This window comes from Ixodes scapularis, unplaced genomic scaffold (assembly GCF_016920785.2).
Source record: "Ixodes scapularis isolate PalLabHiFi unplaced genomic scaffold, ASM1692078v2 PGA_scaffold8__174_contigs__length_109621045, whole genome shotgun sequence".
Taxonomy (NCBI): domain Eukaryota; kingdom Metazoa; phylum Arthropoda; class Arachnida; order Ixodida; family Ixodidae; genus Ixodes; species Ixodes scapularis.
In genome coordinates this window covers 28,218,271-28,362,449 of record NW_024609883.1, presented here as the reverse complement: position 1 = coordinate 28,362,449, position 144,179 = coordinate 28,218,271, and the positions used below count along the sequence as shown (strand labels likewise).

The window sequence follows — 144,179 nt, the reverse complement described above, 5'->3', positions numbered from 1 at the left end:
AAGCCTGGTGGAGGCCCTCCCATAGTGGTTCCTTATCCGATCACTGGAGGCGGTCCGACGGGCACCTCGGTGCGGGTGACCTAAGCAGGCAACTGTCGTCGGACTGCTGCTACCACTGCGAGCAGCCCGGCCATCAGCGAAACCAGTGTCCAAGACTTCTGGACACTACAAACAAGAGGTGACACGAGACGGCGGCAAAGGGCCGGAACCAGAACCAGGGAAACTACTACGGCCGGTGACGCTGAAACGAGACAGCCACTCGCCGACGGCCATTGCAGTCCCTGGAAGCAGTGAGGCCGTGGCACAGATTCCATCGGTATGTCGAATCCAGCCCGAGCCTAATATCATTGAACCGCGCATGACGATTTCACTGCTCGATTTTCCCATTGCCGCACTTTTGGATTCCGGGGCCGCTATCTCGCTCATAGGGGATTTCGTTTTCGAACTCTGCAAAGCAAAAAAGATAAGCCTCCGGGAGTGCGAAACCCGTTTGCAGCTAGCTTCTGGTACAGCGATAACAGCTGGAGGAGCCGTGAGGCTGCGGATTCGGTTTAATGGAAAGAAGCGGCGTCAGCGATTTCTTTATATGCCAGGACTTGTGGTACCTGTGATCTTGGGCCGAGATTTCATTACAGGCGAAAGCATGACGCTCGACTTTTCTGGTGGAGGATACTGGCTGGGACAACAACCGGAGCTGACTCCGTTTACCAAAAGGGAGGACTGCATCCCTAACCCGACCACTGCAGCCTACTTCACCACGGTGCCAGACGTCTTGCCTGTCGGCATTCCGGACCGTGATACCCCGCAAGCTACGTTAGCTTTTCATCCGATACATGCATGACTCTGCCTTGGCAGGACACAGCAGTGGGAGCAAGACTTACGAAAAGTTATCCCAAATTGCTACCTGGCCAGGCATGAGGCAGGATGTGCTCCGATACGCTCGTAGCTGCTCGGTGTGCCAGAAGGCAAAACCACGTGGTGGCCAGCCCCCTGGTCTCATGCAACCAATCGCGAGTCAGAACCCTTGGCAGATTTGTTGCTGTGACGTCATGGGCCCCTTCCCACGTAGTACCCGCGGCAATCAGTACTTGTTCGTGGTAACCGACCACTTCACGAAGTGGGTCGAGTTATTCCCTTTGCGGAAGCTAGATTCGCAAAAAATCTGGGAGTGTCTACTCGAAACATTCGCTAGGTTTGGGTTTCCTGCACAGCTTGTGAGCGATAATGCCTCCTATCTCACGAGTAAGGTGTTTGTGGACGCATGCGCGGTGCTGGGAATCAAGCACAAAAGAACTTCCCCGTACCACCCGCAAGCAAACATCACGGAAAGGGTAAATCGGAACCTTAAGATGATGCTAGTGGCCTACACCGAGCGCCACAAGGACTGGGACGCGAAACTGCCCGAGCTGGCATTCGCAACCCGTACAACCACTAATCGGTCAACGGGTCTCACTCCTGCCCAATTAAATTTCGGCAAGGAGCTTGCGTTCCCGCTTTTTAACAGTCTCCTTTCTACACAGTCTGGGGGAAGGCTTCGCCCCTACGTGAAGTTCGCAGAGGACCTGCGAAAGCGCTTCTCCGATAACCTAAGAGAGGCCCGAGAAAATCTCGACGTCGCCCGAGTACAGCAGGCAGAACAGTACAACCAGGGGCGACGTGACTTGCTGTTCGAGGTGGGAGATTTTGTACTCCGGCGTACTCACCCACTGAGTGACGCCGCTCGAGGCTTCGCAGCCTCCCTCGCCAACAGGTGGGAAGGTCCGTTTCGCGTGCGTGAAAAGTGCTCACCTCTCACTTACAAACTAGTTAACTGTGAGTCTAGTGAGGAAACCGGACCTGTTCATGTCACCGACCTTAAGCGATTTTTCCAAGCAGAAGACGAAGATTCCTCGCAGGACCGGAACGACACTGACGGCAGTCCCGTTCCTGAAACCCCCTTGTCTCCACCAAGGCGGCGGTATAACCTGCGACGTCGGTGACACCAAAGAGAGAGGAACCTTTTTTTTTTGTCTGCTTGGCTTTGCCTCTCTCGCATTTTGGGGGTAGTTTTCTACTTCCACGGATCTGCCCCTTTTTCAAGAGAGGGGGGAGAGGATTGTGTGCCCACCTCAGATCCGTTATTTCAAACTTTCTGGAAGGGGTCCGAAGATAACGTCAGGCTCAGCCCTCAACTGAGTCCCATGTCGTCTGCTTCTATGTTTTCTACGAAGCTGACTCATGGACAAAACCGTCGCCACACCCGCCATCTGAACGACACGGCGGCCGGTCTCATCGTGGACCGCGGCCACCCTCTACAGGACGGAGCAGCAGCTGGCTAGGATCAAGGACCACGTGCAAAGCAGCCACCTGGTGGAGCCCTGATCCCGAACAAGCGACAAGCTGGAGCTGACCGAGCCGCCGCGCTCGTCAGCAGCCGCCGCGCTCGTCAGCAGCCGCCGCGCTCGTCCAGCAGGCGCCGGCCGGACTTACAACGTCAGTCCGCCCAACAGCGCCATCCACCCCCTGACGCCCACAACGTCTCCCGTCATCGAGATGCCGGACGAAGCTTGAGGGGGGGGAAGTGTGGGCACCCTGGCGGCTCCCCAGCCAAGTTGCCCGACTGCGAGGCAAAGGTGCCGAAGTTTTCCCGCGTGGCGGCGACGTCACGCCAGCCACGCGCACATCGGATGCGCCGCCTTGATAAGGCAGATCAGAGGCGGCGCACGGGGAGTCGCTGCCTGGACTCCGGCAGCGCCGGTAGCAATGTTAATCGTCTTGTCCATGTCCAATTAAATGTAGTTTCTTGTTGTTGAAACCGTTGGCTCCGTGTTATTCCTCCGGGTCGGGTATGCAGCAAGGCAAACCGACCACAAAGTTTAATCAGAGTAATTTTTGTTTAAAGCGAGACAACAATTTTTGAAGTTGAACTCTCGCACCACTACCCGGAGTCGCTTCTTAAACGCCTCTTCGCCGCACAACACGCCACATGCGACAATAGCCGAAGTGATTAGGTCCAAAGAAACAACGGAGTTCGCTGCCCGCTTCCCCTCGTCCCTCTTTTCTGGCTGTAAGGGAAGAAACGGCGGGCATCGTGTACTAATCGGGGGTGCCGCCAGTGCGTCGCCATAGCAGGCCCGTTGTGCCCTTTGTACCCGAGGGCGGCTCCTCACACTCCGAAACGCGATGCCTAATCGACGGGCAGCATCAGCTTAAGGGCCACCCACACTAGCGAGAAAACGCGCGTGGCACGCCGATCGCGGCAAGTAACAAAATGTCGCCGAAGCACAGTCAGCGCCACGTGCGCGTGCAGAGACACGCCCTTTATCTTCCCGCTTAACCGATTTATCGGCGCGCCGGGCGCGTTTTCTCGCTAGTGTGGGTGGCCCTCAACGTGGACGTCTGAAGCACGATGATATCGCCGCGAAATCTAGCCGTCACGCATGCTGCGGTGAAAAGCGGAACTATGATCCAGTTCGCGCTTAGTTAGAGCGCAGTGAAGGCTACAGGCGCGTGATCAAAGCTCTGAAACGCGCTCATTCAGTATGTTAACTCGGACGCTTGAAGCATCGTCACAAACCAAGATTGCGCTTCTAGCATTATTTTCGGTCCATATTGTCAGTGCGGGAATCTTTACGTGACCCATTGGAGATAATGAATAATCAAAGGCAAGTGTCCGCACTATTGACACTGGGCATCGAGACTCATTCCTTGCCTTTTGAGGAACCCGCTTCTGCGCTAGCAAGCTAAGAAAGGGCTGACAAGCGAGAAGTTGGCTTTTGAACGACCATTTGAGATCGGAAATCTGTCGAAGAAAGGACTTCATTTTTCGTCAAGTACGTTGTACGGTGGTGTAACGATGGATAAAACTGGTCCCTCTGGAGAAAGAAGTCAATGTATTGTTCCTGTGGATGCTGATCAGGGTACGTAGGAAAGACGGCTTTCTTTTGTTCAATACAATGATAGTTGTGTCGCGTTTACTCGTGCCTACCCTGTCACAGTATCTGTATAGTTGCGGCCGCTCAATTCATGACTTTTTCAAACCAAATAGACGAGCTATGTTTTTAAAGCTGGCCGTTCGTCGCACATGTAGTATGTGTTACGTTAGCCATGTTTAAGCCCAAGCTGTAGGGAAGGATGCATTGGCTTATATTAAATACACATGGTTCGCCTTATACCTGTCACTAATCAATTAGCGTTATAAAAGTTCAAAGCCGAATGGCGTTTTGCGTACAAAGGCTCGCTTCTGCACGTAAGGCGCATATGTGCCCATGTCATTTATGCGCAGCACGCATATATGGCTCACATGAATGAAGGAGCAGTCATGTTCCATTCATATTTCTTTTTCGTTGCAGAAGCCGAACTTCCTCCGTGCTCCCTTTGTGCAAGGGGTTGCCATGTGACCACACAGACCAAGACGCGGTCCCTCATCAACGCTCAAGACTTGAAACACACGGATCGGCGGCTCCTTTTGCTCCGTTCCGGGTGCCCACAAGGTGACATTCGTACAGTGTGTTCACATCTTTCTCAAGCATACCTTAAAAAGTACACATCACTGATTGCATCCAACTGGTTTTCTAACCCTTGCTATGAACACGTAAAAAACCGCCGTGGATCAGCTGTAATTACAATAGTCTTGGCAGATGCGTACCCCGATTTAAACCTTATTCCTGGAAACCGACTTTTTCAAGCATGCCGGCGAAATTGTTTCGAATTGAAGAAGAGACCTACTTTTCAAGCACCAGCACCACCTCTGGCTCGTGATGCCCCTTCTGAGCATGATGATCCCGAGGTAGCACTTGAGAGCGTCAACTAGGCCCTGGCATCCGTTGGAGAGAGCCCTCTCCAACGAAAACGAGGGCGAACAAGCCGCGAGACGTACGCCCAAAAGAAGGTTAGACAACTTAAAATCTCTGCCGAAAGAAGAATTTATACATATTTGGGTGTACAGGAGAAACGAACTTCTCAGACGAACCAGGATGAAGATTTTGTTTTGAGTGACTACATGTCACTCATGCAAGATGTAAAAACAAGTTTGACATGGAGAAAAATAGAGATAAAAAATTACAACTTCTAACATTGGTCCCACCCTCTTGGTCACACAAAAAGATTATGAACTTCTTTGGAGCCTCGGAACGACAAGCGCGTCAACCGTAAAGGTCAGGTCAGAACCAGGAATAATGGGCACCGTGCCAAAAAGAAGAGGCCGCATGGTCAGCGAAGAAGTCACGGCCTCCATCATGGAGTTCTATCAGGACGACTCTGTCTCGTACTGCCTACCGGAAAAAAGGGCCTGCTACGTGGTCGCCAAAAGCGTCTGTTGTTGCTCAACTTGAAAGAAATGCAGGAAGAATGGAAAAAAAAAAGCTGCGATTTCAGGTGCGGCTTTTCAACATTCGCAAGCCTGCGGCCTTCACATTGCGTCCAAGCAGGGGGGAGCGGCACACACACAGTTTGCGTGTGCATGCAACATTAAAATTTTAAGCTCATGCTTCATGCTACAGGATTAGACGAAAGCACCGAAGAACTTCTATTCACTACAGTATGTGATCTACGCAATGAAGAGTGCATGCTTGACAGGTGTGCCAAACGCCCAAGTACCGATTTTGCAGATACTTTTCTCCGCAGCACTCCACTTCTTGACCCGGAAGAAACGGATTACGTCCATGTGCAACGGTGGGTTAGCGGGGTGCGTTGCCAACTGGAAACCGTTGTTCTCACACCAGACGAGTTCCGCGAAAACTTCTTAGATATCCTTAAGGCGCTGAAGACTCACCACTTTGTGAGCAAACAACAGGCACGATACTTGCGGGAGCGCAAAGCAAACATAGGCAATCACGAGGCAATAGTACTCATAGACTTTGCTGAAAATTATAGTTTCAACGTGCAGGACGCCCCGCAATCCTATCATTGGGTGAATACTCAGGCATCAGTACACCCCGTTATTATTTACTTTCGCAAACAAGAACCACCACCCCAGAGATTTCAATAAAACCATTCAGTTTTATTTCTGACTGCCTAGAACACGACACCGTGGCAGTTTCTGTATTTCAGACTGAAGTAATTAATATGTTAAAGCAAGACCTTCCGCAAATTAGAAAAATGCACTACATTTCAGATGGTGCGTCCTCTCCCCCAGTACAAGAATAATAATAATAAAAAGAACAACTTTGCAAACCTCTGTCAACACGAAAATGATTTCGGCATTTCCACTGAATGGAATTTTTTCGCAATGTCCCACGGGAAGACTGCTTGTGATGGAGTCGGGGGTACAGTGAAGCGTCTGGCAGCAAGGGCCAGCCTTCAAAGTCCCTTCGAGAACCAAATCATGACACCCCAGCAGCTGTTTACCTGGGCCAAAAATAACGTCGGGGGCGTAACAATACTATGGGTGCCGAAAGAAATGGTTGAAAAAAAAACGAGCTCGACTCACTCTAAGATTTAGCTCAGCAGTCCCCATCAAAGGGACAAGAAGTTAACATCACTTTAAGCCTGCGTCACCATCTGCGCTATGTGCTGGACTTACGTCCTATTCAACAACGCAAGAATTTGTCATTTTAAAGCCGATTTGAACACAAACCACACGTGAGCCCTTAACGGCGCCCATTCGTCAACACCACATCGTCTCGTCGTTTGAGATTGCCCGTTCACGGGTCTTTTTTGCTGCTGTTTATATCTTTCCTGACGTTAACATGAGAGAGTGATCGCGTTGTATATGTAGGAAACACCTAGCTTACTAATGGATGCTCTGAACCGGCAGCGCTAAGCATCTCCTGACATCAAGACACTGGAAGATCGCAGGAGGACATCGCCGCGTAAAACGGTTGAAATGGGAAAAGCCATAAAGCAACGAGAGTGAAAAACAGCCCCTTTTCACCAAGATGTACCCGACAACTCAAAGTCCTGCTTGCTCCCTACCTGCGTGGGCACACCGCTACACCGTCCCACGCTTCGCCGGGCTCGACGGTGCCGAGCTGTGCAGAGAAGAGGCACAAGAAATGACGCCAGGTTGCGACGTAAAAGCTCAACTTCAAAATGTTTTTTTTTTCGTATTTAGAAACAAATTATTTTAATTAAACTTTTAAGAACAAAAGGCAATAAACTCTTCTGTAAAAGTCACCATGTTTTGCATTTTTCGTTCGACCACCTCAAGGCAGAATTGACGGCTCTTTAAAAGGCAGAACGAAATTTTGCACAAATTAAGTTGTTTTCTCTGCAAGATATTTAGTTTTACGGCCCGAAACTTTTTTGTTCAGTATATTCACAGAGTTGGCAATAAGAATTTTTAATCACCTGCAGCAACGAGATAGTTTGTAACCAAACTATCACAAAGGCTGAAATTGTCATATATTATCTTTTTTTTTAATTGCTTCAAGCGAATATCCATGATCCTTACTACACAACAATCAAAATACCATGTGGTTTTTAGGAAAAAATAGTCCACTGTTTTATAAAAATATTTTAATTTTCATCAATTAATAAATGACTCCTAGCTTCACTCCTTTTTTACGAGTTCAAACCGCCATCACTCCCGGAAATTTGTTTCTCGTCAAAAATATTTTAGAGAAGCACCACAAACATTATGGTGAAGAACCATGAATTTCATTTTATGAATCGGAGCTCGCCGTGGGACGTTTGGCATGGCATGAAGAAGTCCACGCCAGCTGATGCCGCCCGTCGGTCGATTAGGCATCGCGTTTCGGAGTGTGAGGAGCCGCCCTCGGGTACAAAGGGCACAACGGGCCTGCTTTGGCGACGCACTGGCGGCACCTCCGAGTAGTACACGATACCCGCTCTTACAGCCAGAAAAGAGGAACGAGGGGAGGCGGGCAGCAAACGCCGTTGTTTCTTTGGACCTAATCGCTTCGGCTATCGTCGCAGGTGGCGTGCTGTGCGGCGAAGAGGCGTTAAGGAGCGACGCCGGGTTGTGGTGCTAGAGTTCAACTTCAAAAATTGTTTTCTCGCTTTAAACAAAGATCACTCTGATTAAACTTTCAGACTCAAAAGACGATCAATTGTTCTTCCAAATCCACTACATTTTGTATTTCTACTTGGACCATCTCAGGGTGGAATAAACGGCTGTTTATGCGTCAAAAAGCACTTTTTGGCAACTTCAGGATCTTTTTTTTTTACTGCAAGATATTTAATTGAGCGGTTTAAAATATTTTTATAGGTTATATACGTAGAGAGAAACCAGTAAAAAGTTATATTAGGTCCCGGGAGCTATTATACATTTTTTTGAATAAAATGACAAAATATGTTTATTTTTGATTAAAATTATGTATTTAAAATATATTTAAATTAAAAAAAAACATGCAATATAAGAAAAAAGTATTGTTGGGTATTTCACAAAAAAGCTTATTTTTCGTAAATTATTGAGTGATGCCTAGTTTCACGCTGTTTTCAAAAATTATAATCGCGCTCACGTCATCACAAATTTTTTTTCGTCAAAACTATTTTAGGGTATCGCTACGGACATTGTGGCCGAAGCCCATGAAGTTTTTTTTTAGAAATCGAAGGTGGTTGAGCACAATGTCTGGGACGTTTCACGTGGAATGACCCTGCAACGATATTCAATTGGAATGTTTTTCACTTTACACGAGCTTACTGGCATTAATGGGACTGACGGATGTTTGCACGCAACGCCACTGGCCAGGAAGCTCCTTTGTTGTAGTGAAATGTCAAGGACAAAACAAAAAGCCGCTCTTAAAATAACAAACTCAAAGCCGCTGTTTATCGCGTAGCGTGAAAGAAAGTTAAATCGCTTGCCACCAGATCAAGCAGAGCATTTTCAAGTAGCTACGCTAGGTGGCGCTAGGTACCGCCCAATACATGTTGTACAAACGCCACCTTCGGGGTTTTCGGGAACCTTCTGTTATACAAAAAGGTAGACACATTATGCATACCACAAGCATCGGGTGTATCTCAAAACGTCCCATTCGCATTTGAACCTCGCACATTTCGTCCCATTCTCATTTGGTCCTTCTCGTTTGAACCTTCTCATAAGATCCGAATCGTGTTTTTCGTAACTTGGATCATTCTCATTTTGCCCGTTATCTGAAAACGTCCCATTCGGATTTTGAAAGTGCGCATTTCGTCCCATTCTCATTTGGTCCGCCTTGTTTGAACCTTCTTATAAGATTCAAATTGTATCTTTCGCAACTGGACACATTCTCATTTTGCCCGTTTGCGCTACGACCGAATGGCACTAGTTCGGCATGCTTCTAAAGTTGTTAAGCCTTCGCGGCTTTGTTGATGAGCTTTACCTTGGTTGGGCCCCCAACATACCATCAGATGTATGTTATGTGTAGAGGTACGCACTGAGAATCGTACAATGACGCCTGCTTCCCTTCCTCTGAGCTAACTAAATAAAAGCGATGAACATTTAATTTGGAAATTTTGTTTCAACAGGGATAGCACACATAATAGCAGTGGTTCTCAGCCATTGATCTTTCGCGGACGCCTTGTAGAAAGGCGGAGATGATGGAGGACCCCGTTCGGGGTGAGAGGAATAGAAAGGTATCGAATATCATGATAATGATTTCATAAATGAATATAACTAATTGCTAGTGTAAAGTAGACTTATCTCAATGACATCAGTGTTGTACGGAACGGCGTTCCCAGGAACGGCGTTCCTGGAACGCGTTCCTTTTAGGGGGAACGAAAAAACGCCGCCGTTCCATTTTGCATCGCTGGCACTGGAACGGGAATGCGTTACATTTTTACTGGAACGGAGAAAGTAACGGCGTTCCTTTTTTTTCGTCCGGTGCGGCAATTTTAATTTTATTTTGAACAAGGAAATTTTGAAAGTACAAAGGGCAGGATCTCGTTACCTTTTTGGCTGCTAATCTTATAGATTATTTTGTGTGGTCTTCGCTTGCTAACAGTTTCGGGTGCAGGAGAGCTCGTGGTCATTCATACTTTTTTGAGTGCCCAAAATTGCGGTACAAAAAGCAAGGCTTTTAGTCGTAGGAAAAGACGAAGACAGAGGGTTTTTTCAAACACAGCTACTTTCTTTGGTTCTACCAAACACGAATTCTCATACACCCAGAAATCTTTGATTGTTTTGTTGGTTGTTTTGAGAAGGGCCAGGTGAATTGTTTTGAGAAGGGCCAAGTGAGAAGGGCGAAACGAGAACGAACTCAAATGACGAGGGTTGAAATGCGAAGAACGAAACAGAAAAGGACCAAATGCGCCAGGTCGAAGAGAGAAGATCTTTTTGAATATGGTTGTTTTGAGAAGGTCCAAGTGAGAAGGGCGGAATGAGAACGGGCTCAAATGGTAACCACCCAGAGCATCAGCTGAACATACATTGAGCGCATACATACAAACATCAATACAACAGCACACTAACCCGATCACTACACCCGAGCTCTACATTTCCGTCTTTTACACTGGTCGTTTTGACCGTACGGAATTTCTCGGTGACTGCCTAAGCAATAAAAGTTATTCCCAGCATGTTGATCATTTTGAAACAATGTTATGCCTCTGAAAGTATTTCGAATAGCTCAGGGCATGATTCTCTTAGTAAAAAAAAAACGCTCGATCATGTCGTAAATATTTGAAAGCCCATAAATCAAGCCACCCAATGCGGTTCCAAGCGGTCATGTGTTTGCCTCCCCGCACGGCACGTCGTAGCCAGCTTTTTTATTGTAATGTTTCGTTTTCAACCTGTGTTTTTCGTGCACGGCTGCGATTGCCGTCTTCAATTATTCTCTGTAGAGCGGATATTCACTCAGCTGGAAGAGCTGCTTCACAGGCAGAGAAATCGCCGTTCGATATACTTGAATGCAGTCAAAGCCGCGACATGCGGTAGGTGTTAAGTGTACGGAGCTACGCCCTGGCGAGCTCGAAAACTTCTTGCGCTCATCCGAGCGCGCCACTTGGAGAGCAGGTTCTCTAGGAACCGTAGTATATATAAATAACAAAATGAAGGATAACTTTTTGGGGGTTTGCTACCATTTTTTCTTAATACTAAAATTCCGAACAGTAAATATACGCACTTTTTGTCATATTTTCCTGCTGTTCCGTCCTTACCCGAGAGCGAAATCTCTCTCAGGGAGGAGACAACCGACAGTCATATTGGCCCCGGTACGATAGGAGCTTACGGTTCAGACCAGCGTTCCAACATGACTATCTGCTCGTCGATCGATTGCACCTAATCCCTCAAGTGGTCTTGAACTCTCTGATGTAAAGCGGAATGTCAAACTGCGACACCCTCCTCCGATCACGGCCCGTCTAGCGGCACCAATGCCCGACAGTTTACGCCATCTCATCGTGATGCTACACCACTGATGCGCGAAGAGAGTCATACCGGCGATAATTCCAGTCTTCTGTGCAGAACGCACACCACTGCCATCACGATGTTGCTGCTATGTTGCTGACAAGCAGAAATACAGAACAGCGCCGATTGTCGGTTGGCACTCGGCATCGGAGAACAGAACTGGACTCAGCACGAAAGGCACCCGGCAGCAGAAGACGCCTGTCTTCAAAGCAGTTTCTGCGATCTCCATGACGTCGAAAGCGGCGACATAGTTTCGCGTGGTTCCGCGTGGGTCCAGCACTCCGGAGACAGCCATCTCACCCAGTCTACGTAGCGCTACTGGCACTGTTCCGGAACTTCGCTGCTTCTAGCGCCTTCGTTTGCGCGTTTGATAAAATTAGTGGGAAAAACGTCAATGCAATCAAAATGTTCTGCATGTTTGGACTGGGAAACGGAATTACAGGCGGCCTTCGCTGCCGCTGAAGCTCAATCAACTCAACATTAATTTATTAAACAACGTGCGCGATGTGCTCGGAAAACGAAACCGAAAAAAGATGAGTCGGAAGGGCAAAAGCTTTCTACTGTCTGCCTGGAGGAGGAGAAACACGTCTTGTTCCTCCCTTCTTTTCGTGTCCCCCTGGGGGCGCGTCAGTAGAAGGGAGGAAAATGCGCCGTCGCTACCTTTTTCGCTCATTTTTTTAGTGTGTGCCGGAAACAAAAGAACCAACATCACTGAGGGCATGGAGAGACACGCATAAGCCAAGCGCCGTTGTCGACAGCAGAAAGCGTAACACAAATATTGATCGCCGCTCCTGTAGTCCGGAAAATTGTGTCCCCGCCTGTACGATACTTGAGCTTTAACTTTGCAACAGATAACGGTAGTGTTCGCGGTAATGGGCTTGCGGGATTAAAATATATTAGGATATAAACGTCGCGTTCAACCAATGCCAAACTTTTAGTCTGGGTTTTTGTATAAACAGGATGCACAGGAAAGGAGGACCACAGCACAACCTAAATATTGAACACCTCACATATTGAACAAACACCAATGCTGTGGCGGAAAACATGATCGGGGGCTCTGAAGTATGAACATCGGGTTTTTTCAAGAAGGTCCAAAACCTGCATACACAAGTGGGAATTATCCAAATACGGATGTAATGAGTAAATGCAGGCTCGTTTACCATCTTCGGAAAGCCTTGGGCTATAGTCCTGTTGCGTTGCCCAGGGGGTGCTGCGAAAAAGGACTTGTTAGGACTTGTTTTGGGTAGTACAAATATTAGCGTCTCAAACGGTCACGCATGAAGAAGCGTGCCTGCTCTGGTGCGGAGCTCGAGATCGCGATTAAAATACAAAGAAACAAAAAAAATTCGAACGCCGTCAAAGCTAAGACGCTAATGGCGAATTCGGGTGGTCAGTCGCCGGCGAGAACGAGCCGGCGGAACCGGGAAGCAGAAACGCTCCGGCGGCACACCGCGTGACCCTCACCACCCGAACACGAAACGCCAGGCGGTGGCAGTTTACTTCGCCTCTTGCCCGCGCGACACCGCTAGCGAGAGCCTGTCGCAAGTGTCGCCGCCGTCACTCACCGTCACTCATGTCCCAGCGACTTGGATTGACTTTTGTAGCGGCTGCTAAAGTTACTTCAGATCAGTTTCCTTCTAAGTAAATGGTCAGCTAGACCGAGAGGGACAAACACATACAAAGAGAAACAGAGACATACACACCGCTGACTATCAACTAAGACTTTATATTTCTTCTTCATCACTGTGACCCACAGATTCACAGTTAAAGTAATGCCAATAAATGACCCTAAATCCTTACAGTACACTACTGAATCAAAATACTGATTAAATAAAATAAAATTACAATTGAAACTAATTAATTACATTAATTTATTAATTATTAATTTTGGTCCAACCCACAGACCACCGCCGAAACATATCCCTCCTAGTCCCTTTCACGGTGCCGTGCCACACTGCAAAAACTGCCTTTCTCTCTTGCTGACCGTGATGGAGGGCATGCTCACGCAGTCGTCGCCGCTTTGCTCAATGGCCAGGGCCTCGAGGATCTCGCGCGCAAAAGCATTCCTGTGTCTGTTAATAATGGAGACGCTAGTAAACCGTGGCCTGCACCCGCACGTGCGGCAATGGGCAGCAAGGTGCCCAGCTCCCGTGTCTTGCACCGACGGTTGCGGGTGCAGGCCACGGTTTACTAGCGTCTCCATTATTAACAGACACAGGAATGCTTTTGCTCGCGAGATCCTCGAGGCCCTGGCCATTGAGCAAACCGGCGACGACTGCATGAGCATGCCCTCCATCACGGTCAGCAAGAAAGAAAGGCAGTTTTTGCAGTGCGGCACGGCGCCGTGAAAGGGACTAGGAGGGATATGCTTCGGCGGTGGTCTGTGGGTTGGACCCGAATTAATAATTAATAATTTAATGTAATTAATTAGTTTCAATTTTAATTTAATTTTATTTAATCAGTATTTTGATTTAGTAGTGTACTGTAAGGATTTAGGGTCATTTATTGGCATTACTTTAAGTGTGAATCTGTGGGTCACAGTGATGAAGAATAAATATAAAGTCTTAGTTGATAGTCAGCGGTGTGTATGCCTCTGTTTATCTCTGTATGTGTTTGTCCCTCTCGTTCTAGCTGACCATTTGCTTAAATTATGTACCAACTAGCTCAACTTCAACCTGTTATTCAGTTTCCTTCTCTCGTTCATTTTTTTCCTCACTGACCTTCTCTCTCATTTCGGAAGTGACGACACCGGATACAGTCTGGCGCCTACTCGCCCGGCCGTTCGGAGCTCGGGCGGAAAAAGCGCCGGAAAGTTGCCGGTGCTTGCCCGAGAACCACCACCCGAACGGTGCGCGCCGGCCGGAAATTGACCACGCGAACACTATTGCCGGTTTTCCGGCAAAATAAGTTGCCGACGATCGACCACGCGAATTCGCCATAAGAGCGTGAGCCAAGAGATGCCGTTTCACGCGTTCCAAAGTAGACATGAAAATGAAAACAAAATGAAAGCGTCGCGACACAGGTGTTCTGACGTCACCACCCAGAGATAAGAGACGCGTGCCCTAGTGGTGGTGTCATGAATTTGGCAATTTCGATTGTCTTGCAACGTTGAGTCAGGCTCATTTCTGGCGTCCAAAGGTGTTTTTTCATTCTTCAGCACCACACAGAATTAAAAAAGATCAACCAACCTTCCATAAGTAGTGCGAGGCTCAATCAGGTGAGCTTGTACTATCCAAAATGGGTGCGCTACTGTTTGTTCAAAGCTTCAGCGCAGGAGGCCTATAAGGGCAGATTAGTAAGATTCTTACAAGACCCCGACACAGCTGCCCGCGCCAACAGTATCATCAAGTTGCTGCGAGAGAAGCAGTAGCTGTGCACGTTACCACATGTCGAGCAAAACAATAGCCACGTTTACATGAATGCGACATAGTCCCATCGACTCCAGTTGTTGCATCCGATGAGGTCATGTCAATGACTTAATCCGCCATGGAAGCGCATCCCATTCAAGGCCGGTAGGCAGAGCAGCCCACGAAAACGAAGGTCGCCCAGCATCTTGAAACGGGGAGGATTATGGGAAGAAGCTGCTGCAAGAGACGATGCTGAGAACATGGCGGCGGCCAATCGTGTTGGCGGCGCAGAAAACAGGCACGGTCCCCGGGCGTCCCTTCGCACTTTTCTCTCGAGAAGAAACGCGAGCCTTTCTTGCCATGTTGAATGAGCTTGTCATAGTTGAGCTGATGAAAATGCAATTATGCAAAGGTGCAAACGAGCCGGAGAAGAATACCGAAAATAATCTCTTCGTAGGGGGAACAGGAAGGTACCAAGGACAAACACAACTCTGCAAATGCAGCTAGGTCACTCACTTGTAAGCGACCCAAAAAATCCACCTGGTCCTGCTATCGTACCACGAACCACTTCAATTTCAGCGGAGCGCTTTGACAACTCACCTAGCCAGGAGTTAGACGTCAGTAGGGGCTGCCACCGACCTAACACCAACAGGGGTAAACGGCCTGAATTTTAGGGTTATGATGAGAATGGAAACTAAACAAGATAAAAGGGGATTAAAATTGCAATACTAGGCAAAGCTTCTTTGCCTAGTATTGCAATTTTAATTCCCTTTTGGAATATTCAGGTTGTAAAACGCCGAGGATTGGAGGGAGAGGAGGAAATGAGGGTGCTTTGGGACGTCGGATCGCTGAGCTCTGGTTGTAATAATTACTAGGTAGACCTGAAGCCAGGTGCTGTACTCGTCTTCACTGTACTCGTCGAACGAGTCAGAAAGCAAAACGTGAGCATCCGGCGTTTTTCTCTCGCATCATAATATGTTCGACACGTTCACTGAAGCTGGCCAGAGCTCAGCGTTCCAACGCCCACGGCACTCATGTCTCCTGCACTCTCTCTGCTGCTCGGCGCATAGACATGCTGAAATCCGAGACAGGAAGGTAAATACAAACGCAACGTGCCAAGTTGTGTTTGTCCTCGTTTTTCGCCCCCATCTTTGGTTTTAGTATTGCGAATAAAATGAAAAAAAAAAGATAATTCTTTTCTCAAAAATAAAACAAATACAAATGTATTTTCTCAGCACCATTGACCCCGTTCAATAAAATTTCTCTAAGTTTCTTAATTTCCTTTGTCACCTCCGAATGCGGAGTTTACGACAAAATTTTCAACACGCGAGTGTTCGGACATACTTGGAAACACACTACCCTACCACTTGGCAACCAAAACAAATGATTTTTGGCCGTCTCAAACGTCAAGATGAATCACCTTGACAAACATTAAAATCAATTTTGTTTTTATATGGCTAACCACGCTTTTTTTTTAAACTTAAAGCATAGGCACACAGAGTCGCTTAATTTCACTTACCTTTCAAATATTTTCGAGTGTTTTCAGGGAGCGGAACCGAACTTGTACGCTCAAAGTCAGGAGGCATTCACGGCAGTCACTTAGGCAATGCGTCGTCCTTACATAGGTTAAAAATGCCTCTCTATCTAACAAAAAAATTAAACCGCATCTCCACGTGGTGAAGGATGTTGATTGGGGCGAAGCTCTGGTGGTGCTTGTCTGCGTAGACGCTGAGCCGCAGCATGCCGAGCCTTTCGTTCGTTTTCATTCATGTCACGCTGTGGTCAAATGCTCAAATGCTTATATAACCACGTTCCATACCACACATTCTCTTTCTGACATGGATGAAAACGAACTAAGGCTCGGCATGCTGCGGCTCACCGTTTACGCAGACAAGCACCACCAGAGCTTCGCCCCAATCAACATCATTCACCACGTGGAGATGCGTTTTTTTTTTTCTTTTTGCCCTACACGAGTACGGGAGCACGTGCTCACGTGATCGTGAGCACGTAAGCGCGTGAGCTCACGAGCAGGAGCACGAGCCCCCACGCCGGGCGGACATACGGACATGTCTAGCCAACACTACCTAGACAGAAGGCCTCTGCATGGTTTCCTCTTCCTCTATGAAACGTCATCACAGTCGGATCGCGCTCGGTCGGCTATTGGACCCGAGTCCGACCTTCGACGCGCTGATTGGACACGAGCCGCAACCGCACACTGACGCAGCACTCGTGCCCAATCTCTCGCCTCGATCAATCTGACTATGATGACGCGTGTGGAGGCCTTCTGTGTAGGTGGTGTTGGTCTAGCCCCTAAAGGGGTATTCACACGAGGGAGAAATCCCGGGGATTTCTCCCCGGCACGCGCGCATCACGAGATAAAAACGCGAGGCTTTTGCACATCGCAAAGCCTGACGTTTTCGTCGTTGGATGCGCGTGCCGGGGAGAAATCCCCGGGATTTCTCCCTCGTGTGAATACCCCTTAAGGAGCTTCGCCCCTAAAAAAAAGAAAAAGACTCCACTTCGCTATTTAGAAAAGCGCCCAGGCAGCAGCATACTAGTCGCCCATTTCCTTGGCAAACAGGACGCGCTCGCCGGGCTGATCCTTGCGCCCCTCGCGAGATGCGAGCGATTTCTCCTTGTGCCCCTGGTAGATCCGGAGCCGCTAGAGCACTCTTCGAGTGAGATTTAGTACAGCCTGTTTTCACGCCATGCTGTTCGTAGCGGGAGCTCTTGCTGCCACTTCGATGCATGCTCTGAAGCGCGCACCCGCAGCGGTTGTGGACCTTCGTAAGCGATCTCCTAAAACTCCAGCTCCGACTGATCCGGGGGAAAGTGGCGGAGCGCGTCGAGCGAGCCGCTGAAGTTCTCTGCGTCTCCTTTTTCGGAAGAGTTTGATCCGAAATCACTCATCAACATTTCAGTTCTAATAGTTGTGTTACCGATGTTGTGTCAGTCACGAAAGCGAATGTACCAGTGACACTTCACTATAAAAGTTCCTGGATATCAGATGGACCCGGTGCTTTTGCAAGTGTTTTTTCGAGGTGTTGGAAGGCCGACGATGCGATACAACGCGGTGCCGTTGCTCAACCACGAAGAAGAGTCCAAATCCCAAACCAGCGCTCACTATATGCCAGGGAAAGGAGCTGTAGGTTCAAGCATAGCTTAGAAAGCTAGCGGCAACTGTGGGACACGTCTTCGCAGTGAACAAAGAAAAGGGTTGCGCTCTCGGTAGTTGAAGTTTCCGTAGCCGTTTCGCTGCTAACCTACGGTCAATGACTAGACGCGGCGTCTCCCAGATACCGTTTGACACTCTTGAACGAAGTAATAGGAAGAAACACCCATAAAGAAAGTTGTTAAAAGTTGAAATTAACGCGAACATCGGGGATATGACGGCGAACGTGCAAAAAGCAACCAATCCTCTGTGGACGGCCATCAAACAAAAAAAAAAAAGAAATGAACGGCTAGATTTGGGGCTGTAACAGGCGTCAGCTCCTGTGTGCACGCTGTTTTGGTTTCTATTTGAATATTAAATTATCGCTTAATTAGATACGTAGAAACACTAAAATCATTGGAACCATGATTTAAAAAAAAGATCGAAGAGAATGTTGTATTTTTTTGTTTTGGTGCAACATCTCTCTTCGTAAGTTTTTTGTTGCAAAAATCGCCGTATTTTTAACAGAATAATTTTTGCACTTGCACTTTTTTGCACTTTGCACTCGTGTAGCACGCTCAACACTGCTGACCGTAGTGATTATGGTACTATTGTTAGGCGACCCCACAATGCACGACTGTCCTGCAATGAACATTCCCCTAGTCGACCTGAGAATATCCTCCAATCAGCATATTCCGGCAGACGCTTCACAGACCACAAAACCTCTCGTACGGTCGACACTATATGATCCTAATTTGTAGCTTGTGCTACCGCTGCTTCCGACAACAACGACGGAAACGCCTTTTCCAGCATAAACACTTCCCCGGCCACGTGGTACTTCAATGACGATCCAGGCAGTGGCAGTCGACTCAGCCAACCGGCATTTCCTAGATTGACCCCTAGTCGATATGCCAGCCGATAGTAGGAAGCGCTCAACGTTAACGCCCATCGAAGCACTCGAGCAGAGCAGCGTTGTGGAATTCCCCATCAATGTCCTAGAGAACCCAGCGATGGCTTGTGGTTTGTGCAAATGTCGAATTCTCGACCCCACGCGAATTGATTGAATCAAATACGATATAGCTTCGCCAATACTGGAAACTCCGCCGAAAACCTATGGGAGCGGCGGCGAACGTGACAGTGGCGCCTCTAGCGGACTCGGAGTCTACGGAAGCAGACGACGCAATGCAAAAGTATAGGCACCGCGACGTCCTCGAGCTTTGCGAGCCCTGTTTCGTGACCCCAGCAGCTGAAACAATTCCTTACGGCCAGTCCGCTTGCAAAGCGGAATCCACTGGTCGCAACTGCGACGACAATCAAATAACAACGCGCGCAGAAACAAAGATAGAGCAGTTTATATAGAGGTCTCAAACGCCACTCAGGGGGATCGCACGCGTCTGAAGCGTATCTGGGAAGCGGAAAAAAGGCGTTTAGCCACTCTGACTACGTCGTAAGAAGTTACTGTTTATCCGTTACAAACTGCGTTGTCACAATTTCTTACCTGAATAGGTGATTATTAAAACTTGCGCAAACAATATGTAATATTACCAGAGCAAGCGCACCAGCCTCTGCAGTATTACAAAAAACAAAAAGTAACGAGAAAAATTACCGTGCAAACACTGTCCGAACTTTGCAGAAAAGATGATGTCCCCATCCCAGACGAAAATATAAAAGGAATGGGGAACGGTCGTGATCAACGGCGAATGAAACAAAAATGTTAGCAGTCGATACGAAGATACAAATTACTCAGCAAAGACCTCTTTCAACGACCGCGATCGCACGGGGCGTCGGTAGGAGCGTTGAAAATTAGCAGGTGGCTCTCGCCGTTGGTGGTGAGCCCATAACAAACAAAACGGAAACAACACGACGAAAATATTTAAAAAACAAAAGCTTCACTTTTTTTTTTCTTTAGCTGCAGGTTACGCGTTTGTTTATTTGCTTTCGCGGCGTTGGTAGAAACTAAGAACAAAACAGAGGGAAGGAGTAACGTAGTCCAGCTCGCATTGCTCGGTAAATAAAAGTCGCACGCTGCAATCTCCTTCGCGCTAGCAGTGTGAGACATTTGTTTTGCTTTCACATTTCTTTCCCACTGACTTTGGCAGGTGGTTTGCTTGCTCGCTTGGCGATCCAGTTGAAAAGTACATTCAAGTACTTGCTGACGTCCTCTAGGCAACCCTTGCACACCGTGCCTTTGTTTTTAGTGTCGATCACCGGCCTCAAGTCGATTTTTAGCTGAACTCTTGTTTGGTGAAATATATCAGTGAAATGTGTGTCGAAGGCAGGGCTGACGTTACCGGCTAGGTGACGAGTGTCATTCTCGCATGCGAGTATTTCTTGTTCTTCAACAGAATGTCTTTCGAGGGGTTCCATGTTTCTGATAGCAAGCATGATGGCAGATCTCACTAGCTGCCCACCCGGCGATATTAGGACTGGGGGTTCAGTTGTGCATCTGGTCCGTCGTCCGTGAAGTTCCCAGCGATCTCCATGGATCTGTCATAATCATCTGTTGAGGCGTCAGTGGCTGTTTTTAAACCTGACTTGGATAGCTGTTCCACTTTATTTGGAAGTAACTTAATTACTCACGTTTCTTCGGTCTTCGGGAAGCGGAAGAAAGATTTTTCACCACATCACCAAAACTTGTTTTTGCAGTGGTAAGCAGTACATGGCATGCCTGCCACCTCCAAGTACGCGCTGGTGTATGCCCGAAGGCGGCTGGTTGATCAAACAACGATGACCCATAGCAGACGTGACCGCGAATTCAAATAAAATCCGAATAGAAATGCATAACGAGCTTACACTTCTTAATATATTTATTAAGTATCAAAAAGTACGCATGAAGATTTCGGATCAGAAACTCAATCGAAGGCGAACATATGAAGTTATCACAGACGATTGTGGAAAAAACAAACAAAAACAATAACAACAAAGTTGCAGCCGACCCTCCAGATGCCCGGGCATAGCGTAGCAGACGAACCTATGGTAGTAAGCGACGAAGCGAAGGAAAGAAAGTAAAAAGAGAAATCAGCCAAACAAGGCAAACCAAAATACGCGATGGTTCGAATGTCAAGTAAACGCAAGAAAGAAGAAAGCAAACAAAAGTCATAAACGAAGAAGGAAGAAAGACCGCGGCGGCAAAAGCGTCCCCTCAAACAAAAACAAAAAAACAAAAATACATAAAGAAAGTAGGCTGAAAAATGGAAGGAGGTGCAGAACCGTACAAAGGGTGTTTATTTATTTTTTTTAACTCCGCTTTTATTAGTTTTAGTAATAGCGTCAGATTTGCAAGTGCACAATCGACTTCTTTCAGAGCATACTGACATCGCAGTAACGTACGGGGTTCGAAATGGCCTTTTGCTTCTTCCGGAGACGATCGGCATTAGCCAGCTCGCCTATTCGACAAACGGTTTTAAGCAATCCATTCATGAGATATTGGAATTGCAACAACAAAACGAATTGATCGATAAGAAAAGTAAAGTTGAAACGTAGCTATGTTCTGAAAGTTTTTTTACATTGCCCTTTTTAAAAAAAACAGGGCGCGAATGTACATTCGTGTTTTGCCTGGCTTAGGTAAGTTTTGACAGTCTTTTTTTCAGGAGAGTCGAAAATCGCACCCTACAAGCTGTAGCATCTCTCCCTCGCGAAGAAAATGTCCACTCATGAGGGGGAACCTACTTTTTTAACATTTAAAGCAGCGAATACCCGTGACAATTTTTATTTCATTGCTCACCTCGCACGGAGATAGCCAAAATCAATGCATTGTGGAGAATTCGTCTGCTAGCGGAGACTCTGAGCTCGCCAGGGGCCCTGGGATCATTTTTCGCCCGCGATCCGCGGGAGTTGCCAGTATTGGCTTACATGGTATTTGGTTGAATTTTGTCACTTCCTATATTACGGCCAGGGCTTCTCTGTCTAGTTGATTGTACTTTTATTTGTTTTGTTTTTTTAGCTACGGTTAGACGTTTGGTTGCAAAAGCAATAGGTCTTCTTTACCGGAACTTGTTCTGTGCGCCAACACCAACCCAACACCATAGGGTGACGTATCGCTGCATGGTGCCACTGGCTGGCTTGGGTCATAATACACTAGCACCGATGAAGACTTCAACATCGCTTTGCTCATATTGAACGCTGCTAGCTGCTCAGCACCTCAACTTCCCGCTTCCTCTTTTTTCAGCACTTTATAGAGGGGATGCAACGCCGATGACACCTTTGGCATAAACTTTCGGTAAAAGTTTAGTAATCCCTGGTAGCTCTGTACTTCTTTAACTTTCGACGCTTCTGGCGACTCAATTACCGGTTTGATTATTTTTGGTGCGGCATGAATTCCTCAGTGATAATAATGTCTCCCAAGTATTTCACACTTCTTTGGAGCAGTAAACACTTTGCTAGTTTTAGTTTCAATCCGGACTCACTTAAATTTTCCAAAACTGCCTCGAAATTCTTGCAGTGGTTATTTTCTATGGCCCCCGTGATCAAGACGTCGTGAAAATAGACAATGGCGCCGTTACAATCCCGGGAGAGATTTTCCATCAGTCTTTGAGATATGGCGGGAGCCAATGACAATCCTAAAGGGAGCCTGTTGTATTGAAACAGTCGTTTCTGCGTGACAAATTGTGGCAAAATTTTTACTGTCGGCTTTAGTTTAATCTGCTGGTACGCACCGCGGAGATCTAGTTTAGAGAACGTCCTTTCCCCCAGCAAGCTTCGCCCACATTTCGTCCAGTCTCGGTACCGGATACACTCCTGTAATGGCCATTTGGTTGACTGTGAGTTTGCAGTCACCCCAAATTCTTATCCTACCATCCTTCTTTAGTTATAGTGCAATAAGTGCCACCCACTCTGACGTTTCTACGGGCGTCGAAATGCCGTCGCGCGGTAAGCGTTGTAACTCTCGCGCTACCACGTCTTGCAAAGCAAACGGTACAGTTCGCAGTCGGGAAAACTTGGATCTGGTTCCCTCCAGTACGCTGATAGTCGCTTTCATTCTTTTCAGCGTACCTACACCTTCAGAAAACACTTACTGAAATCTGCCTGCCAACTCTTCAGTGCTGCTCCCATGATGCCCATTGACGAGCTAATCTAGAGGCATGTTGAAAGCCCTTGCATAGTTCCGTCCCAGATGAGCCCGGGAACCACCTCGTACCACTAACCAAAGTGGTAGCTCACCTTTCCCACCAAACTCCGCGGTGACCGCCGTCTTGCCGACTACGGAAGCCAGCTGATCGAAGTAGCCCCGCAGTTTAACAGTTAATGGTTTGATGACAATATCTGGAAACCGCCTTTCTAACTCAGTATCATCCATAACCGAAAACACAGCTCCGGTGCCAAGCTCCGTTTGTACACTCTTTCTTTGCATTGTCACTTTTGCAAAAAATGTTGGGTACTTGAACTCTGGTGCCTCTTTTCGCCCATTTCCCAGTAGCGCTGATGTTTTGCTCGTGATTAATGGCCAGACGTCTCCCAAAGCGCTCAAATCTGACTCTTCACTGTGTAGAGCTTCCATGACGTGCACCGAACGGTTCGCTAGTGACTGAGTCAAGTTCAGTGTCTGCGTCTTGTTTCCTGCGCGATGTTTGTCATTTCTGTTGACCTTGCTTTCGTGGCTTGTCTCGTTCTGGCAGAGTCTTGATATATGATCTCGTTGCCGGCATTCAAAAGACACACTTTTTACTAACTAGCACGTTGAGTCCCGGTGCTTGCCGCCGCAACGGAAGCAGCTGCGTCGTTCTTCTGACTGAGCCGATGACGACGGTGCTGCGACGCGTTTCACCACTGTCTCAGCTGTCCCGCTTGCTCGGCCGGTTATCTGTTCAGCACCTCTTGCGGTGGTTGCCATGCTTGGGATCAACTCTATCGCCAAATCCAACGTCAAGTTTGGCTCTTCCAGTAGCCGCCTCCGCATCACGTCATTCCTGATACCTTGCATGATGCGGTCTCGAAGGTTGTTCGAGAACTCCGGTTCGAATTCGCACCAGTCGTCAAACTGACGCAGGACGACGACAAACTCCTTGAGTATTCCCCCGATGTCTTGTGTGCGGCAGTAGAAATGATACCGTTGTGCAATCACCGACGGTCGCGGGGAGTGATGCTCTGTCAGCAACTGAATACTTCTGGCGAGAGGGGCCTCCGAAGTTTGCATGGGTGCCAGCAGCCCGCGCAGCAATGGGTACGTTGGTCTGCCATAGCTGCTCAAGAACAAGGCTCGTTGCTTGTTTGCGTCGATGTTCTTCTTAATGAGGAACTGATCTAGAATCTCGGCATATTCTTCCGATTCCTGACCTTCTCCCCCGTGAACGGCTCTAACTTTGGCATGATGTTCGCGGTAGATTTCGCCGGAACAAGTCAAAACTTCTAAAAACAAGGTTCGTTCCTTCATCTTGTTGCCAGTTGTTAGGATTAAAAATGAGGTTTATAGATCACCAGAACAGCAGCACCTGCTCAAGCCCAAGCTTCGAGTGTCCCCTCGTAGTTCCGTTGTACTTCTCTTCTTCTCACACTCCACAAGCTAGCGCCGTTCACGTGCGGCTACCGCCCTGTCACCCGCAGCCCCCTAGTTACAACTACCACAGTACCCGTATCATAGGTACTAGCACCACATCCAGGGGAACTCCCGGGCGTGAGTACGGCAGGAGCAGCAGGAAGCCCAGTAGAAATAAAAAAAAAAGATCGGCTCAATATAGGTTTATAAACATACCGGGAGGTGGAAACGAAATAAAGTGAGAAGAGATCGGTGTGCAATTAGAGTCTGAAACTTCAACAGTTTATGGGTAGCAGAAACTCAACATAAAAATGAAGAGGAACCACCGTACATACCAGGCTACTCCTGGATGTGATGAAACTGAAGGGGAGGTGAACGCGAAGGTGGGAGTCTTGGCATGGTAGCTAAAGGAGAAGGCTGCAAAAGAAAAAAAGGAAAAATGCAGAGAACATTTGTCTCTGAAAGGTACAGTAACAGGTCCTAACAGTGTTCTGGAGTGTGCTGTCTTGAAAACAAAAGAAAATGACTCAAGGAAGGTAAATACAGAACACTTTACGTGTCGATTGAGGCGCATCAGAAAAAAATGGCCTTAATCAGTAAATAATGACCGTAGGAGACATAAATCCCAAGTTAGAACAGTTTGGCAGATTTTCAGGTACAGCTTGAAAGTTTCTAGGAGATATCTGCGATGCCCTGGAGCTAGTGTTGCTTAATGCACATGCAAAATGCGACAAAAATAACGTTCGAACGAAACGTCTCACACTCAAAAAAAAGACTACTGCCTCATGTCCCCAAACTTTATGACAAGATTTTAGGCACAAATATTGATGAGAAAGGTAGAAAAAGCTTAGGGAGTGACCCCGAAAGAATTAAGACTAAATTTGGTGCATCCAAACTAGAACAAGCTCCAGAATGAGCGGTTAAGCCGAGACTAACTGAACCTCAAATGCCGAAAATATCAAAAATATCAAGAACAAAGTATCAAAACAACGAGAATTTGAATGTACGTATGAGGATCTAGGAAGAATCTTTAAATATGAAATAAAGAAACATCGAAATAAACAAAAATAACAGCAAAATTGAAGACACAAACAAAAACCCTGGTGGGACACGGAGGTCAAAGCTGCCAAATTGCGGAGCCAATAGACGTATTGGGAAAATAGGTGGTGAAAGGAAAAGAAAAACTTGCCAGCTGAAGTAGCAACAAAATAGGAGAACTTCCAAGAGGGGAAACAGACATTCCATTTAATACAGGCTAAATTATAGATAAAAAAATTTAAAGGAATGCGCAAAAAGGTTTCTTGGGGCGCATTATTGTGCAGAGGAGAACGAAAGAGGGTTTCGTAAACGTACTGACCCACAGGATTCGGAAAAAGTAGAAGAGGAATATGCACGAAAATATATTAGGCGCACAATGGAACGGACTTTCGCCCACCTTGAGCAGAGGGGAACAGCGGATAGCGCTGGCAGCACCAGTGTAGAGGAGAAGCAGAATTATGTAACAATGAGGACGACCACAAGAGAATGCGACAAGGCAGAAAGCAAGGTTCTCGTGGGTACATGGACAGGCCCAGATGACATATTCATGTAACTCAGTACGACACTAAGAAAAGCTATCCAATTGAGCTTATAGCATGTAATTAATCAAATATAATGTGACGAGTGGCACCCAGTGATTGTAAACTAGGTAAAAGGAGAATAATAAATAAAGACAGAGGTAACAAAGAGAACATTAGGGAATATTGCCCAGTAACGGTAACTTGAATTCTGCATAGATTAGTTATGCAGAAGTAAACCGCAGAATGGAGGAATGGGCAGAAGTGCAAATACTGAGGGAGCTTCGTACAGATTCCGAAGAGATAGAAGACTGGAAGATAACTTATTCAACACAATAAATTAAAATAACAATGAAGAGCCAAGCTTTCTTATGGTTAGCATATTTGTACATAAAGTGCCCGTACATGATATGAGCAAGGAGAAACTCTGGGGTCAGCTGAAGGAGTATAACTTATATGCAAATCTGGATAGGTTTAGTCAGCAGGTGTACACAGGCAGTAAGCTAGTTGAAACATCGGGAGCAGAAACTACGCTACACAGAAATAAAAAATTAAATACATTTACAACACTCTGTAACGCCGAATTGGAGCGCAGCTCTTGAGGAGGAGGGAAGAGCACTAACGTCCGAGGGTATGCCCCTCCTCCCTCCAACTCCTCTCTTCCTTCAAGCTCTTCTCCTTCCCTTCTCCCCTTCTTCCTCACTCCTCCTGGCCCCTCCTTCTCCTCCTCCCCCTCCTTCCTCCTCCCCCCGGCTCCTCCCCCCCCTCCTTCCCTCCCCCTCGTCCTCCTCCTTCTCACCCACCTCCTCCATGCGCGGTACATTCTGGGACATTTTCCATAATGCACCGCGCGGTTACGCTGACGGCGATGCCGCTCAAGCCGGAAATGGGCGCCTAAGAGCTGCGCTCTAAAGATATAGAGTATAAAGATCCAGTACAATTGCACGCGCACTTGATGTCATCGAGTGCGCGTGCAATTGTACTGGATCTTTATACAACCGCGTTACCAGCGCTTTGCGAACGCGGATCCGCTTCCAGTGTGAATGGGCGGTTAGAGCGCAGCTCTTGGGGGGAGGAGGGAAAAATATTGAGGGAGTGTTTTCCCCTTTTCCCTTTTCCTGACCTCTTCATCCTGCCTGCTACTCCTCCCTCCGAACAGTGTCAGCGTCGCTTTCGCCGTCGGTGTAACCGTGAGGTCGTGTGAACTACGTGACGTCACCGGGGCCACGTGTCCTTAAGGGGGACATGTGATTTCATGGGGGTCACATGACCTCACGGGAGTCATGTGACGTCACCGGGGTCACGTGACGTCACGGTTACGCCGGCGCCGACGGCGACTCGAATGGCGACGGCGACGCCACTCAACCCGGATACGGGCGCCTAAGAGCTGCGCTCTAAATAGCGCCTGGGCAGGGCTGTTCTCTGTCACCTCTACGTTTCATAATATATCTCAGTGAAATGGACAATAACTTAGAGCAGAACAACTTAGGTTGGGGCATGAATTGCATAGAAGCAGGTAGAAATGTAATCAAGGTAATAATAGGACTGATGCATGCGGACATAGTATTTATGGCAGCTAACCAGAACACGTTACAGGAACTATCTGGAATACATGGAGAAGGGAACACCTTGGTCATGAGTTGCAGTAGCGGCATGTCTAGTGTAACGGTGTTTAACAATGAAGAGAGGGAACCCCTGAGATTACAAGACATTGTAATATATCATCGGAATTAAAAACAACGCACAAAGACGAGGACCAAACGAAGAAGTGACACGGACGCAGCCCTGACTTACTACTGAGTTTATTGGTCGTAAAATCGCTATATATACCTGCGTTGTCATGACGCAAGCATATATTAAAATTTTACGATCAATAAACTTAGTTGAAAGCCAGCGCTGCGTCCGTGTCACTTCTCCGTTTGGTCCACTTCATTTTGCCCTGTTTTTAATTCCGAAGCATGTACCAACGCTCCCAAGCCTCAACTTTAATAAACCATGTAGAAAAATACAAATATCTGGTAGTCTGACTAAATGAGGGGAGCTAATATCTGGAGGAACACGAGGAGCATATAATCGGAAGAGCGAAAAGAAATTCACCTAATATTGTCACGGATGACAAATGATGAGGCGAAGAATAACTGAAGAAACTAAACGTTTAGCGGGGCGAACTTGTGCCCAAAACGAAACAGAAGTAAGTTAGCGTCGATGTCGGCGAAACAGCAGGATCGAGCGCTGGAGCGAGACTGACTGCGTCTCGGCATGCGAAGCCCTTTATGTACACGCGTGGGATTCTGGAACAATCGGTGTAGAAAGTTCGATGCGTTGAAAATTTGGTCCTCGAACAAGCAACAGGATTCTCGAATTTAACAGAACACTAATTGCAAGAACAAACAAAAGACTCGACACTCGCAAGAATCAAACCCTGGCTCTTCGCGGGGGAAGCAAGCACGATAACCGTTAGGCCACGGCCACGCTGCCCACTTGGCCAGCTGCGCGCGCGGCATTACGAAGCGGAGGAAACTTTGGAACTAGTATAGACTTGAAGTGGTAAGAGGTGGAGGGAAAGCAGTCATAGTACCCGGACGGCCTTTTGGCAATGGCGTACTGTGGATGAAATCAGAGGTCCAATCAGGATTAGTAATTCGACAGAGGAGCGTAGGTAGAGTGATACTGGGAGCACATAGAAAGACAGCAAATGAGGGTGTACCGGGGGACATTGGCTGGTCGTATTTGAGAACAGGTAGGCAATTAGTAATGAGAAATTCGAACAAAGGTTGACCTGAATTAATTATATGTGCTGGGCGTGAAAGGTATTAAACTATTTATACATAAAACGTTGTAACGTAAAATGGAGAATCCGAATCCGAAAGCTTACATTTAAATACATACAGTGCTGATGGGGCTGAGCAGGCCACTTGAGATTAAAATGAAGAAAAACAGAAAGAACGTAAAATGTGGAAGGTGAGAATGCAGGAAAAATTAGCTCTAACAATGTACATGCCACAAAAAGAGGACAGAAAAAAAAATTGATTGGCAATTCACTGGAAGTATTTTACTGTTTGAGGCAAGAACGGGAGCTTTGAGAACAATGACGTATAGGCCTTAATTTCAGAAGACAGAAACCCTTTGTGCTGCCAGCCTTAATCAGAGCGAGACTCAAGATCTCTTGATTTTGAAGTGCACGGGGCTTCACCTTTTTTTCCTTGAAGTGGCAACAGTTTTCGCCGGGCACTAGGTTTTGCTGGCGAGGCTGGAACGACGGACCAGAAAAGGATTACAGTCACAAAGAGGCGATTCGAAGATTGGTGAAAATTATTTATAAAAAAAAAAAAAAAGAATTATGCTCAACTAATTTGCCGCCTGGGGACAGGCGAAACAGGGAAAATTGGGACTTCCCCTCGCGTGGCTCCGGCCCAAAGTCTCATGCCTGTTCCCCAGTGGGTTCGGTGCTGGGGTAACGCCAACAAGGTTTGATCAGAGGAAAATTTGCGACCCTATTGCCGGGGCGAAGAGGCCAAGGTGATGTTTTTAGTTTTTTTGCCCGATACCCCCAAAGGTCATCCTGGTGGTCTCCCACACTGCCTGATCATAGTTAGGAAGAACAATTGGTTTAAAAGAACTGAAGGAATTAGACATATTGTCTCTTTAGACTAAGGCTAGTTGGCGCAAGCTACCGTCCGTTACAACAGGTACAGCCATTAACATCCATCCGTCCATCCGTTCGATCAGGAAGACCAAAAATGGTGACGGAATATGCTTTGACTTGTTTGTCGCTCAATTCTTGGCTCCACATGTGACAGGAGCTGCAGGAACTGTTAGAGATGGATCTAGAAAAGTTTCCGGTACTCCTACGGGTTCAAGTTAAAGGGCTTTTGCCGGATCCCTCGTCTAGCACTCCGCGAGCTTAAGAGTCAACGCGTGCAGCCCATTATCCAACACTCTCTTTCTGCACCTTTGGTGTACTGAAGTGTAACGGTGACTAAGTATTGTGCGCGAATATGCGGGAGCGAGGATATCGGAAAAAACGTCTCCACAGGCAAAAGACGCCGCCTCTTTTCAACAGGCCTCCTTGTGCAGAACCATACTTGTGCCGTATCTTGAGATAGTAAAGTTGATGTCGTCCGCGTTAAGCCTGTCGAGATGTTCTGTCTCACCTGGAACGAACCTAGCAGCAACACATATTATACATTGTCGTTTATTTCCATCCCAACATGATAGGGCGATGAACGTTGTCGACGAAAAATTAGGTATATATACCCCTTTACTTTTTACATATATGAGCCGCGGCTTGCATCCTAAGCGACCAAAGGTCGCTCCCTTTTTGCAAGCTTGTCGGATTTGCTGCTGTCGCCCGCGCTAGAAAGCATTAATGCTACACGGAAAGCGAAGTTGGAAAGCTAGCGAGGGTCTTTGGGTGCACGATTTAACCCTTTATTGACGAGATGGACAAAAATTTAATAAACAATTTATGTTTAAGGTATTAATGTTTAACAAAATGACACAAATTAACAGAACTGAAATAAAAGCAATCGTAAGACAGACTTGCAAGTCATAGTTTTTTTGCATGTGGAAAACACCAAGCAAAATCCAAAGTTTTTTGTCTGTCCAATATAGAGTTCAGCTAAGCAGGGGCACTGCGATGCAAGCGTAGCGCCCATTTGAAAGCTGTCCAGTGCCACTGAGGCAAAAAGGTAAAAAAAATGAAAGCCGTTTCCAACTCCCTGAAGCGCCGAATTAGAGCGCAGCTCTTGAGGAGGAGGAGGGAAGGGTACTTAGGAAAAAGGCATACCCTTCCTCCCTCCTCCTCAACTACTCATCCTGCCTCCTACTCGTCCCTCGGAGCGGCATTGGCGGCGCCGTCGCCGTCGGCGTTACCGTGAGGCAGGGTTGGGCAGAAATACTCAAAAATGTATTTGGAAATACAAATAATGGGATACATTAAAATAGTAGCAAAAATATTGATACTAAAATATATCTGTAAAAGTGCATCGCGACACGTATGGGAAATACATTTTAAATAGAGGCAAAATTATTTGGAAATACAAATACAGGAATATATTTTAGGGAGGGCAGAAATACAAATAGAGAAATACTTAAACTGCAATAAATTTTTCAAATTTGTTTGAGACACCGATTGAGATGAAGCTTGAAGTTGAAAGTGAAAGTTTTTGATCCTGAAATTGCTTTCCCGTGGGCTTGGCACTTTGCTCTGAAGGTAGTGATTTCGGACAACGAGGAGTCTTCAATGGGCTCAAAAAAACGTTCCATCAAAGACTGACCCCGGGGTCCCTTATCTGACATCCTGTCTGTCTGACGAGTGATACGAAAAGACTTCGACCTCTAAATATATTCAATGTCACCTTAAATCCCATCAAAACGTCACAACGCCCCTGTCCAATAAGGAGGCCCCTGTCAACATTGATCACATGACATCACGATGAAAGGAACTCGTATTCTTTATCTGTAGGTGGTGGTCTTGAACATAAACATTTACCACGCTGCTGTATGAAAGGACAATACGTACTTTCGTTGTAGGTTATCTCGTTGAAATTCGTGCGGGCAGCGTCATTTGGAATTTTAGAGAATAGTTGACCACCTGAAGCATCCTGGAACCAGGGTTGGGCAGTTTCACGATATGAATGTGTCGCCATAGAATTTCAGTCATATATTTCGTATCTGTATTTCTGTATCGCGATACACTTCTTCACCAGTATATGTATTCCTCTATCGAAATACGTTTGGAATGTTTCTTTGTATTACGATACAGCCAAGATGAAATGTATTTCGTTACATTTCGTCAGAAGTACTGCCCCCCCCCCTTTCCTCCCCTCACCTCCTCCCCCCGAAAAAAAAAAAAAACAGGTCCAAACGCATTTTTTTTTTTTTTGCTTTTCAGGGCATTAGGGTCGAGGAGATGCTGGGGCATTGTTACTATCCTGAACAAGGTTCCTTCCGATACTCCAAACTATTTTTCTATGCATCCTCTTCTCTTCTGAGAAGTCTTGCGTGGTCGGGGATTCGAACCAGGTAGCGTGCAAAGCGTGGAGTCCGAGCATCTCCTGCCGCAGATCCTTAGATGTATTTCTAGAGTCATCGATTGCTGGCATCCGATGTCCGCTTATACACGTCCCTTTTGCCTTAGTTTACACAGTAGACCCGGCCGGCAAAGCTAAGTCACAGTCCGTTGCAGCACGAGCGTTGCGGTGGTTGATTTAAATAGAAGGATGATTCACGCAGTGATGTACAACAGATATTCGAATGCGTCTGCGGCTGCCTCCGTAATATTGCACGGCTCAAGGGTACGTCATGAGCCGACGTGAACGTGACCCGCTGCTCTGGTGATCCAAAACCCAGGAAGGAGGCCACACGTGGGCCTCGCTGTCCCGACCCAGTCTTCGTACACCTGCGACTCGTCTCGAGGGCGCTGCTCGCACCTGTGCCGGCAATATCAGGTCGTATTCCACGAGGTCTTTGTTTGGATGATGCTATGCGAAACTTGGTCAACAACTGATGCGTCGGTGGCGGAGGGTCGGCAGTAAGGATCTTCACAACAGGGATTCCACCTTGTCGTTTTTTCGACCGTAACAGAAGATAAGACATGTGTTCCAAGATACTTCAGGTAGTCCACTATTTCCGAAAATTCCAAACGACAATGCTTGCACGATCTTCAACGAGGTAACCTACAACGAAAGTACGTATTGTCCTTTCATACAGCGGCGTGGTAAAGCTTCATGTTCAGGGCCACTCCTACAGATAAAGAATACCAGTTCATTCCATTGTAACGTCATGTAATCACTGTTGACGGGAGACGTCCTTATTGGACAGGGGCTTGGTGACGTTTTGGTGGGATTTAGGGTGACTTATGGCGAATACCTTTGGTCGTTTTGGAGCGCGCCGGGATCGACTTTTCTGGAGCGAGCCTATTTCACTCGGCGATCGGGGTCGAGACGGACGTGTTCCACTGGTCATTTTGGATTATCTCCCGCTTGAGATCTCGATCTGGATCCGAAAAAAGTTGCTCCTACGATTTCGGCGGATTCAACCGGAAACCAGCCGGGCTATATCCCTCGGCGCACACACGTGACTTCCTTTCTCGCGGGTCATCTCGCCTGATGTTGCCCATCTTGCCTCAGAAGAATTCATTATGGCCCCTTGCTTACCCCTCGGCTCGACAGGTTCGTTTTCCAGGAAGGAGAAGAGAAGGTTTTGCCGCGCTACGGGCATTCCGGCAACCTATGCTACCAGCTCCTGATCCATTCCTGCCGCTCGTGCGTCGAACACGTGTTAGCGCCGCAATTGCTAAAACGTCTTCAAAACGACCGCGGCGGCCGCGGAAAGGGAATTCCCGGGCAGTTGAATGACGGGAAGGCATCCGCCGATCCCGGAACAGTGGTCATGCTCCACTGGTGGATCCGTAGGCGGCACGATCCCGTTCGGATCGTGTGCTCCATTCCGGATCTGGTCAACTGATCACGGCGCGCTCTAAAACGCCCCGTGGAATTGGCCGTTAGAATTTATTTAGAGGACAATGTCTTTTCGCATCCCTCGTCAGAAAGAGAGGATGTCAGGGAAGGGGCCGTGGTCAGTCCTTGATGGTACGTTTTTTGAGCCCATTGAAGACTCCTCGTCGTCCGAAACCACTACCTTCAAGGCAAAGTGCCAAGCCCACGGGAAAGACCTGCTGTGATAGTAGTTTCATTTCGACACACAATCGTGTCTTTGCACTGTGGTTAAACTCCAGCCGGAGTGTTATGCTTTTTGTTCCTTCGGGATCCCTTGTAAATATGTGAAAAACCTTAAAGCGAATGATGTAATGTCACAAAAAAGAGTGAATCAAACTGCTGGAGTGTTGTTGGGCGTATGAAATACACAACAGTAACTCTAATGCAAGTCCAACGTCGCTTCAACAGTCGCGTTTTATTTGTTTTATTCACTTACAATCATTCACTCAGATTACTCACTAGAATTATACAATTGGTATCAACTAGTTTGAAAAGGTCATGGTCGAAGAAAACAAGTAGATCGCTACATAAGGCACACTGTTATAATAAGATATTGTACAATCGACTGGATGTTGTAAGGACATTGACAGCTTATAGGCAGCCACTAATAACTCGGAGGTTCCACAGTGTTCCGAGGACAACTGAGGCCACCGCTGTAATACAAAGAACAAAAACTACACTTTTCTACACATTCCTTGGTCAAGGTATTATAATGTTGAAAATATCTTAACTTGCATCTGCTGGTGCTGCTACACTGCACCGCAGCGATTGTTTGGTGCAGGTCAAGGAAGCCAAGTGAAGTAAACCGTCTTGGAGCTCTGTGGCATGCTGCACTTCATAAGCCAGTATTGCTTCACAGCTTTAAACGCTATATATGTGAGTCAGTTAGAAGACTACATTACTCCTCAAGAAACCGAAGAAAATGAAAGGCTCGAATAGAACATGCCTGCACAGCTTTAAGAAGTACTCTGGGTGGTCTCCCATACGTAGCCTCTGGACTTTCTGCCTAGCTTTACACTCTGGTATTGTATCAAATATTTCAGCTTTTTTTTCCTCGCGAACCAGTGCTGAATGACTCGTGCACTCAGAGAAAACAAATCATCATAAACACTTTCGTCACATAGAGTAAGAGACTTTGGAATCTTCTGGTGAAAAAGGACACAAAGAGTTCGCCCTACGTTCTCCTTTGAAATTAGGTTGTTGATGCATGTCTCGAAGACTTCCTTACAAGCTTCAACAAATAATCTGAAAGAAGCAGAAGGAGCTCAGAGGATTCCAAAGTGGGAGTCGGCAGTGTCTTTCACACTCAAATACAAGAGCACTTGATTTACCTCAGAAAAACACGCATTTTCTGTCCTCAGCTCACATTTCTGGGATGTTCCTAGACAGGAATGAACCTTCAGGAAGTTCTATGCCAACCACCCAGCAAAATAAACGATGTTGTTCTTTTCTATTGCCAAAGGGTAGTCTGAAGACGAATCGTCTGCCGTGGTAAGAAAAACTGCGGTTCCTAAGGCAAGAGGAGGAGAAGGTGCCAAAAGGCGTGCTGGAAACGTAGCAAAGAGAGGCATGTCGTCAGCACAGTTTGATTTTGTCCGGCAGCTTAAATAGGTTGCTAATCGAAAGGTGCGTGAACGCGGCCTGAAATTGACGGAAAGTGGAGTTCGTGTTTGCACCTGATATTGAACGTATAACCGCAAAAGTATTTTCAAGGGTGTCCTCGTTCAAATGGCGGTTTTAAAAGTGGGAAAAACCGTAATCAACCGCAAGGTGATTGCTGAGCAGCAGCAGTGACCTAACTCTCAAGCAGAAGCCACGAATGCACTGCGGCTGTCTTCTACATCCGAGCACTTGCAGGCTTTTAAAAACCAGAATGCACTCTTTCAAACACTTAACATGGATAGAGCCGTTACACATTGCAGAGGCATATGGCGTCTTTGCAGATTTCTGCGAGCTATTGAGGCTGTCAAAGAGACGGTCGATTCTTTTGACGAATCTCGCTGTATGAACAGCTGTGGCTGGCAATTGCCAGCCACAGCTGTTCATACAGCGAGCCACAGCCAGCACATCTTTGACGAGAAGGTCCAATTAAGATGCTTCTCCTTCAGCTTTGGCATAGAACGGATGTCAAGTTTGCGGTCCTTCTCATAAGCGTCCTTGATGTATTAACTTTTCACTATGTAATCACCAACTTTTTAGTCGTATTTGAATAACATATTTCTGAGTCACTTCAAAAGGTGCGGAGCATCGAAAAGGAAAAAAAAAGTGGCTAGCCATTGATCTCTACGTAAGGCTTTTCGGCAGTTACGTTGCTTGAAAAAGAGACACGTTCTGACACCCTTCATCGCATACAACAGCTACCGCCTCCAGGTTAGCGTCCACAAGGGCGCTGTAGCACTGGAAAAAGAGATCTTTTAGTACATCTGAAGGTGTGCCTTTGTGAGCGAAAAAAATAGCCAAGCGGCTGCTTCCACGGTGTTCCGACTCCTTTCGCCCTGAACATGAGAATCTTCTTTGCCAGCTTTTCGTCTTGCTGTCCACTATGTTCTTCAAGTCCTTCAAACCTGTCAGACGAGGGGTTGTATGAAAGCTTTTTTTGATATGCATTTCATCAAAGGCTATGCTGCAGGCGTTATCCGCTCGAGAAAAAGAAGCTGCCCGCCTCTTTATCAGCTCGAAAATAACAGGCTAAAATCCAACCTTCAGTGGCACACGCTGAAGCCATAGCTGCAGTGACCTTACGGATGGCAGCCTAAGCAGTCGCCTGCAATACTTATAGCCTTTGGGGCTATGAAAGTAGAGGCCTAAAGTCAAGGCTTTGTTGTGGCTGCACCATCTCTGGCCAAACCGGCTCACATTGCTCATTCTTAGCTGGGCTTCAACGAGTGCGGCGACAGGAGGAGACCCATGAACGCGGACCCTCCCAGCGACTTCGGCAACACTCCTCATCTGAAGTTGTCTTTGCAGCCTTTTTTGCAGCCTCTTGTTACGCTCTTAAAGTTGTTGCACCTTGGCTCTCAGGGCGTTCACCTTCTCGTTGTCGATGCTGCGGCTTTTGCGGGGTGCTGCAATTTGACAAATGACCCAGATTAGGTCTCCAAGAAAAACTTGCATTCGCCATCAATTTATTACATGTGCTGTTCACGCTCAAGAATATTCCTCAATATTTTGAAGTGTCTTTAAACAAGAACAGGAAGTGTGACAAACTACACATATGCAGTTCAAGTTTAGGAAAGCAGCAGTACATCTTTATGTCGGACAGGGTGCTTCATGTTGGCCAGAGACCTGACAGTCCAAAAAGACAAGGGTGCACACAGAAAAATTCAAGTCAGAATAGGCATCCAAACTGTGAAATGCATTTTCTTAAAGCTTGGCCATACGTTACCTATGCCCATGGCACTGTAAGAGTGAAGCGCTCGCACAACAACAGGCAACTAATGTTTGGCAGATAGGACAAGGGACCATGACAGGCTCAGCATTACACACATTTGACCACGGCAGCTTTTCGATAACTTTAAAAAACACTGTCTTACGTGAGGCTTTGTGGGAAGACTTATGATTCAGTGAAACCGGTTCAGCTGTTTTGATTTGACGGTGTTAGCACCTGCGTGCGGAACAGTTTTTTTTTGTGCTTGACAGTGACAATACTGTGAAACAAATATGTGGTGAACTTTGAACAAACTTCGATTTGTAACTGCTAGCTAGCCGGTCTGGTGTTATGTGACCCCAGGCGTCATCTGCTCTCAAGATAAAGTTTAGTATCCCCTGGTGTTTTTCGAACCTTGGCGTTTTATTTTTAGGCCTGACCTTTTATAACTTCACAAAAAAAAAACTGCAAAAGAAAAAAAATGTTCGCGTCATAGAAAGCACTCACATTTCTGAGAAGGCCCAGCTGCGCAGCCAGATAGTCTCTAGGCGACGGTGAAGAAACCAAAATCTCCATGTCAGCCACGTCCCCGCTGGACTCTTGAGCAGGAGCAGCATCTTGACGTAGAGCGTAGTTGTGATCAACCGCACAAAAAGAGAGAAAGAAAGAAAGTATTTTGCAAAAACTGCCAGTAAGAAAGCAAGTTCAACAGAGTGCAAAGTTGGGCGAGTTGGTCGTTCATTTAAGCTGGCAGAAACAGTGCCTCTCTGTGTACATTTACAGCGCCTGTGTGTATACTCCTTGTTTCCTGTCCTTCGTCAAGTTGCGCTGCTTCTACCACTTAAGAAAGCAAGCTCACAAAGAAAAGGGAATAAAAAGGTACCACAAGCAATATTCGGCCACCACTTATTATGGGCCCCTAGTCGACTGTTCTCTAGTAAGGTGCACGATTATGTGTGGTCCAATGAAGCCACAGAAATACTGTCACAAACTCTGGCGCCGGCCGACTCTCCCGCGATGTTTTTTTCTTTGTGTTTTCGTGCTGCTCGCCGTGCCTCTTGGCCGATTTGCCTTTCCGGTGCGCCGGCTCGGGTTGCGGCGACCGGAAAACGGCAAGACGAAACTCGGTACTCGGCGGTGCCTTCGGTGCCGACAAAGGCGGGAAATACGTCGCCGTGGAGGCGGACGGTTGAGACGTCTTTCGTGGGGAGCGGATAGTTACGGGGCAGAGCTTTTTGGGTCTTCAAAGGGGTAAGACGTTCGTGGTTGTGGGGTGAAGTCGGCGGGAATGGCAGCCCGACAACGCGATATCTTCTCAGTCGTTGTAGAGGGCCGGCGGGCGAACCGTCAAGGGGAAATCGCGCCTCTAACCTCCAGGCGGGGGCGACTGTGACAAATACGCTCTGCAAATTTAGTGCGAACTTAACAAAGGTGTAGAGGTTGAAGTCCTCCCTTATTCCTCTATATAAACGCATAAAAAGTATATTCAACTTCGCTCATGACAGGTTTAATTCAGAAGACTGGTCGTCAGGGTGACTACAGGAACTCCACCAGTCCGAGTGGCCGGAGTACGTGCAGCTCGATGAGGCTGGCGAAATCCTGTCTGCAAATATAGCATGAAGTTAGCCATGGAATAGTAGTTGAGTTCCTTCCTATGAGTCTATTCTAACACACGACAAAGGAAATCACCTTGTTCCAACGAAAGTTTCATTTCGGAAGACTGGTCGTCAGGGTGACTACAGAAGCTCCGTGAGTCTGGACTGCCGAAGCATGTGTAGCTCGATGAGGGTGTTAAACTAACCTCTGCAAATTTATGGTGAATTCGTATATTTTAACACAAAATGTAAATCACTTTCTTTAATATGCAGCTTTATTATGGAAGACTGGGTGTCGGCAAGGCAAAAGATGCTCTGTGGACCGATATTGACGTTGATTGTGTCACTTCAAGTAAAACATGTCATTATAAACGGGCCTGGACTGAACTTCTAGCAGTAGCTCTATCCATGTTCTACCAGCTTTTCCCAGCTAATCTCACCTAGTTTTTTGCAAAATGCTCAAGTCATAAAGACCATGCATGAGGTAATGCAGTGGTGCTGGCAGTTGCTGCCACTTTATGTTGGTTAAAGTGAAAAAGCTCGCCATGCAATACTGCTGAACCTAGAGAGCTTTTGCAGGAAATGTCGCCATGTGTCGTCTCTGCAAATAATAACAAAATGTTATGAGCCCACAAAACCAATATTTCAACCCCGTGTGGTGACTATTTTTCTAAGAGCGGGTTAACCATGCTTAGTTACAAAGTACATGGAAGGTTTATTGGTCTGCTTATTTTTTGTGGGAAGCACATTTGGCAACGCATTGTGGCGCAGGTGTCCAGGGCGCAGGAAAGCTGACTCCTCAAAATGTAAGGAGCAAACTACCCTGCCTCGTAGCTGCCATGGAGTCTTCCCCTGTAGACTTTGGGTTTTGCAGAACCGAACCCAGGCTTCGCGCGTGCAGATAAGGCATGGTGCTATGAGGGTGCCGTGAATACTTACAAAAAAAAAATGGCCAAAATGTCCACAAACCAAAGCAAATCAGAGCAAGGGCATTAACAAATGCATGACATCAACGCTCTGTGTACATCATAAAGTGTAAAAACACGAGTCTTACGCACAGGTACCCTATTATATATTTGTGTTGTACCACTGATAACCACGCCGATGATCACGACTCTAGGCTCCTCTGAGCCAGGCCGGTACAGGTAAATATTAATATCGTGGGCTCTTTTATAATGACGGCACACAACGCTGCGAAGTCAACATTCCTAGTATAACATATTACGCCTTCAGGTGTAGTTTCTTGTGCACATCCATACAACAATAATATTTTAAAGTAAAACTGACAAGAGTTAAGAGAAGACCGAACAAGGGGGCATAAACATCACACAGCAGGCATGTCACTGACAGTAGCGAAGTCTCACCTTCGAGAGTCGAGGGGAAACCGGTGTAGCAAGATGCCAGCCGTGCGGATGTCGCTTTCACACATTTCCACGGAGCACCGTTTCTTTGCGTATCGCGCTGTGCTCATCGTCGCAAAAGACGTTGAGCCCCTTCGGCGCAGTTGCGTCCAAGATCCAAGCGCACGACAGCCGAGTTCCCGCGCAGGTAACTGAGATAATCACGCCCGAGCAAACAACAAAACTCCCCAAACGGTGTTAAAGGGCCCATGAAACGAATTTGGGTTGGGATGAATAATTTTAAATTGGGACTTTACTAATCGCATATCGTTCAGTTGGCCAAAAGAAAGAGGCTAGCAAGTCAAAAGCCAGCTTTTCGGTACGAACATTTGAACATATAGCGGACTATTTTGTACCTTCTTGCCTTCGAAAGCTCTCCGCCTTTTCACTATGATACATCCGCGGTTCCAAAAATGCGTCACCGGCGCAAAACTGACGTCACCAGAGCCCAGCTCACGCATTCGACACGAGAACTGCGTCACTCGAACGTTTGCGCTCGTCAACAATCAATCTGTCGACGAATATTTGGATTCGCGTTCGTGGCCAATGAGTGCCCTGACGGAACTTATTGTCACTGGGGAATGACAAGTTCTATGGTGTGCATAAAAAGCACGGTGGAAGCTAGGAGTCATCGCACCGGTGCCGAGGGTATGTCACGACCACGTGATTTTACAATTCGCATTTGAGTTGAGGACTAAAGCTAAGGGGAAAGAAGTAGGAAATTCGTTTCATGACGACTTTAACTGCCGCTAAAACAATTAAAAGCGAAGAGCACGTGGAGGCGCAAACACAAGCAAGCAGACGGACGTCAGCAGCCTGCCTTTCCGCGCGCCACGAGGTCTACAAAAAACTGCAAATATCGCTATTGCTAGTCGGCCTTTTTGCTAGTGGCGTACAGAGGACGCTAAAAAGAAGTGTGCATAATATTAGCAAAAACAAAGACAGTCCTGAATTTTGTAGCGCGTTAAATATGATTCATATTATCTACTAAGTATATTTAGCTTGTTTAAAAATACCAATGATTGTACTTCGTCACAAACTAATTAATTTTATTAATTTTAGTCCCCACCTCTCCTAGTTGCGCTTCAATCGCATCCTTCACGTGACCCTGGTCGATGTCGCTGGCGATTTGTTTTGAACCGCTTTTTAGCCGAAGCTTCGCTACCCATGTACATATACCTTGCCGGAAGCCTGAAGTCACGCGGTGCCTCGCTTCGGATGACGAAACTTCCGGCTCAAACGCCGGTCACCTATTGCCGACACAATTTTCAGGTGTATAATGTGCTTTCGGACTGCACAGGCTATCGGGATTTGCGGGATGGTCAATTTATTTAATAGTTATTTCTTGATTCGTGAAAATACCGTCCTAATCTTACCCCTTACACCCCCCCCCCCCCCCCCTTTTCCGGTCAGGGTGTCCCGCATTTCGCCTGCAGGAAGGTGGTCACACTAAAGAGCGCCCGTTTACACATTTTACGGCGTCGGCGTTGCCGCCGGTGTCAGCGTAACCGCGCTAAATTTAGAGGAAAAATTGACGTCACGTTACCCCAAAACCAATTCAATTCCCTGCACAATTTAGCGGGCAATTCAGTTTCTACGCTAGATTTAGCGGAAGAATTAAGTTTTCCTGTTAGATTTACGTAGAAAATTGACGTCACTTCACCTCAACAACAATTCAGTTCCTTGCTGAATTAAGCGGGGAATTAAATTGGTGTTGAGGTCAGTGACGTCAATTTTCCCGTTTAACTTAGCGCAGAAGCTGAATTTGTTCAGAGCTGCCCTACTCCCCCCCCCCCCCCCCCTCCGCCAAAAAAATAAATAAATAAATAAATAAAAGTTTGGAAATAAACCTGAATGAATTCGGTGTTTCAGTCCGCCATGTGGAAACGGAGGCAATTTCGGTTTCTAGAATCCGGAAAATAAGCCGGTCCCTAATGGAAAACCCTAATATGGAAAGCGTAATATATTCATATTACGGTAAAAGCAATGGAATTCCATACCGCATAAATCTTTATTGCATCCCCATGTGACGTATGGGGACCCAACAAGGATTTACAATTCAAGTGTATTTAGCGTATTATGAATATTAGAATCCAAAGAAATGACCCTTGTATTCTTGCGAACACCAAGAAAGCTATATACGAGTTGGAATATCACGTTCAGCACGACATCTCGTTGGAACGTTAATTCTTCTAGTTTGAACTACTGAGTGGTGAAAAACGAAAAGAAAAAGTTGATGCCGTCAAATTATAAATGAAGAAGAAAAAAGAAAAACACTGTGCATATCCATACCAAGTATATTTAAGAATATTGGTAAGCTGGAGGAACCGGCTTTAACTGCCAAATATTGTATTCCTTAGAATCCTCATTCAAAAACTTGATGTTTGAAAACAGGTTGTGAGATACGTTTTAATGAAAACAGCACCTGCTAGCTGCAGCCATTTAGAAACTGCAAGATAAATTTTTGTGATCAGTTCGCGACAAGCAACAGTTCCTCACTGAGACGAATTGATTCGAAATTATGTCCACGTTCATTTCGGAAAAATCAGCTTCATAGAAACTGCCTCGAGTCATTCTGAGCTCGGTCAATGAAATATACGTATCAGCTGCCTTCTCCCAGTATTCCGGCTTCGAACCAAAATAGAGTATCTGGAATGCACAGCTTTGAAGAAAAACGAACTAATGCCTGCTGGCTTGTAGGCCGTGGAAACTGGAAGAGAGATTTGCGATTAGCTGCGTTCAAAAAGCAATTACTTTGACAAGCCACCTACAGCACGCTAAGGCAGAATGATTTAGAATTACATGAAAGGGGCGTAGATATCCTCTTCCAACGTGACTGGGCACACGTCGTTCTCGTCCGTGCGTATTACAGAAAAATAAGCTTTAATGCAGGTGCCACCAGTCGTTTTCAGCTTCGTCAATTAAAATGCTGTACCGGTTGTCTGTCTTTAGTATTCCTGCTTCGAACCGCACTAGAGAATCTGCAACTCTCACTTTTAAATAAACAACTGGAGCTAGCTGGCTCGTAGGCCATGGAAACTGCTGAAAGATTTGCCTTAAGTTTCGTCCAAGTAGAAATTCTTTCGAGTATCCACGTAAAGTAGACTAAGCCGGAAAGATTCAAAATTATATGCGCACGACATACATATCCTCTTGCGACGTAACAGCCCTATTGAAAAAGGGCAATATGAACTCGGCTTATTGGAACTATTGTATTCCAATGAAGTTGATGGACACCGACAAAAACTTAATGTTATCCGATTAACTTTATACGCACAATGTGAATTCATATCGGATCACAATATCCCGATGTAATATGTGGTTATTGGCATACAACAGGATATTGGAGCGCACTACCACAATATAACTTTCGGGTATTGGTATAAACACGATGTCGGAGCACAATACCGTGATTTAATGCGCGGTTATTGGAATAGAATACGACACGGCGCGCAAATTGGTGACCGACATGGACATGCTGTATATCCAGACGATATATAAATATCGGTCGTCGATCACGGGCCCAAAGGAGAATCCAATATGATTGTCGCTTGCATATATCTTTAAACGAATTCCAAGTTACCAACATGAATTAGGTCGGCATATACCCCGGACTAAGAGGAAACGTGACACGATATTGAGCTTTCGTGAAGCGACATGTGGATATCGGTATGCCCACATATACGACATCGCGTGAATGACATTGAAAAAAAAATGAAAGCCGTTTACAATTTCCTGTAACGCCGGTTAGAGCGCAGCTCTCGAGGAGGAAGATGTAAGCGTACTGACGGATAGGTGACTCCTTGAGGTCGCGTGACCTCAAGGGGGTCACGTGACCTCGGGGGTCACGTGACCTGAAGGGGTCACATGACCTCAGGGGGTCACGTGACCCCCTTAGGTCACGTGACCCCCTGAGGTCACGTGACTCCCAGAAGTCACGTGACTTCAGGGGGTCACGTGACCTAGGGGTGTCACGTGACCTGGGTGGGTCACGTGAACTCGGGGGGGTCACGTGGCCTCGCGGTTACGCCAACGGCGACGGCGACTGCGACGCCGACGCCGCTCTAGCCGGAAACGGGCCCCTAAGAGCTGCGCTCTAAAAACTGCACGAGTTGCCATACGGCAATACGTTAGACAAAGATAATGGATGTGAATGCACACGATACACAAACGCTCTGCGTTGCGAACGCATTAACATTGATCGAAACGTGGAAGTATGTACAGTCGGGGACAAAATCCCCAGGACGCGCGAGCTGTGACTGAAACGCATTGCTCTGCCATCTGCCGGCTGGTTGCCTGGCTTCAAGATCACTCAAAAGCGCATGCGCGTCCTGCTGTGCCTGCAAGCATGCGTGTTTTCCAGCTTTTCTGCGTCGCGGCGCCTAACTCGGAATCGGGCGCGTGGTACCGCCTCGGAGATTGCGCTTACTGACATGGCACATATCAAGCATGCCACATATCAAGCTCAGCTGGTCATAAAGCAAGTTGCGCCGACATGGCGAAATGCGGCGCAATGCCGCAGGCGGTATCTCCAGTTTCGGAATGTGTAGCAAACGCTCGTCAGCCGCAAGCGGTATCCCCGAGGCGGCACCACGTGCCCGATTCCGAGTTAGGCGCCGCGACGCAGGAAAGCGGGAAAACACACATGCTTGCAGGCACAGTAGGACGCGCATGCGTTTTTGTGTGATCTCGAAACCAGGTGACCCGCCGGCAGATGGCAGAGCAATGCGTTTCAGTCGCAGCTCGCGCGTCCTGTGGACATTTGTCCCCGACTGTACGGCTGTTGGTACGGCACACAGCACACACAACCTCTCGCGCTCGAAATGCCTAGACAACCACTAAACCATTCAGAATAACTAGCTTGAACACCCGCGACGTACCTTTCAATGAAAAACACCAAAAACGACATGCTCATTGGATTGATCGTTTTCAAACAAAAATTGGGTTATGTGGATATTTATACAGCGTGTAGTTGGTCAGCCAGTTAAAGTTGCGACGAGTCACTGGCTGTAGATGAGCAATTTAGCCAGTGCAGTGCAACCACTAGCCTGGGGTCTTTAACGTGCACCACGCAGAAGTGATACACGGCCGCACGCCGGTACGATGCTAATTCAGATCGAAACGGGCAGGGTCTGGGTTCTGCAGCGCGAGCTTTCGCTCCACGCGCGTCGAGCTGGGTGTGCGCTTTAGCCCACTCGGCCCACCACTCCCCCGTTTTCAAACAAATGTTTATTGCAGTTGCTGTAACGCAACAAAAGTTGATTGGCAAACGATATATCCAACGTACAGCGATACAGTTTAATGTTTCAACACAACATCGAAATAAGGAACTATCGGTGCTGAGACTCAACATCGAATAGCATATCAATACGAAGTTACAGTTGGTGGGATAAAACATCGAACACGATATACACTTCTAGGTTACCGGTGTTGGGACCGAAATCGAAAGCGATACACGACAATGGTGGTTCGTACGATATAATAATGATGGCAGATCACATACATGATGTTGCTTCCCAGGCAGCACACCATTCTTGGACCCCGGTTGGCCCAATGTTGGCAAAAAATGGTTCCTTTATTGATCTGACGTGGGCATTTTCGAAAACGCTTCCCGATCCAATGGTAGTCCAACATTGGTGGCAATGTTGGGCCACTGGTTTCCCAACGTTCTAGCCCACATTGGACCAACGTGGTTTGCGCTTTTTTATCCAATATTGGCCTAAGACGTTTCACCGTTGGCTGAACCAACATTGGCATCCAGGGCCTTACACAGTGGCTCTTCCAATATTGGCTTAAATATTGGCTATTCCAATATTGGCATCCAGTCTAATATACTGGCTATTTTTTGCATACATTAGCTATGCCATTATTGGTGCCATTTTTTCAGCCAGTGTTGCAACTGTTTTCTTTGCGATGATGCCAGTCTAATAAATGCAGCATTTTTACCATATTTGGACACTTTAGAAAGCGTTAAAGCATGCAAATGAATTATTCACCACGTTTTACAGTTCATAATTTATTTAAATCAAATCAAAAGATTAAAAAATAGCGCAACCAGGGCGGCCTAGGAAGGGTCGGCGGAAGGCTCTGCAGTAGACAGCGCAGAAGGCTGGGCAGAGGGCTGGGCGGAGAGCTGGGCGTAGGACTGGGCGGAGGGTTCGGCAATCGTAGCCGCAAATCTCCTCTTCCTTCCACCGCCCCGGTCCACAGACCCCGGCAGCCACTTCCCGATGACTGCTAGGGCCGTCGTCTTGTCAACGGCCTGCTTCTCACAGATGGCATCTGCAAGCGGACACCCAATTTGAAGACAAAATCGAAAACTACTTTTTAGTTCGTCAGTTACAACTTAAAATTCAGCAACTCAACCCAAACGCAATTTTGAATATTAACTCTTTCAGTATTGCAGATGTGCCTAGCATACTAGTGACTTCTCGCAGGGATTTTCGTTCTCTCCGCTCGAGTGTATGTCCTGATGGTATATCATTTTCTTCTGGATAGTTGTTTGCAGTGCTGCAAGATTGGAGCAGTAGCATTGCCTTTGAATTATTCAATGTCAATGCTAGGCTTAGTAGCCGCCGGGAGGTATATGCAGGACGAGATCTGCTCCTCTTCATTTTCAACTAGACCCTGATTCAAGTTATCTAAAAATTGTGCAGGTATTACTGGGACAATGTGAATATACTGTGGTTATCACCATTGGAGTGGTACGCTGCGTGATAGGCTCAAATAAACTTCCGAGGTCACCCGACTGGATCTTGCTTGCTTCTCTTCTGTCTATAGTTACTGAAGTTATCTTACTTAAATCATGTTCTCAAAGCAGCCTTCTTCCACATGCAGCACGAGTTGGCATGAAATGGGTCCTGTTTATGCTTCAAAACAGCTCACTGACATTGAGATATATGGCCATTTGTGGTGCCATCACATTAATATTGCTCGCCCAGTGACCAAATTGTAAATAGCAGTAAGAATCTTTACTATACTGAGAAATAGCGCACAAAGTGCAATGTATGAGCTAGTGCGCGAGTCACCAGGACATGTGTTTTGTATAATGCCTGCAACGTATCCAAGAAGAGGTTAGCACATAATATGCAAAGTATGACGTGTCAGTGACCATTTTAATAAAAAAGATAGTCTTCCAACTAAGCCCATATCCTGGAAAAAAAAAGAGTTTGTGCCATAGCGAACTATTTTTTTTTTTAAACACGATTGAGACACTCAAAACAGCTGCATAATGCTTCGAATCTACTATGCCACCGAATACTTAAGCTGTAATGACTATAGCAAAGCACACTGCCTGCCACTAGCAGTAAATGATGAATTAAGTTTGCAGATCAAGATTTAGAGATAACATATCACTTGTTGCCACTCTGCACAGCTGCCTGCCGCTAAATGGCCTCTTTCCTTTGCGCCCGTAAAGAGAAAATAGCACTTGGACAGAGTGGCCCATTAAATCTTTCATGATGTTGGCTGTAGTTTCCAGCAGGGTCCTCCTCCAATTCTGAGAAGCTGCTCCTTCTGCAAAACATGAAATATGATAAAAGAAACTAAAATTAGTACATGAATCATAAACCTTTGCAATGTCTTCAAATCCATACCCCAGCACAGAATTTCCACAGGCCAGCATGCACATGTTTGTGGCTCCGGAAAGCAAACGAAGTATGTGTCTGAAAACACAAATTCCGAATACACGATTTGCAATTTTCCCAAGCGCCCCGGCCCGCGCGCGAGGAATTGTGGGGAGAGGCTGTCCCTCGCCTGGGGGCCGCTCTGCCTTGAGATGGCATTGCCTTGTCTCCCCTTAATCCTGTGTTTTTCGATTCCATTACCTATTTTATCTATTCCAGTATATTTTTTATTGCTTCTAAGTGTTTCTATTTTCTTCTGCGCGTGATACTTGTATATATATAGAGTATTTGTGTCTATTTGGCCTTTTTCGACGGGAGGGCCGACAAACAACACGCTGCTTCGGGCGTCGTCCCCGGGTGAGTACTACCGTTGCTACCGATTCCTATTGCGCTCTTAGCTGTTCATTTTGGTTCATTTGACCCGCGTGCGGTCGAGAGGAGCCGTTTATGAACACCCGAGCCTGTCATAGGGGTAGGCAGAGCTCTAAATCGACAATCGCGACGCTCGAGAAGAGTGCGCTGTGGTTTGGCGGCCCGCGCTCGCTCCATTGACTCGCACTGTAGCGTATGCCTTCGAGTTCCGCTTACTTAACCAAGATACTGCGCGCCGCTTTGTCGCCGCGAACCATTTGTCCGAATGTTTGCGAAGCTGAGGCGTATGCAACGCTGCGGCGCCTGAAAACTGCGTTCAGCGACGCGAGCCCTTCGCAAGCGCCGGTGGCCCAGAGTCGCGGCTTGTATGCGCTTATAGTATGCCTTCTTAATCTATCTGCTAAGCGGTTGTCAGTTGCAAACACCCTTTTTCAAGTGCAGAAATGTGCTGTTACCCAGGTAGTTATCTTAAAACTCGTAGTTCCTTCTATAATTTTATTTTTCAAACAAGATGTCAGCTTTAGGTATTTTATTTCTTTTGGTCACCCTCAGCAGCAACATGCCCGGTGGCACAGTTTGCTGTGTGCCAGGCTGTGTAAACAATACTGTCAGCGCACAGCATGGTGCCTGGCACCGCTCTCTAAAAGACATCGTCCAGCGAAGCATTTGGGTCAAGACATCTGCGTGCAGTTGTCTTGACCGAAATGCCGATTGGTGTTACAGCTTCGCAGGCATTCGGACAAACGATTCCCGGCAACACATCTCTGCACTTGAAAAAGGGCGTTGGAAACTGACAACAGCTTAGCAGTTAGATTACGAAGGCATGCCATAGGCGCATTGAGGCCGCGACATTGAGCCGTCGGCGTTTCAAAGTTATTGCGTCGCAGCGCGCAGTTGTCAGGAGCCGCAGCATTGCATATGCCTCAGCTAAGCAAACATACGGACAAATGATTCGCGGCGACAAAGCGGCGCGCAGTATCTTGGTTAAGTAAGCGGAACTCGAAGGCATACGCTACAGTGCGAGTCAATGGAGCGAGCGCGGGCGGCCAAACCACAGCGCTTTCTTCTCGAGCGTCGCGATTGTCGATTTAGAGCTCTGCCTACCCCTATGACAGGCGCAGGTGTTCATAAACGGCTCCTCTCGACCGCACGCGGGTCAAATGAACCAAATTGAACAGCTAACAGCGGAATAGGAATCGGTAGCAACTGTAGTACTCACCCGGGGACGACGCCCGAAGCGGCGTGTTGTTTGTCGGCACTCCCGTCGAAAAAGGCAAAATAGACACAAACACTCTATATATATACAAGTATCACGCGCAGAAGAAATAGAAACACTTAGAAGCAATAACAAATATACTGGAATAGATAAAATAGGTAATGGAATCGAAAAATACAGGATTAAGGGGAGACAAGGCAATGCCATCTCAAGGCAAAGCGGCCAGGCTAGGGACAGCCTCTCCCACAATTCCTCGCGCGCGGGCCACGGCCATTGGGAAAATTTCAATGCTAATAGTGGGCACTTGTTAGGAAATGGGGTTTTACTCGGCATTTTACAGTAGATACAACTTTGGCTCTAACCACTGCAGCGCTGGTAGCGCTAATGAAAACCGTGCACAATCTCCAATCCGGAATACGTTGGTTGTGCAAAGCACATTACCGAAAACCAGGCCCAATGTCGAAATCCGGAACACACTCAGTCGCTCTCGGCGATTACAAGCACAGGATCGATGCTCTCGAAGCGTGTGCTTCCATAGTTGCCGTGACATCCTGTCTTCACAATCAACGAGACTTGCGCATGCTTTCCTCCTTGTTAGCACATCCTCCACTTGCATTCTTTTTGGGGGCCTGGCGATTCCGGGCTTCTGTGCGGCTTTCTTTTTATATTACTGCCTTGTTGCTGCACTCAGCATGCACCACTGTGGCATCCTGTTGCTTCCTTCGTATATTGTGGATGTGTTAAATGCATACAGAAAAAAAACATAACTTTTTGAAGCTCAAGTTGGGGCTGCATTAATTATGTGAGTGCATTGAGTATGCACGTAAATATGGTAGATTAGTACTGTAAATATGGTAGAGTACTCTCGACCAATCATTTGTCATTTAAAAAAAATGCTTTCTTCTCCCATTCACTGTGCCTCAGTAGCTGCCATCTTGGTTTTAACCGCTTGGATAGATAAAGCACCAATATCAAGTTTAACCATTTCTCCATTAAAAGAGGGGTGGGCGCTTCGTCAGTATTGTACAGTAGGTGTAAAATTTGAAAATCAAGGATAGTGTGTAACAGCGCATAGAAATACAGGATAGGGATGGAGAGAATCAAGAGGTTGTTAATACCAAGACTGTGGCTACAGTCTCGTCGTGAATGGCTGCCTCCGCTGCTTCCAGCTCCTTCAGGCTGCTGGCTGGCAGCCTCGGAAGTTCCCGTGAAAGAATCGCAGCCGTCGGGATCGATGCAGCTTGCCCCATTGGCACCTCTAGAACTGCTATTTGGTCCGACAGCTGCTGGACATCCAGCCTCAGCTGTGTAGTCTCGTGCTGCACCTCACGGTTCTGCTGTCTGCAGCTGGGCACCTGAAACACAAGCAAATATTTCCTTGGGAGATGCCAACGCTCGGTGCCTTTTGCCCATGCAAATATAGAAAGTAAAGCCCTGCCAAGCGTGGTGCGACAATGCAGCAGCTAATACAAGAAAAAAATGGTCTCTTGCCACTTTCGTATCAAGCGCATCACAATGGAGCTTTGGGACAGCGCAGTGGAGGATGGTCAAGTGGTCCAAAAAGCAGAAATCAAGCATAGATTTAACTGAAATGTCTCGAAGCCTTTACATGCATGCAGTTTTTCTATGCATCTTTTGAAGAGAGATCTATATTTATAGGTGCCGTGGGTTTCGTGACAAAAATAAAATGAAATATTTTTATATAATAACAAAATTAAGGAGTATACACATAAATTAAGCGCAGTAAATTGCAATTTCAGCACTTCATAGGCTGTTTACCGAATCATACAATAGCGATCAGCTTTTTAGCAGCAGCTGCGAGATGTTCGTAGTCTCCGCATCCGTGAGGAGTTTTAGTAGCTTGTTTTTGGAGACCTAATCTTGATACCGCGCCAAGTGCAGGCCTTGGAGCATGCTTGTAAATGGCCAACTAGAGCACTCGATAACAGCACTCAACGAAATAAACTCCCCATTGTTACACAAAAACTTAGATTGCAGGGGAGCTTTTTTCCAAGGAGATGCAAAACACAGCAGGCTTTTCTCTAGGTCCACAATAACTTGGGTCAGCTTTACTCCGGGTTTTGTTTGAACACCACCCGCTTGATGACTTGCAAAGGCTGGTTCCATCAATCTTCTAAGAAGCACAACCTTACTGTTTGCATTTTCTGGCAAAATTAAGCCAGAGCAAAGAAGATGGTACAGCCAGCCCCTCTTACATAACCTAGATAACAGAACTGACTCAGCCTTCGACCTATGTAGGCCTTAACTGTTTAAGAATAAATAAAGACTCACGGGTCGCTCTTTCATCATTCGCCGGGATCTGTGAAGGCTCTTCAACCCGATGTGACTGCCGCTTCGATGCCGGAGCAGAATCACTAGGACCGTCACTTGAACATGAGCTTAATGGGGCCTGTGGGGCTGAATAACAAGAGACATTAGCAGCAAGAAGTCCTAGTTGGGCACCCCCAATTCCTGTCACAACACTAATGATTACAGTTGTTTACTGAATGCACAAGCACTACCTATACTTCCATTACTGGAAGGTCATATAGGTTGTGGATTTGTATAATGCCTAGCCTAAATCATACTTCAGAGAACAAGTGAAGTGTATATAGTGTATCCATGCTGCAAAGCCACAAATAAAAACAAGCATCTTTCCTCGTGAGCATGCTGTTTGGCGCGAAAAAATAAAAGAGAGTTTTGAAATCACTCTAAAGCGAGGTCCTGAGGTATGCTGCGCTCCGTAGTTGCACATTAACAAGCACGTAGACTCGAAGGTCAAGAAACAGACAGAAAAGAACATGACGTACATGTGAAGGTGCGGAATAACAATTGCTTATCTTTTTCCTTTTTTCTATCTAAAAGTTCGTCTCCACCTTCACATGTATGTTGCATTCTCTTCTGTCTATCTTTTTTCACCCCCTAGTCTAAGTGTTTGTTAAAGTAACTACGCAGCGCAGCATACCTCATGCAGTTGTCACAGTTGGTTCACCCATCACTTGTTTAGAAGAAACAGATGTAAACTCTATATTTCGATCTCCGGTTGCCTCTCCCTAAGATTTAAAGCGACCAAAATGAGAGGAGCACATCTTAAAGCAGAAACAATTTCGACAGTGAGACTGTTCACCTAGAGAGCTCAACTGGACTGTTGAAGCATCTGATGTGTCTACGGGTCTTGGGCACAAGCAAAACTGATCAATAAGCTTCAGACTATGGCCATCACCTTTCTGGTTACAGAAACAATCACTTAGAGTTGAACTAGACCAACGATGGCTTGCAACCAAGATGAGGGATATTTTGGATGTTAAAAGTTGTGCCCTTTCGAGGGGAGGGGACGGGGGGACACGGGGTAACAGAAACCCTTGAGGCATGAATGTCAAGAACCCCCTTCACTCCCTAGCGTTTAGTTGGAAACACGCAAGGCAAATATTATCGTAAAGAGCCCTTCAGTAAAATAGCACAATGAATATTTTTATTTATTGCTTACGTAGTACTGGTATCTGCAGACGGGGATGAGTCGCCTCTGCTCTCCTTTCTACCGGTGCTGCATTGTCTATGTAGTAAAATATACATGCCAATTAGAATACAGTTCATTATTTCCACCCATCTTTCTATAAAAGATTGAAAGTGATCACCGGAAATCTCCGAGGACTCGATGGAACATCTGTATACCCACTTGGTAAGCTTTTTCTCTGCTCTTTGTAAGGTGCCTGTAAGGAAAATTAGATTTAAGTGCACACAGATTATAAAAAGACCACAAAAGAGGCAGTACTTTTTAGTACTGCCTTAATGGCAGTAAAATGCACTGCTCCAGGACAGTATTGAATTTGCCTCTTCATACAAACAAATTAAAATGCGCTGCACAATAGATTTTACCAACCCTATACAACCAAGCTAAAAGCCAGTGGAAAATCGATACTTTCAAGAATCTACCCAATAAGATGGTATTATGTTACCAGCAGGAACTTGAAATGTTGGTAGGACCTGGACAGTTTTTTGAGCAACTTTGCTCTTATATTTTTTTTTACTTTTACATAAGGATGGTAGATATATAAAGTAATTTTGAGCAAAGGACACAATTGCTACAGCAGTTTCATCGATGTAAAATAAGTCTCCACTCATTATACATGAAGACTTAATTGGCTGACTGACACAGTTAATCGCGTTGAGTCCAACAGAGGGCGACTGATATCGCCTGCGACAATTAAGATGGCGGTTTCTGCGAGAACGTGCCTATGGCAGCATTAACAATGCATTTGCCGTTCTAAAGGGGTACTGAAACGAAAATTGAAGTTTACCCAGGCAGCACACCAATGTTGGACCTACATTGGGCCAAAAATGGCAAACGCTGGCTCCGGAGGTTGGTCTAACATTGGTATCCTGGCCGAGCGCAACTTCTTCCAATGTTGGCCCAGTCATTGGCACCAACGTTGGGCCATCGTTCAACCAATGTTCCAGCCATCATAGGCACCAACGTGTGGCCATCGTTCAACCAACCTTCCAGTCATCATTGGCACCAACGTTGGGCCATCGTTCAACCAGTGATCCAACCATCATTGGCACCAACGTTGGGCCATCGTTCAACCAATGTTCCAGCCATCATTGGCGCCAACGTTGGCCCATCGTTCAACCAATATTCCAGCCATCATTGGCACCAATGTAAGTCCGTTCTTTAACCAACTTTCCAGCCATAATTGGCACCTTTGTTAGGCCATCGTTAAACCAATATTTCAGCCATCGTTGGCATCCACACTATGTCATTGGCTATGCCTATTTCGGCTTTCACAGTAATTCAATGGCTATGCCATCATTGGCGTATAAGTTTAATCATTGAATAGGCCGTTATTGGCAGTCAAGCTAATTCATTTGCATGTCCCAATGTTAATGCCATATCTAGGGTTCCGTGTTTTCGGTTTTCTATTTTTTCGAAATTCGGCATACTTTTTTCGGTGTTTATTTTAAAATTCAGTTTTCGGTTTTTTGGGCGCATATTTATGCGCACAAAAGTTTATCGGCTTTTTTCGGTGAACCTAAAATAAACACCAACGGACGCCGGATCAGATGATCCTTTTTTCTCTGGTATTTGTGATCACTCAAAGAATAATGGCACAGATATATTGAAAAAGGAATGGACACTTTATTTGGCAAATGTGTGCAACTATAAAAGAATCAAGAAAAAAACACAGAAGTACAAACAAGTCACATATGAAGCTTATGCCCCCCAAAAATATGGAACTTCACCTTCTGTACATCAGGATGACGTGATCTTATTATACTACACACATGTACTTTCCCAGATTCTTCTCCTTGATCCGTACTATTTCTTTCCTGTTAATATGACCCTGAGCTTCAAGAATGCCCTGCCAACGCTAACACTGGATACGGGCAGGCTGAGGAGATAAAGCGCTGCCTGAGCCAAAATTGGTCAATCAACCAACTGTGACTGGCACTGACCGCCAAAAGAGACATGGTGGGACGTTTTGAAGCACAACATAACATGCAGAGCTTGCATCAAGTCAGCCTTTTCTTACAACGAGTACATGGTGAAGTCATGGGGAATTTCGGGGGGGGGGGGGGGGGGCTATGTTGCGCTTTTTGCACTCCCAGGAGACTAGGGAGAAGGAAGTGACGTCAATAACGCAGCAATTGCAGATTGGATGTTGATTTTGTTTTCTTCTGTTAACATCCAATCTGCGTTTGCTCTAGTCGTTGACGTCACTTCCTTCTCCTAAGTCTCCTGGGAGTGCAAAAAGCGCAACATAGCACCCCAGACTTCACGTTCCGATCGATCATGCGCACATTGAACCAAAACGTCGTGATGGCATCCGTGTATCCCATACATTCGGACACGTTTCCATATAGACACTGTCCTTCCACTTTTTCGCCACGGCTCTGCGGTACGACTGGAAGGTTAAAGTGATCTTTTCCGTTTAAAACAGAATTTTAGAAAATGGATTCGACGTACTTTTATCGGTTTTTAACGGTTTAAATTGAAAATGCCGAACCTAAAAACTGACCTTTTTCGGTTAAAACCGAATTTCCGAAAATGAATTCGGCGTACTTTTATTGGTTTTTATCGGTTTAAACCGAAAACTCCGAACCCTAGCCATATCTTTAATGCTGGGTATGCTATGATGGCAATGCGTTTAAATCCTGGTTATTCCAACATTGGGTTTTAAGAACCCCTGGCCTGTTTCCTATTCGCAGCCCACTGCAAAAAAAAACATTCTGGGCACAAATGGCAAGGTCCTCCTATGCTTTGTCTATACACTATTTTAATTGGCGAGAAAATGAATAATTCAAGATCAATTAATGCTTTTTTCGGAACTTTTATTGAAAAGGGCTAGGAAGGAAGCTCAGCGGGGAGCCTATGCCTGGTCCTGGGGAGGGTCCTGGGGAGGGTCCTGGGGCGATTTCTGGGGCTGGGGAGCCATTGCGGCTTCCGAACGCCTCTTCCTGCGGCCTCCCCTGTCGCAAGACCCTGGCAGCCACTTCAACACGATTTTTAAGCTGCCGAGTCTTCAATTGTTAGCTTCGCACTGATGGCATCTACGAAAAGATCCAAAGGTCGAAGATCAACGCTTTCAAACCCACATTGGTCTTAGTAAAGCACACTCCCAAGCAGCACGTTGTGAATGGCCAAGGCTCTACATCAGTTCACTTGTTTCTGTGGCATCGCGATGTTCTGAAGAGCTTGGCTCACAATGAACTAAAAGCTCTTCCGCAACCTCAACAAAGTCATCGTCAAGTCAAAGATGACTGGCTATACATTACCCCTTTCTGAACTGTGTAACTGAATATATCATGCACATGCAAATGAACAGATCCGATCAAGCCACGAATGGCAGTGCTGGCTCACTTGCTCTAGCAGAAGCCTAGCCGCGGCATCCCTCCACTGACAAAGGCTTGCTGAAACGAATCGCTCTCGAGCTAGCATCTGGCACCCATGCGAATTATTCTTTATCTCTGATGGGTATCGTCTGGAAGGTCGGATATCTCAAGCTTATTTAAAATGTCCCGAACTGAATTAACCTATTTAATACACGAAGGAAACGCGTAAAAAAAAGTACTCCCACATGAGTTTGTAAACAGATAGCGAAGCAGACACAGAATATTCCCTTCGAATTTCCCAGAAGTTTATTACACACAGCATGTTCCGTAGAGCAGAACAAACGGGCAAGCGATCCGCGAAATGAAAGCAGGTACGGGGTAATTCTAGGCCACATTGTCTGTTCTCCCGGCAACTGGAAAAATATTTTCCCCGAAATTCTCCTGACAGACGCCTCTCATTGGCGGTGGCAATCAGTTCATCGAATGACGTTTCATTGACAGATCGTTTTATAGACACGCTGTTTAATCAGCAGATTGTTTTACAAAATATGATTAGCTTTTTTTATTTTTTCTGGTAACAAATTACCCCAAATCGTCGCCGCAAATGGCATGTAGGGGGGGACGCGTGGGTTAACATTCTTGTAATGAGCCGTCGCAGAGCGTCGCCGCGAAGCTGCGTAGACGGGCCTGCCGGCCGGTGGCACTCCCGCCAAAAAAGGAAGTGGATATTCTGCCGCCGTCACAATAGCCCTGGGAAACAAGCGCGGGCAGTTGCGTCCTATTGGGTCCTGCATAAACGAATTGTGAAAACAACTATTTTAAGCTGTAGAGTAACTCCCTGGTAAGGTGCCCATCTCTTATGAGGCTGGACCCTGGTTTAATCGTCAGTGTGGGATTGTTTTTCTTTTTTTTAGGCATATGGTGATACCTACGGCATTTCTTTTATTAATATTAACGCTGAAAAAAATAATTAAAGTTGTTAACGAAACTTTATGAGACTCCCTTTCGGGCGGTGAATGGAGGACAGCGAGGCTTGGGCCGCCGGCGGGCCACTAGGAAGCGGCGTGTACACACTCAAGAAAAAAGGGAGTCAAAAGGTGTATTCTTGCACCCTTTGTCCCATGTAATACACCCCGCAATTTCAATTCGGCGTACAGTGCCCTACTGCCGAACAGAGGGCCCGAAATTTTACGAGGGGCTTGATAGCCGTGTAGTACAACATTTTAAATAGCTAAAGTACGCATCAAAGACCACATAAAGAAAACACCGAGTTTTTACGGTAGGGCCAAGAAAACCCGGATTATTTTTTTCGTGTTCAATAAAACGTCCATTAGCTATTTTATTAAGTTGTACCGCACGGCTATCAATCCACTCGTAAAATTTCGGGCCGTCTGTTTGACTGTAGGGCGCTGTACGTCGAATTGAAGTTTGGGGGTGTATTATATGGGACAAAGGGTGTAAGAATACACCTTTCGACGCCCTTTTTTCTTGAGAGGGTACAGGTGGGAAATTAGGTTATATTTCTCTAATGAGCAGCCGCAGACTGTGATACACGCGCTGTCAATGTGAAAAAAGCGCCGTCCGAAACTGGCGAAATTCGTTTTCCCCGGGCTATGTCCTCCATTCACCCCCGGAAAGGCCGCAGTCCCATATCATTTAATTCAGCGAAGTTCCGTGCACAACATTCGTTTTTTTTTCTTGGTGTTAATCATAAAAAAAATACACTGTAAATTTTATAAAATGCCTAAAAAATGTTCGAGAGAAAAAAAAAAGAAGTCCGGACTGGTGGATTGAATCAGGGTCCCGCTGTGTATGAGACACACTTTACCAGTGAGCTACTCGACAGCTTCAAATAGCCGTTTTCACGATTGGTTTTTTTTCCCCGGGCTGCCGGCAGAATATCCACCTCCGCGAAAAAATTTCCCCGCAGCGTGCGATTCGCGTAGCGAGTGTCGGTAATATGCTAGTGTCGACGAAACGTGTCCATGAAACGTGTGTCCATGAAAAGTTGACTATGAAACGTGTTTCCACGAACAGCTGGGAGAACAAGAAAGTCAGTATTCTACCGGGAGTTGCATAATTTTAGGCAGCTAATGGGAGGCGATTCTCCATAGAATTTCGGAAAAATTATCGTCCCGGCTGCCGGGAGAATAGACAGTGCCCAATTCTATAAATAATCTGGAGGAGTACCCATAGAACAGAGGGCCACTCGTTGCCAACAAGCAGGTTGCCGTGCACTTACCAAAAAATTAGCGGACTTCAAAGATGTATTCCGAGATATTCGTTGATATGGGCACCGGAGAACAACCACGTACACACAAACGAGATGGTAGGGCTCCGTGAAGATTCAACACGATGCGGTACAAGCTGTCATTTGCCGAACCAAACCACCATCACGAGAATTTCTTACTTCATCGAAGAAATCGCTTGTTGCCGATATACACGTAGGACTTTTCAAACACTGAGCCACGCAGGCCGCAGCGAGGGACCGGAATGCTGGTAGGGGAAAGCAGATGGGTTGCTGCAGAGGAGAGGAGGAAGCACTCCCCTCCCTCCAGCATTTCGCCTGCATCCTGCTTCTTCAAGGTCCCACTCCCCAGGCGGGTGCGCCCACGAAAGGCTTATCTTCGAGGGTCATCCGAACAATAAACTAGGCGAGAGGATTTGTCAGTGGATACTTTTCTGAGTTCGTCCCAAAGTTGATAGTGCAGTGGATGCTATGTGTGTGGTCTACCAAGCAGTGTCCTTCAGGCAGGTGCCGTTCTCTGCCTTGTGACCCGCTTGGAGACTATAGTCACGTGACCGTAACCGGAGACACGCTTGGCCTAAAATACGCATAACGTCTACTCTCCTGTCAATACCGAGTGAACAGGACAGCAGTACAAAGGCTACTCGGGCACAACTTTTCTTGGCAATGCAGTGGAAGGCACAGGCCCGCCCTCCCTCTCCCAGTTTGAGCGCTGCCGCTTTCCAGCGGGTTCGAGACTGCGTTCGAGACTGCCGCTTTCCAGCGGCAGTCTCGAACGAAGCGATTTACAGCGCGTGTCCCTGGTTTTGAGGGTGTACGTCAGTGTTGCCCGACTGCGCTGAGCTGTGGAGTTTCTCGTCAGTGGGCTATGGCAGCCTGCGTATATAGCGAAATTCCGGACGCTGGTGGCGGCTGAATTGCCGCGTTTTCTTTTTTATCTTGTGTTCTGTGGCGAACATAATTTATAGAGGTCTTTAAGAAAGCAGTGCTCTATTTTTGGGAACAAAAACAAAAAAATGAAAGCTGTTTTGGGTGAGTCCGTGCGCGACAGAACAAATGCAACTGGATTGTTTGTTTCATTTTACGTTCATCGTTTTGCGGCAACTTACACTCAGCCGTGTCAATCTATAAAGGTCAAAATATTTGACGACAGAGGATATCCGTAATGCATGGATATTCCCCGCCAACTACATAAAATTCAATGAGTCTCATCAATCGAACAAAAAGTATATTGTACGTACCCCACGGTGCCACGTTATCCGAACAGGGTTTGAGAAAGGTCTCCAATACACCAACTCATGTTTACAAACAAACCGGAGCGCCCGGAACGCCTCTAGCGGACGCCACCGGCGCCGCGCATGCGCAATGGGGGTGTGGGCAAGACGCTCGCCGTCGCCCATAAACAAACCATTGAAATGCGATGTTATCGGCGTCTGTGTGAGTTCCCCTGCCCTTTTTCGCGTTCGAATTGTTGATTCTACGTCTTCCTGAGAATGTCTGACTACTTGAGTGGCCTCAGCGAAATTAACAAGGCTCGTTACACCGCAAAACTTCGCGTCAATAATGTGGCATGCGGCGATTCATTCCGCGTGGACGCCGCAGAATGTACGCTAAAGCCTGATTCACATGATGAGATTTCGCTCGCTATTTTCAGTCGCAACGTCGCTCGGGCTACAAAAGCGTGAACCGAAGCTGAGATGGTCGACGTCGATACTGAAAATCGCAAGCAGAATCTAACCAAGTGAATCAGGCATAACAAGTCGGTGATGGTCACTGGTAACAATGATCAACATCTCCTTGTATCTACTGTTTACGTCGAGCCTGCTCACCAACCTTCAAATTAAGGTCTTTTGAGGCGTGCATTACTTCTTATCGCAAGTACCGGGTCAAGATTCTGTCTACCGGCCGGCGTTGTCTGAGAGAGCAGACGACAAGCAGACACGTCTGAAAGAGCAGACGACAGTTCGAACGATCAGGTGGCCGTTTGAACTTGAAGACGCACTGAACGTAGTCCGCAGGTGGTCCGCACAACTTGACGGTTTTTTGGCGTTCAAGTTGGAACAAAACAAATAAATCTGATGATCACAGCTATCCGTGAATTCAACCCTAAGTGCTTCCCACCCAAGCAATCGTTGTCCGACGGCGTCTGCTTTTCCCTTTTCACGGCACATATCCATATTCTCGGACGAACCGAGCACGTGAAAACTGACCTTCAAACCTTTCTCGACACTTTTGGTACGGCCCCAGTAACGGCGTTTTGACGAGAAGGCAGATTTTTTCTGGGTTCCTTTCAAAACAACGCAGGAATGCACGTCTGGCATGGGGACTTCTGCCCACAGCCCCAGACCGGAAGTGCGACCGACGCGCCACCACCGCGCCGTGACGTAACAGAGATGAGTTCGTGTATAAACACAGCATATCCAATGTACAGTGTCGACGATAGTCACTTCACGACGATCGGTCGGAATCCGGCGTGTTTTGGGAACCATGTACAGGGTGTCACAAAAGAAAATTTACACGGTCTTTTTTACCGCAAAAATAAACTAGGCATCGCCGAACACTCTTTCTCCGCCCAAAGGTAGTGCTATAGGTCACAACCAGATGCCAAAGTTTCAGCCCGATCCGATAACTTAATCAAAAGTTATAAGTGATTTTCTGAAAATTTCAATGGGAAAATGGCGGCCGACGGAGTTTTCAAACACATGGGGCTCTATGGCACCAGAAACCGAAAACGGGCGAAAATGGGCTCCATTTTCCCATTGAGATTTTCAGAAAACCACTAATAACTTTTGACTAAGTTATCGGATCGGGCTGAAACCCTGGCATCTGGTTGTGACCTGTAGCTCTACCTTTGGGCGGAGAATGAGCGTTCGGCGATGCCTAGTTTATTTTTGCGGTAAAAAAGACCGTGTAAATTTTCTTTTGTGACACCCTGTAGAAGAGAGCTCCTTTTTGGCACAGCTTCAAAGCAAATGAACGACCGTGTTTATTCCGTCCCCAAACCCCGGACCCGACCCTATCAGCTTTTTTTTTTTGCGAAGACCCGGAACACAGCCTGGAAGGCTTTTTGGAAATTATCTCGACGGAAATAATCCTCCAAGCACGTCGAACTGCCTGCGTCGCGGGCAGCGTGACGTTCGCTCTCCTCGTTTGTTTCCTGCGAAGGCCGACCAGGCTACGAGCACTGGTATTCTCTGGTTCTCACAGTGGAAGATAACATACAAAGGGTAAGCATCCTAAACAGGCGAATAAAATAAAAACTTCCAAGAAAAGCCGCCGAACTCCGAATGCAAAATGCAGGTGGGGAGTCACGCTGACCGGAATTCCACAGCTCAGGCGGGTGCCAGAAATTTCTGGCTTATAGGGGTCGCTCAATTCGCAAAATGGCGGCGGCCAGAGCGCTCTTTTTGCAAAGGTCTATAGCTGTACGCGGGCTCTCCTCCTTTTCACTGCATTGCCAACAAGAGTTCTCACCGAGATAGTTTTTGGAGTCCCGAAGGAACTGCCCTTCCCAAATGTTGACCAAAAACGGGAGGCGTGAAGATGCTATGTTTTACGCCTTAAAACCCACACTCTAAGTTTAAATCCAACAATAACAGCGTCTTCTTTCTGCGCACGATGTCCCAAAATAAACTGAAATTGCAAAGAAAAAATATTACCCAGAAATGACCTGTGCCGTATATTTCGCAGCACGCTAATAGATTTTTTTGTTTCGCGAGGGTTGTGTAGATGTAACGAAAACTGTACCATTACCTTGTTATCATAAATGCAACACAGATGCGAAGATCCCTAAAGCTGAAGTTAAAGGGGCGGTGCAACGATTTTCGGACTTCGGTCAAAGATTTCTGGAAGTTGCCCTCTGGCACTTCTGAAGTAAAGAACAGAAAACCGATTTCGCCTGGGTGTCCTAGTTTTTGCGTAAAAAAAAAGATAAGTATTGGTATTTCGGGCACCCTTCAACTGACTCCCAGCCTTCAGGGTCACACCCGGTCCCCCTCCTAGTGACGTCATTCGGAGTGCCGTGTAGGTTCCCGTGTGCTATCTCAGAGGAGGCTTCCTCTCCCTCTCTCTGCGTACATTTGCGGGCGTTACGCTGCAGCTTAGAGCCGAGCGAGGTCACGTAATCTTTTCGTCGTAGTTCCTTCGGCTGCCACTTAGGGCTGCAGGTGGGGGAAAAAGCTCGACTTTTGCTTTGCGATTATGCAGAGGAATAGCGACATTTTTAATGAAGGAGGTGTTTTCTCTATCCTCCGGGACACGATAAACAACGTAAAAATTGCGAGATGCGAATTCTTCTAATCATGAAATTGTTGCACCACCCCTTTAAAGTAAAAAAGAAAAACGCGAATCTCACAAAACGATGGCAACACATGGAGGGGTTCTGAGCTCGAAAGTGTTAACGACTTATCATATCACAGAATAATAAAAAAATAAATATATCAGCAATAGTGTCTGCATATTTGAGGAATTTACAGAACAGTGAGGTAATAGGACGTCCCTAAGGTGGCGCATAATTCACGATTAAGTAATTAAACATTTGTTTCGGGTGTTAAAAAGTGTTTTAATGTATATTTCGTCGTTCTCGATGTGGGCGTCGACGGACATAGCGCCACTGCTTGCGCCCTTGTCGAGGTGAGGACTACTTTTTACACGTTGTAAGGGGTATCCACACGAAGGAGAACTCCGCGGACGGATGTCGTGACGTCAACATCCCAGGAAACTCCGTCCCCGGCTCCGCCGCGTGCACTTGCGGAGCTTTCGTGCTATCAGCACAAAGCCTCCGCGCCTCCGCCACGGAGGAGAACGCGCCGCGAGGCGTCAAAAAGGGATGACGTATGTCTCACGTGATGCGCGATCCGCGGAGGAACGTGGCGGATTTCTCCTTCGTGTGGATCCCCCTCTAGCGACGCTATATCGCGCTATAGACTCGTAAATTTTTTCCCGCATTCAGCCTCGAGCGAGTTTTTTCGAATGTCGGTGCAAGACAGAGCAACGGCGCAGCAATCGCGGCATGAGAACCGACTGCGCCTCGATCTGGCCAACCGCGCACGCTCTGCTGTACAGTGAGAGTTGGAACTCCGAGCACCGTCAGCTCACTGGTGTTACAAGAGGCTGCTTTGCCGTTGAGACCTTGCAAACGCCTGCGTAGCAATTCCAGAGCTTGGCGACTCCCGCGCAGCACTGCAACCTTTTTGGCGCCTGATAGGCCAAAAGATCCCGTAGCATGTCCTGCGCTTCATACTAAGTTGAAGCAGAATAGCCGCGAAGTAACCTCTTCATCAAGAATCTATTGAAAATACTTTTCAATTGACACCTTTTCCTTCAAATAAGTATTTAATAAAGTTTGCCAATTAGTTTTAATTCATGAGCAACTTATTTAATTCCTAGCAGCCTCTGTTCCTAGCAGCCTCTTTATCAAGACGCCTTCTGGCAACTGTGATCTTCATTGCCTAGAGTACTTCATTCGTTTTTAAAGCTCGGTTCCAGAAAACGAGGCACTCTGATACCTTGCGCCAACACAGTTTCAATGTTGGTATCCCATTGGCTAAGACAGGCCAACGTTGGTCAGCCTAAGCCAATCGATTACCAATGCTGGAAAGCCATTGGCTAAGACAGGCCAATGTTGGCCAGACTAAACCAATCAATTACCAACGTTAGTAGGCCACTGGCTAAGACAGGCAATTTTTGGCCAGCTTAAACCAATCGATTGCCAACGTTGGTAACCCATCGGCTCTATTACAGTTTATATTTCTGCGGGCGTTGTCACTACCGTAGTCATTACTGCAGTTGCCGTATTTTGTACGCACTTTGAAGTCATTTTTGGGCAAGCAGACATAATGCCCAGCTCCTTCTGTTATATGTTGCGTGATAACCTTTCTTTGCGGATTGAAATGCGCATCACCTTATGTCACCTCCTACCTCAAACATAGGGTGTTCGAGAATTCAACGCGATTTTTTATTCGTGAAGACATGTAACTGCTTAATCAATCGCTGGATATTTGTTTAAGGTTTCATTTGTTTGCTAAAAATATAAGTGCTTTTATTTATTTTTAATTTTGTCTGGTTCAGTCAGAATTATAGGCCGTGTTTTGCGGCTCAGCAAAGCGGGTTGCTTTGAGATTTTCAAGATCACATACAGCTGACAATACACCCGTGTCCTAGGTACTGGGGAGGCGGGTGGAGCTTTCGGGGTTGAACCCTGCCTCCCTCCTCCCCTTTGGAAAGGTTTCCCGGCTGCGTCGCTAGATGGGCATAAGAGAAGAGGCACTATGCTTTTTGCCGTATAAACACATACACAAATCGAGGAAAGCGTGCATTTTGTATTTCGTGTGGAATATACTGAGCATTACTATCAGTTTTGGGATGACGCGTGTTAGTTATAATCGGTGACAGGTGGTAGAAGCTCCTCCCATCTCTTTCCATATTTGTAGATCCAAAGATCGGGAGGAGACGACCTCCTCCCCAGCGTTTACTTTTAACCTGTCACCGACTACGGTTTTTTTCTTCATGGACGTTCAAAATTGCTACAGCTCGCAATGCATACAGCGTTCTAATTCAGTTGCTAACTTGCTCTGCGTGTGAAAACAGAAGAATCGTTCCCCCCGGAGCCGTAGCTACAGACTGTTCTCAGCGTGCGCGATCAGCACATTAAAAGAACTAAGTCAATTAATTATAACATTGGTAAGCCACTGGCTAAGACAGGCCATGTTGCCCAGCCTAAGTCAATCGAATACCAATGCAACTCATTGGCTAACATAGACCAATGTTGGCCAGCCTAAGCCAATTGATTACCAATGTTCGTAACCAATTGGCTAAGACAGGCCAATGTTGGCCAACCGATTGGCAATGTTGCTGAGCCGTTGGCTTAGATTGGCCAATGTTGGCCAGTCTAAGCCAATCGGTTGCCAACGTTGGTAAGCCATTGGCTGAGATAGGCCAATGTTGGCCAGCCGTTCGTCAAGTCAAGCGAACGCTGGCCAGTATATTCCAGCGTACCACCAGTATTGGATGTACGATGGCCACATTGGCCAAACATTGGACCATTGTTTGCCAATTAAATACCAATGTTGGCCTGACGTCGTGTGCTGTCTGGGTAGCTGCTCAGAAATAGGTAAAATGCGATCACTAGTACCCGTAGATGACAATGGCACGATGGTATTTTGAGCGGGTCAGTCTAGTTTTCGTTCCAAACGCCACAATCTAGCTGGCACTCGACGAGCGGCGGTCGGGGAGTGCAATGCATGCTGGGATTTTGATAAATACAAGCTTTAAGGTACATTTATACTCCAACGTAACGTCGACGGGCGCGGCGTAGCGCAGCACGCTCAGATACTGATTGGTCGCAGATATTGAGTTCCTGGTTGCCGGCCAATGAAAGGCGCGCGTTCTGCGCTACGCTGCGTTCACTGCGCTCAACGTCGGAGTATAAACAGCCCTTTACTGTCAGCTTTAAAGTGTGGACGGTGCGTCCATCGCAGTTCTCGGCCCGAGCTCTCGCTAGCACGTGATTGTCACGAGGCTCGCGGCATCGGCTGCTTAGTCCACCTGCCGGTGGCGCCGGTACATAATACCTCTTCCCCCTCAGATGTAGCTCCCATAGCGTTCTGGAGGGTGCCTATTTCTTGGAGGTTGCTCCCTTCGTCCGCTTCCGGCGTCTGTCTTATGTTTCGGTGTCGTCTCGGAATTATCTTGGAATGACGATCTCTGGGTAGGGTGATCCTGCTGAGAGTCCAAAACAGGAGCAGGAACAGACCACTCAGCCGATGGAGTCGATGTCGTAAATCGACACCTCATTTGATCCAAGTGGCGGCGGGTTGATCCAGTTGCTGTCTCTACCAGCCAGGAGCGAATTCGAAGTCTTTTGGTCAACTTCCCTTGGATCCACTTGGGGGTTCTTCTCAAGTTTAGGATATAGACTGCCTGTTTCTCTTGAAACACCGTGGACGGCGGTGTCTTTTCCATATCTCGTTCCTTGTGACTACTTTCTCGACGAGGAAGGAGTCTACTGATGTTAGTAGCAAGCTCTCTCTTGAACATGAAGAATGCTGGTGTTGTTCCTATCGAGTTGCAAATTGAGTTGTGTTGTTTGTACAGGAATCTAGCAATTCTCAGTGACAGCGATCCCGTTTCCTCTCTTGTCAAACTATGCTTAAGTTCGTAAACCATACGCTCGGCTTGGCCATTTGTCGCTGTATGGTACGAAGCGCTGGTCACAAACTTCACGCCATTCTTTTCATAAAAGTCTTTTATCTCCTTGGATACGAAGACGCTTCCGTTGTCGGAAACAATCTTGCGAGGCAGTCCAAGGAGATAACAGACTTTTATGAAAAGAATGGCGTGAAGTTTGTGACCAGCGCTCCGTACCATTCAGCGACAAATGGCCAAGCCGAGCGCATGGTTTACGAACTTAAGCAAAGTTTGACAAGAGAGAAAATGGGATCGCTGTCATTGAGAATTGCTAGATTCTTGTACAAACAACACAACTCAATTTGAAACTCGACAGGAAAAACACCAGCATTATTGATGCTCAACAGGTGTTCGGCGATATTTATGATGTCATAGCTCCGAGCACGGGCAAGACTACGTGGAGGCTGGCATGATAATCACGTTTGCCACTAGGAGGCGTCAGCATGTTGTAACTCAGCCGTTTGAGGTAACCGAAGCTCAAGTGAAATCACATCCCAGCGAGAGCTCCGTGGCTCCGTCACCCAGCGGCCCAGGCGAGATCGCAGCAAAGGCCGAGTCAACCAGTCGAACCGTGTGTATGCGCTGTGCACTGCGATCTGAACCACTTCTTGTGGTATGTGGTGCTCTCGTGTTTTCTGTTAATGTGCGACGTGATGTCCGTGTGCTCAATCAAGCGAGGCTATGCAATGCAGCGCAAGCAGGGCTCTCTGACGATATAAAAGGCCTAACGAACGTTGGACCCGCTTGCGCAGAGAGCCGAAAAAAGCCTGAAGTCGCTTGCGCAGGGTTGAAAAAAGCCTGAAGTTCAAGGACGTGCGCAACGTAGACTAACTTGGAACTAAAGACAATCCCATACATATGCAAAGTGTTATCATGTGCTTGTCGTGCATATTGGCAGCTGTTCCCACTTTGATTGTGTCAGGGCCGGTTCCATAACCATGGCTCAATCGAAGGTGTACCGAAACGACTACTCTGGTGCTAGCGATGTCAGCGAGGACGAGGATCCTGCTCTCTGACATGCTTTCGAAGAGGAGGTTAGGCCTGCAGTCGTACGTCTACGATCTCTCTGTTTCGTTTTCGTCCGACCTTCGACGTGCTGATTGAACATGAGTGCCAGCCAAACACTGATGCAGCACTCATGCCCAATCATAGTCCACGATCAACCTCAGTGTAACGACGATGTGAAGCGGTGCAGAGTCCTTGTCTATATATGTTCCATCTCACAAGTTGTGCGCAGCGAAAGCAAAAGCACGGGCGTGAGGTAGTAGGTTTGCTGAATGCTTTGCTCGCACGAGTGCTCACACAGGGAGGGCACTTTTGAAAGACACGAGCACGCCCGTGCCTTTGCGTATGCTGCAGACAGATGGACTATATACGTGGTGTTAGATCGCCGACTTTCTCTGCCAAGGTTTAAAAAAAATCGCGTTCAAGCCTAAGCTACCTAAAATGGGTAAGCCGCACCTCCGCAGAGCGGCACTGCTCCTTTTGCACACTCTTAGAAAAAAAGCAGTCCAAAGGGAGTCACTGCTTCCATGACTCTCTTTGACACTTCACGACTCTCTTAGAGAGTCAATTTGTCGTGTGACTCTGTTTTGACTCTTCCCCTTCTCAACGGGAGTCACAGGTCAGCAGCATTTGCCCTTCCGAAAAAAAAAAGTATGAATGCTGCTTCGCGGCGTCCATCCGGCAACCCAAGCCCCGCCGTTTCCCTATGCTCCTCTAGAAAGGAAGTCCGACACCATTTAGTTCAACGCTTTGTCGACATTTTATTTTCAATAATTGTGCAAAAAAAAAATTAAAAGGAAAGAAAAAAAATAATGCACAAAGTTTCGTCGACATTCATTTTTCTCAAGAATAATTGTAAAAAAAACAAAAAAAAATGTATGTTTATTTTTTGCATCGAACCTGGGTTCGCTCCGTAAAGGGGTATTCACACGAGGGAGAAATCCCGGGGATTTCTCCCCGGCACGCGCGTATCACGAGATGAAAACGCGAGGCTTTTGCACATCGCAAAGCCTGACGTCTTCGTCGTGGGATGCACGTGCCGGGGAGAAATCCCCGGGATTTCTCCCTCGTGTGAATACCCCTTAAAAAGCGGGCACCTTTCCACATAGCTACACCTGCGAGTACTCGTTTTGAGAATTTGTTTTATACGAGATTCAACAAGTTTCGTGTCGTGCACATTATGCGAAACCGAATCCTGCGTCTGCATTTTACATATTTCTAGAACTGTCGTGGGGTGCGTCTCTGGGAGCGAGTGAAGGTGCAGCAGCTTATTCAAGACTATACTCCGTTTCATACGTAGCATGCAACGGAGTCAAAGCTAGCTCACCGGTTTGCATCGCCGACCGTGTCCATGTTCACCCCATAAAATAGTGCGTCTCCTGCGAAAACACTTTTAAAAAAGTCGAAAAAGGTGCCTCCTTGGATCTAAAAACTGATAGTGGTGTTATGATTTCAACGGAGCATAATTTTTTTTCAATAAAAAGGAAAAGGTAATGTAAACTACTTTAAATTGTTTTCGTTTTCGTCCGTGCGGCAGCAGCTGCGGGTTTTCGGGTTGTGTGGCACTGGCTGGTTTTGAGAAGATGGCGTCTTACGCAACAAGCTCAGGTACCTCTCCTGCTCGGATATTTTCAAAAATTCGTTGTGCGCAGACCTTGAAAGAGTGCAAGCAGGTAATCGCCAACATGTATGCGAGTACAAGAACGTGTTTCCCGGAGAAGTCGGTCGTGAAGTCCTGGAGACGGTCAATAAGAACAACGGAGTGTGCGCCCGTACTGTCGCGAAGTACAAGGCGCAGTGTCTATCTGGCAAGCTGGCGTCCCCGAAGCGAAGACCTCGCCATGTAGAAGTTTCGAGCACGGGGACTGTCAAGCATGCCGAATTCACACACAACGCCATTCGCCTCAAGGTGCATCTCAAGTACCCCGAGAGGGGGATTCCTACCCTTGACAGCTATTTCAAAATAAGCTGTTCAGGCCACAGCTATTGTCGATTAACGTCCTATTATAAATTTTGGGGCAAGGCTGCTATCAGTGAAATTCCTCATTCCATGCTGCACGAAAAAAAAATATAACTCGGTGCTGGAGGCAAATAACACTTGCAAAGCGGCAGAGCAGATGGTAGAAATGTGGCCTCTCGACGACTTACAAATAAATAGCAAGAAAGGAGGAATCGAAATATGCAGTTCGGCAATGCGCACTATCTTGCACAAAAAATGGCAAAAAAAAACAAAAAAACTGCGCGTCTAGCGTGTTTGAACCACTGCCGCCGAGACGTCGGTATCGCCAGAGCAGCCCTACCACTCGTCCACGAAACGCGCCCAGAACACATTTTTTTTCTTCTGCATTTTCATGCGCACCACTTCAGTACCTTTGACAGCTATGCACGCTATGTATGAAAATGAGTATAAGTGCCCATTTTGAGAACCACACTACCACACTGCGAGTTGAAGCAACGCCGAAGGCTCGCGTCTCGCAGCGCCGCCTGTTGAATAACCATTCGAAGAGTTTGCACACTGTGAAGGTAAGAGCGCTCACACCGAAGAGCTCTCTTTACAACGCCTACACACACAGAGAGAGCTCACAATTGAAGGGGGCCACTGAGGTTTTAAGAGCCACTGATCGTAGCAATCGCATTCCAAAGACGCCGCGTTGTCGTAGATTGTTTTTCACCAGCTAGGTCCTGTAGGGATGAGGCCAAGGCCAAGGCTGGGGGATTCATCGCCGGAAACGTGAAGGAACCAAGCAAACGACGTGAGGCTCGCGGAAGCGGTTCGTGGGAGCCGACGACGTCCAAGCCACGATCCAAGCAGCCCTAGTAGCAGCCTTGCTTCCGAGAAGACTGTATATTCTTTCCGGCGGGCACACAATACTCCGACAGCATGTTTGCGGCTGATGTAGATTGCAGGAGGTAGCTAACAGGACGACCAATGCACAGAAAATAGGTTGAGCAGAACACAGCACGCAACGATTGTCGCCGCCATGTTGAAATAAAACTAAGCTAAGGCAGGCCAAGCTACAGTTTAGTATACGACGAAGCTGAGACAGGCCAAGGTTCAGTTTAGTACACAACCAACATGCTTCATTACAAAGAATTGATAAATGTTTAAACAAATTTTTTTACGTTTAAAAGTTCTAATGTATGTCGATTAAAACAGAAACATTCACGTTGCGTCAAATGAGTTTCGTCGCAACCAGCGAACGTCGCCGCGTCGGCCGCGACGCCATCGCCAGCGTAACCAAAATCAAAAACAAAGCAGGCTGCAAACTTTCGGGCAGTTTCAGGTCTTTATACTCCGTTTCAAACATCGCGTGCAACGCTGGGAAAGCTACTGAAGTAGTGCGCATGAAAAAACACACAAAATTGTGTTACTCCGCGAGATTTCGTGGACGAGCGGTACAAGGCGCTGCTCTGGCGATGCCGGCGATGCCGACATCTCGGTGGCGGTGGTTCGAATCCACTTAGGGCGCAAAAGTTTTTTTTTTGTTTTTGTTTTTTTTTCTCGACCGATTTTTTGTGCAAGATTGTGCGTATTGCGAAAGTGCATATTTCAATTCCTCTTTTCTTGTTGATTTTTATTTATAAGAAGGTAGACTAGGGGCTGGTGTTCCGCTCGAACTTGCGCCGGCCTCGTCAAAACGGAAGAACGGTCGAGATCCAGGGCGTCTCTATTTAACGCCGTTTATTTACATGGTAGCGTGAAAATCAGAGAGTACCTTGAGAGTGTGGTGGACGGTCCTTTACATAACGAATATTGTGATTAGGGGACCGCACTGCCATTGTTCAGACGGCTTGGCATTCCCTCACGTGATGTGACTTCATGGAAGTTTCCTTCAGAGTCAGAATACTTGCCGGTGTATGGAAGAAGTCATCTTCTTCCATACACTCTTGCTACCGAGTACGACCGAGTGAGACGAGATCTGTTAAAACTTAAAAGTTCTTAGGACGAGGGTACACACTGGGGGCATTCTGGCACCATCTATGCGTTGACCCTGGAACTGAATTTTACAAGAGCGAAGGTTTCGCGGAATTTCCGAGGTCAAACGTGTGTAATACCTGTAGGAAAGGCTTGTTTATAGCGTTGACAAAGGTTTTTCGAGCCAAGAAAGAAAGGATAATGCGCAAGAGAAATAGTAAATATGCCGGACCGCCGAGTTTACACTGCTACCCAATAGATGGTGCCAGTGTGTCCTCTCGTTGTAAGAGGTATTAAGGAACCCAATTTTAAGAGGTCGCAAGAGTGTGAACGGGCCTTTAGAGAACCATGCAGTGAACGGAAAACTTAACAGTTCATGCGTTCTTGGCATTTCATCAGGTTGTCGGCAGGCCTCTTCACGATGTATAATATGTGCATTACTTTGGTATTTTTTGATTTTTCTGGAAACGGGTGCCAGCAGGTACGGGCATAGACAGTGGTAATTATATTCGTACATCTGTACAACTTTTTTGTTATTTTATTTTAAAGCTTGCTATTTAGTTTTGAAAGAACTTCGTGGTTCCCATGGCGAAGTTGCAAACATTATATTGGTATGCTCAAAACCAGTCCAAGGTCAGAACTAATGCCAAGGCATCTAAAAAAAATAATGTGACCAGAAACGATGTCATTTATTATGTTGTCAAGCTAGGCCTCGCAAATATTAGCCAAATCGGGTCCACTAATACCCACCCATGTAGGAGGGCGTCTTTAGTGCCCATGCTTGTTGTTTAATTAGACCTTGAACATGGTTCCTTACTATGTAGGACTTGCATTTTGAATGAGTTTTCTAGTTAACGGTGGCGTTCCTGTTAACAAACCATTGTATTAGGTAGGTAGAAAATAAGAGTGAAGTGAACTTTAGTCTTTAATGGCAAGTAGGTTCATATGGAATCATTTTTGATTCAGTGGAGGCTTAAGTATGCACGACACTGAAGGGACTTTCCTTTCAGTCGACGCAGACAAGGGTACCACAAGAGCCAGCGAGGGAAAGAGAACGGGACCTCTCGGTGTCAACGCCTTGCCGCCTGCGTGGCTGTGCCCCGAACCGTGCAGTTTTTGCCGACGTAAACAATTGGGCCATTTGAAAGTTTTGCGTTTTTGCGGATAAAAAAAACATGACTCACTTGCATGCCTTGCTGTAAACAATCCATTGCAGCACTGAAACTTGTGAGTTGCAGATAATGTCACAGGTAGTATAGATAACCTCTACATTCTCGGAGTTCTGTGGACAAAGGGGCTGCCCAAAGATTACACAGCAGGATGGTGCCCCGCTACAGAGCACCAGTATATGTCGTACCATAGCCTCCTTTATACTGACAAAACCTGGCAGATTGCCACGAGAAGCGGTCGCCGAAATGGAAAAGGTGAAGTGGCATACAACGGAGAAGAGTCTCGCCGTAGCGGACGCGAGACACGAAAAATGTATGTTTTGGGCCCTCGCCACTGCAAAAGCTGTGTGCTGACGTCCAGGTTCCGCGAGGAATGGCTCTTTAATGCTCTGTGCTACCAAATCCTCACGCTCCAAAATATGTGACCAGGCACTCTATGACTCCGTCGTCGAACTGGCAGGCTTTGTGAGTTTAGTGGTGCTATGGTCATACTCTAATCCACTTTACTCCTTTTTTTTTTAAGGGGGGGGGGGGCATCTTTTTGTTTGCATTCTTAAAAAAGAGGGTTAGACTGTTATGATTAAATTGGTGTAGACAACAACTAACAAGCTCCGTTTGCGGTCGTCAGGGCCTACGATATTCTTATCAATTCCAATCTTCGCAAAAGAAAAGATAGGGGAAAAGACAAAACGGGAGGAAAGTTGTGCCGTTTGCGTAGTCGATGTAACTACTCATCTTAAAGATAAATCACATGTAACTATGGTTGTTTGAGATAAATCTGTTTGAAAGGGTGTCTTCGCTATGCCAATCTGTAAACATATTTTTTTTAAAGCTGGAGACCAAGTGACACTAGTATCATCGCTGTCTTCTCAACTGGTTATTTCAATATTTTATTAGGAGTACTTGGCCATGACTTAAAACAAACCAAAGACCAGATTCGGGCTCATGTTGGCCTTAAGCTGAATTTTGCCAGAGAAGTAAATGCTGAAACTAGACAACAATATTCAAAGCAAACTTTCTCCAGCGACAAAGAGTTGGAAATAGTTACTGAAAGAATAGAGGAAGCAGTTTCGGGGCAACGGTATACAGATTGGGCCTCTGAGAGCCTAACCAGGCTTTTTGCTCTGGAACTAGACAAAGTTCAGAGTAAACGAAAGGGGAAGCAAGGACATAGACCAAAAAGCTGATGGGACAAAGAAGTGAAGCAAGCGATACAAAAACGTCGAGAAGCTTCTAGAGAACACAGGTATTCTAAGCGCAGTGGGGATTCAGAAACGGAAGTAAAGAGAAAATGGGACACTTTTATAACTTGTCGCCGAGAGGAATCCAGTTTGATCAATGCGAAAATTCAGAGAAAGGGTGTGGAATGGATGAGTAATGTAAGCAAGAAAGATAGAAACGCGACTAAGAAGTTTTGGGAGCACTTGAACTCACTCGGTGAAACGACGCAAGCTAGACAGAGGTTCATACTCTCGCATCAGGGAAATCAATTAGAGGGAGATGATGCGGTACGATATATAGGAGCAGTGATAGAGGAGAAATTTCGGGAACGGGTACATGTGGAAGATAGGAGAACCGAAGGAAGTAGCAGTCCAGCTTGTGATATCGCGTATTTTGGACAAAGAGAATGGGAAAAGGCAGAACGAAGAGTCCCTAGTGGCACGTCAACAGGCACAGATGGGATCCTAATCAAGCTGGTGAAGAATTTGGGTCTTAAATCTAAGGCAAAACTAAGGGAGGTAGTAAGCACTATGGTAACAAAAGTAAATATTCCAGATGAATGGAGGCTTAATAGGATGAGTATGATATATAAGGGAAAGGGAGGCTTAGTAGGATGAGTATGATATATAAGGGAAAGGGAGATAATTCTGATATTAGGAATTATTGTCCCATAACCATGACACCAGTTATTTACAGGTTGGTAATGCAGATTATAAAGAACAGACTGGAGGAATGGGTAGATTGCGAGGGCATACTGGGCGAGTTACAGAACGGGTTTCGAAAACAAAGAAGGTTGGACGACAATATATTTTCCCTAACACAGTTTATAGAAATAGTGCAAAAACAGAACAGACGGCTTTGGCTGGCATTTCTGGATATCAAGGGTGCCTATGACAATGTGAACCAAAGGAACCTGTGGGACATACAGGAGAGCTTAAACCTAGATTAAGGACTAACAGCCCTATTAAGGAACATTTACAAAGATAATAAGGGGATTATAAATTGGGAAGGAAAGGCGACGGGGGAAATAGAGGTAAGACGAGGCCTTAGGCAGGGGTGCCCTTTATCGCCTTTGCTGTTTATGTTGTATTCGAGAGGATTGGAGGATAGACTAGAGAAGAGTGGGCTTGGATTCGACCTTTCGTACAGTAAACTAGGCCTAAAAATTCAGCAATCCTTACCGGGATTGATGTATGCGGATGATATTGTACTAATGGCTAACAACAGGACAGAGTTGCAGGAATTAATGAGCATCTGTGGTAAGGAAGAAGAGGAATTAGGTTTAGAATTCAGTAGTGAAAAATCAGCAGTCATGATTTTTAACTGTGATGAAGTTGAGAGGCTGAAAATACAGAATATTACAGTTAAGAGAGCTAGTAAATACAGGTATCTAGGAGTATGGACATGTGATGGTGCAGAATATCTCAGTGAGCATGAAAAGTATATAATAGGTAAGGGCAACAGAAATGCCGCTGTAATGAAAAATAGAGCACTTTGGAATTACAACAGGTATGAGGTGGTGAGAGAGATTTGAAAAGGGGTCATGGTGCTTGGCTTGACTTTTGGAAACGCAGTGCTGCGCATGAAATCCGAAGTGGATGCAAGACTAGAAATAAAACAGGGCGGAGTAGGTAGGCTGGCTTTGGGGGCACATTACAAAACACCAAACCAGGGAGTACAAGGAGACATGGATGGGCGTCTTTTGAGAGCAGGGAAGTGGTGAGCAAGATAGAATTTGAGGATCGGTCGAGGCAAATGGATAGGGACCAATGGGCACGAAAGGTTTTCAGCTATTTATGCATGAGGAGTATAGACACAAGGTGGAGACAGCGCACTAGGAAATTAAGAGGAAAGTTTTTAGGCTATAGTGGAGATACGGAAGAGCAGGTCTCAGTTAAGAAGAAAGTTAAGGCCACAGAAAGAGATCGGTGGCTAGACGGAATGCAGACAAAGACGGCTCTGGAAAGCTATAGATTAAACAAAACAGTTATTGCCAAAGAAAGCATTTATGACAACTCTACGGGAAGCTCGTTGTTTGAGGCGAGGACGGGTGTTCTGCGAACCAGAACATCCAGAGCGATGTACCAGGAAATGGATACAGTGTGCACTGCTTGTGGAGAGGAGGACGAGACGGCTGAGCACTTGATAATATACTGTAAAGGGCTTCACCCTATGCCTACTGAAGACAACATGAATTTAATAAAGTCATTGGGTTTTAGAAACAGCGAAGGGAGAGTGGATTTCAAGACTGTAGAGATTACCAAGCAAAGATTAAGTGAATGGTGGCAGAAAGCGAGAGAAAACTAGGTATTTTCTTAACTGATGGCAAGGGGTTTCATAGCCCCACTTTCTTTGTGGTGCGGAGTGAATATAGATTTCACATATAAATATTCTAAGCTTAAATGGTGAAACAAAATGGCTAGGTGGCATAAGCTACCGCCCGATCCAGAGGGCTCAGCCGGATTCATCCATCTATCCATCCGTTGTAAGAGGTTTTAAGGAACCCAGTTTTAAGAGGTCGCAAGAGTGTGAACGGGCCTTTAGAGAACATGCAGTGAACGGAAAACTTAACAGTTCATGCGTTCTTGGCATTTCATCAGGTTCTCGGCAGGCCTCTTCACGATGTATATTATGTGCATTACTTTGGTATTTGTTGATTTTTCTGGAAACAGGTGCCAGCAGGTAGGGCATAGACAATGGTAATTGTATTCGTGCATCTGTACAACTTTTTTGTTATTTTATTTTAAATCTTGCTATTCAGTTTTGAAAGAACTTCGTGGTTCCCATGGCGAAGTTGCAAACATGATATTGGTGCGCACAAAACCAGTCCAAGGTCAGAACTAATGCCAAGGCATCTAAAAAGAATAATGTGACCAGAACCAATGTCATTTATTATGTTGTCAAGCTAGGCCTCGCAAATGTTAGCCAAATTGGGTCCACTAATGCCCACCCATGTAGGAGGGTGTCTTTAGTGCCCATGCTTGTTGTTTAATTAGACCTTGAACATGATTCCTTACTACGTAGGACTTGCATTACGGAAGAGTTTTCTAGTTAACGGCGGTGTTCCTGTTAACAAACCATTGTATTAGGTAGGTAGAAAACAAGAGTGAAGAAGTGAACTTTGATCTTTAATGGCAAGTAGGCTCATATGGAATCATTTTTGCTTCAGTAGAGGCTCAAGTATGCACGACACTGAAGGGACTTTCCTTTCAGTCGACGGAGACAAGGGTACCACAAGAGCCAGCGAGGGAAAGAGAACGGGACCTCTCGGTGCCAACGCCTTGCCGCCCGCGTGGCTGTGCCTCGAACCGTGCAGTTTTTGCCGAGGTAAACAATTCGGCCTTTTGAAAGTTTTCCGGATAAAAAAAAAACATGACTCACTTGCATGCCTTGCTGTAAACAATCCGATGCAGCACTGAAATTTGTGAGTTGCAAATAATGTCACAGGTAGGATAGATACTCTCTACATTCTCAGAGTTCTGTGGACAAAGGGGCTGCCCAAAGATTACACAGCAGGATGGCGCCCCGCTACAGAGCACCAGTTTATGTCGTATCATAGCCTCCTTTATACTGACGAAACCTGGCAGATTGCCACGAGGAGCTGTCGCCAAAATGGAAAAGGTGGAGTGGCATACAACGGAGAAGCGTCTCGCTGCAGCGGACGCGAAACACGAAAAAAGTATGTTTTGGGTCCTTGCCACTGTAAAAGCTGTGTGCTGACGTCCAGGTTCCCCGAGGAATGGCTCTTTAATGCTCTGTGCTACCAAATCCTCACGTTCCAAATCTGTGACCAGGCACTCTATGACTCCGTCCTCGAACTGGCAGGCTTTGTGAGTATAGAGGTGCTATGGTCATACTCTAATACACTTTACTCCTTTTTTTTTCAGTGGGAGAGCATTGTTTTGTTTGCATTCTTAAAAAAGAGGGTTGGACTGTTATGATTAAATTGGTGCGGACAACCACTAACAAGCTCCGTTTGCGGTCGTCAGGGCCTACGCTATTCTTATCAATGCCGATCTTCCCAAAAGAAAACAAGATGGGGGAAGGGACAAGAGCAGAGGAAAGCCGTGCCGTTTGCGTGGTAGATGTAACTAGTCATGCTGAGGATAAATCACATGTAACTACGGTTGTTTAAGATAAATGTGTTTGAAAGGGTGTCTTCGCTATGCCAATCTGTAAACATATTTTTTTTAAAGCTGGAGACTAAGTGAGATAAGTATCATCTGCTGTCTTCTCAACTGGTTATTTCAATATTTTATTAGGAGACTAAGATGAGGAGGATAAGAGACTTTGTAGTGCAGAGATGCATTATGTACTCTTTTTTTTTATTGTTGATGAGTGATGATGGAAATTGTAATGATTACTACCTTGTAGTAGGCCTTGTACATGAGGCATTCCCTCACATGCACACAGATGTTAAAGCAAGCTTTAAGCCCTCTCTAAATTCCATCGTGGCTTGCTTTCGTTACAACTCAAAAGGGAGCACAATAAGACGGGGACGAGAAAGGAAGAAACAAGCGCTCACTACCAACTAGTTTATTAAAAAAAAAGTCTTCCCTTCCTTTCGTCCCTGCCTTAATCTACTCTTTCCTTTCATTGCAGCCACGAAGCACCTTGCCCAGCAAAGAATTTTATAATGCTTTCTTTGACTGTACTAGACACTCTCAGTAGATAAGCCCCAGTCTTGCCTAGCAACTAGATTATGCAGGGTGCTGCAGAACAGGTTCAGATAGACTTGGTATCCTCCCCTCTTTCCTCAGTAGGGACCGTGCCCCTTGTGCTTCAAGTGCTCTCAGTGCACTTACTGATTTATTGTTTACGTTTCCTTTGAGCCTTAAATTGATATTCTTTTAAAAGAAAAAGCAGACAATAGCAGCAGCAGCCTTCCCCGCCCCTCCACTCTCTATCTCTCTCCATGGGAATATTTTAGGTTCCTCCTGATGGCTAAAAGAATTTTGAATGCAATAGTCTGCATTTTTATGGTGTCCATCTGTAACCTGATACATCATCAGGGTGTCTACCAACCTGAAATTCTCATGGAAATCGTCAAAAAGTTCGCTTCATCAGGGGAAATGACCACTGAGAGTGGAACGGCCATACGAAACAAAGCTTGATGGTTGCACATGGGCACGACTATGCTGAATAATATTTCCGAATTATGATTCTTTGACCCAGAAGTGGTCAGGAAGTTTTTATCAAAATAGTCAAGGGAAATTCTAGAAAAGTCGAGGAATTTGAAATCAGTAATTTGGTAGACATCCTGATGCACTAGTTCCACCGTACGAAATGCTTCACAATCAAGTGAGAATTGGGGAAAGTGAAATATAGAAAGACAGCAATGGGTGTCTGCCTCACTTGCCTTCACTCTGTTGCATGGACTTTCCATCTATGACACTGCGGGCACTTAACATGATCTCGACAATTTTACTTTCCTCACCTACAACTTCGTCTGACTTCCAGAACTTATTTCTTATCATTGGCTTCTTTTTTCCCAGGACCCACCCAGTAAAGACTTTCGGGAACCCGGCGTTACTTTTCACTGGAAAGCACCCATGGACATCTGGCAGCATGTGCGTGGTCTGCGAGGACCTATCAATCGACATCCTGGACTTTTCAGCAGGAATCTCTCGGGTATTAGCCATGTACTGAGCATAGAAAGGTCAGTATGTGGGGGGAATCGACGAAGCACACTTTTTGTGTTTGAGCACCCTCATGGGTAAAAAAAATACAAAGATTTCAGTAAGAGCTGTGAAAGTTGTGACAGCACTTGGAGCACATTCCTAGAACAGGGAAAAAGAATTACTAATATTGGTTAGTCTTTTAATGTTTTCCATATGTATTTGGTGAATATTCCAGCTATAATACAAAGGTTTGTGTGATCCATTGTGTCTCTAAACTTCTGTTAGATTTTTTTTGTGCATCTGTTGATATGAGGATTCAAACCATAGAAGAAGAAACTGCCAAAAGTAAAACAAAGCTTTGAAAAAACAGCAAGTAGGCAAACAAAGCCTTTAGGAGACTTGTTGTAATTCTTTTTAAATTCTAATTTAATCCTCAACATCAAGCAGGCAAAGCAAGCCTTCAGAAAACTTCTCATTGTAATTTATTTTCGTTCTTGTCTAATAGTTATACCAGTTTTGTGTATTAGTATTACTTCTTATGATGTTATTTGTTTAGTGTTTGTGATAAAACCCCTGTGATAAGCCGAAGCAGGCTTTTGAACCAATATGTATCACATTAATTTCTAATAAAGTAATTGTTTTAAATACTTGTGGCTTGTTTTGCAGTGCCTGCATGGTAGGACTCATGAAGTTGCATTTACACAAATGGCAATGATATGAGCAGAGAGAAAACAGCTATCTTTATTGTTAAATTTGAAGATTCCTGCAATTTATTGCCACCCACATGCCCACTCAAAGCAGGCATAAAGCAACAGAACATGCTCGTTCACACCAGCTCTTGCCAATAGTATAGACGTGTGACAAAAAGATATACAACCTATTGTAAATGATAAGTATAAGCAAACTAATAGAAAGTTAAGCTGCCGATTAAAAACAAACTTTTACTTTTTTTCTTTTGTTGTGTGCAAATTCCAATGTAACAAAACAATGCTGTCCTGAAAGCTTCTGTTGTGTTTCATGATAAATTTTGGAGCAGCATTCAGTTCAGCATCGTTAAGACCATCATCGTTCATTTTTCCATGTTTCATTACAGGAAATTGTAAGATATCAGTTCTGCATTTCGACGTTTACACTTGCAGACAATTGATGTTACCGCTTCTTTTAGGTGGAATCGAAGTTTCCATTTCAACTTTTATACTTTCCCACAGTTGATGTTACTACCCTTGTTTTAGAGTAATTCAAGTTGGGAACCTCGCAGGCGGCAAGAAGTCTCCTAGCGATCACAATGCCACCCTTTGCTCAACAAACTGATACTTGACTAGGGCTGCTATACTCCAGACAAAGTGAGAGTCAGCAATGACTATCTTTCGGAGAGTCGCTCATACGCTCCCATGACTCTTTTGCGATAGGAGTCGGGGGACTCTTCATAAAAGGAGGGTCCTTACAACTCTTGTTACAGAGTCACGGGGATTACCAGGAAGGAGTCGTGTGACTCTCTTTCTCCGTTGGATAAGAGTCGTTAAAGAGTCGCAGTTGACTACGTCACCTGGAGTCGCCCATACACTACCATGACTCTGGTGTGATGAGAGTCGCAGGACTCGTCTTTAAATAAGAGTCAAGTGACTCTACAAACTGGAGTCGTGGAGGAGTCAAATCTGTAGCGCGCAAAGGAGTCGTGGCGACTCTCTTTAAAAAAAGAGTCGAGCGACTCTACAAACTGGAGTCGATTCTGCGGCGCGCCAATACCCCCCAAAGAGAGTCATAGCGACTCTTTTTTTTAAGAGTGCAGCAAGTGATGCAACGACTTCCAAGGAAGCTTTTGAAGCATCCACGGGGTGTTATTTTGTTACTGTTGAATTAATTTTAAAATTCTTTTGGTGTTTTTTTTGGACCAAACATAGGTCTTTGAGAGGTGATATCACTGCCTAGCAGACATGTAAACAATAAAATGACTGCTCGAATTTTGTTTCCGCATCCCTTTAAAATGTAGTGGGAAGCAGCTGCGATTGTGTCTACATGCATTGTGAAAGAGTAGATCTGCAATCTCGCAAAAGCCATCTTGTTTTAAGTGTTGCAAACGCTTGCAGTCGCACTAAACGCAACTGTGTAAACCAGCCTTTATACATCAAGACATTAACTCGTATCTCTAGAGCGAACATTGTTTTGAACCATAAACTTGTTGCCTAATGTGAATCCTCTTAGAAATGTAACAACATCTCAAAACCACTAACTCTGGAATGTGCTAAGAAGTTGTGATAATCTGGGTCTCATTCCAAGTATCATGTACTTGGAAGTTCTGACCCCCTTTTGGAAAAATAAAACTTGTAATCACAGTTATGGAGGCAAGGAGAGAGAGTACATCCACAAATTACTTACTGGAGGTTCCCAGTACATCGACTGGAAAGGGCTTCCACCCTTCCTCCACAGTGCCTGGTCAAGCCTCCTGCTTGGCCAGGGCCAGAGCATCCAGGACTGCATCTTTTGATGGTCATTGGCAGACCGCGCGATTTTCCGACAGCCATGAAAGGGGCACGGCTGCCATACAGTCTTTTTCTTGTGGAAATTTCACCACCGCAATTTTTTTCATTCTGTACAGGGAAGAAGCAGTGAAGATAGGAGTCATGTTTACTAATTGTATATCCTGTTCCAGAGCTCCCCAAGCAGCAGCGCATGCACCACTTGCCACAAACAAATATGGGCACAGGTTTGCAGTAACAAGTGGCTCTGCCGTCAGTCAAGTCACCTATTATCGCGGCTAAGATATCACACGCCACCATGTAAATTGCGATGCTAATCCCAGTACGATCTGCCGAATGCCCCACGAAAGTGGGCAATGCTGAAGACGAGATTTGCGCTCGTCGTACTAAACTGAATTTCCCTTCATTCGCAAATACAACTGTCGGTTAGGGTACGTTCAAAGTATGGGTGCAACACCCCAATGTTTCATAAGGTACACAAATGAGAGTGCTACATGTTTGACTGTTTCGTTCGCACAACGCCTGCTCGTAGTCTATAAGAAACCGTTACGCTTATCGCTCACACGTTTACATATGCTACGCACCCACAGATGAACGCATTGCGCCCACAGCCTGAACATAGTCTTAGAAAGCGGCATTTATATTGATACCGCCAAAACATGCGGCTTTGGCTTGCAGTGTCATGCACCATATAAAGCTCACGACAAAGCATTAAAAGACGTTTCATTCAAGTATTTTCTGCTCCAGAGATACTGCAAGCAAACAGCTGCTACCGTACCAAGGCCTAACTGAAAAAATTAGAAAGAGAAATGCAAGCTTAAGGACTCGTGCAATTTTTAGACGTTCTTCGAATACAAACGTGTGGACTCTGCTGTTGTCCTTGAAGAAAACGCGAATGACTCGCGCACATCAGCAGGAGTTAGCGTGACGTCGATCGCGGCATTTGGTCGTGGGTAAGTGTCGCTACATTTTTCGTTAATTTGCTTACATTCGAGTCTCTTTGGGTACTGTCTTGGTCTCTATCAACTTTGACAGCGAGAATGGCTAGCTCCCTGATGCGGCAATTTCAATTAAATTAACGTAAACGTCTGAAGGCACTAAACTGCCCAATCTTACCCCAGAGAAAGCGCCTCGAGCATACCCTGTACTTGTCGAGATTTGCGTCGAAATCATGCGCAGTGACGCGTGCGAGTCATTCGCGTTTTCGTCACGGATAACGAGCGAGTCCGTCCGCTTGTATTCCCGAGATATTGGAGAAGCAACACCCGGAATCTTCGGGGGTTGCTCTCCTCATTTTTCGTTTACCCAGTCTTCGCACGGCAGCCGACTGTCACGCACGACAGCCCACTGGCCCTGTAATAGCCGATTCACACGACGGACCGAATCGCGATTTTCGTCCGCGGACCACGTACCACGTGGCCGGCACGTCACCGATTCCTGCGATCCGCTCCTCGTCCACGGACTGATAACGTCGAGCGCCTTTTTCACAAGCAGATCTTTGGTGGGAGATTGACTTGAAAACCGTTTAGTCCGGCAACGGCACATGGAAATTAAAACAAAATGGCGCATCGTTGTGTTTTGTGTGTTCGCTGGTTCATTTTGTCGCGCAATTCTCGGCTGCACGCGTGAAAGAAACTGCCCAAACTTTGTTCGGCTGATGCGACGCAGGTTCCGGTACGCCTCGGGGTTCATGTCAAGAAGCTCCCGTCAAAACTCGTCTAGTACGCCGCGATAATTCTTGTACGTCGAATCGGGATTCCACCGAGCAAGACCTCTCTAGCGGCTGTGGTGTACTTGAGTGTTGTGCACGGGCCCTCAGTGCATGGTGCAATCTCCAAGTGCCCCTCCGCGAGCCCAGTACTTCATCGCTTTTATGCCGAACCCTTCTCGAACAGGACCATGCCTGTGCCACCGTCATGCTCTGGGTTAGTAAGGCTAGTGGCGCTTCGCACGAGGCCTATGACGGCGTTTTGTCTCGATCTGTGCGTAACGGTGGCGTACGATTCTTTATCACGGTGGCAAACATCGCTTTCTCTCTTGGACAACGGTGCCACGGCGCTTCAGCGCGTGCCACGGCGCTTACGCGCGAGTTTAGCATTCGAGTTTGGCGGCACTGTAGGTGGCGAACAGGGGCCCTATGTTGCGCTTTTTGGACTCTTACGGCGACTAGGGAGAAGGAAGTGACGTCAACAACGCAGCTAACGCAGATGCGATGTTGATGAGTGAGAGTCGTTGATAAAAAATTTCCGCAGAAGAAACATCCAATATGCGTCAGCTGCGTTGCTGACGTCAATTCCTTCTCCCTAGTCGCCGTGGGAGTCCAAAAGGCGCAACATAGGGCCCCTAGTTCGATCTGTTCTCTCTGGCGTCTGCTCGTCGTCTCCCTCGTGTGCATGCGCTTGAGGGACGGACGAACCGCGGACAAGTCGTCACGTGATCAATTCGTCCGCGGATCAGTCTGTCGTGTGAATCGGCCTTAAGCTGTGGTGTCGCCTGAACCACACACGAACCGCCAGACTGCGCTGTCGCGAGAGCGCGGTCAGCGTGGGCGTCTTTAGACCGGTCTTAAGCCTCTTGTGACGTCTTAAGGCCCGTTCACACTCTTGCGATCGATTTCGACCGAGAGGGACCAGACCGGTTTTAAAGGCTTTTGCGACTTCTTAGGACCGGATGCGATGCAGCGGAAATGGTCTTAAGAAGTCGCAAGAGGCTTGAAAACCGGCCTGGTCTCTCTCGGTCGTACTCGGTCGCAAGAGTGTGCACGGGCGCTTAGGACTATCTACGCAGCAACGCATCCGGTCCTAAGACGTCGCACAAGGCTTAAAAACCGGTCTGGAATCTCGGTCCTAGTCGGTCACATATATGTGAACAGCGCTTAAGCGCGACCTCGTCGCACAAGTTAAAACATTGGCTGTACAAAGTCCCGTGCAGAGGAGAAACTGTCAAAGCCTGAAGGCATATGAGGCCGTGCTTATATTGCTCCGACCCAAAAACACGTCGCGGCTTTCCGCTTGGTGAAACGCGCGAGGTAATGCTTAACCAAAAGTGTAAACTTGCAACATATTAAGAACTATGTGCATACTCACGTAGATACCGGGTCGCAGCGTGAACGTCAAAAACGAAGCAAGGAAAAGGTTTTACAACCCAAAGCCGAAGAACGGAAGTCTAGCTGGCAAAGAAGAATACAAGCCATACGGAGCCCAAACATAACCGGGATCCGGGATGTGTTCGACCCCCAACTCAGAGCTGGCCCGTACTCCACCACAGCGCAACCTTTGCACCATAACATAAAGTTTTATTGTTGTAAAATCAAAACATTTCTGAATGAGAACATTATTTGGAGAAATAAAAGCATTACTAAAATACGAAAAATGCAGTCGTAATTAACCGTAAATTTGAACAAGTTATGGGTGGCTGCTGTCTGGGCACTTGCTCGGCATGCTCGGTACGGTGCTAGGAACTCTGGAACTCGTTCTGAAACGGTGTGTTTCACGCGTTTAACTAATATTGTTTTTTTCGTTACTGGATTTCCGCCTTATGAAGTAGTTTGTTTAATGAGAAACCGTCTTAGACATCGAGTAAATAAAATCGTTTTGGGTTGGCGTGCGGGAGAGTGGTACATAAAGGACTGTGCCAATAAAGTTAGTAGCTGCGTTTGAGACGTCCCGTGTGTTATTCCCTTTTTCGTCCGTCGCCTCCGGTTTCCAAAAACGTAAATTTTTTTTCTTTTTTTAACATATACAATCAGTTTTGTTAAAGATCCGAATCCAATCCACAATTCAGCGTCTGCTAATTCGTTGCGCTAGAGTCTACCAGTGTCTACCGTCTGCTCTGAAGCATCCGCATGCACGCTCTTTGTCTTTGCCGTAGTGTTAATGGTCTTACTTAATCTCTGCTTCACGTCTTTCGGTATGTTCTCGAAATATAAAAAAATATCAAACCGCCAAGAAGGAGTACGACGAGATCCTTGCGGAGCTTGGCGTCTCGCAACAAACCGTGCCTCCACTTCCGCCACCGAAGTCCCGAGCAACAAAAGACCACGAATTGATACCTTCACGAACGACACTTGCGCCAGTGGCAGCGGACCAGTCACTGGTTCAGGCATTGTTGATTTTGACGAAGGCACCTCGGAACAGCCTACGGAGAACGACCCAGGTAGCAACAATGAAACTGCCCAGGCCATGTCAAGTGACGAGAGCTCTGTAGAGTGCGAGACAAATGAGAACGGGGAACAGCGCTCGACCACTGACTCCTCAGACACCTCCACTCAGTCCTCTAGAGACTCGGACCAAGCCGGAACACGTTCTTATTTCGCTGAACCTTCGAATGATGCACTTTGTGGGTGTCCTATTGCCCCTGCCCGCTCGGACCGCGCTCCGCTCGCTCACCGAGAAACCAGACGACACCAGCCGACAAAAGAAGAGGTTTTATAAATACAGTTCTCTGCTGTGCCGGTGGCTTGGCCTCCCCGGCTGTGGTGACCGCCGCTGCCTTGCAAGTCTGCCTCGATGGTGCAGGCCCTGGTATGACGTGAAGGTCTGGGTCCGCGACCCCGCGATGGAAAAGCTTCTGTCCTCGAGCTCCGCCGGATTCGACTGCCCCGCCCGTGTTGTCCCGTCCCACCTCTTCCTTTTCCCTTTTTCTTCTGGTCCCTCGCGCCTCGCCCTATGCCTCTCTTCTTCCTCGTCCCCTACAACTTCCAGAGCAAAAACTTTCTGAGAGCGAGGAGGTCGCCTTAATCGCCGGCAGGCACAACATGACCCACGGGAACATAAACGAGGTACTAGATTTTTGCCGTCGCCGAGGAATTCCCGACCTTCCCAAAGATGCGCGCACAGTTATGCAGACTGAACGCAAAGCGAAGCTAGACCACGATCGTTCCTTTGCACAGTTTGGCCTCGAGGTAGGCATACGTCCAGCGTTGGGGACCGCACCTGTTCCACGCGAGCTGAAGCTCCACGGCAACATTGATGGGCTGCCGTTATACAAAAGTAGCCAGGTTGGCCGCTGGCCAATATTGTGCCACATAAGAAACATCAAGGCGTCTGCACCATTTATGGTGAGTGTCAACTGTGGCAAATGGAAGCTGCCCAGCCTCCAAGACTACCTTCATCCGTTCCTAGAAGTCTCTCACCTCACCTCTAATGGTATGGTAATCAACGGCATCCACGTTGACGTCAGACTAACAGCGATGGTGTGCGATGCCCCTGCACAAAGTTATGTCAAAGCCAAAATTGGACCCACAGGCACGGCCGGTCTGGAAGCGAGCGCTCTCTTTCACTTCTTACGGCCTTTGAAATTGGGGCAATCGCCACCTTCCGCCGCAGTTCGCGGGGGGCGCTCTCACCTCACCCCTGGTAGGGTGCCTACATGTCTGTCTGCCTAAGGGTGAAGACATCCATTGTTGCCCTGAATCTGCCTGCGCGTGACGCTCTCGCGCACTCGGTGCGTGACTAGGTCGGTAAAATGGCGTCTATGCATTAACCAAAGCTACGCGCTCGAGCTGAGTGACATCAGATTGCGCGCGCTTCAAAATGCATAAAAAAACGATTGGGCGGAAAAATGGCTGAGATATCACCACTCAAGCAAAAGCGCGCGTGTGTATGAAGGCGCTCTAACCCCTGGGCTACCTTTTGCGCTTGCACAGAGCGCGTCTGATAGTGTATCTCAGCGCTGTCGCTACTTGCGGCCGAGATTTTTATATCCTTTGACACCTGATCCTTACGTTTAGACCATCAGCCACTATCTAATGCGCTTCTGATGAGGCCAAAACGGTGAATATTTGACGCACATCTCCGAGAGATTCGGGAGTACAAAGTAGTAAGTAGAGACAGAGCTTGCAATTGCGGAAATACTATACTCGTCTTTACCTCCAGGACTTTTGTTGCAACTCAAGAACAGGAGGAGACGGACTCCTTTACGTAAAGGAACGTTAAATGATAAATATTTCGTACACTCTCGTGAAATGTAAGCAGGACCAATCTATCTATTGCCGTGGTCTGCATCATCATATCATAGGCCGCACATGAAATCGGTCAGCTGCTCTAGACGAGGATGTAGTACCCTGTACAATTTTCGCACAGTGCATATTACAGCTTAAAGTGCTTCCGCGAGGGCTTGTGCACATATCCAGCTGATTTTTCGTCACAGGGGAACGCCGCTTGCTGACGACACTGCCTGTCGGTGGAGTGACTTAAATTGAAGCGAAGTTCACTAAACCGTTGCCAACACAACAACCTACGAAGCTCGAACACCAGCGCAAAGCAGCTCGAAGGGACTCTCCAAGTGGGGTTAGGTGGGGTGAGGTGGTTGCGCCCCTGGCGGCAAGCAAGTGAACTGCATACGGAGAAAAAATGCCATTGACTCCCGGGCGATTGCAAAGGCCGTAAGAAGAGAGAAAGAGCGCGCACTTCCAGTCCGGCCGTGATACAGGCTACCATGCTTGTGAACGCTGCATCCAGAAAGGCCAACACACTGAAACACGGGTGACAGTCCCAGACTTGTAAGCACCAGAGCGAACGAACGCATCATTCCGGGCCCAGGACGATGAGCACCACCACAGTGGCCTGTCTCCGTTCTTGTCGCTTAATGTAGACATGGTGTCATTATTCCCGAAGGAGTGTATGCACCTCGAATGCTTAGGCGTTATGCGCCGACTTCTCCGCAATTGGGTCTGCCAGGGACGCAAGACGAGGTTGAGCAGAGACCAAGGAAACCGCCTCAATGCAGGACTACGACAGTCAGCCCATATCCTTTCCATCGTGTTTCCAGAGGAAGCCGAGAAGCACAGAAGAACTGGACCGCTGGAAGGCAACTGAGTTTAGGACCTTTCTGCTCTATGTAGGGCCAGTGCTTCTGAAGTCTTTGCTGACTAATAAGCAGTATGAGCATTTCCTGATGTTCCACGTGGCAGTGAAAATACTTATATCACCAGAACACCACACAACCTACAGCAGATTTTCCCGGGACTTGCTCAGATACTTCGTACAAGAGTATGGTGGTCTTTAAGGAGAGAAACAGATTTTTTACAATATTCATACCGTCATCCACCTTGCTGACCAGCGCCTGGATCATGGCCCTCTAGATGAGTTTAGTGCTTTCCCATTCGAAAGCTACCTGGGGAAGATAAAGAAGAAGCTTCGATCCCCCTGTGAGCCACTCGCGCAGCTTAGCAGGAGGTTGTCTGAAGTCTAAGACGTTTCCCACATGCGAACGAAAAAAGTTCAGACGTCTGTCAAGCCAGAGGACGTCTTCATGCTGAACAAGTCACCTGTTGTCGTCTTTGAGCTCCTTCAAGACAGTTTCAAGGGAGGCATCTTGCCAAATGCAAGAGACTTCTTCAAAGTTCCCATGAAGTCATCGGAGCTTGGCGTCTGGAGGTGTGGTACCTTCAGACAGGGGTCCAAGGTCTGGCCTCCTTCGGATATCCGGAAGGAAATACAATGCGTGATGCTCAAGTACAAGGAAGGACATATCAAATTGCCGCTTCTTCACCTGAACTGATATTTAGGTGAAGCCACTGATCACCGGGACGTTTGCTAGGACATTCATGTGCCAAGAACAAGGTTAACTTTTCTTCGTGGCAAACTTTTGTTCTGCAAACTATTGTGCGATTTGCTGTGTGTTGTGTGCAGTGTCCTTGCAGACGCTTGAAGAGCCCTAGCTGCGGCGGGACGTTGCTTTCGCCTATGACTTTTTCTTCACTTGTGCAGGCTGTTATCTGGTTCATACTTTGCCTCTGGTGTCCGTGCAGAGGTCTGGATAGTGTAGTGGTTATAGCTCGTCGCCAAGATGTTGTGGTCTCATGGGGCCATTACGAGTGGGTGGAAAGAGACAGGGAAAGCTAAGATAAAGACAGCGCCCCGAAAGGCCTGTAGAGATGCTGGAAAGGCTTACATTGCCGGCGCGTGGGCAGCGGGGTGCCGAGGTGCGGGGCCCAAGGCGGGAACCCCGACGAAAGGAAGAGACGTCACACCAGCTCGGAGTTTTTGTGAAGACTGTCTTATTGTCGTGACCAGCATACAAACATTCAGATCCGCGGGGATCAACACTTCCGCTCGCAGGGGCGGATGTCAATTCTCGGACAAGTGGCGCCATCTAGTTGCAGCGCCACACACCATGACTTCTTGCGCCATCTAGCTAGTTGATGGCACACTACATCTTTCCCCCCTTAGACAAAATGACTGTTGGATAACTTGGTACTAGACCGAAAAGAACAGCTTACTCTTTACGATATGGAAAATCACACGCACACGGAGCCCTACCGACCAATCACTACAAGGAAAATAATTGTGAAGTGGTCGGGGGAAAATAAGGGTAAAGAAATACATTTTCAAAGATACTATCATGAATGCTACATCTCCACTGGAAGTGAAAATGTCACTGGAAACCTTTTGAAACAAAGAACACTCGAGTAATCTCGCTATAAGACGAGTCCTTCGAAACACGAATAACACTTTCACCTCAGCAAGTGAAATGAATGACTAGTCCTTTAGAAACATGAAAATACACTCACTTTCACAAGTGAATTCAGCTGGACAATTCCTGAAAACATGAGAAATAACGTCTTTTCTTCCTTGGAAGAATTCAGTGAAGCAAGTCCTGCTAAACACAAGAAATAAGATGTTCCTTTTACGAGTGCTCTTATGGCAACTCATACATCACACAAAAAAGAACTACAGCGTTGTATGTCCTGTGGTGGTGAAGTTCAGGAATTATTTAGACATTCACACAGCGCTGAACCCTGGATTGGCAGTAACCTCCTCTGCTCGACAGCAGTGCTCTAACAAAATTCAACATCAGAAAACAAAAATTGCACTGTCAAACTTGAAAACTCTATTTACATATGCATGACAAGAATTAGCATTTTACCTTTGTAGTCACCTCTACTAAACATACATGTGAAAAGACCATTGGATGTGATTTACCTTTAGATGCTTAGATGACAAAGTATAAAGATTATGTCATTTAGTTTGAATGGTTAAGGACTTTGGTGAATTGAGTTTACTCAGGTCTCAAGGACTGACATGTACCACAATGCCTGGCAATTTATGGAGACACAATAGACTGCAGCATTATCTAGAATTGAGGGACAATTCTAAAACATGAGAGAGATGTGGCATTATCTCATCCTGACCGAATGCCACTCTTGAAAGACATTTAAAGGGAATGACTTTAGTAGTCACAATTGATGCAAAATCCTAGACATGTTCCATTTAGTGGATGATCAGCATCGTCCTTGACTTGACGATGACGATAAACCAAATTTCCAGAAATGACTTACTGATAACGACAATATCAAGACACATTTCCTTGATATCGGTAAGGAAGATCGAACTATTATTTTTCTCTTTAGAAAACCTGTCTGAATAGGACAAGACTCTAGTTTGACTGCTGGAAAAACTGGTCTCCAAGAAAACCTGTAGCTGATGTGTCCCATTGTATTGTGGACCTGCATGACAGTAAGGATGATTTGAACTTTAGACATAATTACACAACAGGGCAGTAAAATGAAAATAGCCGTTGATACACTGATAACCTATACCTGTGGCAACGAAGGAGTTAACTATATATGAACATGTCGGTTTAGCATTGGTATCATTTATCATTTCAAAAGATTTGTGAACATAGGAGTTATCTCTACTGTTGAATGGTAGCTATCACGTCCATGTATGAACCTGAATGGAGCTGGAGCCCTGCGGCTCACAAGACAACGGATATCCGAACATATGTCCATTCCACTGAAGACAACCCAGTGAATAGGAAACTGGGAGAAGAACGGCTGAGAAACTTTGACAACCTCTAAACTAAAGAATAACCAGTGAATGGGTAATTGGCAGAAGAACGGGTGGAAAATCTCGACAGGTGAACGACATGACTTGTTCGAGTGAAAAGAACTACACTATGACAACTTACTCGATGGTAACTACACAACGTATGAAAAAAAAAATATACATAAGGCAGTTCGTCCAAACTTCCATGTCCATAACATGGAAGTTTATAACATGGAAGATGGCGTTTTCAGCTGCATTTGAGATGGTGCCGCGCGCCGCGTGCTTGACAGCGGCACGCGCTGATTGATGTAGATATGAAAAATGCAAAAATAACTATCTGTTCACATCTATCCCATAAAAATACAGTGCACACTATGAAATTGCAAACCACCATGACTTAAGTCCCAGAGTTTTTAAGGAGCGTCTTTGGAGTACATATCCACTTGAAAGTCACGAAATTTTGCGGGAAGTCGTCTACGCCGCGTGGGGCGTTGTGGTGGAGTGTCCGATGGGGATTGTGGTGGAGTATGATATGTCCTTGGTGGTGTGTCTGCACCACCGTCACCTGATGTAGAAGTTGATTCTGGGGTTGCCTCGGGACTTGAATCCAGGTCTTCTGCTAAACCAGGAGCCACTGAAGGCTCGAAAAACATGGAGGTCTTTGGCCCAACGGAGTGCAGGGACTCCGCTGAGACCGTTGCGGAGCTAGATGACGGCAGCTCGCTCCAATACCCGAGTCCCGGTTGAGATGAACTTGATGCGGTGCTCAATATCGCACCGCTTGTAGGAACGGAAGGTTCAGAACCCTCTTGGAAAGCGAGCCTGGAGGCCTCTTGAAAGACTGCAGCCGGGGCAGCCGGCGGGACTGGTGGCTGGCTGCTGGCTTGGACTGGTACAGCAGCGCGGAAGGCCGCTTGGAGACCGGAATCAGGAACGGCACCGGGGACTGCGGTGGCGGGAAGGCCACCAAAAACCACCGCATCTTGCACGGTACAGGGTACCACGGAACTGGTGCCGGGTACACCAGGGACAGGAAGGGCACCGGGTACTACCGGTACATGGGCAGCACCAGGGACCACAGCTACATGGGCTGCAGGAGCCGTATGATGAGGAACGACGCCTGGCACAGCAGGATCATGGGCAGCGCCAGGGGTCGCTTGACTATAGGCACCAGGCACCACAGCAATATGGCTAGGGCCGGGTGCCGCAGTAGCATGGGTGGCCACAGGGGCCGCAGTGGCATGGACGACCTCTTGGGCCGTCGGAACAGGACCGGCATCAGGGGCCGCAAAAACAGGACCGGCCGCAGGGGCAGGAACGGCAGCAGGGGCCGCAAAAGCAGGAACGGCAGCAGGGGCCGCAAAAACAGGAACGGCAGCAGGGGCCGCAAAAACAGGAACGGCAACAGGGGCCGCAAAAACAGGAACGGCAACAGGGGCCGCACGGACAGGAGTGACGCTGGGGGCCGCAGCACGCAAAGTTGCAGGTGCCGGACCCTCAGGTGGCACATGGCCCAGGCTTATAGCTGGAGCCGCATTAGTTGAAGTAGGTAATATGTCATCATCCATAAGCCACCACGGCTGACGTTGGGGTGGTTTCAATGTTGTACGTGTCATTTTGTCTGCATTCCATATGGTTCCATCATCTAATTTATATGTGGCTGGCCCAACTTGTTCATGTATATGTTGCGGTGGGGCACATTTGTTGCGCATTTTCCCTCTAATGTTAGGTTTGAAAACCTTTACTGCTTGCCCAGGAGCAAAAACAGGGTGCTTGACTGCTCGCCGGGCATCTGAATACTGTTTCATCTTCGTTTGATATGCCTTGACTCTATCAGGAAGCTCTTCCTGAACGACCTGCGGAGGGACGGCGGACTCTGGGGTCCCTCGCCCTTGAAGATGCAGTCGCGTCCGGTGGGTGCGACCGTGTAAAAGAAAAGCTGGCGTTTCTCCAGTCGCGGCATGGCGCGTACTCCGGTATACCCCGAGATATTCTGTAATGGCTTCGGAAAGCGGACGATGTTGGACGAGAGCCAACTGAATAACAGACTTAAGGACTCTATGGAATCTCTCTACCTGTCCACTAGCTTGGGGATGGTAAAGGGATGACTTCACATGTTTGATACCATGCTTCTTCAAGAAATCGCTGAACTCCTTTGAAATAAATTGTGGACCATTGTCTGTCGTGATCTCTCGCGGCAAACCCTCGCGGGCAAAGACAGACTTAAAAAACTTAATGACTGTATCAGTCGTGACGTTGTGGGCTGGTGCCACTTCAGGCCACTTACTGTGGTAATCTACCAGTGTAATGAAAAACCTCTCTTGAGCTGGGGCTCGTTCAAAGGGACCTACTATATCCATGCCCAGTTTTGCCCATGGACGGTTGGGGAATTTAACTGGTTGAAGAGGTGCTGGAGATGCCTTTGCAGGCTTGTCTGTCGACTGACATACCGAACAGTTCTGAACTTTCGTCCTGACATGTTGACTTAAATGCGGCCACCAGTAAAGCTCCTTGATGATACTGGTGGTGCGCGAGATACCTTGATGGGTTTCGTGAGCTACATCAATCACTTGATCGCGGAGAGTGGACGGAACCACTATTTTCTCTCCTTGGAACAACAAGGCATCGGTGACTGAGAGTTGGTCTCTTACAACGAAATACGGCTTGAATTCTGGAGGCAACTTTTCTTCTGAGGGCCATGTGTTTGAAAGGTATGTCATATTAACTGGTAATACAGGATCTTTTAGAGTTTCTTCCTTGAACTCCTTCTGTGTGAGACATGCACAGACAATTGAAACAACCTCTTCTTCAAAAGACGTACCTTCTTCGGTATCTGGGACCGGAAGGCGAGACAGAGCGTCGGCAACTACGTTGTCGTTGCCTTTACGATACTTCATTGTGAAATTATAGTTGAAAAGTCTAGCAGCCCAACGACTGATGCGTCGTGGACGAACACCTGTCCCTTGAGTGGACATTAGTGCGACAAGGGCTTGATGGTCTGTCTGAATTTCGAAATGTCGACCCCAAAGATAAACGTGCCATCTCTCGCAAGCCCAGAGGATTGCGAGAGCTTCTTTCTCTCCTGCTGAGTACTTCCGCTCTGCTTCGGAGAGAGAGCGGGAAGCGAAAGCAACAGTCTTAATTGCTTCCCATGCTGCTGCTGGAGAACAGCACCTAGTCCGTAATTGGACGCGTCTGTGGAGACGACAACTGGAAGATTTGGATCGAACATTGCAAGAATGGGAGCCTGCTGAAGGCAGGACTTGACACTTTGAAAACTGGCCTCTACGTCGGTCGACCAGACAAAAGATGCGCCCTTACGCGGAAGCCTTCGGAGGGGTTCTACCTGAGTAGCACAATGGGGGACAAACTTACTGTAGTACTCTACTAAACCTAGGAAGGCCTTCAACTGCGAAGGTTCCGATGGAACTGGAAAATTTAGGACCGCGTCTCTCTTCGACGGAAGGGGTGCTAGACCCTCCGCAGACAGACGATGACCAAGGAATGACAGTTCAGAAACATTGAAAACGGCTTTTCTATTTAGTTTCATGCCGGCCTCTCTAATACATTTGAGGACTTGTCTGAGATTATTGTCGTGTTCCTTCTGGGAGGAGCCATAGACAATGATGTCGTCCAGATAAAACTGGACTCCTGGACAATGTTTTAATATCTTGGACATGACCTGTTGGAAGGCCGCTGGTGCAGACGCCAGCCCAAAACAAACTCGTTTGAAACGAAAAAGCCCTTCATGGGTAATGAATGCTGTTAAGTCGCGACTCTTGGGGTCGAGACGGACCTGATGATAAGCAGACGCAAGGTCTAACTTAGAAAAATGGGAAGCTCCACTGAGGGAGTTCAGAAGCTCCTCAATGTGCGGAAGCGGAAAAGAATCAATGACGACTGCCTGATTTGGCGCCCGCAGATCGACACACATACGAATTCCACCGTCTTTCTTCTTAACTACTACAATGGGGGACACCCATTCCGACGCGTTTACGCGCTCGATAACGCCTTGGCGCTCGAGCTTCTGAATTTCCGCACTGACGGCATCACGCAACGTGATGGGTAAACGGCGAAGTTTAGCCTGTACCTGCGGGACATGGTGCCGGACAGTGATTGTGTGAGTTTGGTTTTTAACTAACCCTAACTCAGGAGAAAAGAGATCCTCAAATTCTTCAAAACCAGAAGGTAACTTAGATGCATCGCTCACCGATGAAGGTTGCAAAGATGGTCCCGACGTCAACGGATCCCTTGAAGGCTGGTAAGACGCCTCTACTGGAGTAGTATTCAGACGATGTGGATGGCTGAGTGCCGTGAACAGAGGACAACGATGAAGGGTGCTTGCAGGGAGCACTTGAAGGACGCGGTGGTGGACTGGGCTCCACCGTACATGGGGGCTGCGGGACTCCAGCCGACTTTACATGTCCCGGGATGGCCGAGCGAGGATCAGCTGCATTGACATGGAAGCACTTGAGTGGCGCGCCCGATAAAATTAGACGCAGTCCATGCACGGCATCTGTCCCAAGCAGGGATCGGCCATTGCGAACGATGTAAAAAAGAATGTCCGCGGAGCGTTCTTTGAAGCTGACTTTGTCTGGAAACATCCCATGACTGGAATCGACCCTCGGAGGTAGTGCACAAGAGTGCGCGGCGGTATCCTTAGCCGGATTTGCTGCTTGAAGTTGATCTTGTTAAACATGCTCTCGGAAAGTATTGACACTTCGGAGCCAGTTTCAATGAGTAAGGGTAATGTAAATCCATTCACCTGAACATCAGCGGTGAAATTCCGTGGGCGACGGTCCGCATGTGCTTCAGGGAGGACCTCCGGGGATCCGACGGTGAAGACGTTGTTTGGATGTTGTTCCCCCTCGTCGTCGTCGGGAAACGTCACGACTCCATGGATCGGCGTCTGGTTACGGCCAGGTCCAAGCCTCTCGTACCGGCGACCGGCGGCGCGGCCTCGTCCCGGCGGAAACGCCAGGCGACGGGGGTCGATGACTTCAGACGACGAAGACGAACTTCGGCAAACATTTGAAAAGTGGCCTATCTTGCCACAAGAAAAACAAGTCATTCCGGACGCTGGACACTCCTCACGCGGATGGGGTCGGCGACCGCAAAAGTGGCACGATTCCGCCCCGCGCCCAGGAGCGCGCGCGCCCGGAGGAGCATCCCGAGGCACTCGGCTTGTAAAAACACGGGTGAGTCCACGCGACTGGTGGCGCGGCGAGAAGGAAACCTTGGAAGGTGAGGAGGAAACATTTGCGGGGGAGGAGGAAACGGCAGGAGGCCGCCCTCCATTTTGACGTTGCAAGTTCGAATTTGACCTCAACTGGCGGCCATCTTGTCCACGCCGAACGGGAACCCTTTGTACTGCCTCAACAGCCTGTGCCGACTCGGAACGCGGAAGACATGACGAAATTTGGCGGTAACGATCGCAATCTCGAGCAGCCCGTTCGAACTGTTGTGCCAGAAGCACGATACGTTCGAGGCTGGGTAGTCCAGCTTCCGCAGACTCTCGGATTACCCGATCTTGTACCTCCGATGATAATAATCCAGCCAAAAAAACTTCCGCGATGCGGTTTCAAGAGACTCTCCAAAATCACAAAAAGAGCCGAGGTGCCGTAGGGCACCAAGTTACTCAAGGACACTTTCTCCCTGCGACTGGACCCGGGAGAGGAATAACCTCCGTTCGACAACAACATTCTTTTTGGCAGCGAAATGCTGATCAAGCGCCGTCATAAGAACGTCAAATTCGAAAACGGTCTCGCTATGTGCGAGGGCCGTAGATGGAAACGTTGAAACTATTCTTTGGCCTTCGAGACCAAGCAAGGACCACAACAACGCGCGCTTACGCTTCGGCGGGCTTTCATCAGCCTCTAGGACCACAAGATAATTTAAAAACGACGCTTTCCAATTTAGCCAAGGCTGCAGAGGGGCACCTGGCGTGGGAAGAAATGGTGGAGGTGTCGGGAAAGAAGCTGTTGCCATTTTTTTGGAACTTATGAATGAGTGAAGCCAATGGCTACATACGCATATTTGATGGACAAAATATCTATTATATCTATTCACTTCGCCTTTTAAAGTCACTTGGGATATACTACATGGACATGAAACATAGCGACGCTATCGTCTACTATGGCTATAGTTGGGAGACAAAAGTTGAAAACGAAGGTGAAAATCCGAAAAAATTCCACCGAAATGGAAACGAGAAAATTTCTCCCGAGTCTCGGAAAATTAAGAACGACGCTTCCGTGCGGTGCGCACTACTTGCATGAAAGAAAAAGAACCATTCGAACGGCCGTTACGGCGTTCGAAAAAAAGAACAAAGGATGGCGTTACGCCTAACCTTACTGGCGTTCGGAATGGACCATTGCCGCTCGAAACGGAACGTTAAATGTCGCTATGCATCGACAGTATTTTCATGTACTACATATGCAAAAGATGTGGTGGATGGGAATATTCAAAAGGACCTCCTTACATTTCGAACGTTCAAATATTTCCTAACACACAAAAGAAAACTATACGTGCCGGTGCTGCCACCACTCATCTCCGGCACGGAGTCTCACATAAAAAAACTCACGAGGGCGAAAATGGAAAAAATGCAAGAAAATACCTCGTCGCCAAAATGTAGTGGTTATAGCTCGTCGCCAAGATGTTGTGGTCTCATGGGGCCATTACGAGTGGGTGGAAAGAGACAGGGAAAGCTAAGATAAAGACAGCGCCCCGAAAGGCCTGTAGAGATGCTGGAAAGGCTTACATTGCCGGCGCGTGGGCAGCGGGGTGCCGAGGTGCGGGGCCCAAGGCGGGAACCCCGACGAAAGGAAGAGACGTCACACCAGCTCGGAGTTTTTGTGAAGACTGTCTTATTGTCGTGACCAGCGTACAAACATTCAGATCCGCGGGGATCAACACTTACGCTCGCAGGGGCGGATGTCAATTCTCGGACAAGTGGCGCCATCTAGTTGCAGCGCCACACACCATGACTTCTTGCGCCATCTAGCTAGTTGATGGCACACTACAGATAGTCCTAGCTGCAGTGTGTCGTTTCTTTCGTCTAGAACATTTGCTCCGCTCATGCAGGCTGCGGAGTGGCTCATACTTTGTGTACGGTGTCCATGCACACTTCTGGAAAGTGCTAGCTGCGGCGAAACGTTTCTTTCATACAGAACTGTTTTTTTTTTACAAACACTCGTGCAGTTTGTTACCTGTTACGTGGGCTTCCACTCCAGATGTCTTGGGAGCTTCAACTGCTGCTGAAGGTTTTCGTCGAGATAGATAGGGTTGCTCCGCATGCTCCCATGCAGCTTGCTGCGGCTTCGGTGCCTCTCTCTAATGCTTACATTTTTCCCAAATGGAAAACAATGATTTTGCAGAACGTCCCTTTTTTAGGCAATAAAGTGTCTTATCTGGAGCTGGCACCTTGCATTTAGTGCCCTCTATGCCACCAATGTCTTGTTCTTTTTCTTTGTGATATGAAGGTTTTATGGAGATGTTGGAAGCTCTTCTAGGTGCTATCAAGTCAATGTTTTTGCTTACTTAATTCTTTCTAGCACCTTTTTATGAGACATCTTCAATAGTGTTATACTGCCGCCAAAGCCCGAGAAAAAGATTTGACAGCACCGTGGTGCTGTCAATCAATCAAACGGCCGCCGGTAACTCCGAAATCATGTTTTGTAGATTTTGACATATTTCGTGTTGCGTTCGTAAGCGTGAATAGTTTAGCATTTTGTTTGTTTTTCACCTCTTTTCGTTTGAAACTTGTTTGTTGATTCATACTCCTGTATTTCACTTTTTTGTGGGCACGTAAGAAAGGCCTTCAGAACACACACATTTGAAGAATCCGCGAAAAGGTAAGCGATCTCTGTTCTCGTTCGCGGAATCCTCAGAGCCAAGAGTTCGTTCTTAAGGACTTTAACATGCTCTAAAACGGTGTACATATATTTATTTGTACCTTAAGTGCCAATAAAGACAACAAAATGCCTTCTTGAAACGCATTTTGGATGTACGTATTTTAATTACTAATATGCAAGGTGTGCCAGAAAAAAAAATACAGGTTTTGTTTCACCGAAAAAATAAACAACGCATCGCCGAACGCTTATTCTTCGACCCATGGTGTCGCTAGAGGTAACCAGATGTCAAAGTTTCAGCACGAACCGATATTTTATTCAAAAACTATACAGTTTTTTTTTTTTTTTTCTGAAAATGTCAATGAGAAAATGGTGGCCGACAGAGCTTTCGAATACATGGTTCTCTATAACGCCAGAAACCGAAAACGGGCAAAAATGGGGCCCATTGACCCTATTGGAAAACCCCAATATAAACAGCGTATTATGGATATTGGTAAACAATATATTTTTATTGTATTGCAATACAATATAGACAGTGTATTGGAAAACATTACATTTATTGTATTGTATTACAATAAGGATTTGTTATGGGATTCCAATATCCATAATCCGCTGAAAATATTAGAATCCAATACCGTATAAACCCTTATTGGATCCCCATATGTCGTATGGGGATCCAATAGGGGTTTACGATTCCAATATACTCAGCGTATTATGGATATTGGAGTCCAATATATTATATCGGCTACCAATAAAACTATATACGAGTTGGAATATCACGTTTAGCGCAACATTTCTCTGCAACGCAGTCTCTTCTTGTGTGTATTTCTGAGTGATAAATTAAAAAAAATGTTGCTGTTGTCAAATTGTGAATAAAGAAGCAAAACATTGGACTTATCCATACCAAATATATTTAACATATTCCTGAACTGGAGGATCTGGCATTTACTGCAAAAGAAAGTTAATTGTTTAGGACTCTCATTCAAAAACTTGATGTTTGAAAACAGAATGTGAAATCCTCAACTTAATGAAAACAGCACCTGCTAGCTGTAGCCATATAGAAACTGCAAAATAAAAATTTCTGATTAGTTTGCGACAAGTAGCAATCCTTCACCAAGCCGGATAGATTCAAAATTATGTCTGCGTTTGATTGTGGAAAAATAAGCTTCAATGGCACTGCCACAGGTCATTCTGAGCTCGGTCAATTAAATATACGTATCCGCTCGTCTGGCTTCACTATTCCTGCTTCGCACCTAATTGGAGTATCTGGAATGCTCACCTTTGAGGAAAAACGAACTGGTGCTTGCTTGCTTGTAGGCCGTGGAAACTGAAAGAGAGATTTGCGGTTAGCTGCGTCCAAGTAGCAGTTACTTTGAGTAGCCACGTAAAGTACACCAAGTCTGAAAGATTCAAAATTACATGCGCGGGACATAGATATCCTCTTGCGACGTAACTGGGCACATGTATATGTCGCCCGCTTGTATTACAGAAAAATAAGCTTCAATGCATTAGCTCCCAGTCGTTCTGAGCTCTGTCAATTAAAAATGCTGTACCGGTCGTATGGCTTCAGTATTCCTGCTTCGGGAATCTGGAATTCTCACCTTTGAAGAAAAGCAAACTGGGACCTGCTGGCTCTTAGGCTGTGGAAACTGCCAGAAAGATTTGCGATTAGCTGCGTCCAATTATCAATTTCTTTGACCAGCCACCTACAGCACACTAAGCCGGATAAATTCAAAATTACATGTGTGTGACATAATATGCCTCTTGTGACAAAACTGGGCACACGTTTTGTCGCCTACAGCAACACTGAAGCCAGACAGACAAGCGGTACGGCACCTTTAATTGACGGAGCTCAGAACGAGTAGGGACGCTTTCACTGAAGCTTGTTTTGGTGCAATACACACGTGTATTGCAGCAAAACAAGCTTCAGTGAAAGCGTCCCCAGTCGTTCTGTCAATTACATATGCCGTACCGCTTCTCTGGCTTCAGTATTGCTGCTTCAGAGCAAACTAGAAAATCTAGAATCCTCACCTTTGAACGAGAACGAACTGGCGCCGGCTGGCTTGTGGGCCATGGAAACTGCAAGAGAGATTTGCGATTAGTTACGTCCAAGTAACAATTTTTTTGGGTAGCCACCTACAGCACACTCAAATTTACATGCACGGGACACAGATGCCTCATGCGACAGAACTCCCTTCGTCATTGTTTTCTGTTAACTCTGCTCACCTTCACCACTCGCCTCCAATTTCTGCGCTACTTCTTTAATCTCGATTCCCTGGTTCCCAAAGGCCATGCCATGGCTTGCGCCAGTAACGGATCTGTCAGCTCTGCGACTGGCGCTAGTGTGGCAAAGACGCCACAGCACCTGGCGCTTGATGTGCTATTTCAATATTTTGAGGACGGCTCAAAACAGGTGGATTGGTGTCTGGTATGCCCTTTGCTTATTTACGGATCGTTCCGAATCAGAGGGTAGGCGCTTCTGCGACCTGGGCGCATGCTCGGTATTTTACAATAGTTGAAACCGAACTCTGCAGGAATCTTGAAACATAACAAACATAATGTGCACGCCAAAAGGCATAGCGAATGAAACACCCACCATCTATCTATTTTCGTTTCTGGTCCGCAAGAAGCTGTCGTATATGTAGCCTCCCTTGCTTAAGCCGTTCCTCCCTAGTGTCCCGGTTGGGTCTCGTCCTGATGAATCGTCGGTGGAGACCTGAGGAGCGGTCAACATCAGATTAGACCTTTTTGAGACAGAACCATATACTTGCTGAGAGGAAGTACACCCAAACGAATCTCAGGCATGTCATTTATAGTGCGTTTTAAATTGAGACCCATGATGTAAAATGAGACGTCAAAACTGACGCACCCCTTTTGCGAACCCAAAATTTTGAAGGCCTTGTCCCCCTCGCTAGGGGGACAAGGCCCATGAATCCCGGCATGTGGATGAAATTTTTACCTTAACATCCCGACTCAATGCCCATCCCTGAATATTCGACCAGCACACATTTAGAAAAAAAAATATTTTTTTTAGAAAACACCGAGTCATCTATTACCCCTACAAACGCCTGAACCAAGCATACTCGTACCGTGGCTTGTTTGCTCCGTGCCGCCCACGAGTTATTTCGGGCTGACAATGTTTTCTCTTTTTTTTTTCAAATGAAACCCACATTCTTAGTTTTGGTTTGTCTTGTAGAAGCAGGTGGATACTTTTATAAAGCTTCCTCCCTATGCGCTTCCGAGTCAACATTTTTGCAATGGCCAACCCCCGGGCTTTGATTTTGCGCTCCTTGATGAATGCTGAAACTCATATAGGCGGGCAATAGCTCGCCTTGAAAATACTTGCCTTTGGTGGCCGAGAACAAACTCGTGTTCCTGATTGGCAGCCACTTGCTGCCGAGAATTGCTGCACATATCCTAAAGCTTAGTCTAACACAGATGCTTTGGCCGGACAGAGACACAAAAGCCTGAAACAAGACCACTATACAGACAGGAAATAGAGTGTCTGTGAGGAATGAAACAAACAACTCAGATAGACATCAATCACTCACCTTGAAAACACTTGCCATGCGCGGCAAAAAACAAACTTCTGGCCTTGATTGGCTGGTTCTTGCCACCAAGACCTGCATGCATAAGAAAGAACCCGGTCTTAATTAAACTTGGGTGCTTCTGCAGAAGAGAGACAACAAAATACTAGTGCAAGACCACTACACATAGGAAATGGCATTCAAAAGGAATGAACCACAAAACTGATATAGGTGGGCAATAGCTCACCTTGAAAATACTTGCTCTTAGTGGCCGAGAACAAACACGTGTTCCTGATTGGCAGCCATTTGCTGCAAAGAATACCTGCAGATATCCTAAAGAACCGAGTCTTAGTCTAACACAGATGCTTTGACCGGACAGAGACACAAAAGCCTGACACAAAACCACTATAAATACAGGACATAGAGTGTATGTGAGGAATGAAATGCACAACTCAGATAGGCATCAATCACTCACCTTGAAAACACTTGCCATGCGCAGCAAAGAGCAAACTTCTGGCCTTGATTGGCTGGTGCTTGCCACCAAGACCTGCATGTATAAGAAAGAATCCGGTCTTAGTCAAACTTGGGTGTTTTTGCAGAAGAGAGACAACAAAATACTAATGCAAGACCACTACACATAGGTTATGGTATTCAAGAGGAATGAAATACAAAACTCATATAGGTGGGCAATAGCTCACCTTGAAAATACTTGCTCTCGGTGGCCGAGAACAAACTCGTGTTCCTGATTGGAAGCCATTTGCTGTGAAGAATACCTGTAGATATCCTAAAGAACCCGGTGTTAGTGTAACACAGATGCTTTGGCCGGACAGAATACAAAAGTCTGAAACAAACCACGAAAAGCAGGAAATAGTGTCTGCGAGAGATGAAAAAAGACCCAAGTGGAGAGGCTCGTTCTGTTTCACGTTAAATGCAAAAATGTTCCAAAAGCCGGGTGAATTCATGATTGCAAAGGTTTACTCCGACTTAACATAACAAATTAATAACAAAAGGTACAGACGTTTCGCCACCTATGCAGGTGGCATCTTCAGTATACACTGACACGAATGAGGTGAGGTCGACCAGTCTACTTATCACACACGTCCCCGTAAACGTCCGGCAGGGGGCCACCTTTGGTGTGGCACACCGATGAGTCACGGCGAATGAACCAGGACTCGACGAATTTTCTTTGCCCCCACCTTTGTTCTTGGGCCAGCGTCGTCGCATTGTCCAGGTCAAAACTGTGTCCTGTCGTCCAGCAGTGTTCGACAAGTTCCGTCTTGGACCCCGTGGCATGGGTGGCCTTGGCAACGTCCCTTTTGTGTTCTTTCAATCTCGTTGCCCTTTTTCTGCCCGTTTCGCCGATGTAGGTCGCGTCACAATCCCCGCACTGCACTTTGTATACGACCCCCCTCTGACCGTCTGCAGAGGTGCGGTCCTTCGGTTTCGGGAACACATTCGCTAAGGTATAATGTGGTTTAAAAACAGTTTGTACGCCCAGCGGGCGCAAACCTCTCCGAACAGCAACTGACACGCACTGGACATAGGGAATAGATACAATAGACGTTGCCCGCACTCGTGACTCACTCCCCCTTCCCCTCTGCATTCGCCTCTGCGTATCGTTAACAAACGTCCTCGGATAATGGCGCCGCTCTAACGCACCAACCACATTTTCTATCTCTTGCAACCATAGCTGCTTGTTAGAGCACACTGCATCACAACGTGATAAAAAGGTTCTTACAACAGACCATTTGTGTTCGGTCGGGTGATGCGAGTCAAAGGACAAAAAATTTCCGGTGTCACACTGCTTACGGTACACCGTCGTTTCCACACTGCCATTACTGGCCCGGCGTACCAACACATCCAAAAAAGGCAACACATTATCTGTCCCTGTTTTATACGTGAACTGAATGGCGTGGTGTACGCTGTTCAGCGCCACGTGGAAAGCATCTAGGTTAATTCTTTTCAAAATTACAAAAGTGTGATCTACGTACCTACAGTACATTTTCACCGGAAAGGGTACTGAGTTTAGCACCCGTGTTTCGACGTGCTCCATCATTAAGTTAGCTACGGTAACAGAAATAGGACTTCCCATAGGGCACGCTTCGATTTGATGGTAGATCGTGTTGGCGAAACTGAAGTACGTTTGATTCAGGCAAAACCGCAACAAAATCATAATATCCTCCACAAGTAAGGACGTACGACTCTCCAAATTACGATCTTCTTTCAAACGTGCCTCTACATAATCGATAGCCAGGCCAATGGGGACATTTGTAAACAATGAGATAACATCAAAAGACACCATCACATCGCCATCATCAAGCTGCTGCGTACAGACTTCGGTTACAAAATCGCGAGAGTTTCTAACCGACCTAGAGTTGTCCCCAGTTAACGGCTTCAGCACTTCAACCAAGAACTTCCACAGGTTGTAAGTTGGTGAACCTACAAAAGACACGATAGGACGGAGAGGGCAGCCCTTTTTATGCACCTTAGGTAGCCCGTAGATGGTTGGAGTGGCCCCGTCCGAAGAAAACAGTCGGCGGTACAACGTTTGATCCAAACGTCCTTTGTTAAGTAGTACCCGTAAATGTTCAACGAGGTGGCGCTCTGACTTTGCTGTCGGGTCACGGTTCAGCTTCATAAAGTGCGAAGCATCATTCCAGATGCTGTACATTTTCTCCTCATAATCCTTTTGATCTAGTAACACAGTAGCCTTTCCCTTATCTGCCGAAAGGATAACGATAGATTTATCTGATTTGAGATCATTTAGCGCGGTGCGTTCCCCGGCGGTAAGGTTCGTCCGAGTGCTTTTTGCATTCGCCAGGACACTTACAATTCGGCTACGAGCCAAGTTTACCCCAGTTGTATCCTGGATGTGCCGCAACTTCTCCTCAACCTCCACGATGATATCACGTTTGGGCACTTTCCGTGGGGCAATTGCGAAATTCAGGCCCTTCGACAATAAGCTCATGTGGTTGAGCGGCGCCATTATCCGAGGACGTTTATTAACGATACGCAGAGGCGAATGCAGAGGGGAAGGGGGAGTGAGTCACGAGTGCGGGCAACGTCTATTGTATCTATTCCCTATGTCCAGGGCGTGTCAGATGCTGTTCAGAGAGCTTTGCGCCCGCTGGGCGTACAAACTGTTTTTAAACCACACTACTAAAGTAAATTTATTAAATTAATTTTAATTTATTTAATTTATTTTTAATTAAATATTAATATTAATTAATATTAAATTAATAATTATATTAATTAATATTAAAATATTATTAATTCAATAAACTAATTAATTTAATTTATAAAAAATTAAAATTAAATTAAATTAGTACTAATATTTTAGTACAGTATCTTTCTTCTGCAATGGGCCCCTTTCCGTGTGTATCATATCCAGACCCAGTTTCTTACTATATCGATTTAATTGCCATTTCTACCTGCCGAGCAAGATTTTATGCTTTCGCCATCAGAAGCAATGTCATAGCCCATGACATCGGAGGTATGTTCGGTCTGGCACAACCATCAATGCGCCACAGCAAAAGGATTTGCAGGATTCTCCGATCCGAACTGTGGAGACAAGTTAGGTTTTACCGTGAGTGCCTGTGGCTGCTAGCAAACACGGATGCCTCCGGTTTCAACCATGAATCAAGATACAAGTCCTTTCTCCACACTTCATCCAGGATGACAGAATTTCTCTGGAGGACCTACATACCACACCTACGATATCTACGAGCCAAACAGAAGGAACACCAAGGCGAGCCGGTCAGATTTTTGGGCGAGTCCTCTCTTCCCGCAGACATTGAAAAGGTCCTGGAGAGAGGCCCCAAGTTTTGTACGGCTCCGCGCATACAGGGAGTACAGATGCTGTCGACTGTACGCGACATTGCTGCAAAAGCTCCGGAAAATGACAGGACCAGATGTATTGATGAATGTGTTGACGTTTTGTTGAAATCCGGACATGTTAAGAACAAGATAATGAGACCTAGAGTGGTCGACTATTTCAAAACACATAATTTGAATCTCCTAGTTTCAGATAAAGAAGGGGGATTTGTAGTATGCCCCACCAATATGTATTTACAAAAGGCGACTTTAGCCATACAAAAGAACTTCAACTATTTGCAAGATATGAAGACCAAAAAAGTGAAAGCTAAAGCACTTCAACTGTGCTTCAAGCTTGAGTTAACAAATCTGAAAAAGCAGATTACCGCATCCAAGAAAGATGTTTTGGATATGTTCTTTACGGCTAAAACACACAAAGTGGAATGTCCCTTCCGTGTAGTCATAACTGAAAAAGGTTCTTGGCAAGGAGCTATGTCAAGGATCCTATTTAGTCAGCTATCAAACCTCCGCCTGGAAGATCCGTTCCTGATTTCAAACTCAGAGCAAGTTATACAGGATCTAAAAAATGACAACGTACTAGTACAATATGGTTTTTCCCTTGACGTGGAAGATTTGTTTTATTCAATACCCCATGACCAACTGTTCGTGGCTGTAAAAGAATGTATCGAAGAAAATGGTACAGTGCCCTTCCAAAACAAATCTGGCGTACATCTTGAGTCATTCTTAGAGTTACTGACATTCTACCTAGCATCCACAGTCGTCTCATTCAACGGGAATACTTACCTGCAAAAGAAAGGAATTTGCATTGGATCATGTGTGGCACCAGTGTTATGCGACATCTTCTTATCCAAATGCGATCGGGCCATCGCCCAGTGGGTATCCAACAACCAGGTGTCAAGAATATACAGATATGTGGACGATTATCTCGTGCTACTAAAAAACAGACCTGATGTAAGTAACAAGCAACAAATCAACAATATACGTTCAATCTTCACTGAAAACGTACAAGGACTCAACTTTACACACGAGCTTCCGACAGGCGACAGCCTTCAATTTCTTGATCTACAGATGATATTCCAACAAAACCACACTTGCTGGATGTACGTGCCACGCTCAAGAAAACAATTACTCCAATATGAGTCCTCCTATTCAAAACTCATTAAAATATCTATAATCAAAAACTCTCTTAGCGCAGCCCTAAAAAAGTCATGTGACCACACGGCAAGACAGAGCTTTGAGACACAGATAAACCGACTCAAGACCTCTGGTTATCCAAGTACCACCTTGTACGATGTAGTAGAAGAAATGATCAACATCCACAGACAGAAAGAAAAAGCCAAGAACAAAGGACAACGCCCGGCTGTTATACCCTACATTCACCGGGTATCACACAACATGAAAAAGGTGGCTGCCAGGTATGACATCCCTGTCGTCTTTTCAGCACCAGACAAGCTAAAGAAGCTTTGTCCTGTGATAAATTCCCCACAAGACCGCCGCAACGAATGCGGTCAGAGGCACATGCAAACATATATACCTTGCCAAAGCCAGGTTATATATGAAATACCTTTCACCTGTGGCAGAGTATATGTTGGTCAATCTGGCCGGTGTGTGAACACCAGGTTACGTGAACACGCTGCGTCACTCAAATCAACACCATCGGGGCATCTTGCAGTGCACTTAAGAGACTGTCACTGCAAGCCGAAACTTACAGAGACAAGGATCCTTCGAAGGTATCGTGAGAAGACATCAAGGGAAATATACGAGGCAATGGCTATCAAAGAAAAGGAGAACTCGTGTGTCAGTGCACCATCAGTGGCATTGACTGAAAAAGAACTTAACTACCTTAACTTTCCAACTTAAGGTGGTTTCTTTGGTTCACTGTGGACAACTTCTTCCTTTCTTTCTGCTAATTTTCAGTTTTTTAACGTAACGCCTTCTTCCTTTATTGTTATTTCTCAGTTCCTTCAACGTAACTTTCTCTTCCATCAAGACCGTTTCATTTTGGGAATTTTTCATACCGAAAAGAAAGACGAGAGATAAACGCTACCTCTTTCTCGTCTTCTGTGGGATTATTAAAACGACAGTTGTGAGTTAGCGCTTGTACCGTCAGTTTGTTCTTGACCTTCGTGCTATTTATTTCGAAATATGCATATCCAACTAGCCCACCTTAATATTTTAGTAAGAGAATTTGACTCGGCGTAATCGGGAGCTTATTCGAGCAGCTAAAAACACGCCAATGCGAAGAACTACGCTTATGCATGGCATACAAGCAGAAAGATTCTTGCCCGGAAAACTGAAGGAGCACGCGCTGTTCACATCAAGTGCAGCGATGACCTTGACAACTTGCAGATAACTCGGAGACCAAATAAGTTTTGACGAAAATGATTGTGTCACCCCCAGTAGACTGAAAATACTACCAGTATTCACTTTTCAATCTAACATATCAAAGTTATTATTCACATACTTCCTTGATTCATTTTAATCCCAGGAGCATAAACAATAAACAAGACTATCTAAAGTTGTTTTTTGAATCATTATGTATAAGTACAAAACGAGCGTGTTGCGAACAGTAACTAAACATGAGGAAGATACGAGAAAGGTGTATCTTCCTCATGTGTAATTATATATAAATCTTGATGCTTTGCTTTGTACGGAAACGTAGATCCCTGAAAATCGGAGCCTCCTCATTTCACTGGCTATAAATGCACCTCCCCCCCCCCCCTTTTCTGGGCAGAAAAAATGCAAAAGGAGGCGGGGTAGCAATTGTTTTAAGAGAATGCATTTCTTGCTTTGTGTTAGATGAGTTTTCCGCTACCTCGACAGACGCCCAGTCTCTTGTTCTAGACGCCGAAAGTACTGTTATTTGTGTTGATTATATGCCGCCGATTGGAGACAAAGCTCAGTTTATACCTTACTGTGAGGACTGTCTTGTTGTTCTTGGCTCAGCACCTAAGCCCTTCTTTATAATGGGTGATATAAATATCGATTTCCATTAAAAAGAAAAGCACGCGTTTGAATTACAAAATGGCTTGTGTACCTTTAGATGTATTAATACTGTGACACTACCCAGCAGGGTATCCTCGGATTTCGCTACTTATTTCGGCGTATGTATAACAAATTAAAACACTCACGAGGCTACTCCTGGCATTTTTACTAACGACATAAATGACCATTTACCTATTTTTTGTTTTGCACCTTTTCTTAAAAAAAAAAAAGAAGACAACTTAACGCAGCGGTTACAGTTACAGGAAAATAGACGAAGATTATTTGAGAACGTTTTGTGACCTATAATCACTGCCACCAATTGGAAGAGTGAATATGTGGAACACGACCCAAATATCGGGTAGGCTAACTTTTCTAAAAAGCTTCAAATATTTCATGACACTGCTTTCCCGCGTAAACTGATGAGCAAACGAAAAGGTATATTCTGCAAACCTTGAATGACCAATAAGTTGTTAACACAGAGGTTCGGGCGAGTTGGTTGCTCATGATGTACAGGGGGAACAGCGCACCCTCAGAACAGTCATTCAAATCAACATACACACAAAACAAAGAAACACTTACTCAGCGCTGACTGACAACTCTCTATATTTACACTTTCTCTTCTTCTATTTGTGCTATATGCAAGGGCAGGGAGAATAACTGGTCTTTTTTTCTTTTCTTTCGATATGATGCTAAATAGTGAACTAAATTGAAATTAATGTAAAGCTAGGTAGTCTAATTCTTTTTCTGACAAGGTTAAAGACGGAGTACTAACGCATGTGCCGTTATGTTTCGCAATGTTCTCTGCCTCGATAATTTCTCTTGTGAGCTTGTTATGATGCTTGCCAAGCACGCCGCAGTTACTCAGCTGCACTGAGCACCCACAGTCACGGCAGTGAATCCCTAGATGACCGGAGCTTTTGTTGGTGAATGTGTTGTTATGCTCTCGAAGGCGATCGTTCAGACACCTTCCGGTTTGACCTATGTGCAGCTTTCCACAAGAGAGGGGAAAGGAGTAGACCACCTTTTTTGCACAAGGAACAAAGGTATTCTTGTGCTTCTTTTTGCAGCCAACTGTTGTTATTGGTGGAGTATTTACCTTCTTGCATAAGCTGTGAAGTTTGTTAGGAGCTGAGAAGATGATTTCCAAGTTTACTCGGTTAGCTATTTTCTTCAGTCTGTGGGAAAAATTATGAATATATGGCACAATGATGGGCTTCTTTGTTTTGTCTCTTTGCTTTTGTTGTGTGAATAAATCTTGCCTGCTTTGGTTGATGAGCTTTTCGGCCACTGATGTTAATAACGAGTTTGGGTATCCTGCGCGCTTTAGTCTTGAGACTTGCCCGTCAAAGCTCGCTGGAATGGAGTGCGAGCAGGATTTTTTGAGTGAGTTTTTGAGGCATAACCGCAAGATGCTTCTCTTAACGAGTTTTGAATGGGCCGAATTGAATGGTAAAAGCGGTTTTTTCCCCTGGGCTCATACGACCAACATAAATGGTAGGGTAACATGAAGAGTCTGAGATCTAGGAATCTTAAAGAGCGCTCGTTTGGAAGTTCATGGGTAATTTCCAAAGGACTCATGCAGATTTTAAAACTGTCGAGGACGTCAGCAACCATGCTGGTGAAGTTGCGATCGTCTGAAGCTAGAACAATTAAATAATCGTCGACGTACCGGAACACTCTTATAACTTTGGAGCTGTCTAATGATTCTTTTATCTTCCTGTCGTTGTGCGCTAGATAGAGATCGCTAAGGATAGGGGCAATGCAGGACCCGACGCAGACACCTCTCTTCTGTAGGTATGGTTGGTAATCCCAGGTAGCGAAGGTCGACCTGAGGTAGATGTTAATCAAGGTCAAAAACTTGGTTTCGGATAAGCCCGACTCATTTTGAAAGGCAATAGCACCGAAGGTGTCTATGCTGTCCTCTATGTACCTTAGGAGGCGGTCGTGGGGCAAGGAATAGTACAGATCCTTAATGTCGATGGAAAACACCTTTAGGTCTTGGTCACGATGCTCTCCTAAAAAGTTGAAAACTTCAGAGGAGCTGCTGATCAGGTATGGATCATCAATGTTAAGTAGGTTTAGCCGTGTTTGCAGAAATAAGGCAACAGACTTTTGCCATGTCCCCCTTTCAGAAACGATAACCCGGAGGGGGCAATGCGCTTTGTGAGTTTTGGCGCTGAAAAATAATTCTAGACTCAGATTTTTACTGCGATCGATGTTGGAGCAAAGTTGTTTTAAATCGTACAAGTGACAAAATTGTTTTGCTGACCTTTTATCTTTTTCCAGGGATATGTCAGAGCGCTTGCTGAAAACGAATTCGACTGCTGTTAATGCTTTTTCTCCAAACGTGTCCGAATGCATGAGGACAAAACCTCCTTCTTTGTCAGCGGGCAGAAAATATAATGAATTCTCTTTCAGGTACGTTTCTACTCTCTTGATGGGCAGAGGAATAGATGGTGGTTTGTACCGCATAAGCATGTCTACACCTTCAGAGGTGCAGCGATCCATTTCGGTCTCCGGAGCTCGTCTCGAGACTTCCCTCACAAGGGAAAGTAACTCCGGTGCCGTCTTCTTAGGTTCCACCGCAAACTTAGGGCCCAGACTGAGAACTTGCTGTACTGCGTTTGGTATGTGGATGTCTCCCATTGTGCATACAAGGTTATTCAACGCCTGTTCTTCCCTCGGTCTGTTCTTACGGAGATGCCACAAAGTGAGTTTCCACAGATGGTCGGTCGTTCTCTCTGTGAGGGAGGCGATTTCTCGCCTGGCCCTTCTGCTGAAGGTATTTGTCGGGTTTGTTCGCAGCTGCATATATAGGTAGTTCCGGTAGTGCCGTGTTTGACGATGCCACTCGGCTTGAAGGATTTTGCAAATTCGCTTTCCGTGACCTACGGATGGTGTGAAGTTTCCGAATAAGGCCTTGACCTCCGGAGGCAGCATGTGCACTCGTAGACAATACCCGTATTTTGTAATTCTCCGGTGCTGTGGGGTCAAACAAGCCTTGAACGCCTTTGGACCTCACTAGATCCGCGCTTACATGGATGGTGTCGGCCGGCTCCGGGGCAGAACCTGCCGATGGGAACGAGGCGACAGGCAACCGATCTCGACGGTGACGAGGGCAGATCTGAGGCGAGCGCCTCGAGCAGATTTATTTTTCATATTTTTGGTGGCCGAATCATGTCTTGCCGTCACGCGGCCCGTGGTTTTATACAACACGTGACACGTGCAATCGGCGCATTGTAGGTGGTGCCATCTCTGAATGAAGGACGGCCGAAAACATAATCACTACATTCTCCTCCCCTTATAAAAAAAAAAGAAACGTAAAAGGAAGACAACATATCTACAGAATCGTAGTAACAAAAATACCTGCACATAGTATATACAAATATAATTTTTTTAGAGCGTATATGAATAATTCATCAATCTCCCCTCCATAAAAAAAAACAATGCAGCGGTAACGCAGACAATTCCAACTGTTGAAAACCGGCACACTTAGTAAATTGTCTATGATACACTAGACAAAAAAAAAACAGGCATTGTTGCTACTTTAAGCTGGGCACAACACTGTCCAGTTCAGGCACAACCGCGTGGAAAGTCCCATTACAGTGCAAATTAGTTCAGTTCGTGAGAGGTGACATTTAAAAAAATCAGAAAAAGTCGCTTCAGTTCATTGCACATGATAATTGCCAGATGAAGAAAACAGATTACTCTTTCCATAAAATGAAAGCACGTAGTCCTTCAGTCGCTGTGGAAGTCTTCTTTCACGTACTATCCGACTGTAGAGTTGAGTTGGCGTAGTCACTGTTGCTTCCGGGACGCAGGGGTGAGTACTGCTACCGTTCACGCTCTCTTCAAGGGGAGGTATGGAGGAAGGTGTTCCCGGATTAGATACAGCGGGGCTGCTGGTCGCCATCGGGATGAACGGTTGAAGAGGATCTTGAACCTCGAGACTTGGGAACACAGAGTTAGACGAAGTCACCTGCGGGGATGGACCTGGCACAGCACGTTCAGAGCTGCAACTAGCTCTACTTGTAGCTGGACTGCAGACAGGATCGGGTGGAGCCGTGACAGTAGGGTTGCCCAACGGAGAATGGTGTCTTATCGGAGCAGGTTCGTTTTCATCTTCATCATCCCAGGAAAGATCTGCATCCTGCTGCTCTGGTGGAATGAACGCTCTTGTTAATTTGTCGGCGTTCCATATTCCCCCGTCAGCGAATTTATAAGTGGCCGGGCCCACTTGAGTTTGAATAATTTGTTGCGTTGAATACTTAGTTTGTAATTTATTCTTGTGTTGTGGTCGATAAATCCGGACTGCTTGGCCAGCGACGAACCTCGGCCACCGAACAGCCTTTCGAGAGTCCGAGTACGACTTCATGTTCTGTTGGTAACTACGCACTCTCGCATGAAGATCAGTCCGGCTTGACGAGACAGCCGGAGCTTCGGGGGTCGACATCCCTTGAATGTCTAACTTGGACCTATGGGTCCGTCCATGAAGCAGTAATGAAGGTGCTTGGCCTGTTGCCGAGTGGGGAGTTCGTCGGTAAGCTTCCAGGTAGTCCCGGACAGCATCCGGCAGAGGGCGTCCTTGTACGGCGGCTAGCTGAAGACATGACTTTAATACGCGATTAAACCTTTCCACTTGGCCATTTGCTTGAGGGTGATATAAAGATGTTTTGGAATGCTTAATTCCATGCTGGTGTAGAAATTCTTGAAACTCGTGTGAAACAAACTGGACGCCGTTGTCCGAAACTATTTCGCAAGGAAGACCCTCGCGGGCAAAGACAGTTTTCAGGAAGTTAATAACAGTTGTTGAAGTTACTGATGCCACCGGTTGTACTTCCGGCCATTTTGAGTGATAATCTATTAGTACGAGAAAGAAACGTTGACTCGGAGGTGCGTGTTCAACCGGTCCCACAATATCCAACCCCAGCTTTTCCCACGGTTGTTTGGGAAACTCAACTGGTTGCAATGGTGCAGGTGCTCTCTTTGCAGTTTTGTCAGTTGAGTTACATACTGTACAATGTTAAATCCGTTCTTTGATTTCCTGAGACATTCGGGGCCACCAGTACTTGTCTCGGATGATGGTCGTTGTCCGGGAAATACCTTGGTGCGTCTCGTGGCCCAGTTGGAAGATGCGGTCACGTAACTGTTCAGGTACCACAATCTTTTCCCCTTGGAAAAGGATCCCGTTATGTAAGGACAGTTGATCTCTTACATTGAAGTAAGGTCTCAGGTCGGTCAGGGCGAAGCTATCATCCGGCCATGATGAAAGGGTATATCGAATCACACGAGGAAGGACAACGTCTGTGGTGGTAGCTTCTTGAAAATCCGTTAGTGTCAAAGGAAGCATAATAAGGGAAACTACGTCCTCTTCGAACTGCGTACCGTTTTCTGTGTCTGACACAGGAAGTCTGGAGAGGGCATCGGCGACCACGTTGTCCGCCCCTTTCTGATACTCCATTGTAAAGTTATAATTTAACAACCTTGCTGTCCACCGAGTGATCCGGAGAGGTCGAACTCCAGACCCTTTGTTAGAAAGTAAAGTTACCAAGGCTTGGTGATCGGTGCGAATTACGAAATGACGACCCCAAAGGTAAACATGCCATTTTTCGCAGGCCCAGAGACATGCCAGTGCCTCTTTTTCTCCGGTGGAATACATGCGCTCAGCGTTAGTAAGTGAGCGTCAGGCAAAAGCTATTGTCCGTAGTTGGTTTCCTATCTGTTGTTGCAACACGGCACCCAACCCATACATGGAAACGTCAGTGGATACCACGACTGGAAGCGTCGGATCGAAAAGAGAGAGAATTGGTGCATTTTTAAGGCACCCCTTTACTTTCCGGAAGCTGGCCTCTACTTCTGGGGACCAGACAAAAGGAACGTCCTTGCGAAGTAATCGACGAAGCGGCTCTACTAGAGTGGAACAATGCGGAATAAACTTGTTGTAGTACTCCACAAGTCCTAAGAAAGCTTTAAGCTTCGATGGATCAGAAGGAGCCTCAAAGTTTTGAACATCGTCTACCTTAGAAGGGAGAGGAGCTAGCCCTTCCGCGGAAAGACGGTGTCCTAAGTACGATAGTTCTTGACCCCTGAAAACACCCTTACGGTTCAGCTTCATCCCTGCGCGTGAGATGCACGACAATACCTCTCGTAGGTTTTCGTCATGTTCTCACTGCGACGAGCCATACACTATGATGTCATCGAGATAAAATCGGACACCTTTGCAGTTCCTCAAAACCTTGGACATGATGTCTTGAAAGGCCGCAGGTGCTGAAGCCAGTCCAAAACAGACTCTTTTAAATCGAAAAAGGCCTTCATGAGTGATGAAAGCGGTCAAATCTCTGCTTTCCGGGGCAAGCCGGATTTGGTGGTAAGCTGAGGCCAGGTCCAACTTAGAAAAGTGTGAGGCTCCTTGCAAGGAGTTCAATAGTTCTTCGATATGTGGTAAAGGAAAAGAGTCGATGACGATGGCCTGGTTCGGCGCACGTAGGTCCACGCAGAGACGAATACTGCCATCTTGTTTCCTAACCACAACAATGGGCGAGACCCACTCAGACGCATTGACGCGCCCAATGATGCCTTGATGTTCCAGCCTGAAAATTTCTTCAGATACCGCATCACGCAACGTGATGGGCAACCGACGTAACTTAGATTGAACAGGTGGCACGTTGTACCGTACCTTGACGGTATGGGTGTGATTGTGTACCAAACCCAGCTCCGGGCTAAAAAGATGCTGGAAGTCTTCGAACCCGGGAGGAAGCTGCGATACGTCCCGCGAAGTCGAAGATGCGGAGTGCGCAACAGCTGTCGACTGTGGGGTTCTTGATGAAACTTCTAGGTCCACTTGCTCGTCGGGTGACAGATGTGCCTGTGATAGGTTAACACCCGGTTGTGAAGAAAACAGGATGCCGGGGACATCTCACGAACTTGGCTGGTGCGGTGGTTGGCGGGACAAAACAGTGAACGGCCGGCGCTGTGGAACTTTAACCGACGTCACATCCTGCTGGGAGTCCGGTCTTCCGTCAGCTGCGTTGACATAAGAGCAGCTGTGATCAGCTCCCGACAGAGTAATTTGCAACTCGCGCACAGCATCGATGCCGAGTAAGGAACGTCCATTTTGACAGACATAGAACTCCAGTGATGCAAAACGGTTCTTAAAAACGACTTGGCCAGTGAAGCTTCCAAGGACAGGAATGGTTTCATGCATGTAGTGAACAAGTCTTCGTGCAGGTGGATGTAACTGAATCTGTCCGGAGCGATTAATGTCATTAAAAATTCTCGTGTTTAGAATCGAGACGTGGGATCCGGTATCAATCAGGAGCTTTAAAGGTAGTCCATTTACCTGTACATCAGCGATGAAGGCATTTAGTCGGCTTCGGTCGACTACAGGTCCCTCCAAGGTCCGCACAGGGGCGTCGTCAACGGACGTGACGTTATACTGGTAGTCGCAGTCGTCGTGCACTCCAACCGTGGCTCGGCCGGATCTCCACGGAGGTGAAGGGCCGTGTTGACGTTCATGGGCGTGGCCCCGGGAAGGAAGGGACGCTTGTCGTTGATCATATACGAAGGAATCTGACGGTGGTTGGCGACTCCTACAAACAGCGGCGAAGTGGCCCATCTTCAAGCAACGGAAGCACTGAGCGTGGAGTGCCGGACAGACGTCACGCGCATGGTTGCGACGTGCACAAAACCAGCAGAGGTCGGGGCCGCCTGCTCGCTCGCCCATTCGTGAAGGAGGAACGTCACGACGCTGTTGAGGACCCACTCGCGCTTGCGGCCGCGGTACATGGTTGACTGCTGGAGGGCAGGGAGTCATCCGGGACGTCCTTGGTGTTGGCGTGTACTGACGATAGGGCCAGGTAGAAAAACCTGGGTGGCCATCTTGGTTGAGTACCTGGGATGCCAGTCGCCCTTGACCATCTTGATATCCCCGTCTTGGTGCCTGCGCCTGTTCGAAACGGGGTTGCTCGATGTACTGGACTTCACCGGAGCTTGAAGATGTCCCCGATACCGACGTCTGGCGTTGGTGAAATTGTTCGGAGGTCCGAGCCAGTTGCTCGAATTGTAGAGCGAGCTGTACTGCCCGGTTAAGTGTAGGTACCGCAGTGCCAACGCACTCACGTAGGATACGGTCCTGAACTCGTCTGGAATTGAGGCCCTCAAGGAACACGTCGCACAGATGTTCGTCTAGTGCAGTACCATATGCACAAAAAAAACCCTGATGTCTTAGAGCAGCCAGAAATTCTGAAACTGTCTCTCCAGGCAGCTGAGTCCGAGAGCGCAGTTTCTTGCGCTCCAAAGCAACACATCCCGAAAATTCAAAGTGTTTTTCGAGCGCGGCTAAAAACGCTTCAAACTCGTTCAGATGCTCCGTGGCCGGCACGGTGTTCAGCTGAAAAGCAGAGACAATGCGCTGCCCTTCTACTCCCAACATCGAAAAAAGGACATGCTTCTTCTGAGCCGGCGGAACGTCGTGGATACCGGTAGCATGGAGGTACGAAAGAAAGGCCTCCTTCCACGCCGGCCAGGCCTGTACAGGTGTGCCGGGAACGGCCAAGAACACTGGAGGTGGAGGAATCGCCGCCGCGATATTTGTCAATGTTGATTGAGCCATTGTCAAGTAGGCTTAGATGGGCATGTGCATTCTAATATGCCATCCTCGTCGCCATTTTGTAATTCTCCGGTGCTGTGGGGTCAAACAAGCCTTGAACGCCTTTGGACCTCACTAGATCCGCGCTTACATGGATGGTGTCGGCTGGCTCCTGGGCAGAACCTGCCGATGGGAACGAGACGACAGGCAACCGATCTCGACGGTGACGAGGGCAGATCTGAGGCGAGCGCCTCGAGCAGATTTATTTTTAATATTTTTGGTGGCCGAATCATGTCTTGCCGTCACGCGGCCCGTGGTTTTATACAACACGTGACACGTGCAATCGGCGCATTGTAGGTGGTGCCATCTCTGAATGAAGGACGGCCGTGAACATAATCACTACACCGTAACTTCTTGCTTGACACACGCAGATGGCTATTAAGATGACCAGAACGTCGGGGCTCAAGGTGTGATGCTTAAAAGGGCCCGCTGTACTAGAAATGAAACTTGTTAACACAGAGGTTCGGGCGAGTTGGTTGCTCATGATGTACAGGGGGAACAGCGCACCCGCAGAACAGTCATTCAAATCAACATACACACAAAAGAAAGAAACACTTACTCAGCGCTGACTGACAACTCTCTATATTTACACTTTCTTTTCTTCTATTTGTGCTATATGCAAGGGCCAGGGAGAATAACTGGTCTTTTTTTCTTTTCTTTTGATATGATGCTAAATATTGAACTAAATTGAAATTAATGTAAAGCTAGGTAGTCTAATTCTTTTTGTGACAAGGTTAAAGACGGAGTACTAACGCATGTGCCGTTGTGTTTCGCAATGTTCTCTGCCTCGATAATTTCTCTTGTGAGCTTGTTATGATGCTTGCCAAGCACGCCGCAGTTACTCAGCTGCACTGTGGGTGCTCAGTGCAGCTGAGTAACTGTGGCGTGCTTGGCAAGCATCATAACAAGCTCACAAGAGAAATTATCGAGGCAGAGAACATTTCGAAACACAACGGCACATGCGTTAGTACTCCGTCTTTAACCTTGTCACAAAAAGAATTAGACTACCTAGCTTTACATTAATTTCAATTTAGTTCACTATTTAGCATCATATCGAAAGAAAAGAAAAAAAGACCAGTTATTCTCCCTGGCCCTTGCATATAGCACAAATAGAACAAGAGAAAGTGTAAATATAGAGAGTTGTCAAAAAATTGGGTTGTGTGTGTGTTTATACAGCCTAGAACTTGGTCTGCCTCACTGGGGCGACGAGTCTCCCAGCTGTAGATGAGCAATTTAGCCAGTGCGGTACAGCCGCTAGCCTGGGTTCTTTAACGTGCATCACGCAGTAGTGATACACGATCGCACGCCGGTACGATGCTCATCCAGATCGAAACTGGCAGGGGTGGGGCTCGAACCCAGGATCCCTGGGTTCTGCAGCGCGAGCTTTCGCTCCACGTGCTCCGAGCTGGTGTGCGCTAGACCACTCGGCCACCGATCCTTTTTTTTTTTTTCTTTATTGCAAGATTTTGACAGTGAACAAAGATTCACAATGCACGATAAATTTCACTTGAACATGTGCAATATTATATTGACGACGCTAGTGAAGGCGACGATAGAACGTCGCCTGTAAGGTTTGGAGAGGCGGTGAGAATTGTTAAAATTCTCTCATCATCGACAGCTTCAAAAATGCCGGCAACCACTCCAGTTCCAGACATACTTTCTCGTAGACAGCTGCTATCAAGTTTATATTTTCAATGAAATAATACCGTACTGGACGGGCATCCAGATCCGCGTGACGAACTGCCATCCTACATCTCCAAATAGCATGCAGGCCCAGTAAAAATTTGAGATCATATGGGAAAGGCGTCCCTTCCACAGACAAAAAGCGTATTCCCCGAGCCGTGAGCGGTAGGTCTTTTTTAAGAGTGCGTTGGAGCACGTCCCAGAACAGGATAGCATCCCAGCAGTCCAGGAACACGTGCTCCACGGTCTCCGGTTTCTTGCACAAAATACAATCCTCGCTCCATGGTACAAACATGCCCTTTTTTGCTAACCATGTCTTTACTGGAAGCGTGTTGGTATGTAGTTTAAAATAAAAGGTCTTCACAGATCCGGGAACTAGCATTCTTTTCACGCGGGAAAGCACATCACGGTCAGTACTGTCGGAGAACAAAGAGCGATACAATGGGACGGGAAACAGGCATTCAACAAGATCTCGCTTCAGACGCTTTCGTGTGACAAAGTTTAAGTACTCTCTTGAAAATCGCACACTAAGAAATTGGTACGCACAAACAACCTCTCTAAGAAAGCCCGTTACTTGGCCTTCACATGTGTCACACGTCGAAACAATGAACTCGGGTAACTCTCTGAACAACCGTACTTGAATGACAGTTCTCAGAAACGGGTCAGCCTGGTCTCGCAAAAAGAAAAACCTCGATACCAGCTGTCGTATGAACAAATGCGACAAACTAAGCCCACCCGACTTCACGCGGCGAAAAAAGTTACCTCGTCTAGTCCTTTCCCAGGTAGACTTCCATATGTACACGGCCATCACCCGGTGCATGCGTTGCAAATGCACACGAGAGCAGTGCAGAACCTGTAACAGGTACCAAATCTTTGCAACAAAAAATAAATTACACACTGTTGCCCGTGCGAAGATAGAAAATTCCTTGCCACCCCACTTCGCGGCTTTAAGACTCATCTCCTCTGTTTTGTTACGCCAGAGCTCGTTGCTTTCACGGTAATTGTTCAAAGGCACTCCCAAGTATACGCCGGGCTCTGTAGACCACTGAATAGATTCAAACACACGCGGAGTCACGTCCCTGTGGCCGTGCCAGATCCCCAAGCATTTCGCCCAGTTCACAGCACACGCTGTCTGGGCGCAATATGATCTCGTGAGTTGAACAGCCGCTGAGACGCTTTCTCTATCACTACAAAAAATCGCAACATCATCAGCGTACGCTAATATTTTAACATCACATGCATTTAAAGAAAAACCACGTATGTTCCCACTCTTTATGACACTTAGGCAGTAGGGCTCAAGAAATATGGCGAACAACAACGGCGAAAGTGGGCACCCTTGCCGAACAGAGGATAACACAGAAATGCGTTTAGTTACTTGTTTGTTAATTACAAGACTAGTCGTGCAGCTACTATAGGCCATCTTTACTCCATCAAAAATAATTTTACCCACGCCAACATGGTTTAGAATGCAAAAAAGAACATCATGGGACACTCGATCAAAAGCTTTTTCAAGATCGACTTGCAACAGAGCAACTTTCCGGAAATTAGCATCACATAGTTCCAACACACTACGCGCAACATGAATGTTACTCATAATCGTACGTCCCTTGATACCGCACGTTTGATGTTCTCCCACCACATCTCCAATAACCAATTGCATTCGTCTCGCAAGGATTTTCATTAGAATCTTATAGTCCGTATTAGCTAGTGTAATGGGCCGGTAATTGGCTACATTACGAAGTTTATTAGAGTCTTCACTTTTGGGGATAAGGACTGTGTGGGTAAATAAAAAGGAAGGGGGAAAAACTTGGTTTTCATAACATTCGCGGTACACTTGTAACAAAATACAAGCTAAATGTTTTTTATACTTTTTATAAAAGGCAGCACCCAAACCATCAGGGCCCGGTGATTTTCCGCTTTGCAAATCATCAATGGCTCTTTCTACTTCGGACACACCTATCGGCTGTTCTAACCATTCTTTTATTTCACTACCTATCTTTGGCAGAAGGGGCAAAACATTTTCTGTGAAACCTTCTTCTTTTGGGGCTTTGTGGCTCAGTAAGTTTTCGTAGAATTCAAGAAAGGCTCCCTCAATTATGCTAGAGTCACGCGTCGTGGTACCCTGATAATCAATTTCAGTTATTTCATTGGCGCGTGCGTATCTCTTTTCTGTGGCTAACGCTCGTTTTGTTGGTGCTTCACCCGCGAGAAACTTTTCTGCCCGGGCACGTATTATCGCACCTCTGTAGTGCTCAGTATCCATGAGCTGTAGCTTGCTTTTTATTTTATTAATGTCATCTATAAATAACCCGGGGGATTTACACTCTTCTAGAACAAGCTCCTTTAAAGTTGAACGCAGCTGCTTTTCCTCTTTCTCTTTCTCGTACTTTAGAATGGTTGATCTTTCTATGGCGTCCATTTTAACTACTCGTTTAAATTCTTCCCATTCTCCGGTCATCTCGCTCCCGCAGATGTTCCTAAAATTTTCAATCCTTGCATTTATCTTGTCGTTAAACACCTCGTCGTCAAGGAGCTTGTAATTTATTTTGCAGTTGTGCCAATCAAATCGGTGTCGTTCTTTTCTTTTTGATCCTAACCCGAAAGTCACAAGGCAGTGGTCGCTAAAGCACACCTGCTCGACACTATAGTGTCCACACAGCGGAACTAGCTCAACTGACACGTATGCTCTGTCTAGCCGTGCGTGGCTACTTCCTTGGAAATGTGTGAACTGCACGCCCTTCGTGCCCTTTCCGCAATGTGCCACGTCCTCCAAGTAATCCTCATTTACCAGTTCATTCCAGACATCGGCACTGCTATCCCTCCGGCGACTATGAGGGGTCCTGTCTTCTGGAGCACATGTACTGTTAAAATCCCCCACCACCACAAGCAGTCGTTCGCACTTTAAATATTCCGCTATACTTTCAAAAAAATGGCATCGTTCCGTCTCTACAGTCGACGCGTAGATACAGATTATACGAAACTTTTGATCTGAAAAGCAAATATCACAATACACGACTCTCCCATCTTCACGCGAAGCAACATTCTCAACAATAATACCTAAAGCATTTTTCAAAAAGATGCATACACCTCCCGACCTCCCTACCGCATGGCTTACGCATACATCGTATCGCGACTCAAATTGGCGCACCATCTGCTCGGTCTGCTCCTCGCTCTCAATCTTGGTTTCCTGGACCGCTATCACGTCGAGGTCGTTTTCCAAGAACAACCTTCTGAGCTGGCACTGCCTTCGCCTTGCAGACAGTCCTCTTACGTTCAGGGTAGCTATACGCAGTGCGACCTCGAGCTGTTTCATAGCTTTAAAAACTTAGGAGCTTATGACCTTGTGCCAGCTATCAGACACTTGCCAATCAGGGGGTAGCGGGGAACCAGCTTACTGTGACAGCCGGTCTTCACGAGCCCTCGACGGCGAGCGGCTGCGTGTCGTATAGCGTCCTTTTTTCCCGGCGAGCTTCCACTGATATTCCAGGCGTCGCAGTGCCTGCTCGCTGGCAGCAGCACTGCGTGCACCCAAGTCCTCTAGTCGCCGCTTCGAAGTGATCGCGTCCAGGGACATTTCCTCGCTGGGGCTGTTCTCCGGTGCCACTTCCTTTTCCTTACACGTAGCCGTATTCTCCGCTGCTTCCTCTACTGTAGCTGCATCCGAACCGGCTGAGTGCTCGAAATCCCCCGTGGTGTCCTGGAGCTTCGTGGTCGGCATCTCGGTTGGCGCTGTGACCACAAAAGGCTCCTTTTCTCCGTCAGGTTTCCCTTCGCACTCCTTGCTAGCGGTTACTGTTGCCTTTGAAGTCGCCGACGCTACAGACGCTTGCGTTGAGGGCGCCGCCGCCTGTTCCGCCTCTTGTTCGTCCATCACAAGCTCGTTCGTGTCTTCCTCGGCCTGGCGTCCTCCTGCGACACGAGCGTAGGATCGAACGCAGTCTTGGCGTTCGTGACCATATCCACGGCACTCACTACAGCGAGGCGCCCTACAATCACGGCGAATGTGTCCAGACCGTTTGCACCGCAGCCACATTGGTGCACGTCCTGGAACAACCACAAGTACAGGGCCGCTGGTGAACCGAAGCTGGTGAGGCAAGCGTTCCAGCGTCATGCCTTCCTTCAGTGACAGCCGCGCCACCCGGGTCGACGACTCGATGCCGTCAAACCCGTCGATGTGCCATTTTTCTCGGATTATCTCTCTCACCACGCCAAACTCCTCCAGTGCCCTTTTCAGGGCTTCGTTGGGCACGTCGAAAGGCACCCAGTGAAGCTTGAGTCGGACCTCTCGTCGATCGGGGTCCATCGGCACACACCAACCTCCTTTCACCTTGAACGTGCCAGACATCATCAGTTTCTCCTTGGCGGCAGTCGACATGAGGCGGACAATTCAAACGTGCCCCATCTGGAACACCCCCATACCGGTCACGTCGCTCAGGACGCCAAGTTGCCGCAAAGGTTACCTGAAATCTTCAATGCGGTACGGCCGCACTCCGATGTCAGCGTGCAGAAATGCCGTGCATTTCGATAAGTCATTCGCCGGTAGCGTCGGCAGAATAAACCGATAGTCAGCAGGAAGATCCAAAGCCATATCACAGCGTCCAAGCAGGGACGCTTGCTCAGCTCCAACGGAGCTCATGATTCCGCGTGTGCTTTCGACGACGTTCGAAATTGGAATGCGGCCACCGATCCCCCATAGAGAGTTGTCAGTCAGCGCTGAGTAAGTGTTTCTTTCTTTTGTGTGTATGTTGATTTGAATGACTGTTCTGCGGTGCGCTGTTCCCCCTGTACATCATGAGCAACCAACTCGCCCGAACCTCTGTGTTAACAAGTTTCATTTCTAGTACAGCGGGCCCTTTTAAGTATCACACCTTGAGCCCCGACGTTCTGGTCATCTTAAAGGCCGGCCCGCAAGCAGAGAGAAGGAACCCGACCCTCACTTTCCTTCTCGCCACTGTGAAAGGAGGAAATCGCCTCTCGTTTTCTCCTCGCCATGTTCCGATTTTGTTGTTGTTTTTGTTTTTTTGCTGGCTGCCTGGTTTTCTTTTTTTGACAAGTTTGGGGTGGAGGAAATGAAAGCTTCAAGGATTTCAAAAGATTATCCAGAGGCCAGCCGGCACACCTGCGACAAGGAGCTGAACCAACCGAGTAGCTGTTTTGAGCGAGCTTGGCACTTGCTCTGCCCAACGAGTTGCATTGGCTCTTTTTTAGCATTGGTTTGGAGGACACTTCTTGCTGTAGTGAGAGCACAAATACCTTGTTGTGCTCAAAGAAGTAGTAATTGAAGTATAAATTTTAATGTAATCATCTGATTTGGCATCTTTCGTTGTTTAGGCGGATTCATGGCGACAACGGGAAGTACGAGTGGCGTTTTCTGTATATCAGGGATGGCGCTCCATAGACCAGTGGTTCTGAATCATTATGGTTCGTAAACCGGCAGAGGTAACGGAGGATCCCATTCGTAGTGGGTCTAGCACTTTTCGGTGTAGAGCGTTTTGCTGTAGTTCATTTCGGTGCGAATTTTTAGGAGTTTTCGGTGTGGGGCTTTTCGGTGCGCGGATATTTCGGTGCACGGACATTTTGATGCATGGACATTCGACGCTTGGTTTTCCCCTCGTCGGTATCTCTCTCCAACATACGCAGACACGCTTCACATCGTGTTTGTGCGTTAAGTTGATAGAGATAGTCTCCACTATAAGGTTTTGGTTTTATTATTGGAAAGGACCCAAACAGCAAGACGTTTGTAGTTGTTTGTGTATTCAGAACAATTTTGAATATCTTCAAATGCACCTCCTCTGCGTAATCGCATAGCTCCGATTGTTAGTCATAAATTTTGATGACCTCGCACGACAAAACAAAGTGTAATTATCACTTGTAACTCATTAGGAAATAAAGTAGGCGTGTGCGGGTACAAAATAAGTGTAATCAAATCAAATATCGATTTGAATCAAGTAAACAAGCCGAATTTGGTGAATGCTAAATCTATTTTATTTGGTATCAAATGTTTGCTCATTCTCGTACGAAAAAAAAAAACAGTGACCACAGATCATACACAGCGTATGCTCTGTGGTCAACGTCTCCTTCCATGCTGTAATGATGTCGCCGGACGTAAAGAACTGCCTTACAGTCGTGCTTATACAGGGCGGTTTTTTTAACGACTACACATTTTTCTAAACAAGACGTCAGAGTTACGGAATTGCGGTTTGTGCCTTATCTGTCGTCATCAAAAACACCAAATCATTAATTTTGAAAGAGATGTAGTGCACGTGAAATGGTCCGTTTCCCCCCCCCCCCCCCCCCTGCCGTCCTAAAAAGCCTAATTTGGACGCGAATCGTGTTACCGCAATCTTTTCGGCCGCCCCACTCCTCGCCCCTTCTACAGTGGCGTTGTCACAGCGATGCGCATGATTTGTCGCTTTGGCTTCATGGCGTTAGGCTGTGCCACGCGAAGATGGAGCCCACATAAAATCACAACTATATTTTCGCGCCCAAATTAGGAGGACGCCGTATCAGGACGCCGTACAATAGTGTACGCGCGTTACATCTTTTTAGGAATGGACGGTTTGGTTGCTTGCGATTATGGCCAACAACTTTTTAAATACACGATGCCGTTTTCTTTTTTAATTAAAAGGTTAATTAGTGAATTTTAGGAAATCGGTCGGTTTTAGTTGCGTTCATTCTTGAACCTAATCCTCGCCTGGCCGTATAGCTCACCTACACAAACCGCAATGGTGATAATTTTCACTGGACAATTTGGTGGCTTTCAAATATGCCCAACAACTTTATGAATCGACTATCCCGTTTTCTTTTATAATCAAAAAGTTCATTAACAAATGTTCGGTAATCAGTCGGTTTTTGTTGCGTTCTGTTTTGAACCCAATCTTCGCCTGGCCGTATAGCTCTCATCCACAAAACGTTAATTTGCGCGTTTTTTCTGATATCTAGTAGGTAAAAAAAAAAATCCAACGTTGTATATAAAACAGAGGGAAGTTCTTTTCTGATATAAATAAAGCGTAAGGCACGCGTCTTGCATGCATCTCTTTTTCTTTCTTTTTTTTCCGGCCTAAAAAAACAAATCCCCAAACCTTCGAAATTGAGTTTATGATGGGGCGGGCGCTTTATCACGGGGTATTTTGTCATGTTTCATAAGCTTTATTACTAGTCAGAAGGAAGCGACGCGAGCCGTATCACGTTGCAAACAGCTAATTCGGGTGTTTCTCAAGGAGCTCTAGAACTTTCCAATTGACATTTCGGTACTTAATACAATTTAAAACGTTTGGTACTTAGTCCTAAACATTTAATTTATTAGGCATAAATAAAAATACTGCAACTCTCGCAAGACGTCTGCCCAAAACATAAAGTTGGTTTCATTGACGTAAAGTGGCTGCGCTCTAATTTCGCGTTACTGAGATTTGTAAAGTCTTTCATTTTTATGCTTGGTCTTTATAAATATTCGTGAATAGCATTCGCGACCTTATCTGTCAAGCCGCGTACGCGGACAGCGCGGCCTCCTCGGCAAGCTGTTCCCTCATCGAAGACGGCAATGAATAAAAGGTACGATCGAAATCTTAATGCCTGAAGAAAGCGCAAGTTTAATATAATTCTAAGAGTGTCAGTTGATTTTATTTCTACTATATTCAAATTTCAACACTCGTCGCAGGCAGCATGAAAGGAAGCACTACACTCTTGGCGCAAACCAGTGCCCAGTTAACGGTCCTATACACTCAAACACGCATCACCACCCGACCTGTATGAAAAATAAATAATTTCCAGTACTTTTGGTAGAAAAGGCCAATTTTCTACTGAGCGTGATATTTTTTGGACCCGAAAGTCCGGTAGCTGTGATCGGTAGTTCATAGCTTCAAGAAGGCGAAGAACGACGGATGCAATATTTCCCGCGGAAGTACAGGGTGTCACAAAAGAAAATTTACACCATCTTTTTTACCGCAAAAATAAACTAGGCATCGCCGAACCCTCATTCTCCGCCCAAAGGTAGAGCTAGAGGTCACAAGCAGATGCCAAAGTTTCAGCCCGATCCGATAACTTAATCAAAAGTTTTAAGTGATTTTCTGAAAAGTTCAATGGGAAAATGGCGGCTGACGGAGTTTTCAAACACATGGGGCTCTATGGCATCAGAAACCGAAAACGGTCAAAAATGGGCTCCATTTTTCCATTGAACTTTTCAGAAAATCACTTATAACTTTTGATTGAAGGGACCATGAAATGATTTTAAAATCGAGTTTCATCCACCGCACGTCGTAAAAGGTGTGAAAAAAAACACAAAAACACAAAAATAGGGAGCCAAAAAAATGTTTTTGCTTAGAACTTTTAAAAGAAAACTGGACTCTTTTGCGCCTTCCTTCCTTCGCCTGTTCACTACGATGCATCCGCGGAAATGAAGCACGTCAGCCAAATCCAGGTCGCCTATTGGGTAAGAGCTTACCTCACCAGCACCGCGATCGTAAACAATAAATAGCCGGCGAATGTTTCCTAAAAGTTTTGTTAAAAAATATTCAGATCCACATTTTGTAGCATAATAAGAGATGTGTGGCGAAAATTGCCAAATTTGATAATGCTGAGAGCCAAGCGCCATCTATCGTGTGGTAAACGAAGCAACTACTGCGCGTGCGCAGTAGGGCAGGGCCGACAGTTACTTGGGTGACGGCGACCGACGAACATTTATTTTCTTTGTTTTCCTTCCTCTCAAAACTCTGACTGACTGAACGTTTATTTTTCTACGTGTTCTTCCCGCGCGTGCCGACTTCAAGCAGCAAGAAAACAGTACTTAAAACAGACCACGACGGACAAGAACGCTGGATCCACCGACTCCGACGAAGCGAGCTGCTCAAAATATAGGCCTAGCAGGCATTCCGACTCGGCGCTGCGTTGCTTCGTCGCAAGACCGTCTGCCTACGACCGGCTGGCGTGCTAAATGGAATATGCCCGCGCGACCCTTGTGGACCCCTCCCGTATTATAGTTTGATCACTGACCTCAATTCTAGATTAAGAGGTGAGGTCAATCTCTTCCCCTTGTTTTCCGAGGCAGTGTTGACAAACACTCGTCGAGAAGGGACTCTCGTCGATTTTATCTTCTTGTTTCGTGTGATATAGAGCTGAAATAAACGCCGTATGGATTACCTTCGTAACACGGTATGTACACTTTATTGGTATGCCATTTTTATTCTGACAGACTGCACGTCACTGTCGAGCTATAACAGTTCGTGGGAGGTATACGTACAACCCCGGTCCAACCTTTCTTTGCCGAGTGTCGCGTCAGTATCGAGTAGCAATCGTAAAAGAACGGTCCCGAAGCGCTTACAAACAGCGCGAATACAGCACTTCCATCAAGCGCGCGCGTCCGCTCCGAGGGTAAACAGGTATTTACGTGGCTATTGCTGACACTCGTAGTTCAAACGTATCTTTTTTAACGTCAGCTCGCTCCTGCATCTCCGAGGCCGCGAAAAACGCCATCTACGTCGCTGTGCAAACGACTCACACGGGCCGGCCCTTCTGCCAACAATGACAGGGTGGCTGACTTCTGGAGTCTTCACCGGAAGACTCGCTGCACTTCCCAACAGGCATAGCGGCGTATGGGACTAGTCCCATGCTGTCGCTGTAGCGCAACATATCTCATTGAATTTCGCTCAGCTGCGATGCGGCGATGAGAGGCGCCGATTCAGGAAATACGTCGGTGACATCAGCGCAGTAAAACCTACCGGCGCACCCCAACTCGTTGCCGCTAACACTCCCATTCTCCTACTGCCGAGAGAACTTCCGGTTCCGGAAACGGCCTACGTCACGGCTTGTTTTGCGGTCAGTTGGAGAGAATGAAAAAGTCGATATTTCAATAATTTTTTGTGTAGAAGTTAATAAACCGAGACGAAAACGGATGCCTGTTCGGCATTCAGTGAACATTGACGGTTTAATGTAAAAGTTATCTGGAAAAAGTAAAAAGGTCATTTCATGGTCCCTTTAAGTTATCTGATCGGGCTGAAACTTTGGCATCTGGTTGTGACCTCTAGCTCTACCTTTGGGCGGAGAATGAGCGTTCGGCGATGCCTAGTTTATTTTTGCGGTTAAAAAGACCGTGTAAATTTTCTTTTGTGACACCCTGTACTGTTTTGACGTTGAATTCCACATAAAATTGTATTTGCACAAATTGGTGGCACGATACCGAACTTGCTTGATTACTTTTCTTTTAGAGACAACATAACCAGGCATAATCTACAGACACTGCAGAATTTATTTTAATTGGCGTACAGCGCGAAAGACGAGTACGGACATAAAGATCACAACAAAGCTCTGCATTTCTACTGCATTTCTTTCTTTCTGTACTTTGTAGGCAGTTAGCCCGCATGACTATATTCAAAAATTGACATATCGTTTCAGCCTACCCCTTTTTATAGTTTTTTCGTAAATTAATTAGGAATTGTGGCGAATCGCGGCTGGGTTTGGGTAAAGATCTCGCACGTGTTCAAGGACACATTTCGGCATGATTTCCCGCTTGGTGACGACGTTGAGCTGGCCGCTGTGCCGCTTCTTTTCTAAGTAGGCGGGGAACGCCAGGCGCCTAAATTAGCCAAGCAGCCCCAAAACTTGCGGTAGTACACCTTCCAAACTCCTGTTGTTTTTTTTTTTGTTTTTTTTTTAGATGGTCGCTGGCCTTTGCCTACCCTGACAGAGCCCCGAACAATTATGATGCAAGGGCTGCAGAGGCTATCTGGGCATTCCATTTCTTAATCAGCGAACAAATGGGAACAGAAGTGAATGAAAACTTCGTAATACCTGCTGTCTTTTAATAAATGGCATGATATGCTACTATTGCTAGTTGCACTATTTTACGCGGAGAAAATTGTGATTTTGCGGTTCAATCTCCGTGTTTCCCGTTCTCTTTGCTAATACGCAAGATATTTGTCGGCTGTCGATTTTTCAGTTACATTTGTTGACAGAAAGTAAATGCACGTTTGGCCACAAATAAATTCTTTATTTTTAAAGGCTGAAGATAGATTAAATATACCATAAACCGTTTCACTTTTTAGGGAAATTTGCTTTTACTCTTCTTAGTAGCTTCAACGAGGCGGCCGTCACTTTAGAAAACACCTGTGGTACGAACCTATATATTATGCAGCAGAAATGGTCAGACTGTGTCCCTCTGACTGCAATATCTTTGACTTGTAATTACTCATGAATATTACTTTGTACAAAAAACAAAAACACAATAGTGATACAATCACTCTTCAGTCTGCCGTTGTTAGCACGACCAATTTTCAACTCTCTGGGTAGAGCTCAAAGTTCAGATAAAAATACCCATTTTTTCCCTTCTGCTGTGATGTTCAAGTTCCGCTCACTCGAGATAAATATGCAGTGTTGTAGCGTATGTGGCCGCATGCGGAAGTATCTGAATGTAAAAGAACTTGTTGTTGGGCTAGTTGGTGTTGACTTTTAGAGCTGCACAAAGAGTAAAAAAAAAAAAAAGGCGAAAAGTGAGCCAGCCCGAACCCTTTTGAGCTCATTTCCAGCCTGCCTAACTAATCCCTGGTGTTTGGGATTGAAGCAGAGAACCTTGAACGGTTACAGAGATTTTGTCGGGGGGCCGGTAAGCCCATTAGTACTCTTGAGAGAAGGCCGTAAAAAAGCGAGGAGGAAAATGGAGGAGGAAAGGGGAGGAGGAAAAAAAGAAAAGAGGGGGAATCTTCTGCCACGCTGAAGAAAATTTTGAGCGCCCGCCTTTAAAGGGCCCATGAAACGATTTTTGGGTTGGGATAAATCATTTTAGATTGGGATTCTACTAATAGCACATCGTTCAGTGGACCAAAAGAAAAAACGTAGAAAGTCAAAAGCCTGACTTTCAGTGCGAAAATTTGAAAACAGAGCGGACTATTTCGTACCTCCTCCCCTTCGCAACCTCTCTGCCTTTTCACTGTGATACATCCGCGGTCCCAAAAGCGCGTTATCGGGTCCAAACTGACGTCACACGCAACCGGACCTCACTTATTCCCTTCACCCCTAAGCTGACATTGTGGTGGAAGCTACGCGCTTGCCGGACCAATCAGCCGCCTCCCTTTCATCACCTGACTTCATTCTCTGCAGCCACATTTGCCACGCTCACGTGGCAAGTGTGGCTGGCCCAACGAGCACGTAGCTTCAACCGCACTGTCAGCTTCGGAATGAACGGGGTGGGGAAAGCAACTTTTGTCTGAATTTTGAGCGACGGGCTAATCTTCTAGGGGGAGAATGGATGTGTCCGGGATTACACAAACGAGAGTGCGAGCAAGAGGGGACTCCCTCTTTTCGTCTTCTTTAACTGTTTGGTGGAATGCGCGATTTATGAGTTGAGGAGGAAAGCGAAACAGGAAAAAGTTGGAAAAACGTTTCATGACCCCTTTAAGGCCACGGTCCCACTGAATGCGGCAGATTAGGTACCTTTTGGCAGGTCATTACTCATCTCCTTTTAAATACTGTTTTGTGGGACTGATGTCATTCGAAAGGCAATGCAATCCTCTTTCATTTGATACTATGTATGTGTTAGTTTTTACTGTTCGTGCGCGTTTGTAGCGTTAAGAATATGAGGGCGCGGACCCTCACTTGCTCCGGTAGTTCATGTTTTATGAACGATCCATTAAAGATAGCACTGTTCCAATATAGCAGTTTTGTTAAGATGATGTCGGAGCAGAATGTAACGATACACTTTTTTGGTATTTGCACTACTTTGTTTTTTTCATCCCTCCAAATATTGCCCTAAAATTAACATTTCTCAGCACAAATGTGTTTTTAATGACAAGCGCTAGGGCAATGAAATTAGCTACAGATGCAGTGCTTATAATGGATAATATGCAAAAAACAATTTAATGTTGTGTAAATTTTTTTTGTTTAGATATTTAATGTCAAACGTAGCACTTTTTTGTGCTTCGAGTCATGGTACTTCAAATGCCTCTGAGGAAATAATTAAACTATGATAAAATCTTTTATAACATTTAGAGCTACAATGGTTGCCCAAGAAGTGGACGATGGCTTTTTTTCATTTTGAAAGTCATAACGCTCCAGGAGCCCTTCAAACTTACCTGTTTTTGACGCATATCTTTTTTGGACATCAAACAGATTTATTGGCATCTAATAACATTTATTGTTTGAAATAGATATACATTGCGATGTATTAAATTTTCACAATGATCTTGCTTTGGTTTCTTAATAGGTGTAGAACTTAGCTAATTTTAGAAACAATTAAAAACTATTTGGGTGTTTTGTTGCGCTACCTGGCGGATGGCAGACAAACTGCTGATTTCTAGTGTTCAAAAAATTTCCGAGGGCGGCGTTGGCGTCTGTATCATCATCAATCTTCGTCTTTTTACCTTCACATTTAAAAAAAAAAATTGAAAGATTTACTATTGATAAATGAATGGTTTAAGTACTGGGTCAGGTTAATAAATCTCAGACAAATAATTACACACGCGTAGCGTGATATAATGTGTTCATTATTTGATATGATTGAAATCAATAAACAATAAAGACGAAGAAGAAAATAATACACCCAAGTTCACTTCATGCCTGGATTCACTAAATGAGCTTTAAAGTATCGTCACTCCGTTCCCCTAAATTGTTTTGGCCTCGGCCATTTTGGGCCTTGTTCAGAGCAAACGCAACTGCCGATCTTGATCATCCAAATGGTACGACTTTCTCAGCATTAGATGCGGTACTAGGAAGCTGATGCAATATCGCAATGCTCTGTCGCGGCTTGTTTAAACATTTGTGGGGGAAGGAAAAGCGTTTCCTGCGATTTTAGATAAAGCTTCAGGTAACTGACAACCATAATTTTAAGCCACGATATGGCCAAGTGTCGTTACTCTGAACCGTAGCTAATTTACTGGCACAAGCGGGAACAATGAGGAAGAGGCAGGTGTCAAAAGGTAGTGGCTTCTGGAATCCACGGGGCTTACGTCATGGCCCCTTTAGGTATTACAAGCCTGTTGAACAAGAGCATGAATAGTCTCATTAAATAAGCTACGCGTCAGAGTAGCGACACTTGGCCATCTTGTGGCTTAAAATCATGGTTGCCAGTTATTTGAAGCTTTATCTGAAATCACAAAAAACGCTTTTCCGTCCTCCACTTTAAACAGTGTGCGACAAAGCAAAGGAACATTACATGAGCTTCCTAACACCGAATCTAATGCTGAGGATGTCGAACTTTTGAATCATGGCGATCGGCAGTTGCGCCTGCTCTGCACAAGCACCAGAATGGCTGCGTTCAGGACTCTGTCGGGGAAGGGAGTGCCGATACCCTAAGCGCAGCTAATTTATTTGCTGTAGTTCCCGCGAAACTCCTTTTTCCTGACTGAAACTGAAAGTAAATATAAATAATACACCATTATTATAGCTTATTTGGTTATAACCAACTATACGTAATGAAAGGAGGAAGCGACCGGGTAGGAGAAACGCAGGTTTTATGTGCGACCGTTCTAATCGTCTCAAAAGAGAGAACGCGCGAGCTTGCGCAGGTTTAAAAAAAGGCATCCAAAGAAAAGAGGCGGCACGCTGTGCTCTTTGTTATTATGCGTCTAATTGCAAATCGTTGTGTGTATGTTTATACAGCCGGAAGTTAGTCCGCCTTAATGGGCGTCTGACTCTCAGCTGTAGATGAGCAATTTAGCCAGTGCGGTACAACCGCAAACCTGGGGTCTTTAAAGGTGCCCTCCGGAGCTTTCTGCGATCGTCTGTTTATGTTGTTATATTGCGTAGTAGGTGCAAGTTAATATGTATACAAAGTTTTAGAGTACAAAACCGTTTATTAAGTAAATGGCAGTAGAAATATATCGTTACTATTTTCTCTTGAAAGACAATCGCCCATTCCCTGGCCATCGCTAAAACTTGACCAATGGAAATGCTGCATCTCGCGCTGAATGCGAACGTTATTATTGCAATACTTTTTAAGCTTGTTGTAAATTAGAGATTGAGAAAAACGTAAACTGATTGTGGTGCGGGAAACATAGTTTGCAATTATCGTTCCAAAGCCAGCGAACTATGTTTTCTCCCCGCAAGCTTGTTGCTAGGGGGTGATGCGTCGGCGCGTCGGGTCGTCTGCTTCCCGGGGCGTGTGCAAGCGTGCGTTTGCGACACACGTGTTCCTTCTTCCCGTGGATCCCGACTCCGAAGCCAGCTTTGCGATCCTTCCACGTGAATGAGTCAAACTTTTCCTTGTCATCTGTGGAATGCGACTGCGTATTGCAGTAGTTTCTTTTATCCTTTGAGTGAGCGATTTCCCTGAAATGCCGAACGTTTGTTTCGTCAAGACGTGCCGCCAGCAAACTGGGAAGAACGTTCGCAAGGGCTTGCGATTCTTCTCTTTGCCGGAGAAAGAACCACGAAGGACTGCGTGGTTACGCTGCGCCGGGCGAGGGCACGACATCGAGAACCTGCCTCTCATTCCCCGTTTTTGTGCCGAACATTTCGAGCCGACTGCTTTCCGAAAGGACGACCTGCGTCGTTCCCGTCTTCGATCAGATGCTGTGCCGACGCTTCTGCTTCCCGTCGCCGACGAGACCGACGATCCTCCCCCAAAGCGCCAAAAAGTCGTGGTGAGTTTTTCGATGGCTCAAATATTTTTGGGAGTGTCACGAACATGGCATTCTGCGTTGCGCAGTGCGGCTGCTTCTGGTATCTATATTCTGAACTAAGAACTGAGGAGGCATTTGTGTAACATGGGAATCCACATGGCATTCGTCAAGTCGATCAGTGGTGCCTAATGTTCCGGACTTGCGGTTTGAGAGCTTATCGCGCGAATGGTGCGGTGCACGGGGGTTTTCATTTTCGGGTTTTATATTTTTCAAAAATCGGGGGGGGGGGGGGGGGGGGGGGGTAAAAATCAGGCGCTATTTTTCCGGGCGATAATCGGGAAGAAATCGGGTTTTTCCAGAAACCATTCCGAAATTCGGATTTTTTTTCGGGATTTCTTTATCAATTACAAATACGTGCAATGTGTTATTTACATGAACAAAAGTGAACAAAAGTAAACAAAATATATTATATAGGCATAGGATATGTTTCTACCTTCTGATCGCTCTGAAGTGAATCTTTGCGGAGGTCACGCAAATCGAAGAAAATTGTAACCATCAACTGATGACCAAGGAAACACCGTTTAAACAGATCCAGAATGGTTCATATGTTCTATCAAGTCAGGTGATTTCAACACTGCTTTTCGGGGAGAAATCGGGTTTAACCCGATTTTCATCAGAACTATTCGGGGGAGAAAAATTAGGTATTATCGGGTTTTACCCGAAAACGAAGAACCCTATCAGCATGCACCATCTGCAGGATCGAACTCATTTGTAAAAAGAAAACACGAACAAATAAGATAAAAGGACAGAGTCATAAATCGCCTCTAATGGTACCACCATCACCACCCCCCTCTGCTATTGACCCACCCGAAGTCAATACATGTTTTCCCAGCTTGTTTACAGACAGAAACCCTTTCGTATCAGCTTAGCAAAGTTCCAAGTGTCCGTGACTACTAACAAGCAGGTTTTCTTTTATATCTACTCTTGTGAGCAAACTCAGTTTTTTTTTTCTTCTCGCAATCCTGCACCCACGATTGCGCGCAAACCCGCGTTTGCAAATTTGTATGCACATAGCAAATGCACGCCATGATTTTGTTGCTTGGTGGCACTTCTGGACACTGAGAACTCATGGCAGTTGCTGTGTGTTTCCCACTTGCGGCTATAAGTGCTCGTTGGTTGCATTTCCTTCAGTGGTTGGTAAATACATGTCAAGCTGCAGCTTTACGTATGTATGTAATGTGACATCATATCGCGACATGAACATTTATTGTTGCTGAGCTAGAGACTGAAAATATAGATGGTAATGTAAGTTATAAAAACAAATATAAAGAGTGAGGCATCCCTTAGATTTGTATTACAGTGAGAGCTTTGGTTGAGTGCATGAAATTCTAAGCTATGGAAAGGCTACAAAACAATTCATGGATGTTTGCCATCAGCTAAAAAACTAGGAATCATGGATGTTTGCCGCGGTGACGGCATTGTGTGGAGTACTCGAGTTGCTCCCTTCAACCTTAAAAATATGAAATGTGCAATAAACAGTGCCCTTTGCAGACTCAGGCCTCGGCAACTGGACTGCCTGCACCCTGCGAGGCAGAAATGACCCTCAGGGACTGTACTGCTGAAACAAACATCCCTGCAGTGGTGCCACCTGTCCCTGTCGCAGACGTGCCTGCACAGTCGCATCCACCCGAGTCTGCCTTCTCCACTTGTAGCAGTGGGGTGCCATATGAATGCACATCTCCTGTTCCCAGCAACATGCCAGACTCTGACGCAACCTACTCTCCGTCTCACAGCGAGGATTACGAGAGGTAAGTTGTGCATATAAACACATAGAATCTGTAAAGAATGCTTCACATGATCCCATTTCAGAATCGAGCATGGTGCATCAGCTCCACCACCACCACCAGAAGAAGAGCGCCAGTTTCTGGTGTTCGAGAGCTGCCTAAGGGAGCTTTTCAAGACCTGCCAAGAGTGCTCAAGACTGTGCCAAACAACGATCGAAACTACCGGCACACTGATCACAGTCTACAGCATCTGCCCTGTGGAGCACGTGCGCACATGGAAAAGCCAGCCCATCGTCAACGGCAGACCAGCAGGGAACATACTGCTGACCAGCCACCTGGTCTTCTCTGGAGTGAAGATTGCCCCTACGCTGCGGATGCTACGCCATATGAACGTGCAGGTCATCTCCGACTCGAGCTTCTACGAGCATCGGAAGGCCTTCGCTCTACCTGCAATCCACAAGGTGAGCAATATTCCGGGACACTGCAGCTGCATTTTTTTCCCATATACCCAATTTTCCAATGAGGTACAAAACTGGAGCCCCAGTCACACTTCGGTTAAATGAATAAATATCTTCTTGTAGTATGCCACTTCAATGGTATAGTGCTAAGAGATAAAATTTTATACATCATGTTACATATGTGCCATGGGCTACTAAATCCACGATACTTTAATTTATTTCTGCTATGTGTAGTACCCTGGGGCAGTTCCCTGTCTGGCATTGGGTTGAGTGAGTCAGGTTCTCCGTGAGAGTCAAGAGACAGAGGGTGGTTGTTAGAATGGAAAAGGGTAGGGCAGCTTCGAGGTAACGGGCGGCCTGCTGCCTCTTTTATGAAATACACAAACATAAAAACACAAATCACAACCTAGCACAATCTAAGTCACATTCAAACTCGCTGCATTGTGCTTTCCTTTTTCTTTCACTCAGTCATTCATTCTACAACACTACACTATGCATACATAAACAGATGGGACTATTGGAGTATGCTCCATGCCTTTCTAAAGCAATATTTATCTGCATGAACAGGTCTGGCTGCAAGAGCAACAAGAACTTCTCAACGAGTTGCAGAACAAAGAGGTGGACATCTCTGCTGACGGGAGATTTGACTCCCCTGGGTTCTGTGCCAAGTACCTGACGTACACAGTTCATGTCGAGCAAATCAACAAGATTCTACACTCTGTCCAGGTCCAGCTAAAAGAGGCAAGTAGTCGGATTTACGTGAACCAGTTGCAACAATCTCATAATCTTTCTCTTGTGTTATGTCATCAGTTACTTCACTGCTATGCACTATTTTGGTAAAATATTCATTTCACACCTTTTTTTAGTCTGTACAGGCCATGGCCAGTGTCAACATGGAGAAGGAGGGCCTCCTCAAGCAGCTGCAATTCTTCAAGGAGAAAGGTATGTTCATGCTTAGTTCATGTATATCACTACTCGGCGGCCTTTCAGGCACTCTGTTCAAATTGGCATAATCACTTATTCTTTTGCTATTTTCGGAAACCTAATGGTGCAGGTATCAAGATCCGATCGTTGGTGACTGACCGTCACCCTGCCACACGAAAGCACATGAAGACGCACGAACCCGGGATTGACCACTTCTTTGACATATGGCACATCTCCAAAAGTAAGCAATCCTAACAGGCCATTCGTGTAGCTTTTATTTTCCAGCGATCACGCTGCAGGTTTCCCTGACACGACTCTGAATTTTAGGTATGAAAAAGAAGCTGACAGCAGCAAGCAAACGGGCTGGATGCCAAGACCTGCAAATCTGGATCCAGACAGCTACAAACCATATGTACTGGTCAGCAAGGGCTGCAGGAGGCGACGAGAAACTGCTCATCGACATCTGGCTCAGCATGCACAACCATGTCATCAACAAACACTCGGGGCACGAAGGAACCTATGGAAGGTGCCTCCATGGTGACATGCCAGAGCCAACACGACCATGGATGGATCCCAGTATGTTTTTGTTCTTCCAAATGAAGGTGGTTTTTCTAAAACTTGTATCATCCTCAGACTCGCAGGCCTACAACGAATTCAAGAGCATCACTGGCAACAAACTGCTCCTGAAGGACCTTGCACAGATGTCTCCACATGGCCAGACATATGCTTTGGAGGCGTTCCACAGCGTCCTGATAGACTTCGCCCCGAAGTCCCAGGCTTTCAGCTCAGAAGGCATGCTTGCAAAGTAAGTCAACCAATTTACAATCACATTTCCTTTGTTTGGACACCTTCATCCAGTCCATTGGTTACAATGCGACAAACCTGACAGTCTCTTCCTAATGATCAGATAATGGAATTGAATTGATGCCAGAATAACCACTCTTTGTAAGTGGCACACTTTACCATCACTGAAATGTAACCATCTTGCAGGACTCGACTTGCAATCCTCCATTTCAACGAAAACTCAAACCGCTGCCAAGCCGTCACACGAGAGGGCAAGCCACGTTGGTCGGTCGTAACATTAAAAGCACGAAAGGGCCACCACACAGCACGACCAGAGATTACGGATCCCACTTACAGTGAGTATAACACTAACTGCAGTGTGAATGCCTTGTCCAGAGAGCCTAGGAATGTTATCATGCAAAGGTTTGAATTCTAGAGTATGTTGGAAAGCTCATCAAGGAGGCAATGGAGAGCAGCAAACAGTGGCGGTCCCTGGCTGCTGCATCGAGGGCCAACACCGTCGTCTTCCCGGCACCGATGACTGCAGCCTACACAAGGCCTCCAAAAGAGGAACTCGTGGCAGCACGAATGTCCAGGTTCGGCCACAGTCCCCAGTAACGGCATCAAATCCCTGGTCGGGACTTTCATGCTGCCGCAGGTAAGCACACAGGACCTTGGTCCTAATCAGGGTGCAGGATAAGCAGGTGGGGAAACGGCCCATAGAAGCCTACCGCAGCGCCGTGACCGGATTGTGTACTCGTCTGCTTGCGGGTACCCCCGATTTGCAACAGATGGCGCTGCGGCGAGAGGAAAAAAATCGGAATCGGATTTACATGGAACTTTATGGGAGAGTGCGCAAAATAAACAGAGAGCACGACAGTCTTTATTGAAAATCCACGAGAAACCATCTCCGTCAGTTTAGCCAGTCGCCACCGGTCGCCCACCTGGAGTGAGAGTTTGCGGTGCTCCACATCGATGGCGCCACAAAAAAAGAGAAAACCGAGGGGTACACAATCCGGTCGCTCATTTGGCTCTCGTTTCCCCACCTGTCTATCTTACACCCTGGTCCTAATACAGCCTTGCATGGTAAGCAACCGCTTTGTTTTGCAGGACGTACGGTGAATGCAAGCAGACAGACCCAAGAGAAAACAGCCGAGCTGCAAAATGGTTCACCATTTTTCATTAGGACACCCTGACCGACAGTAAGGAGGAAGTTAGATCTGTCTGCAATCATTTTTCACAGAAATGCAGATCTCTCCTCATGAGAATGTTCCATTTTAGGGCCTAATCAAGCTGGTCATGGCATGCCTATCTCAAAAGAGGGCAAGGAACTTTAGCCGGTGGCAATGTCGGAGTCACAGAAAAGTCACCAAACAGCGAGACTCAAGGCTACAGCTCAACTTGCGGTGAGGACGACACTAACTTCAGTGTGAACGCCCATCTAGCCCAACTTGGAATGTCTAGGAATGTAATTATGCAACCGTCTGAATTGTCACTGTAGGTTGGAAAGTCTGTCAACGAGGCGGACAGCAGCAGGCAGCAAAGGCCTGGTTGGATCTTTCATGCTGCCAGTGGTAAGCCCACAGGAGCCTCGTCCTAATGAAAACTACCATGGTAGGCAATAACCGCTTTGTTTTGCAGAACGTACGGCGAATGCAAGCAGACAGACCCAAGAGAAAACAGCCGAGCTGCAAAATGGATCATCGTTTTCCGTTAGGACACCCTGACCGACCGTAAGGAGGACATTAGATCTGTCCGCAATCATTTTTCACAGAAATACAGATCTCTCCTCATGAGAATGTTCCATTTTAGGGCCTAATCAAGCTGGTCATGGCATGCCTATCTCAAAAGAGGGCAAGTAACTTTAGCCGGTGGCAATGTCGAAGTCACAGAAAAGTCACAAAACAGCGAGATTCAAGGCTACAGCTCAACTTGCGGTGAGGACGACACTAACTTCAGTGTGAACGCCCATCTAGCCCAACTTGGAATGTCTAGGAATGTAATTATGCAACAGTCTGAATTTTCACTGTAGGTTGGAAAGTCTGTCAACGAGGCGGACAGCAGCAGGGAGCAAAGACCTGGTTGGATCTTTCATGCTGCCAGTGGTAAGCACACAGGAGCATCGTCCTAATGAAAACTACCATGGTAGGCAATAACCGCTTTGTTTTGCAGAATGTACGGCGAATGCAAGCAGACAGACCCAAGAGAAAACAGCCGAGCTGCAAAATGGATCATCGTTTTCCGTTAGGACACCCTGACCGACAGTAAGGAGGACATTCGATCTGTCCGCAATCATTTTTCACAGAAATACAGATCTCTCCTCATGAGAATGTTCCATTTTAGGGCCTAAGCAAGCTGGTCATGGCATGCCTATCTCAAAAGAGGGCAAGTAACTTTAGCCGGTGGCAATGTCGAAGTCACAGAAAAGTCACAAAACAGCGAGATTCAAGGCTACAGCTCAACTTGCAGTGAGGACGACACTAACTTCAGTGTGAACGCCCATCTAGCCCAACTTGGAATGTCTAGGAATGTAATTATGCAAGTCTGAATTTTCACTGTTGGCTGGAAAGTCTGTCAACGAGGTGGACAGCAGCAGGAAGCAAAGACCTGGTTCTATCTTTCATGCTGCCAGTGGTAAGCACACAGGAGCCTCGTCCTAATGAAAACTACCATGGTAGGCAATAACCGCTTTGTTTTGCAGAACGTACGGCGAATACAGACCCAAGAGAAAACAGCCGAGCTGCAAAATGGATCATTGTTTTCCTTTAGGACACCCTGACCGACAGTAAGGAGGACATTAGATCTGTCTGCAATCATTTTTCACAGAAATGCAGATCTCCTCTATTGATAATGCTTGATTTTAGGGCCACGATCAAGCGTAATGGAGAGATGCAAGCATTGGCACCTGCCCTCTCAAGCCGGATTTTTCAAGCCCAGCATGGTGCACCTCTATTGTTGGCACATCAGTGCCAACAGTAGAGGAATTAGGAGATGAGGACAGGCCAGTGCTATAATTCTTCCCAGTCCATTAGCTGTAATTAGGGTTCTGCGTTCTCAGATAAACCTGATAAACTCCAAAAAACACTAGCCGTTATAATTTTGCTGATTCAGATTCATTTGAAAAACTCAATTTTTCGGTCTACCAGCTGTTATAAGCCCCACCAGTCTTTATATTTCCCGGAATCTTCGAACAATTTTTGCAATTCTCCTCTTATTGCAGTGTCAACTTCCGTTGCCATGTAGCCCCTTATAATAAAAATGAGGTAGGCCCGCTACGACAGTAGATGAATACGGCTCTCAAATGAAAATACTGCTTTACTAAATTCACAAACTGCTGTTTTCTACCTTTCATTTCCCTCATCGAAAATGCCGAAAGACTCCGAACTTTGCGTACATAAATGGAAGCTCCAAATTGATGGTTCAAAAAAAAAAAAAAAATAAACACCCTCTAATTTTGCTAAAAAAAAATTAAATTCAAGAACGCAGGATCCTAGCTATAATTTGTGCAAGCTTTCAAGATCGAGGAAATCGGTGACCGTATTGTCATATTCATTGTGGGCACACCACAATGAAGGCGGATCAAGTGCTATTTTGAGTAGCATGTAGTTCTGCACCAGAGATCCCATCCCCAGTTCACAAGCTTAGCCCATCGCAGCAGTTTTAGAAAATTGAAGTATTTTCGGAACCCAACCGACACTTTTCTGAAGACTGTAACACAATACCTTATCCATCTTTCTTTTCATGTGCTGATGAGCGGACATGCTGTGGAGACTGCACCGAGGCGGGGCAGCCCGCCCGTGTTTCCAATAAATGGGGTTTTCATCCAGGAGGTAGGCTGGTAATGCAGCAATAAGATAAGTGGGGTGGTTGCATATAACACTGGAAATATTAACAGAAGTTTTTTATGGCAATTTAAAAACAGTGCTGCATTTTCCAGTCTACACCACGGTTTTCCCCCCGTCTGCAACATTTGTCTTCTGTCCTAATTGACCTGCTTGCAAATAAGTGAGGCACATTCGCTAACCTTACGATTGAAATAAACTGCATTAATTTTCCAACAACTTGACTTCTCGGTACAAGAACCTGAAAGGTGTAGAAATTTGCATGACCAAAAGGAAATAATTTCATAATTGAAAACAAGTGATGCCGATGGTAGTACTAATTTTGTGATCCCCTGGATGATTTCTGCATTGTGAGGTCAATACATGGGTCGATGTAACTAGAATACTGCACTATGCCTAACTAAAAACCCGACCGAAATTGTGCCATTTCCTCAAAGTATTTGCATGATGTGAGGGTATACTTGCCAATTATAACGACAATATAAACTAACAATCGTAGTATTCACTGAAATATATAAGCAGATCCTTTTTACCACCGGGAGGAAAAATCCAGGGTAACTGGGCTGTGGAGGCATAGAATATTCCATGCAGGGGATCTATTGTGCATGCTCAAAAAGCATTCCACAGCCAAGTAAAAAAAGGATTTCGCAGAAGGCTTGGACTGGAAAAGTCTATACTAGAGCACATGTTGAGAGTACAGTAATGAAATGTAGGTTGGCAATGAATTCTAAATAAAAAAGTGAAACAATTTACAGCATGCCTATAGTCGGTGACAGGTCAAGAACGAAGTGGAAGCTCCTCCCACCTCTTTCCACTTTAGTAGAGCGAATGCTGGAGAGTAGGCGACCTCCTCTCCGTCGTTCGCTGCATTGAAGTGTACTATAGTCACCCAAGCAGAACGTCATTTGTTTGTCATGTTAGCCACGTCGTCATCCAGACCCTCGGAACAATCGACCACGTCCCTCTGAAAACTGCAGCAATCGCAATTCGCCTTTCTTCGCCTCATCGC

General features: G+C 46.4%; 3 protein-coding genes and 1 pseudogene across 3 annotated transcripts; 2 read left to right on the top strand and 2 right to left on the bottom strand.

Annotated features, from left to right (window-relative positions):
- Positions 1-33,693: 33,693 nt before the first annotated feature.
- LOC115324313 lies at positions 33,694-35,516 on the bottom strand (annotated as a pseudogene).
- A 10,148-nt stretch (positions 35,517-45,664) lies between these two features.
- Positions 45,665-123,552, bottom strand: LOC115324310. The gene is made up of 5 exons (XM_040221705.1): positions 123,363-123,552; positions 49,982-50,182; positions 47,246-47,314; positions 47,007-47,165; positions 45,665-45,932 (listed from the first exon to the last, which is right to left on the bottom strand). Exons 1-5 carry the CDS (start codon positions 123,550-123,552, stop codon positions 45,715-45,717), a joined length of 837 nt encoding a protein of 278 aa, XP_040077639.1. The 3' UTR covers positions 45,665-45,714.
- An 11,400-nt stretch (positions 123,553-134,952) lies between these two features.
- Positions 134,953-138,461, top strand: LOC115331435. The gene is made up of 4 exons (XM_040221704.3): positions 134,953-135,400; positions 136,931-137,187; positions 137,249-137,624; positions 138,189-138,461. The coding sequence occupies exons 1-4, from the start codon at positions 135,092-135,094 to the stop codon at positions 138,459-138,461; spliced, it is 1,215 nt and encodes a 404-aa protein (XP_040077638.2). The 5' UTR covers positions 134,953-135,091.
- A 421-nt stretch (positions 138,462-138,882) lies between these two features.
- Positions 138,883-139,966, top strand: LOC120849475. Its single transcript, XM_040221703.3, has 4 exons — positions 138,883-139,121; positions 139,179-139,350; positions 139,536-139,684; positions 139,765-139,966. Exons 1-4 carry the CDS (start codon positions 138,956-138,958, stop codon positions 139,944-139,946), a joined length of 669 nt encoding a protein of 222 aa, XP_040077637.2. The 5' UTR covers positions 138,883-138,955; the 3' UTR covers positions 139,947-139,966.
- Positions 139,967-144,179: the final 4,213 nt, after the last annotated feature.

What these genes read in the sequence shown, in the direction of transcription:
- LOC115324310 (XM_040221705.1), bottom strand. Translation starts at nt 123,552, where the DNA reads ATGCCGACCACGAAGCTCCAGGACACCACGGGGGATTTCGAGCACTCA. An exon ending in TGTGGAAATTCTGTGCTGGG is followed by an intron (nt 47,166 to 47,245) that starts GTATGGATTTGA and finishes CATGTTTTGCAG; the next exon opens with AAGGAGCAGCTTCTCAGAAT. An exon ending in GCTGTGCAGAGTGGCAACAA is followed by an intron (nt 45,933 to 47,006) that starts GTGATATGTTAT and finishes GTCCGCTTGCAG; the next exon opens with ATGCCATCTGTGAGAAGCAG.
- LOC115331435 (XM_040221704.3), top strand. Translation starts at nt 135,092, where the DNA reads ATGCCGAACGTTTGTTTCGTCAAGACGTGCCGCCAGCAAACTGGGAAG. An exon ending in CAAAGCGCCAAAAAGTCGTG is followed by an intron (nt 135,401 to 136,930) that starts GTGAGTTTTTCG and finishes TGCCCTTTGCAG; the next exon opens with ACTCAGGCCTCGGCAACTGG. An exon ending in CTCTACCTGCAATCCACAAG is followed by an intron (nt 137,625 to 138,188) that starts GTGAGCAATATT and finishes CTGCATGAACAG; the next exon opens with GTCTGGCTGCAAGAGCAACA.
- LOC120849475 (XM_040221703.3), top strand. Translation starts at nt 138,956, where the DNA reads ATGTACTGGTCAGCAAGGGCTGCAGGAGGCGACGAGAAACTGCTCATC. An exon ending in TCAGAAGGCATGCTTGCAAA is followed by an intron (nt 139,351 to 139,535) that starts GTAAGTCAACCA and finishes ACCATCTTGCAG; the next exon opens with GACTCGACTTGCAATCCTCC. An exon ending in GATTACGGATCCCACTTACA is followed by an intron (nt 139,685 to 139,764) that starts GTGAGTATAACA and finishes TTTGAATTCTAG; the next exon opens with AGTATGTTGGAAAGCTCATC.